At 42.3% G+C, this 129,697-nt stretch overlaps 1 protein-coding gene across 1 annotated transcript; it reads right to left on the bottom strand.

Moving 5' to 3' along the window:
• Nucleotides 1–74,931: 74,931 nt before the first annotated feature.
• On the bottom strand, nt 74,932–109,972 carry PDGFRA (platelet derived growth factor receptor alpha). The gene is made up of 23 exons (XM_032110254.1): nt 109,725–109,972; nt 102,443–102,503; nt 100,770–101,084; nt 97,770–98,033; nt 96,932–97,062; nt 95,420–95,591; nt 95,131–95,320; nt 94,511–94,626; nt 93,907–94,033; nt 92,901–93,094; nt 92,361–92,455; nt 92,118–92,250; nt 87,946–88,050; nt 87,149–87,259; nt 86,248–86,401; nt 84,972–85,138; nt 83,720–83,835; nt 83,043–83,165; nt 82,366–82,477; nt 80,469–80,568; nt 80,242–80,347; nt 79,311–79,546; nt 74,932–78,309 (listed from the first exon to the last, which is right to left on the bottom strand). The coding sequence occupies exons 2-23, from the start codon at nt 102,489–102,491 to the stop codon at nt 78,162–78,164; spliced, it is 3,264 nt and encodes a 1,087-aa protein (XP_031966145.1). The 5' UTR covers nt 102,492–102,503; nt 109,725–109,972; the 3' UTR covers nt 74,932–78,161.
• Between the last annotated feature and the right edge of the window lie 19,725 nt (nt 109,973–129,697).

Below are 129,697 nucleotides of genomic sequence, written 5' to 3'. Positions count from 1 at the left end.
TGGCTAGACAGGGGCTTGTCAGGCATTTTTCTCTGAGGTGATTAAAGCCATGTGAGGTCCAGTTGACTCCTTTGACATGTTTGCTAAATTGCACTATTTTGCATATAAATCTGGGGCTCAAATAAGAAGAAAACTAAAACAAAAGCAAAGGAGCTGCCTTGATTGTGATAATATATGTCAAAAGCGTGATGTGGAGAAGAGAGTGTTTCTCTAGCCTGTGTTCCCTGAGTAGATGAACTAAAAAGCTTGGATTTTTTATCATGACTTGTTTGTCACCTTGCCTCTCAAAGTGTCTTTCTTTAACCTATTTTAATTAAGCATTCTTTAGGGGTATCATAAATTGCTTGGCTGCTTTTTAGCTTTGCAAGGTATCTTCAAAGCTCTTTGGGTACCATTTTGTTTATAGCTTTGTGTAGTTTGAAGAAATCTGTCAGTTCCCCCTTATTCAGCTTTAAAATTTGTTACTAATTTGGGTTGTACTTTATGGGCAAGCAGCCTGTTTTGACTCCTCCTGCTAGTGCTGCTCTCACATGTCTGTTGCAGAGCCTTCAGCCTTTGTCAGAAGAGCATCATATGAGCCTCCTGCTCTCTCCTCATCCCATCGGCAGTGCCTGCTCTGCCTGTCTCCTTGTACAAAGCAAGGTGGATTTGTCACAACCCTAGCACCTTGTCTGGAACAAGGATATCAGTGTTTGGCCTTAAAAACAGCTGTTATTTATTTCAGAGAAGACAGTTCTTAGAACAGTAAACAGACTGCACATGTGACCCATTTACTATTTTTCATAGTAAGACCCAGAAGCTTGGTCTCCTTGGCTGCCTCTCCACAAATCTTGTCTCAGTTCCAGCTCAGTTTTGTTCAATTCCCAGGATGACCATGGGCAGCTGAACTAATTAGAGAGCAAGACACTTACTAGTTAGCATCTCCATCAACTCCGATCATTGGGAAAGCTAGCCTTGCACTTTGCTACAGATGGATCAAGTATCCACAGAGGTAACTTTGCCTCTCACTTCTGCCCCTGCAACCTTTTTCAGTAATCCCTATTAAAGTAAAATGCTGTAAATGCTGTTGCCCCTCTCTCTGGAGTAGGTGACCCTTACCAAGGCAGTGCTGCGGTGTCTTCGGGGGCCACACAGCAGGTATGTATGTATTTAGGCTTTCATTACTGTCTGGCTTCACAGTTCTTGGTAACCAAAAGTCTCTAAGAGATTATTTTCCTATCAGTCTTATTCCATTTTCCTACAGCTATCTTGTGCTGCCAGAGGCTTTGAGATCTTTTTATTTTTTTTCAGCTCTGTGTATTTGTGAATGCAGTATATATTATAATACCCAAGCCCACAGTGTTGGTAAACATACACAGCATTGGAAGAGTTAAGGGTTGTCAAAGATGCCTCCTCATTAAGAAGGTCATGCCCATCACATTTATCATCCAGTCCTCTCTTTTTTCACCTGTAGAAAGTTTTTCAGACTTTTTGATAAGAATTTTCAAAATGGGATGGTGCAATGAGATGGAAATTTCAGTAAGCAGCCTGTTATGTAGCATAAGTGAGCTTTTGCAGACACTTTCCTCCACAGTGAATGCTCACTGCCCAGCACCTGGAAAGGCCCACACCAAGGGATTGCACCTTGATAAATTTGCATTTTGATGACTCAGTTTGCCTGGATAATCAGAAGGAAAAAAAAACAGTTAGTGAAGCTGCTCAGCAGTAGAAATGATATTTGTCCCCGTGATACAGGTATTGTAAAGCCTGCTGATACTAATGAAATCATCTAGATGTAGAAGGTTTGTGAATTTGGATATTCTGTTAAATAGGATGATTACTCATCATTTTTTCTCCTCCTCTTCTGACTTTAAGCATATTTACTAGGGTCATATCAATTCAGTATGCTCAAATTCAGACAAATGAGTTTCAGAATATGTTTTGTGTGATCCCTTTCCTAATTTATCTCAGTTCTTTTAGGGAGTTGATATTAAAATGATGATTACTTAAGTGTGGAATTTATCTAGATGCTTCTAAACACTTCTCCCTACAAATCTGCCTGATATGCAGTATAAACAACTGCATTAGTGTAAAAAAAAAATCTAAAGACCGTATCTGGTTTTATCCTGGTGTGTTAAGTTGGTTCCCTCTTGTGTATTGTATCTGCTTCTGAATTCGAGAGCACTGCTGGTAAAGCCCATATCCCAGCTGTGGGCCCCGTGCCAGGCTCCCATTTGTGTACAGGTTCCCACACTCACCTATTAGGAGGCAACTTCCAGCATCTGTACCAAGTTGTGTTTTCAGAGCTCACCAGCTTTTTGTGCGTGCAGTGGAAAAGCCCTGATTTCACTTTTGCCTGTTAGAAGTCTTACAGACATTTATATCTGAAAGTCAGGGTCGTTAATTGACTGCCCATAGAGCCATCCCCTGCTGAAAGGCAGCTGCCTTTGAGGAGGGAGCCGTTGTCACCCGGCAGCGCACAGCACTGATTTAGGGCCAGAAAGTGCCCAACTAAAATGGAGATTATGGATTCTTTGGGGTTCAGATGGAAATTACAGAGCATCCCTTTGCCATCTGCTCCTTGTTGGAAATAATGCAAATGTAAATGTCAGCTTTGCATTCTATGAGCCTATTACCCCTCTAGGCATACAGCCTTTCTTGCTGAGGGGAGGTGCATCCACTGGGACTGGGTTTTCACAGCTGATAGCATGGTTTCTGTGTCCATCCCAAACTACTCCCGTGTCATTCAGGCCTATGTTTGTAACACTGGTTTGTGAGACACTGGCCGTGAAATAGGCTTAGGAAGTTCCTGTCCCTTCTTGCCCTATTTCTGTCCCCTTTTGAGGCACTTTAACGTGCTAGCTCTTTGTTTTGCTGTCACAGATATTTTGAGGAACCACAGAAAAGGCTACTTTTCACCCTAATCTGGTTTGTGATCTGGTTTACTGTGCAGCTTTGTGAACTGGTCTATTGCCAAACTGAGGGAGGAAAAGCAATGAGAACAAGCAGTGAGAAGGAAATTACACTGGCTTGCTGCTAAAGGCAGCATCTCACGCAAGCAAACACTTTTTTTCTACAGGAGCCAAAGTACCAAAGTAAATGCCATGATGCCTCTGTCTGAAGCCAGGTGTGAAGGTACTTACAGGTAATTTCCCCATTGTAGGTGCACACCTAAATAGCCAGGGTGGTTGAAACAATGGAAGGCATCAGTCAGCTCCTCCTAGGAGTGGTTAGTTTGGTTATCTTGGAGTTGTTTCCCTTGCCTCAGGTCAGCTGGTTGATGGTTTTGTGCCCAGTCCAGGTGGCTGCTGCCTCTATTTAACCTTATATTAAGTGTTATACAAGATGTCAGTTATAGGTACAGTCTGTGAAATGATCTCGGGTGTGTTACCAGCTCTCTCTGTACAGCCTGCATATGGCCCATTGTTAACACAGATGTCAGCCCAGGAACAGCTTGCTTACCTCAGAAAGCAGGCAGCAATTCCCTCCCAGATTTTGCTCAAGTTCCTGTGTTCGAAGTGGATCATTTGGTTTGGGGCTTTGGAGATAAAATTAGTATAGTAATTAGGATGTGGCTGTGGCAAATGTCCACTCAGTAGTCTATGACAACATGCACTGGATTTATGACAGTGACAAGAAATCAAAATAACACGGTAGGGTAGCTCCTTTCAAAGGCAAATTTAAGAGGTGCTGTTAGCTGAATCTGAGTCAGAGTCTCAACCTGGGGTTGAGTCTTGGGGCATTTTTAGCTGTAGAACTTTGATGCCATGTTAGTAATTCTCACTGCACAGCCACTATTCAGCTTATAAGCAGAAACCTGCACAAAATGTAAACAATATTTAGAAGTTTTCTTTCATCTTCTTTCACAGATGATTTCTCAGTTTCTCTAACATAATCATATGATCAAGGATATGTCATTTTGACCCTTACAAGCCTGGAAGAACATGAAAGTGTCAAGTTCCTTTTCAATCACTTCAGAAATCCTGCAAACAAACACTGGGTGTATCCAGAACTTGCAACACATCACAGCCTTTGGGTTAGTTTGGTTGATACTATCAGTCGCTGATCCAAGAGAAAACTGCAGCCTATGTTCAAACCAATAGCAGGGTCCTTGATCAGCAAATCAGCTGTCCATCTGATGCTTTTTCACTGGTCCTAAAATCATGAGCCAGACACTGTTAGGTGATAAAAAGGGGTTACCTTTATAAGGATCCTTAAGTGCACAATTCAGATGGAAAACGCTGAAGATGCACCCATAGCATAATGCATATACAATTTTTATATGTTTTAGCACATTAGCATATCTGACAAAAATCCGCAATTAGAGACTGAGTGGTGAGACAATTCTCTCCTGGTTCAACCGTCTTTGAATTCTCTCTCTTTTAGATAGGATCTAATTTTTGTTTATGAAAATGTGTCTCGGAGAGCTAGTTTCAACCTTGACTTCCCTGAGAATCTAACCTTGGACCTCCAGCTTGGAAGTGCTGGTGAGTTTGTCTTTCTGTCTAGTAGAGTAGGTAAAATGCTAGCTACGAATACTATGAGAGGCTACAGAGCTGCAAATGTATGTGTAAAGAATATAGAAAATAGATAAAAGAAAAAAGGCAAAAATCAATTTGGCATCACATTCATTTTGTATTTATGTCATATTGCTGTGTGGTCAGCTACAGTGGATAAAATGTTATTGATTGAAATCTCATTGAGTTTTGCTTCTCTTAGTTACTTAATGAAGACAGGATCTCCATTAAAATGAGCCAGCTGAGGCTAAGATTCACCTGTGTCTAAGCTAGACAACTAGTTGCTGTCTATATCTAGTACAGAAATGTGGGCACCTCTGGAGTGACAGTCACTCAACCTGTTGCAGGTAGGATGAACTGTCCTCTGGAGGCGTCTTTCTCCTCCTCAAAGGGAATGTAGACAACTGGTTTAGACAGATATCTCACTTTTAGGTGGCTGAAATTATGTGAAAGTTGCATGTCCTGTTTAGTCTCAAAGGTTAACAGGCATTTCCTTAAAATCTCTAAAAAACAATAAGGTGGACAAATACAATCAATGAGTTTTCTCTCTAAATAAATCCAAAGCAAAACTAACCAAATATTTGGACATGGAGACCCAGTTACAAGCACAGACCTGTCCAGATCTTTATCACTACCGGCTACGTTTCATATCCCTTTGCTGCTTTCAGCTGTGACTGGCACAGTCTTAAACAGGTCTGCAAGTCTCCTTGCTCAGTGGGAAAAAAAGGAACCTGCAACTGCCATATGGCACTGGGATTTTGGACTCCACTTGCACTGCCTCACTGGAGAAATTCGGTGAAGTTTCTCTGTGCCATGGTGTGTCCAGCTATAAGGTGTACTGACCTTCTGTGTGTTCTGTGGCTAGTGAGGGCAACATAGAGCGAGGTATTAGCCTTCCAGAACAGTCTGTGAGCATCTCCAGCATGTGCTACATTCATTTCCAATGTGCCTCATGGCATTTCCAGAGATACACACTCCTCTCTGAAGCTCCTCTGCTTTCTTTGCATTAAGACCAACACAGGACAAAGACTGCGGGTTGCAGATGCCCTGTCACTCCATTTCCCACTGAAACATCGCACTGTACTTCCCAAAGTATCTTGCCTGAACAGTCATCCTTCCATTGACAGTGATGCGCGTTGAAGAGAATGTCCTGATGGAGGCAGCAAGCCTAGCGACTGTATCTGTAGGTAAATTCCTCCACTGGTGCACACTGTCACACTTCATTCTCTCGGAGTGCTTGTAACCCAGTGAGACAGGGTGTAGCTGGGTGTCAGTTAGCTGCAACCTTGTCTATGACTTACTTGGCTCTGTCCCCTCCATTGTGCTAGGCAGAGCTCTGGGGGGCCACATTGTGGATCTAGGCAGGGAACTAGCTGAGCTGAAGTATTACTGTAATACAAAAAGGGAGGTAGAGAACAGGATTGATTAAATTTACACCACTGTCAATGAGGAGCACTGTGCACTGCAGCCCCAGCAGTTGTTTTCTAGTGCTGGCAAATTCTGGCCATTGCCTCTGTTTTCAGTCCCTTAAGCTAGGCTGCAGTTTCACATAGATTTAATTTCCTCCTACAGAAGATGTTTGAGATAAATTGCATCTCCTTTTTCACCGACAAACTAAAGGAGACACAGGGAATGCTCTTCTCAGTTCATCTGCACTGAATCTACTGCACAGTAGTGGAGCATCATCAAGCAGTATGCACTTTGGGGCAGGAGAAGGTGAGGGGGTGTAGATGGCTCCCCAGACAGTCAGAGATAGTAGGGGATTACCTTTCCAGCAGCCACAGCAAGGGTCTGAACTCAGGAAGCTCTGCACTATTACATTTCAAAAAGGGATTCCCTCCTGGCGCTAGCTCTTGAGTACACTCCAACTTATGCCCAAAGCTCTCTCACATGTATCAGCTCACTGGCTGGGAGCAGAGGATTAGGGCTACTTGTGTCTTGTCCACATGATCCCTTTGCAAGGGGTGCTACCAGAAAGCTGATACCCCCACTTTTTGACATAAATGTTACATCACTGGTGTCACTGCATTAAACAGCATTGGAAGAAGTATACCCGTGTTGAAAGGACCATGGGAACAAAGTATTTGTGCACAAATTACTCGTAGACCTGAGTACATTCTCAGGTATAATGTTTCTGAAAATGCTCAACTCACATGTTACATTTCCCACAAACAACTTTAATTCATATTAATTGATAGCCTTCTTGCACTATTTAATTGACTGCAGCTGGATAAAAAGGAAAATGTTTGCTAACTCCTTTTTAGACAAGTATGCAACAGTATCTCAGTTTTAACAGCAAGCATATCTTCAAAGGGCATCTTTTTGTTACGCAAATTATGGATTTCACCCAATCTATAAAAGAGCACTTTCAGCGTTCTTCTGATTCTCTTTTACTTTTATGATAATCTGAACATTTATAAGACCAGACATAGTTTAGATGCTCAAAATAGAATAGTATTTTTGGACTGTGACATCAGTTTTTATGCCATTTCACTCTATTTTGAGCTACAATTAAAAGTTCTTTTTAAAACAAACTGTATCTAATTTCTGCACTAAATCAAACCAGGCAACAAGAAATGTTTTTACTTTTAACTAGAATGTCATTAGAGTCAAGACATGCAAATACAACGTGGAATTGTAAGACATCTCAGCCAAAAAGGAAAAAAATCAACTGCAAAGTCTTTGTCTACACTAGAAGAGGGCTTTTATTTCTAAAGAAATCCTGGCAAACCCTCATGATGAATCACTGCTTGCACCAAAATAAAGTGATTTCCCACTAGAGCTTGTTGCAGTTTTCTGAACAGAAGCAGCAATACCAAAAAACAGTTTTGCCATCCCAGCAGCATTTGCAAGCATGACTGTGTTTCTGAGAGCTGTGTATTATCGACTCCTCCTTGACATCATTATTTCAGCAAAAATTTTGGACCCAGCTAATGCTGTGATTAGGAGCATAAACCAAGAGAACTAGCACAGAAGTGACATTCAGTTTTACACATGGAAATAGTATGGAGAAAATATGCAACAGGTATTTTTTCCTTATAGAGTATTAAGTTTGTAAATAGACCAATGCTCCAGCTACATGCTGGGCCTAAATCCCATTGCAGTATGCCTTTAAAGAGACATGCACTATATATGTGTATATATATATATGTATATATGTATATATATATATGCTATATATACCTTTGCCATTTCTTCAAACATGTCTTTGTTCTCTGAAAATAAAGCCCATGGCAAAATATGAAGTTTTTAAAAGCAACTTGTTTTTTGAATTTTCTTGACATAGAAATAGTGTATGACCAGTGTGTCTTGCTGCAACCAGCACTGCAGTTTTACACCCAGCTGGCACAGAAAGGTTAAACTGCATTTAACTAAAGTCCTCAAGAAATTGTGCAGATTTCTTAGCCACTGGTGGCTCAGGACAGAATTTCAGCCCCTGCAGATGTATTGTCTTCAGAATGATGCTTAGTCCTCAGTGTCCAAGAAGACTAAGTGTAAAATTCCTCTCCCAGATGGTAATAAAGAACTGGAGTACTACCTGTGACCCAGGGGAAGGCAGTAGTATCTGGAACTTTGATGTCAGTGTTGATTAAAGACTGGCTTTGAGCTAAATGAGAGGCAAATGAGTGTGCTTGGTTAGCTGTAGAAAGTGTCAAATATTCAAAGCCTAAAATTACAGTCTTAGATCTCTACTTTTAATGCTATCCATGACTCATGGGGAGACTCACAAGGTCATTCAGCTCTCTCTTGCATGGCACTGGGTCTCCACAGCTCCTGCTGCAGGAAGATGTCTTTTCTCACATCTGTCTTGGAGAGCCATGCTTCATGATGGGGCATGACCTGAGCTCAGACTTTCATGTCACTGTTGGCTAGGACCTATCAATTCCTCTTCTCCACCTACTGCCTCATGTTATTGTGATTTTTTTGTTTCCAACCTATCCTTTCTCATTCCTAGCCTCCCATCCACCTCTCCAGCCTCTTCTCCTGTCACACTGCCTCACTGACAATAATGACTTTTGAAAGCTAAAAGTGGTGAGGAGTTATTTCATCTTTTGATAATTAGAAATATGTCTGCAGGTGTTCAGGATGGGATGCTACACTGAGCTGAATGTGAGATACTCCTCCCCATCCAGGCTGTGAATATCCAAGTAGGAGAAAGTAGATCCCACTTTTTCTGATATGCCTAGGAAGTCTCTCCCAGACATACATGAATTGCCTTCTTTGTTTGACCTGTTTCCTATCTATTAAGCAGACTTACTGGGACTTCCCCCAGTTTCCTTTTGGTCTCTTTCATCTTTTCTTTTTTTTTCCTTTGGCTTCCATACTCCATTATAAATAAAAATTTCCTAATTATTTCTGATCTAACCCTTTAAGAGTTTCACATGATGATGACACAGTAAGGAAATGAAAGAAGAAGGATGTATTTGTGAATTGATCTGGTCACCCTCAGGCTTTGAAGTGGGAGAAATTTAGGTCTAGGCAATCCATTTCTGATGTAAATGTTTCAGTCATATATCTGGAGCCCCCATTAGCAAAGGGGCAATCTGTCATAGGCTCTCCCTATATGAGATGCTTTGTGCCTGTGTTCTGTGAAGAAAGAAAGAGTTGTCAACACAGGAGGTGACTATTAAATTGGGAAACTGAAAACATCACTAATAATGTTATTAACAGGAAGAGAATGACTTTTTTTTTTTTTAACCTAGAAGAGAAACAGAGAGATTTGATTTTATTGATATCTGCACGATAAAAGGAGACAAAAACCCAGCAAGAAAGTCTCCAGATAAGCATATTTCTGTGCAACATGAAATGTGTAATTCCATGGAAACAAATACAGATATAAACTAAAAATGCTTGAGGGCATCTTTAACTTATCAGCATAGGAAAAAGGGAAAGTAAATGTAAATGTGTCAGAAAATATAACCAAACTTAAGAGAGCATGCATTGTGTTTAAATCTTATGGATAATGTGCTAAAGATTAGGTTGTATACTAATAACACACATTTTGAAGTGGTAACACAAATATTGGATGAAAATAACCAAAACCAATTTAGTAACATTATATAAATTACGATCATACTAATACAGACCTGTATCTGGTACAATTTCTGCTCAGGTGTTTAGGAGGCTGTTAATTAAAAAAATATGACATTAGTCCCACTTTTTTTAATTGCAAGCAAAACCCAAGGCCGCAGTTTTGTGTGAGAAGGGTTTAACCTCTGTAAAATCCCACTGGGCACATTAGACAGACAAAGTTTACTAAAACTGATGTCAAATCATAGAACTCACTATTTTAGCAGCTGCTATCCTTGCTGATGTGCTACAGCAGCTTTTGTTTCATTGCTGCTATCATATGACAGAGTTGAGGGAGCTTCCCCGTGGGAATCCTGCTGCAACCCCAAATATTAGCATAAACAGCTGAATTTCTGCCAGGGTTGGTGACCCTGCAAAGAGCTGCTGCAAGCTCACTCGCTTGGAAAGCCGTGCTGTCCTGTACATGGCTTGCTGATCATTTGTCCTGGCCTTTGATATCCCTGGTGAAAGGTTGGAATAAAGGAAGCTAATAATTGCATCTTTTTCTCCAGATGTGATAGTGGAGCCTGTGGGCAGGCACATTGCTTGTATCTCAGTTGCTCAAATTGATTTAAATCTTACAGTGGGTTTTTAACAAGATGGGCCAGTGGCTGCTGCCAGTGATAGAGATGCATACATGGGAAGGTGGCAATACTTTTTACATGTGAACCATGTAGGGTCTTCTCTCATTTTTCTAATAACTCCTGCACCAAAAAAGGCCATGTTTTGGAAGACTTTTCATAATTGCTAGATAGAAAAACGTGAGGAGAGGCTCTTTCCAAAAGCCCTTCTTGGAGCTTCAGCTCTGGTAGATAGATGTGATGCTATTCAAGGCTGACCTCTGACCCTCTGGGTCTTGTCAGCAAGGCAGCCAGCCCCAATCCAGCATAACACAGGACCTGAGAAAAGCTTGCTTAGCTTCTGAATTCCTATATTTTCCCACCAATTAAGATGTCATACATCTGTGGCAGCTTGATTCTGCAGCATCTAATCCCTCCAGAAATTTTCCTAAAGAAACTTGAAAACTACCTTTCTCCTCCATTTGTCTGGAAAAGGCACTAAACTTCTGATTCAAACATGTCCAGCATCATAACATGCTGGGGAAGATCCTGCTGGCATTCACAGCTTTTTCAGGCACTATCTGTTGTATTTGGATTCAGATATGTTGTAATTTAACTTTCCCTCTGCATATGTTGTGTCTCTCCAGCAAACCTAGTTTTGTAGGAAAAGGTTATAATATGGTTTTGCAGAATGCTTTTTGCAGGCATCTCTAAAATATTAAGAATTTCAGTCAAAGAGAAGGGATTATCAAGGAAAAGGTGGGGGAAAAGTTAAATTGCCAAAAAGTTCAAAATGTTTCCTGCAATTACCAGCAGTTTTCAATGTACCTAAGTGTTGCAGTATGAACTATGTCTTCAAGCAGTTCTTGAACCTTCCCAATACAGATTTTCAGATATATTTGTTTATGACTGAGGCTTACTGCATAATGCAAATAATGTAGCAATACAGCAGGCGTGAAGCATGACATGAAAAATACGATTAATGTCAAGCTCACAGATCTAGTCTGTGTGATACCTCCTCAAAGCGCCTTTCGCCTCTGAGTTACACATTTGAAATCAGGAAGACATAGCCTAATTTTTATTATCTTTGGATGCTCATGAGTGTTTAATAAGAATGAAACTTCTGCATGCATTTTCTCATAGAGATCAAATCTTGTTTGAGAAACCTGATAGCTTTTCTTTGTTGGCTCTTAATTCTTTTGATAAATTAGCAACTGAAAAAAACATGGTAGGGGTAATTTAAATTAAAAACAGCAACAACATTTGATACAGTGGCTTGCAAAGTCTTGCTCTTAAAATTAATTTATAATAGCTTGGCCATAAAAATTGCTATGCAATTTGAAAAATGTGACCCTTAAGCATAACCAAACCAGACATCTATAATGTTTTCACAACCAAAACGCCTTTCGTCTTCCATGGGAAAAACTTTCCAAAACACAGTAAATCTTTGTTCATAGAACTGTGGTCCAGGCATGAGACCTCAAGTCTTCTTAGAAAATTTTTAAGGCTCTGTAACTGTTCAAGACATACAAGCACAGTATGGTTTCCTATATGATGAAATTCGGCCAGGTCAATATTGCCTGACCCCATGGGGGCTCTAGGCTTGCCAGGATTCTGTTACTTGGAGTGTCTTCACCTCTCTGACAGACACACAGCTTATTTGCATTCATTTTCCTTGCTGCTTCAAAATCCACCACATCGGATTCCTTTACTTGATCCTCTTTTAATTGAACACAATTATTTTGGCTATTATATATGGTTAGTATAAATAAATGTTTTATGCACAGGGTGCCAAGTGTTGTTCACCTCTGTTCCAGTCTGCATGATGGAAGAGGAGCCTTAATTTTCAAAGGAAGAGCCTTTGCAGCAACCCCTTTTGAAGTATGTTAAAGGTACTTTAGAAATGCAGGTATTATTAATCAATATTATGTCACTGGATTGTTGAGCATTTTCTGCATTTCCAGAGACTGTGGCAGTAAGGTTCAGATGTTCTTCCAGTAGCAAGTATACCATCAGACATATATAACTTTGTAGTTAAATACACTTTATTATGAACTTATATCAAATTAGATAAGGATTTTCAGGTGTCATTGTTTTGGACAGTGATACGTTGCAGCACAATAGTCACGACTTAAGCAAATAAAAGAGATACTCCTCCTCTTTGAAATGTTTTGAGAATTATTCACTCCTTTCTGAAATGTAAATAAGTAAGGCAAGAGGTTATATGGATTGTCAGCACTCCAGTCTGGCAGTAACAGAAGAGGGTGTAACAGGACAGACATTCCCAATACCAGGTAAAGGCAAGGTGGCTTCTAACAGCATTACAATGATTGACATTAACTGCTTCCAGTTAAAGAGGCTTCACCTAGTCAAGAAGGCTAACTGCTTTGTCTTGGGAGGTGAGAAAACAAACTGTGTTCTTAAACAAGCATCTTCTTAGAAAAAAAGAGAGGAAGGGAAGCTGTCAGGAGGACAATACTTTTGCCCTTGTATTGTAAGGCCCAGAGACCAAAAGGGTCAGCTCTTCCTGAGTCTGGGGACTGACTTTTTGACCTCCAGAAGCAGCTCAGTTTTTTAAGCTTATCCAAGAGCCCATCATTAAGATACAGGACAAGTTTGGTGGGACTGGACATGAAGCTGCATTCACCCCGTCTGCCCACCTGGAAACCTGACTGTGAGCTGACTCAGGCTGCTTAGATTAGGGATGTTGCTCGGGAATATCTCAGGGAATAGACATGTCTCAGTAAATGAGAGTTTGCTGTGACCAATGGATTTTCAAATGTGGACAGACATTTATTAGTACCCCTGTTTGAAGTTTGTTCAGCAGTGAGATCTCATGTGAATAAAAGCCAACCATGAAAAAAGTTACCAATATGCTTTATGCCTGTTTTTATGAAGTCTGAGACTTGTTCTAATCAGGATTCCACAAATGGGCAGCCTTGAGTGCTTCCTATTTTGGTTATCATTGAGGCTTGGAGGAGAGCTTTGCAGATGGTCTTTTCCATCCACATAGCATTTATCAGGAGGATCTCATTACACAGATGCCTGTGGGCTTGCCGTCTTATTGAGGGCAGTCACACACTAGCTGTGTCTGCACCCAGGGCCAGCAGGACAGAACCAAACTCAGCTACAGAGGTCATTCAGCCGTCTGTTAGACTTTCAAATAGTCTCATTTGGTCTGGTGCAGTTCTGGCTGTCCCTCTGAGGCTCAGCCATCTCTATGGCTATAGCTGGGCAGCTCATGGGCTGAACCAGCATGTATGATAGGAGCCTGGCTGAAGGAGAAGTTTGTTTTGGTGAGAAAGACAAAATCCAAAGACATTTCTTCCTACCTTGTTTTCCACAACATCTTTGGTGGTGTTAATTTGTAGGTCTTTCCATGAACACCTTCCATCATGCTCCACTGATTCTGGTTGATGGTCTTCAGCTCCATAATATGCAGCCTCTTTGATATGATGTGTGATTGAATGACTTGCAGACGGATAAGGAATGCACTGCTGCTTTGTTACAGGTGACAAACATTCCTTGACATGGCAAATTCCCTAGACAGCATAGGGACAACAACTCATCCATGGGAAATGCTCAATAATACTGTCACCAGACTTCAGCTGTGAGACCCACAAATTTACCCGCTGCTGATCAGCAATGCCTAAAGCCAGTTCTGTGCTGAACAACTTTCCATCTGGTACTTTAACTGCCACTTTCAATCCCTGAATGAGCACTTGACTGCACCGACTCTGCCTGAGCATATTTTACTGCCTGAGATACACTTAAGGATACTACCTGAGAGACACTCATCCCCCTATCCCAGCCAACACTTCAGCCATTGTGGGAGTCAACCTGTACCCCAGAATGTATCCTCACTCTAAGCTATCTTCTTGCCTCCTGTGTTTCCATGAAAATTTTCCATGTTTATGAATCCACATTTTCTCACAAGAAACTGTTTCATCAAAGCATTCCCCGTCAGCTGCAGTTTTCTTTTACTTCAAAGGCAAACACTGTGTCAAAGACCTGCATGCTGGGAAATTTCTAAGTCAGATGTCTTGTCTTGAATATTAAAAGGAGTCATTTGGGGTGGGGGGTTGTACACAACACATAATGCCCAGTGCGAAGTATTTGAGATAATCACATTAAACTAGAAAAGCATCAACAGTATGTAAGATTCAGGACTGCCTGAACTGTGACCCAGAGCTTTTTTTTTCTTATCATAAACTGTGGTGTCATCAAAGTGTTGACTGTCTAGAGCAATGTTTAAACCCATATACTCACTAAACTCCCTGCATTTGCTTCCAAATAAAAGTCTGTGTGTGTGGTGGAGGTGGTGTGTTAGCTGTTGACATGCTGGGTTGTTAGTGTGTTTATCTCTGTCTAGGAACCTGGACATGGTTCTTGTCCTGGACATGTGCTGTCTCCCATGTTATGTTGCAAATACAGGTCTGGCCCCTGGAGAGGCAAACAGAGCCATGTGCAATGTTCTACCATCTCTTGTAGGAAAATACGCCTGCTTTACATTCCTGATTTAGGAGCAGCACTCCCTAGTTTAGTGTTCCCACTCACACACTCCAAACCACGCACTGCTCATTCGCTCCCTCTTCCCCTGCCTCCTTCAGCAGGATGAAAAGGGGAATTGGAGGCACAAAAGGTAAAGATCTTGGGTTGAGATAAGAAAAATTTACTGGAAACAGCAATGAGATAAGAAAACAAAGAGTAACAGCAACAATGCTTATAAAAGCATGTACAAGAAACAAACAATTCACACATGAGTTCTCACCCCCAACAATGACTGACTGCTCCTTTCACCAGGCTACCCCATCCCCTGTCCCCAGAAAATGGGTGAGGTGGTGTAGAATAACCTCCAAATCCTACCTATGCCGCCTCCTGCCTACTGCAAAAATTAGCACTGTCCTGGCCAGGACCAGGACCAGGACAACCTGCCAAGGCAAGCAGGAAGAGAAGGTGAAAACACACCACCATCAAAAATTGTTTATGACAGTGAGGTACCCTCTCCAAATCAAGACATTTGAAATTATTCAGCTCTGTCTACTCAAAGTCACTGCTTTGCTGGTAGGCAGCTAGAGACTGTGCCAGGGGAGACAGAGCTTTGTGTCAGGTACTTTGGGAACATTACTCTTACATGGCTTATCTTCATGGAAAGTCCTGCCAAGAAAGTTATTAATAATACTCTGACAGAAGTCAAGTAGGCTTTCCTCTTCCAGAGCAAGTTTATTATACATGCTGAGATAAGGATTAGTGTCCCTCACCATCGTAGTTCACATTTTACGACTGAAAAACACCTCTGGCTTCTCCAACTAGTTGTCCAAGGCTTGCTTTAGCTTCAGGCACATTTCATGTTCACAAGAATTTTTTTCAGCTCTCACAGCAAAAGCCTTACATATTTATAAAAATGAAAGACCAGCTAGATTTTGAGATATATATATATGCGTAGGTCAGTGTACCAGCCCAGTCTAAGCTCTCAGAAATACCACTAAGCCTTTTATCTTGAAACCAGGCTTCCTCTGGTAAAGCCTTTTGGGCCAGTGTGTGTGCAAATTTTGTGCTACTTTAAATCTGATTTTATCACAGCTCCATCTGCGGACTGTCATTCCAAGCATGGATCTAGATGATGTTAAACAGCAGCTACAAAGATTAAACATTTAAAATCAGCAGGTCTGGATAACCTGCACCTGTGATTTTTAAGACGACTAACTGAGGAGAACCAAGGAGCAAAAATGGTGATTTTCAGCATACCGGAAAACTTCCAGCAGTTTCCAGAAGACTGGAAGAAAGCCAATGGCAAGTCAGTATTTTAAAAACCCATAGCAGGAAGCCTGGATATTACAAGCATATCAGAACTATTTGGAAGCAAAACAAAATGTTGAGTTGTGAGTTTAGGACTTAATTTTAAGGATAGAAAGAAAGCTGTTTCAAATCAAAATTGGTTTATGGAAAACAAACCTTGTCAAACTAAAATATCTTTTTGTGATGAGACTGACCACTGCTGAAGACAAGTTATTAAAATAAAGAGAGACGACATGGTACTACTACTTTTGCAGAAACTCTACATCATCAGAAATTTCATGTTTAGATTGAGACTGTAAAATTTAAAGAAATATTCAAATTGCTTAGCCAAAACCTGTAGAAAGGGTTCCAAAAAAACCTAAACACTTCTGACAAAACCTTCTCTCCTCTGCTATTAATTTTGAAACACAGGAAAAGGTAAGACCCATATTGCTCACCCATGCAAATGGATATTTGCATAAATGATGCAAAAACTAATGATAGCAGGATAGTGATGGCTTTGATTGCTGCTGAGCAGCTCAAGTTATGCAAATATACAGATACTGTTCCAACAAATGAATAAAGGGAAGTGGCAGGTAAGTTCACCAATAAGCCTTTCTTTGGGATGTTCTTTCTCATATATTCTCTCTTAAATAGTCAGTCCATGGCATTATGCTCCAAAATAAATACAACTTAGTCGTCTGCTGCACACCAGCACTATGCACCAGATGTTTGAAAGCTGTGAATACATTTTAAATGCCATTTTACAGTGTCTGATTATTAAACAGGATGAAAATTTTGGGCTCTATGCAGGAAGCTGCAATGACTGTCTTATCTGTGAAGGATTCATTTAATTTGTGGCAGAATGGCTGCATTTCCCCACTGCCAGAGGAAGCAGAGGAAATTAGTATGAACACACTCTCACTGAAGAGGATGGGAGAAAGCCTGTGTGTGTGCATTCATAGAGATGTCGGGTTTACATTGATTCGAACTCACCAGACCTGTAAATTGAGAAAAGTGAATGAATTCTAGTTCATCCTGTATAGACTTTCCCATGTGAAATGTGATTGGTCTTACTGCATTTGTATTTAGTTCACTGGTGGGTGTAGCAATCATCCCTCAGTCTCAGCTGAGATTTTTCACTAGCTGGTACCTTTGTTTCCTGTTGTGGATGACCCCATGAAACACAACCACAGTCAAATAGACATGAAGATCAAGTAATCACAGTCTAAAAAGGCGCTACTCCTTGTCTGAGAGTTGCCACCATGGAGGTGGGAGATACGGAGTTTATTTTACTTTTCATGGGTCTGAAAAGCCCAGGTTTAGGGTGGTTCCATCTCTAGTTCTCTAACCACTGTCTGCCACCACCTAACACCAGCCACAGGGTGCATGTCTGAGATCTACAAAGGTACTTGGGAAACTATCTCATACCAGCTTCCCATGGATATCCCTTGAGACTGGAGATGGAGACAAACCACTGTTCGATTTCCTTAAAATCATAAGAAAGTGGCCACTAAGAGAGCTATACATCCAGGATATGTGTATTAATGAGCTCTAGGAATAAAGGCACAGCTTAATTTGGAAGAGAGAGTGCTTTTTTCCGGGATCACTCAAATGAAAAAAGTGACCTATTCTAGCCAGCAGACTCCTCTGGTGGTCCCAGTAATTCTGCATTGAGGTATAACCGAGGGCAGCTCAGGATGCATCTGCACTGGTGTTTCTATTTGGATTGGGAGTATGCTTTTCAACTGTATGTCCTAGTTTAGCATGCTTTGTGAAGCACTGTTGGAAAGCACAAGCCAGGTTCTTCTGGGACTAACCTAAACCAGACACTGCAGATCAGGAGCACTGTTCCATGTGCAAAAGAGATGGTACTACTACAGCTAGTCTGAAGTAAAACCTTCAAAAACTTGTATATCACAAACATCAGGTCCTCTGTACCAGGACTGATTTGCTTTGCAGTTCACTCTTGCTGTGCTGCACGGCTGCTGTTGCAGATATACTCCCTGGCCAAACACCAGCTTAGGGTGTTCATCATGGCTGAATGTCTCTGTGTTAAACAAAATGGCATTTTCTGTCTTCCAGCTGGAACTGAAAAAGCTGCATGCCCATACTACTCTATAAAAAAAAAAAAATCTATTTGGGACTAAAACATCCTCTTCAAATAAATCTTGAAATAAAATTATGAAGATACAGAGTAGAGAGAGAGAAGACAGCAACAGAACACCACAAAGCATTTCTCAGAGAAAAGTCTTGAGCCTCAGACACTGAATGTGTTCTGCAATGGGATTGCTTATTCCTGTCCCAAACCCTCTGTGTTTCTCTCTAAAGGGAATAATTTTCTAATGTGCCTGAGGAGCTGGGTAAGCATGTGAAAGCATAACTTCCAAGTCTTTTTCATCAGAAAAATGGAGTTTTACATAGTTTGTTTTTTTTTTTTTCAAAAGTGGCTGCTTCAGAAAAATGCCAACATTTTTTGGAAGGCTGTAAATTGGATAAAACTCATGAGATTTTCATGTCTCAGAAGTTTCCAGGCTATGAACACTTTAGTGCTTAAAACTGAGGGAAATTTTAACCAAAAAACCTAGCATGATTTTCTTTTTAGCCTCTGCATAAATCTTACTGGGAACAGGATCCGTGTTAAAAGAAAACACAGAAGGTCTTCTCTAAAGTGCTACAGTTTACTACAACTGCTACAAAATAAATTTATGGATTTTTTTTTAAGAGCAAAAGAGGAATGTGTAAATATAGATCCAGGGGTGAAATATAAATGGAGGAGAACTTTTATTTCCCTTGTAAAGTAAAAAAGGAGTGATTTTTAATGTACCTAGTTTTTAAAAAATATATCTGTTGAAAAACAGAGAAAAGCTATTATGTACTTCCAATGTGATAGAGGTAACTAAAACCTAGATGCATAAATAGAAGTAAAAATATTATACTGTTTAGGAAAAACAAACTGGTGGAAACCTATGAAAATATTCACGTGACATTTACATTCAACTTCATGTTAATAGATATGCAATAAAAATTCAGATAAGAAGATGGCACTAAAAATCCAGAGCTATCATTTACTGACACTGCTGTCTACCTTTTTATCGGACGTGATTTTTTGCTTGGAATGTTCCCTTGGAAGACAGAGAAATACTTTTTGTTGTATTTTCTTTCTTTCCTGCTTGCTGCTTCCTGTCTGCATGTGATGATGAGATGTCATTTCAGCACACAGCATTGAGACATCTGACAACAGCCACTACACCAGCGCAGTCTATGCTGCTTTCACTGCCAGAACCAGGACACCTTGAAGGAAGATTAAAGCATCCAACCTGCAGTCTAACATGGAAAAATGTTAGCATAGATGCTGCAGGTGTGGGAAAGCACTGTGCTCAGTCAGGAAAGGAGTGGGTGCCTGGCTGCCAGCTGATATTGTCCATGAGGCTGTGCCAATGCCATCAGCCACAGAAGTGCTGAGGTCTCCCCAGCTGTAAAGAGGAGTGAAAAATTCAGAGTGAGTTCTGGTGCCATACATGCTGCCTCAGAGGGCTGGGATGCTCCAGTGCAGAAAGCAACATTTCTCTGTCTGTCGGACCACAGAGGTAATGACTTCCACTAGATTCCTTGGCCAGTGTCTGTGGAAGTCCGTGACAAAGTGCCAGAGTGCCCACCAGAATGGGAAGCAGGGTGGCTGCACTGAAGGTCTAGAGTGAGGGCAGTGGTCATGATCCTGCACTTGGGTGTGTGGGAGGTGGGACATAGAGTGCATAGGTGCTGTGGAAGGAGCGGGTTGTCCACAGGAACGGAGAAGTTGGGGAGGCCTGTAGAAATTCTTGCCGGCAATGTCTGACTGCCACCAGTGTTGCTGCTTGCTGTAGCCATCAGTAGTGATACCTCAGCAAAAGTAGTTGGATAGCAGGTGATGAAAGTGAGTCATGTCCATTTTGGCATTAACTTGTAGTGGAACTTCAAGAGAGTCTAAGGATGAAGTCTGTCTCCCGCTGGACACCAGGACTTGGAAAAAAGCTGAAAGGTCATTTACACCATTCTTCTGTGCTGAGACACTTTTAGCTTTCCCTAAGCAATTTACTAGTGGCGTTTGTCCAGGTGTATTTCTAGGGATCCCTTGCCTCCTTCAGCAATGTATTCTAATGCTTCATCACTGGGAACAGTTTTCCTATTGCCTAATATAAATCACTCTTGTTTCTGTTTAAGCCCTAAACTCTTGCACTGTCCACCTGGGAGGAGAGGAAGAGTTTGCTCTGTCCTCTTTCCACCTACTTCTCACATATCTGAAGACTGTTGTTACAGCTCCCTTACATCTTCGCTTATTGAGGCAACTATGACAATAGCAATGTTCTCTAAGGTTTGTAATCAGTGGACACTGAAAGGAAAATCAATCAGATTGACATCTTGAGGGAAATGAGTTATTTGGCCTACTCCTAGCAATGAGATTTCCTGGCTCACCAGAGTATTGCTCTGTGTACAGGGGACAGGGAGGAGGGAATAGCTGTGAGCTGCACAAATTGGGAGGGCAGGTGAACCCTGGTATGAACGTACCTTTACCTGTGGGGCATTGTTTTATGGCACTTCTCTATGGCAACTGAAGAGACAATTTTAAGAAGTACTTAGCTGGTAACTGTAAGAAGAAAGACAAAGCCAGCCTCAGTAAGGACTTAAAAGTGCCTCCATCATTTTTAAGTCTTTCTCTACATGCTTTTATCTGAGACTCTACGAGTGGAGCCATGAGTCCTGCATGAAGGAAAGATATGGCAATGGACTGTTTCAAAGTATCAAATTCCGCTGAATGAAGCCATCAAAGCAGACTTAGTGTCACTCAGGCCAAGCTTCTGGTGGAGTGGAGATCCCTTGCATTTCATACACCACAGCACAGGCTCTGACACAGTCACCTGATACTCTAAGAGGCAATTTTTCAATGTGAACAAGGTAAGCAGCACAAAGTAGTTATTATGTAGTTTTAGTTCACACACTTATCATTTGATGTTTAAAATAAAAGCTTAAGTGGAAGAGGGTCAGAATGCAACGAAAGCCAGAGTGACAAGTGCCATGAAGGGCTACAGTATAATTAGTGTTAGGTTGTATTTGATTTAATAGTTTTACTGTAAGATCATTGTTCAATAAAATGCTAGGACATTTTTAATGAATTAAAGCTTCAAAGTCTCACTTCAGTATTGGTTTTATTTTTTAAGTCAATAATTTATGAATAAGGTTTATTAATTTAGGATTAACATGCTGCCATGTTAGTCAATTCATTATTTCATGCAAATACCAGCAAATAGATTTAAATATGATTAATTAAATTATGTTAATACTAGCACAGATGCATACACTTCCATTAACTGGAAACAAGGTAGGATCTAGTATTTATGAAGTAGCCTCTGGATACTGGGAAATCTTTAAAGAACACAAAGACGGTAAAATTCTGGGTACTGAGTGACAACTACACAGCACACAAGTGCAGCAGATCCATTAACAAAACAACCAGCTTTTCAACTTATTGTTGGCTACAACCAGTGTGTTTCTCAACTGTAATGCAAGATAAGAAGATGACAGTTATTAATTTCAATGACTCATTAAATAATAGAGAACAAGTGCATATAGCTTTAGCTCATCTCATAACCACCGTAATCAATGTGCCCACAACTTGAAGGAACGCTCTGTTGGCATTGACTGTCAAAATAAGCTACAGCTGAGAACTGGCTAGGTTTCTGATTAAAATAATCTGTCAAACAGAAGCAAATTAACCCTGTGGTGAAACTGATGCTGTCACTTTGATGGGTAGAATTTGTTTACTATATGAAATTCTGTGGTCAGTGCTGCGATAATATTCTGCAGAGCAATGCAAGGAGAAGTGTCACAGTCTGTCATTTTTCTGATACTTTGAGGAATTGCAGGGGATGTGATTTTGTTTGCATTTGCACACATACATACACTTGCACAAATAATCCAAGAAATCCTCACTGAATATATTTCAAAATTGCTTTCTCTGGGTGCCATAACATTGTTTTCATTCATTTCATTGAAAAATACAAACATGCCATAGCACAGCAAATTCTATTTGCAAAGCTTATGGCCTGCTGAAGCAATATGTTAGTATGATTTGTCACAACAATAGCCTAATTTGCCTGTTTTAGGAAGGAAAACATAATCCTCTGGCAACATGCAAAATATTTTATTTTCCCCATGAAAATTAAAGCTGTATATTGAAGAAGAAATGTATCCCTATAACTAGCACTCTAAAAACAGCCGTGCCAGATTTTTCCTCAGTTTCCCCTTTGACAAGTTTTTCCTTAAGCTTGCTGTATCTGTAAAATTGTGGTAGTGCTACTTTCTACTGCTTTTTGCCTCATATTTGCACTGTAGCTCTGTAAGACAAGAGCTGTTTCTTTTTATGTGCAGTACTGCCAACTTAAGATGTTTTTCACGTGTCTCATGATATTTGATGCTTTCCACAGCTCTTGTCATTATGTGAGAATCTCAGCATTCATTAAAAAAGAAAAGTTCCAGTCCTAATGGCTGTAGATAAAAGCTCAGATATGGGCTGTGCATATACAGTAATCCTCAAAGAGTAGAAAAGAAGAGGATAACAAACAGGGGCCCTAGTTTTATAGCTCCTGGTAGATCAGTGCTTGCTTGTCATTTTTTAGCTGACTATTTGCAATCCCTCAGTTTTGGGGTTGCTTCCTGAGCACAAATGGCACAGAAAATGAGGCCGTTCTCACCTTCTGGGGTCGATGGATCAATTGGAGAAGCACCCGTGGTGGGGCCTCAGTCCTGCCTATGGACATGTGAGTGTACCCCTCCTTCTGGGGCTAAGGCTGCTGGAATCAGTTTGGTCCTCGTGTCTCCATAGCACTTGGGAATAGGTAATGTTTGTCCTGTGTAACCTAGCACACTGTTGGTAAAAAACATGTCACTGCTTTGCTGGCACTGGAGATTCAAAGACAGCATTGTCACAACAGCGCTTCTTTTGCTTTTCTCTTTATAGCAATTGTTTTCCTCTCAGTATGTGGATGTTTATAATTTTTTTTTTTTTTGTGGTAAGATTTGGCACCATACTCAGTGTTTGCAAGCACCTACTTCTGCTGCTGGTCCATTCCTGACAAGTAAATGGTGTTCAGCTGATAGGAGACCTGTTTGTTCAACATCTGAAGTGAGTTTTGCCAAGACTCCCTCATAATTTTGTTCTTGCAAGGGTGGCATCTCTTTTCTAACTGGCGATCTGACTTTCAGGTGGTGCCATCCCACCTGTACAAAAAATCCCACTTCTCTTTCTACGCTTAAAGTTTCAAGGGGCACTTCTCCAATATTGCTGTGTTTTGAAGAAATACACCCTGAAATGTGGTGGAAATCCAGGGGAAAAGGAAAATGAGGAGGGAAGGGAAGGGAAGGAAAGGAAATGACATGCTCTGTAACAAAGGAGAAACAAAAAAACCCATTTTGTTTTCTCCTAGGTTTATTCACAGTATAGTAGATTCCTTTACCCTGTGCCCAAAGCGTGTATGTATATGTACCATTTGGACCCTTGTTCAGCTGTAGTCAGTATTTTTCAGTATGGATTTCTCTTGTGGTGAGTTGCCTTTCCCACTAGGACTTAATGACATCGCTTTTGGTAGGAGATGTGTGTCCTTTTTCCTCTGCTACTTTGTGGAGAGATGCACTACAAATCCCAAGCAGTTGCAATACCTGTGATACCTGCATTTTTGGACTTCAGTGTAACAGTTGACTGTGGTCTGCTAAAGAGCATAACTATTTCGCTGATTTCTGCTGCGGGAAAGTAATTTGATCTTTCCCTGCAAGTTTTATGGTAGATTTGCACTGACACCACAACCTGGGAACATGCTTCTGTGACCCTAGTGCAGTACTTCCTCTCCATGCAGTACTCAACCTGACACACTGTGGAATCACATCTTTAACCTCAGTTTCCTTAAATTAAATTACACTTAATATTCTGTTTCAAAAAAGCATGAGATCCTTTGAAAAAATGCACATCTTAAATGCAAAATGCTGTTGATCTGGTTTGATTTCAAGCAGCATAAACTCCTTTTTGCCTTTCCCATATTGCCTGTTCCTTTTGCCCCAATGCAAAATTTACATTACTGTCTAAATGAATGATGGGAAAGTGTGTTGGATACAATGCACTAATAAATTAGGTCATGGTATCTGATGACTTGTCAGTCCTTTTGCAGGAGAAGCAGAAACAGTGGAAGGAGACTGCACAAGTCCTATGGTCGTGCTATTCACTAAGCAGACAGTGCACATTGCCTGTAGAACAGCAGTAACTATTATAGGTTATTGTAGGTTGAGCTGCAGGCATCAGGATGAGCTCATCTCAAGAATCTTTACATCTACAGTACAGATGTGTTCCCTGTGGCCACCAGTCCAGGAACCTCTAAGAGCTGACTGGGAAAACCAGGTATTTTTAGGAGTAATTAATCAGAAGCATTGTAGACATCTGCCTAAATATTAAAAAAATCGTGTACCCAAAGTGATTCTTTTCTTCCAACAACCAGCTCAGCCATAGGAGTTTTCATGGTAGCTGTCTACATCTGGTCACATAAAATCCCCACTGGTGGACTCATTTCTGACCTGGAAGGTACTTTAGACGCCACAGATGGCCCTTTCCATCCATATGCTCCTTCCCATCAAATTCATTATAATTAACTCATGCTTGGTATTGCTTCAGGTGGAAGGCATTATCATTTCTGTTTTGTCACTACTGTCCATATACTGGCTGGATAAATAAAAGATATTATAAAAACCAGCAGCTATTGTGCTTTGGACTGTGGCTGCTACTGAGATTTATGCTGAAGAAACTCAAGCTTATCTTTTTCATCAATATTTTGCAACCTTCGCCATGTGTGCTGTTAACTACAAGTTACCATCTTGTTTTTGCGTTGGTACATCACCTAGATCTGACTTTCCCTTGACTTACACTAGGATTGGACTGGATTCCTGAGGCTTGCTCTAAATAACATTCATAGAAGCGATCCTGGACATTTTCCAAAGTTTAATAACGGTTTGCCTAATTTTTTAAGAACTGAAATCTCTTGTGTCTTAAGAACATGGTAGCAAAACAGCAGGAGCAAGGGAGGATGATAACAGGAAATCTTCTCAAACATATTTGAGCTACCAAGTATCTATCACTTGCAGCCCCAGGGCCACTGCCATGGGATTTTAACAGGCATAGCATGCAGGCACTGCATGCATGCAGGCACTGCATGCATGCAAAGTAAATGAGGCACTTGGTCAGCCTCTGGGAATAGGCAGCAGGACTTAGAGGTAGCCATACGAACAGCATCCTCATTGCTAGTGTCTTACAGTCAAGAGCCTCCTGCTATTTGTTAGTCTAGAGACAGAATTCATCTCCCAAGTCCCACACAGATTTCCACAAGGGCAAGTTGAGTGTCAGCACAACTTCTAAAATGACCAGCAGACCCTGATACTACATCATATTGAGTTCTTCATGGTCTTGTGTCAAAACCTGTGTACATGTGGCTTGATAGAGCATTCTGAGTAAAGGGATTCTGGTTCTTCCCATGAGTTTGCAATTGCCCTTGAGAAAGTTAAGTGGAACCTGATTGACCTCTACAGTTTCCCATAACAGATATTCTTCAGTCATAAAAGCAAACTCCTCTTGGAGTTGCATTAGGACCCAAAGCCACAAACACAGCTGAGGGACAAGACTGCTCAGAGCTAGATGGACAGGAGGTTTTCACTGGGGAAGGGTGCTTCCAAGTGCAGGGGACGGATGTTCTTCTGGTGGAGCTACATGCCTAGTACAGTAGGAGCCAAAATAATCAAGGAACACTTGCAAAGAAAGCCCCCCCAGGGGCAACGCTTGCTGTGCAATCCCAAGAAAAGCATTGGGAGACACCCCTGCACTGTCTGGAAGAAGAAACTTTTCTTCTGTTGTGTGATTCCTCCATGTACGGCTCCAGGAAATGGGAACTGTGTTTGATCTTCATGAGAGGTGAAGCCACAATAAGGAAACACCATATTCCATGGTGAGCTCCTCCTGAGGCTGGGTTCAACTCTCAAGACTTGGATTACTGACAGGTGACGTGTGTGAAATGATCTAACTCAATGACTGCGCACTGTGTACTTACACTTCATGTCATTCCTGATTAAATGGCTGGGCAAGGTAAAACAAAACTTTCAGAGTAAAGAGACGGAGAAAAAAAAGTGCTGAATATTTAGGCAATCACAAGATGAAACCAATCAATCAATTAATGAATCAATGTAACGCAGTCAGGAAAATAAAGACATAATTGTGACATACATCAGTTCAGTATTTCTTGTAGCTGGGAGGTGTGCTCATGCCATTGTACAAGGGACTGTTAGAATCCCATCTGCTCTGTACAAGCTCATACTCAAATATGTGAATTCCAGGTGGAAGAAGGGCAAAAAAGGGTCATTAAAAAGAAAGGAGAAGTGGAGCACTCATTTCACAGGAACAGAAAAAAAAGAGCGTGGGTGGTTTAGACTAGAATACAGAGTTACAATCGTTCTGTATATATCTGTTGAATGGCTAATCACCAGGTAGTCATTAAAGAATTAAAAGTTATTTAAGTAAGATGACAACACTGGTACAAGGACAAATGAGAGGAAAGTGACAGTGAATAATTTGGAATGGGAATTAAAAAGCAAGGTCTCATCCTCCAATGCCCTAGAACATATTTCTGATTGGAGTAAGAAAGCCAGTTGTCTAAGGTATTTAAAATGAGCTTGTTGTGACCAAGTGACAGTAGTCAGATTCCCACTATCCTACATTTGCCTTTTACAATAATACAGGCAAAAAGGAAAGCTCAATATTTTGTTGACAAGAAGGTCTCTGTCAATGATGGAATAACGAACCCAAAAGAGAAGCCTTGCATATTTAGAGCCTCAAGACAGGGACACCCTTCTTCACCTAAACCCCAGATTCTGGAGGGTTTGTTGGCTCAAAGAAAAATTTGAAGCCAGACAGTTCTTTTCTGGCTTCTCATGGCTAGTATTTGTCATTTGAAAACTTGCAGAAACCAATCCAAAGCAATTAGTTGATGGCAGAAACACCCAGAGTACGTGATGGATTGTGCTGTGTTCAATAATCTTACTCTCTGGATGAAATCTTGGCTTCAGTGCAGTCAAGGTGAGTATCATCCTTGATTTCAAGCTTTTTTTCCAGTGTTCTGACTTTTGTGCATTCATGCTTGCTGTTAATCAACACATCTCAGAGAAAGAGGCAAAACCTGGAAGGAGAGTCAAGGTGTATTTATACTCTAAAAAATGTAAAACGTTCCAAAGCAAAAATAATGGCATTAGAATGGATCTCAAAGATTGTATTTCTAGCCTCTAAAAAAAATTCTCCATCTATCCATGACACTGTAAATGTAACTTCCCTGTGACAGACTAAAACACTCAGTGAGCAATGCTTTTTCTCATAGGTGTTTTTTTTTACTTTGTAGTTCTTCAATCTTCATTTATGCCACTTCTCCTTCAAATGTTCTGCTTGGGTTTTGTTTATTTCTTTTGCCTTCCCCTCTCCTCCATTTCTTTCATGCAGCTGGATTTAGATGCCCTGGAAAGATGAAATATAGAGAAAATCACCTAGAAATTCAGATGAGTTTGAATAGTTTAATGTCCTTTCTAGTTTTAAATTCTTTAGGGTTGAGCCTCCTTTTTAAAAGACATTTTTGATTCACTTACCTGAGATTATGCAAATCTCTCCTGAACTCAGAGCAGCAAGGGTTATTTCCCTGAATAAAATTAGCAGACACTTAATAAGACGACACATCTACATTTGTACGGCACATTTTATCTCACTGGATCGTAAAGCACTGCTGAAATTTAGTAGGATGTTGAAACTGAAAAACATTCTTGAGGCGTTAATGCTCTCATTCTAACTAATGTATCCCACTGACATTTGTGCAGTAATTCTTACTTCATACCAATGGAAATGAGAGATGAACAAATCCGTATCTCCTTCCAATCATTTACCAAAATCAATTCATCCTGGACCATTTATTACCTGATCATGAAAGCTTCATGCATGTTTTCTCCAAATGCCTTCTTCAATATATTCACAAAAACTTAGGATTAAAAAAATACCCGAAACAAGCTTTTTTCAAAGATGCATTCATTTTGCATACAACTGGCAGGACATAACTTCCCACTCTGGACTTCATTTGCAGCTCCCCTAAAGTGTGTCCTTCAAAAGTCTTTATTTCCTACTGTCTCTTAAGATTTTGAATGTGTCTGCCTAGTAGTTTTTATCTTTTCTCTTTATCTATCTCTTAACAATAGATGGGACCCTTATTATCCAACCACTTGTTTGGTGGCTATGCTTTTAGTGGTCTTTGTGTGTTTAAAATTATTAACAAGTACTACTTTTCTGCTTTTTAAGTTCAGCCTCTCTTGTAGCTCTCCGTTTATTCTCCACTTTCATGAGCACAGGGTCATCTGAAACCGTCCTCATCCTATCCTGATAGTTGATATCCCTGTGGTGTGTTTCTTCATACTTCAAAATGAGCCATAGAGAGACTTACGTCCAACACACAACACCACACCCATCCTTACACACACACCTCCTACATCTGCTAGTGTCATGTTTGATCCCATCTTGTGGGTACTTTATGTACATATGTGCATGATTATGATACAGTAAACTTCTAATATGATTAAAAAATAAAGGCAACAGAAATGTCGGAAGCTGTTGGGCACTTCCCAATGCAGATAAATTCTTCCACCAAACTGAGAAGAAAACACTGCATCCTGAATAGCTATCACCATTTCTTGGCAATATCTTGCTTTTGTTTTCTAAAACCTCACTTCAGACCAAGTGACAACACACAATTTTTTTAAGAATTTGTCTTTACTTAAGTGCAACAACATTAGTCTCTGGCCTGAAAATAAATGATGATTTTGTCATGATATCTAGAAAATTAGCCAGACTTAAAATCTGTTTTTCAGAGATTTCAAAGAAAAGGCTAAAATTTGTTGTGTCAAATATTCTAATAAAAAACCTGAAGCTGGGTTATGGATGTACCTGTCTGGTTTCACTAGCATGGTTCTCACAGCTGTCCCTGCTTTTGGCTGTATTTGTGCATTAGGCTCAAAAATGCTGGCAGACAACAAAGCCTTCTGATAAAGATGTAGGTCTTGAGCCCCAGCCAAATATCAGCAGGGGCCTTTTGATGGACTCCAGTAGGAATTGGCTCGTGCGTGAGTACCTAAAATATATTACACAGCAAACATGGAGCTTGGCTATTAGAAGCCCTGACAAAATTACCAAATCGACTTTGTTCTGTGCATCAAATAATAGTTCTGGATGTGTGGCCTTTGTTGTTAGTATGTTCACAAGAGACACCTAATTAGATTAGGAGGGCTTTGAATAAGACAGTGGTAACCAGCTGGGAAAGCCCAGTGCAGACCAGTCGGCAGTGAGGAAAGGCAATGTACCCTGCAGTTACCAAGACTACAAGGAGCTTTAGCAGCTGGAACACAAGACATGAAACTGTTTAGTGGAAAGTTTAGCACTGAGGTGGGAGTCAGTGCCTTGGGCAAAGGAGGCTGTATTCAGGCTTTTGGAGATGCTCTACTTTGGGACACTCAGTGAGGCCATCCAGTGGCACTGGGGCCACATGAGCAGGCAGTAGGCATGGAGGAGAAGAAGCCCATGCACCTGGTGCCACTGGATGGAAAATGAGAAGAAAGGAGAGCATGTCAGAAAAGTTTAAAGCACTATTCATCATAAACAGCCTTCATGTTAAGTCATGAAATTAGGCAGCAGCTCTGACATGAGAAACTAGAAATGCTGATGCCATTTATACACCATGAGAAAAATAAATACGCTGCTATTTGACTGCACTTAACACCAGCTCACACACGTCCAATTAATTAATATGGCAGCTAATTAACAGGACAGTTTTGATCTGCCATAGCAAAGCTTTGATATATAATGGCTTGCTAAGTCATTTATTTCAGTAAAAATAAAAATCAAATGCATTATATTGGCCCATTTGCAGATCTCCATATTACCCTAACGGCATCAGCGTGACCTCTGAATCTGGACAGAATTAATCTGAGGTGACAAAAGCTAAATAAAGGTTGATGCAACCAAGGAGAACAAAAATGGCTATGAAACACCACCAGATAATCTGGGTCCCTGGTAAAGTGCAGCTGGTCTCTCACAGACTGTGTTTACTGGTTTTGATTATTCCCCTCTCAGAAATCAGAGCAGGACTGAACAAATGAGCAACTAGGCCAAGGAGGCATTAGGAGCTGCTCCTCCCTTAGCAATACATCATATAACTCAGGATCTGGTATTTTGAAGGAAACACTGCTAGTGTAGCTACAACCCTTTGCTAGCCCAAGTTCCCACAACCCTGCCTGCTAGAGTGGCTAGACAGGTATGGGAAGGACTCCTGCTGATTGCACCCCCAGGACAAGTGTTTACTGCAGCTGTTAAAGCACCCATTCAGCAGTGAAGATCTGGTCCCCTGCAGACCTGGCATCTGACACCCATTGGCACCCAGAAGAGACATGTGCAGAAATGCACATTACTATGGGATCTGTGAGCCATCAGGATTTAGAGACAGTTCCAGGGCAGGCCACAAAAAAAAAAAAAAAAAAAAAAAAAAAAAAAAGTGGTTTAAAAATACCTCTGCCCTTTCAAGGGTTTCATGTTGCACCCGCCAGAAGCAGAAAACGGAAGCTCACCTTACATTTTAATCAGTCTTTCTCTCACTTAATTTTAATCTGACCCTGAGTAATACCCCCTAAGAAGATTCATTTAGAAGCAGATTACAGCATCTAATTTGCTAATGATGAGACATCATCCTCAGAATCACAATCTTCCTTTGGGACTTAGTAAATGCATCAGGAAATAAGATAAAAATGTCCTGTGCCCTCAGCATTGTCTTACAGCTGGAGTGCTTGTCCTCAATGCTTCCCAGCCCTGGGTCCAGTCCTGCCTCAGAGCTGTGCCTGGCCATACTGGACTGGACTGCAGTAAACATGCAGAAAAAGCCGGGGTAAGGGTATGTTTGGGTTGGAGACCTGCAGGGAGGAACAAGATGGTTCCTGTAGCTCGGTGCTCCAAGACCAAGGGGCTCAAATCTGCAGGCAAGTTTGGATTACATCTGGTCCTTGCAACTGGGAAATGTGTTATGAAGAGACATCCTACAGACAGATGAGAGATCTCACAGTTTACAGCCAGGGGGAAGGACAGCTGCTTTTTTATCAGGATTTGTGGTCAGGTGTATGGGCAGGATTTTCTGTGAAAAGCAAAGAAGAAACATGGGACACTCTTGGGGAGTGAAACACAGGGGAGCCTGCACCACTTGCAATGGAACAAGGAAGGGAGGGAAGGGACTCTGGACTATTTTGCTCAGAAAAGGTGCTTATATAATACAGAAGCTCTCAGAAAAAGAATAGAGTATCCTCTATATTCTCTGGTTATGAAATTGTCTGCTATTACAACCTGATTCTGCTTAAATTCTGTGGAAGACTTAAAAGTTTTTTCCATTTCTAAAGGGTAATTTTGTGTAATTAAATTAATTCTAACAGCTGAAAAAATAGAAGACATGAATGGAAAGAAATGCATTAAAGCCAAAACTGCCATAGTATCTTCAACTTATATCCCAAGCAGAAACAGAAAATCTATCAGAAAGGTCTCCAGACTAAACAAACTGAGTCAGCATCTCAGAAGTCACACTAAGAGTAGCAGGGAGCTCAGAAGTATTGCAAAAGCATTTGATCAGCAAAGAAATCTGTGCAATAAAAGGATTATTGCCAAAAGTCAAGCTGAGTCAGATTTGCAGAGGATATTAAAAGACACAGCAAAAGATTTCCCAGCTGCATGAAAGAAAGAGAAACAGGTATGGAAGAAAACTGTAATAGTAAAAATGAAGAACTAGCTTCCCAAAATTGAACACAATCTGTGCACCCATCCCACATGCAAAACCAGAAGACAGTTGAGAAGTGAGAGTGGTTTTCTCATCCAGTTTTCATGACACTCATGAATGCTGAAATGGAAAAACTCGATATCCTGGGCACACTGTAGTCCATAGCTCCTAAGGTCAGGGAGACAATTTGAGAGGGCAACATAGGCTATAACTGAGCAACAGAGGAAGAGCTGCACTTTGAACCTCCTCTCCAGGCTTTTGCTGGTCTGTCACCAGGCAGGCAGGAGCTGCTGTCAGCCCTACAGAAACGGGTTCCTTTTCTATCTCAGTTTCCCTAGCCTCTCTCTGGCTGCTTCTTCTCTGAAACACCTCTCACTCCAGCAGTGCTCCCTCCAGGATGGACTTCTAGATGTACCTGCATCATGCCTACTGCAGTATGGGGGGTAGAGGGGCAGAAGAATTTTTGCAGCCTGCTCTTCAGAGATGAGACAGACAAATTCAGCAGTCCTGCTCCTGTAAGATGCCCTTGCCAGTGGCCACCCCCAGTGGATTGTGAAGGACAGAGTTTTCTGTAGGATTACTGGGAAAATATATTTTTTTCAAGAGTGGGAGGAAAGTCCAGCTGTGAAGAGGGCAATTCTCTAGGAACTGGTATATTTTTTCTATACCATGATGACAAACCTGTCTTGTGCAACCTCTTCTGCTTGGCAAGGAAGTCAGGGTAGGATGTGGAAGGAAGAGTTGTTCAGGGTTTTCTAAGGAAGGAAGGAAAGGGGAGATCTGGATCTACATAGGGAGGACAGAGAGATGCCTCCTTGATTTGATCCTTTTGCACTGATGAAGAAGTCAAGAATCTCCTGTTGCTTCTAGTGCTGCAGTGCAGTGGATGGAGTCTCTGAGCACAGCAGGGACATCCCATTGGCATCTGCTGTGCATCTCACCCATGCTGTGCTGCTGGCCTGAGGGCGGGGGATGGTAACAACATCTCACTCTACACAGCAGCCTGCCCCATTACTGGACAGCCAACCAGAATTTGTTGATTTAAAATATGCCTATGTGCCATTTTACCCCACACAGCAATATGGCATGGTGCAGACTAGGTATTCTCTTAGGTGCAATGTTTGTTTGGAATGTGACAGAGAGAGCCCAATTACAGTCAAGAGTTGATGTCTCGCAGTCAGCAGCAAGTAACCTGCATGTGGCTCCTGGTCCGTGTTACCAGCTGTCACAGCAACTTGCAAGAGCTTACCTCCTAGAGGATGTCATGATGCTGTATGTTCATATTTGCACCTTGGACCAATGAGGCACAAGTGTTGTAATACTTTTGTAACAGAGTTTGTCATTTAAGTTCCTTCTCACACATTGCTTCCTCCTCACACTTTTGGTTCCTTTGAGGAACCAAAGTGAGACAAAGTAAATGGGAACAATCAGAGTATTCACATCAAATTGTACTACTGCTTCAGACCAACCCACTAAGGCAAACATGGCCAGTGGAGATGCTAAAAGAAGTGAGAAAAACTGATCATTGGCAGAGACAGGTTCTCCACCAGCCTCCACCAGCAACTGAGTTGATGTGAAAGAGGAAACTGGTTTTAAGATGGAACTTTGTACATTTCTGAATGCAATTTCATGACTGCAAGAAAACTAATCAAATGGGTCAGACATTTCCTTCCTGTTGTGTTTCCTGCACTGGAGTGTACACCAACACCAAATAGAACTAGTATGATCAGCTGATTGTGCCAGTACTGCCTGCTGGGGATTTGCACTTTCTTTCGATAAGCCATGATGGCCACTTATTAGCCAGGGGGTCAGTGGGTATAGTCTATTTCCTAAACTGCGCTTTAACATGTGATACAATTTGTTTTTTAACCATTTGGTTCATGTGAATAGCAGTCCTATGAAAAAAAGGAGTTGCACAAACCTCTACGGCAATTATCGCGTGGCCTGGAACTGTACTGGATGTAGATGAGAAAACATGGCTGACTGAAAATAAGTAGGACAGTTTCTAATGTGAGAGAAGGTGTGGTCCGGGGAATTTAACAGATTAGCAGGTATGGTTCAGCTGTTCATAAGTGCCATGAAAAATGTCTCACAAAATTATGGGGTTTTGCTTTAATTCTTCAGATGGAACTACAAATATTATACAGTACAATTTTGCTAAGTATCAGAGATTGTACATGTGCAATAACCCATTACTTAAACTGAAGGAGAAAGGGAAAAGGAAAATAAAAATTTATCTGTTCACTTGCAAATAAAAATGACATTTCATATACTAAACTTCAGGACTGTATTACTGCAAGAAAAAGTATCTAAATACACCACACTTATATTTCACCAAAATAATAAATGTGGCTTGATATGGTGTCTTTCATACTCAGGAAATTCCTCATGGGTTCACATGATGACACATGGATGTCTGATCAGTTGATCTGTAGCAAATTTAGCTATTACACATTCATCTTTGCTCACAGAGATATTTCAGTTTTGCAATCTAAGGAAGAAATACAAAGTTGGAGAACATATCAGATTTAGAAATCTGTCTGCTCATTTTTTACCTAAAGTCATGAACTCTCCAGTATTAGTTTTTTTACTCTCTTTTAGAGGAAGAAATTCTCATCTTTTGTCATTAATTGAGATGGACTTTGACTATCAAGAACTGAATGGAATTTACATGTAATTGGTGGCAGCTGATAGCCTTTTGCCTTAAGGGAAGGACATTCAAAAGGAAATGCTAAAGAATTTCCAGGAAAATGCAAGCACAATATTTCATACCTATATTCAAATCACTCTCTGAGTTCACACAGCAACATTTAAGGTGCAAAGAACAGTTAGTCTGCAACCCACCGGAGATACTAAAGTATCCAGTGTGCATTTCTCAAATAATCATAGGGTAACAAGAATTAGTTGTGATCACCTGACTTAGTGTCTTGTGGAACCTACCAGAGCAAAATATCAGATCTTTTCAAGTAATTTTTAGTTTGAACTAGAGAATCCCTTCCAGAAAACAGGTAGTCTTGATTAAAAATTAAACTAAAAATCTTATGCTTGGTTTCACCAATCCTCTGACAAGGTTTTCTAGTGATTAATCACTTTCACCTTTAAAAATTTTCACATTTCAGGATTTACCAAGTAGACCACCACTTTCCTTCCACTGGATTTCATTACTTATTTATCTACTAGTTTAAATGTTGAAAGCCACATTCAGCTTTTGCCAGTGCCAATTTCCCCAGTGGTCACGGATAAATTGCCAGAAGTTGCCTATAACCAGCCCTAGTTCACAGGAAAGGCCCAAAAAGGGTTTCAACAGAGCCTCTCCTACCTTGTCTTTTAGATTTAATTGATCCATAATTCACAGCAAGGAATGGAACTTTATTTGCACCACTGAGCCAGTGAGTCTCTATCTTCAAACCCCCACCCTGCTTTGGGTGAGAACTGTACATCCGCCTCTCCACACTAACCAGAGGGTGACTGGAGCAGGCTTTGCTCAGCCTCCTCCACCAAAAGGACTGTAATTTGATGCAGAGGGATGTGCAGCCTCGTGGTGAGGGTACAGCCTCTGGTGAGGAAGCTGGCTCAGGTCCTAACATCAAGGGTTCCCACAACTGCTCAGGGATGTGTGTGCCAAGCCTTGCAGCTGCAGCTATCATTTTATATATATTGTGATGCTGAGGCAAGCACTGGGAGGTGGTTTAGTTCCTAGTGATGCCATGAAGATTTTTGCCTTTTCTTTTATACCCCTGTTATACCTTTTTACAGCTTCTGTATTCCTAGTGCTTTTTGCCTACATTCTTGGACTTGTTTGTGAAGCTAAGAGACTAAACATTTTAGAAGCTTCGTAGCTAGGGATCAGTGTGCCCCAGACCCCAAGGTCCTCTCCAGAACATATTCTGTAAACCAAGATAGAACCATCCAGGGGAAGGTTCCTTGGGGAGGGGGGGCTCATTTGAGCCTCTCATTGGGGAATCATTGATAGATATGGAAATTAGTAAGACCTATAATGTTATACCCAATGTTGGGGGAACACGGAGAGGAAGAGAGACACAGAGACACAGAGATAGACTCGGCGGGGTGCATCTCGATGCATATGACCTGGACGTGTGCACCTAAGGATCCTTAAAAATAAATACCAAGGTAAAATCCCTTTTCCCCTTCTAACCGTGTATGCCTCTTGATTTTAAGACCAGGAAAAGGCATCACTAGGTCCTCTTGGCAGTAGCCCTGGAGGTCCTCAGCAATCACTAAAGTACATGGCCAAGTGAAAAATTGCTAAGGCAGGTACCAAACACTATGCAGAGTAGTTTTAAAGAACTCAGTTGCTCTTTAAGCTTCTACAGAGGAGTCTGATAAAAGCCATCGGGAAATACATCTCCAGAGCTGTCCTTTTTTAAAAGCAGGAAGCAGTGTGAACATTTCCAGGACCAATCTGTGATGTGTCTCTCTGTCTCTTGCTAATGCAGGTGGTATAAATGGCCCTGACACCTTGCAAAGCCTCCAGCCCTCTCGTGTCCCAGTGGACTAATGTCAGGGAGAAGAGACAGCCCTTCATTGCAAGGGTCTGGAGGACCACTCCAGGGCTGCCATCACAGTATGATGGGCTGTGGAAACAAGTTGGACCCTGGTTATATGTCTTGGGAAAAGCCTGGGTTTAAGTCAGTCATTACAACGCTGGGTATTGGGAAGCTTCGGTTTAGCCTCCTTTTTATTTAATACTAAATTTAATACAAGAAATGTGCTCCTAGAGCAAATGCTGTGTGTGCCTTTTGCATAGTCAACAGCATAACATTGTAAACAAAAAAATAGCCTTTTTTCATCATGTGGCCTAAAATCTTTCCCTCGTACATGCAACAAAAATTATTAGAGCAGTTTAACCAGGAACAGCAGGGGAGGGGACAGGTACCTGCAGAGACAGTGCAGGAGAGATGGAGGTGACGGGGAAGATGCAGATTTCCTCTGGCCATTAGAACATATTGCTTCCTGGGCATGAAGTTGAATCTTTTCCTGCCTCTGAGGTGTGCAGATGGCAGACAAAACCCTTCACCTTAATGTAAAAACAGAAAGAGGACTTGCTATGGACCTAAAAAGGTCCCAACCCCACTGATAAGTGTAAAGCCTGAGTCACATCATGCTTTTTTTTTGCTGTGGTTTGTCTGGATTTGTTTTTGAATGACAGTAGGAGATGGATTTTTTTCTTTCAAATACCACATTATGAAAAAAGTGAAGAAATTAGGAAATGGGAAAATTAAGAGTTCCTGTGCAGCCTTCATTTGACTGCCTTTACACACATTTATTGCTTGGTCTCTTCAACACTTTCTTTTAATCCCTTGGGGCCCATTTCATTCACTAAAGATACTGGAAAGACATATCGTGGAGGAGACAGTGGTTTACAGGCAAACAGGACAGGCTTATAGTTGAGGCACTTGAATGTTGCCCTAGAGGACTGGGACTGAGCCTACAAAGGATTTAAGACTTGTGGGTACTGAGCTTGTCTGTCATCCTTGGACCCTATGTTTGGGGCATCTTGAGGTTCACTCAGGGCCTTGCAGAACATCTGCAGGCCTCATGCTGGTGGCAGCAAGGACAACACAGGAGCATCCATCCTAGGCAGGATGTCTGGTTTTGCCAGGAGTGGGCACTTCAGGTTCCCTCTCTGCTGATTCATTGCTGCTGCTGTGAGATTGCACCCCACCATCTCCAGTTTCCCTGAGGCTCATCCTGTGTATTAAGTATGAGACACATTTTGGACCTAAGGCTAGGCTTTTAGGACTAATCATTTTAATATTGGAAACAGAGATTCCAATCAGAGGTTAAACAGAGCACTGTTCTACACTTAACATTTTCTCTGTACCATTTCAGTGTGTGTCACCACAAAGTCCTCTTGTGTGCCCAGGCTGCAGAGATGGGCAGTAAGCATTCCCACAGCAATTTATCTCCTGTCCTCCCCTTTCCCTACCCACCTTCTCTCATCTGAATCATTTATCCTGCTCTATACTCTTATATCACACTATTTTGTCTTCTCACTCCTAATTTGCTTACACTGCAAGTGTAAATGAAATTATTTGGACTTTATCATCCCCTTTTACCAGTACCCCTCTCTAGGATAAGGTGACATAACACACCTTTTGAAACCATTATTAAGTTGCAATAGCAAGTGGCATACAACTGTGAATCATTTTAATTGGACAAGCTTTCTATTAATCTATGAACCGCAGTGTATTCTGAGCAAGACCCATATGGACCCAACACAGGTGGAGCATCAAGGCATTTTGCCCACACTGCCTGTCCCCTTTCTCACTCTAAAGATTTTGACATCATATCTACCACAGTAAAGTGGGAATTGAGGTAATTTTTTCTCCAGGGAAAAGCACTGTGAAGTTGTATTCATTAGTATTCATTAATAGTTTGCCATGAGGAAATTAATAATTTCATATTCACTTCAGAGTCTGAAAGGTACACAGTAATTAAAAGGTGGAAAGTTTTGCATAAGTAGAGACCTTCCAAAAACTAAATGCAATGTGGGTTTTACAGAAAAAATGATCCAATATCCTACGGACTGTGTCAAGATGTGTACTTGCAAGCAGACATGTTGAGACTGCCTGAGGCCCCTTCTTTCAGTAATTTTCTGTTCTGTATTTGATTACACAACTGTACCATTCCTGTAATTTAGAGGTAGCATTGAATGGATTCTAAAACACTTACTTCCAAGAAAGGAACATTTAGAGAGTTTCAGGTGCCTAAATATAAGAAGAGCTGTCTAATGTCATTTTAGATGCTCCAAGAAGCCCGTCTGGCTTGCAGCTGCTGCTCCAGCAGGGCACAAATCCTGCCATAAATCCTGTGTCAAAGCTGCCAACACATTGTATGACTCCAGCAACTGCTGCCATCTCCAAAAGCATTATGTTTAGGTACCTGCATTTCCCCATTTAAATTACATTTGAACACTGAAAACAGAGAGTCATTAGATAAACTCAGATCTAACTTCAGCCAGGATTTCCTAGCCACACTGCGTGATTACTCTCATTTCTTTGTTTCAGTCCTTCCTGCTTAGTTTAGAGTTTATTGTCTCTTGAGGTGTCCAGGCAATTTTAGTGAAATGGCTGACAAATCAGATGCGGCTGCAGGAGCCCAGTCTGAGGAAATGCTTGTCTGCATTCAGAAATCAGCAGACGTGGCATCTCCACTCAGCCCACTAATCCTTGTGTAGCTGGACTGAAAGTTACAAGCATGCAAGCACTGCTTCTTCTTACCCTGTTTGCTGGTTTATGCTGGTTTGGGGGTGGGGTTTTTGCCTGAAATTCATCCCTGAAGGAGGCATGAATTGCAGTTACAGAGAAGGGAAAACGCTTCTGCAGTCTTAGGGCAGGAAGGGGAACAGGCAGAGGAAATAACAGGACTATGGTAAGGTTATACAGATACCCACAATATTATTCCCATCAGGCAGATTAAGTCTATGATGCTTTAACACAGTGCAAAGAAACATACATGGATCCTGCAAGAATATTGCAAATTCAAAAACTAATGTTGTTTGAAGATTTAAGGTCTCCTAATGAATGTCCTTAAACTTGTATGGGTTCTGCAATCTTTATTTTACCAGTATTTTCTGGTTGGAGAAATGACCTTTGGCATGCCTTCTTCAGCTTCTTTGCAGACAGAAACTAGGCTAACCAATTTTCCTGCCTAATTTCAATGGAGTTGAATACCTAGTATCACCTTTATGCATTTGACCTCCAAATCCTGTTTATACTAGAAAATGTTTAGTTTTGTTTTATAAGGCCAGTACATCTTCCTTGCTGTAGATCAGCTTATATTCCAAAAGTCCAGTCTATATTATTTTGCCAATTAAAATAAACTGTCCTAGCAAAATAACTGTTTTAATGTGGACTTATAGGTACAGTAGAGTTTTCAGCACCATTCCTAAGTTAGGATAGGACTTTTCTTTCCACATTACTGACATCAGCTTGCACGTGCAGTTTAGACCAAGCAAGGTGAACTTTGCCTAGCCCAGTAAAGTATTAATACTGTAAGTATCAACAGACATGGGGGAGAATTACATTCAGTGCTGGTAGACATCAAAACACTGGTGGGACAGGCTGAGCTATTCCGGATGCTCACCTGGAGATTTATTCAAGCTACTCTGATCATTGCTACCTTGTGAAAAACAGTTCTACTTAATGTGTCATTGCATTGATGCTCCATAGGATCAACAGAGACTGAGAGGAGAAACACACCACATGTCCAACCACTTTGCAAAATATGGGTCAAATATAACTTAGAACAAGAAAATGTTCTGACATTTCACTGATTTAAAAACGTATTCTTCAGAAATATTCATGTATGCTGTGAGTAACAAGGATGCTTTCTTCCTCCCAAGTCTGGTTGCCTTGTGCATTTACACCACAGGGTTCTCAGGCAGGGTTGATTTTTTTCCATTGTATTTTTTCTTTTTTGTGCAGAGTGACCTTTAAGTTTAACTGTTGCTGTTGCACCCCAGTGTAAAGCAAACTGCAGACAAGAATATCAGTGTAAACGTGACGGACAATCCTACCATGTAGGAACTGTGATCTCCCCTTCCCTGTCTCTAAGGCTCAATGTATACCCCAGCACACATAGGCACCAAAGCTGAAAAAAATGGTGCTCAGTTCCAGATCACTTGCATCAAAAACTTTTATTTGTGGTCACTGTAGTAATTATACACCTAACAGGGTAAGTTATAGCCTGGACAGTTATGCTGGGAATGAAAAAAGCAGCGGCCCAAAGTCACAAAATATAGTGTTCAAAGAGACAGGTGCGAAGCGTTAATTTCTTTTTATTCCTTTGCTCTGTGGTGTGTTTTCACACTGGCTGTAAAAGCTGTCTATTAAGACTATCAAGTCACATTATGGCCCTTTCCTTTGCCTGTCATTGTACTGTTGGTGCTGGAGCTCAGAAATCAGGGGAAGGACTTGGGAACTCAAACATCCTCTTTCCTACTCTGATGGCAAGAGGACAAGAGGAGAAGTATCTCTGCTCTTCTGGTTGCCTTCAAAGCACCTCCTGGGACCTCTAAGAAGCCTCATTCTGCTGCATGAAGCTTAGGTTATTCTGAGAAATGATACAAAAGATAATTTTTATGTCTGTGCATCTGATAGTGTTATTTGTATATCCCTTATCTGGCGTGTTTTCCCCAGTCGCTCTGTGTGGGTCTTTCACACAACAGAAAAGGCAGCTGAAAAGAGACTTTAAAGAAAGGAAAATATAGAGCCTCGTAACAGAGGGGTTCAAAAGGAGGTGGGAAGCTAACAAGCTTAAAATCTGTTTATTTTAATCTCCCTACTGGTTTCATGACACAGATCTTTAAATAACAGTAGACTTGAGTACATTTTTTTCCAAGATAAGAGCCCTGATCTGGTGACTCCCTGTAAAAAGGGCAGAAACCATTGCGCCAAGTTCAGGTGGAATCATCTTTCTTCTTGTGTGGTCTTGAACCTTATGTGTCCTAATCCAAATATTTAGAGTATTTCACCAGAATTTCCTTATTGCACCCATATCTCCTTTCTTCCAGGTTCTAAATTTCAAAGGTCAGTTAGGTTTCATAAGAAAAGCTTTAAACCTGTAGCCTCCAAGACATGCCCAACCACATGACAAAATACAGCCTGGTTAACAGTGAGTGACCACTCTTCTGAGAAGAGAGACAGCAAAAAAGGGACAGATGTATTTCAGGGGCCAAATCTGTCCGCATGGATCTGTTCTTTTTACTTCAGTCATACCTCACCAAAGGAGGACTTGAATTTTACTTTTTTATAACTGCTCTCGAAGCGTGTTTCTTTTATCATAATTCTGCTTTACCTACACTGTAAGCTCTTGGGAACAAGGATCCTGTTAGATCATATGCTTGTACTGCATCCAGCCGAGGGCTAGCACAGTATTGCTATGGAAAAAAATGTTGCGAATTTAGAGGAAAAGATCACTGAAACAGATATGGCAGGGGAGAAGTTCAGAAGAGCCTCTTTTTATACTAAGGACAAAGGGAAGCAAAGCTTACAGAATCTATGTTTGACCTTTATGAGTAAAAAAAAAAATCTGAGCTTGTTTGCATGAAGAATCAATGCTGATCAAGAGTAAACCGTCTGTTAGAAAGCGAGGATTTGACCTCAATCTGACATGCCATGGAGAAATTTGCAACGCTTACAGTCATTTGACTCTTACAACACACCATGCTGTGTTCACACAATCAGTGCAGATAAGAGCAGTCTCCCCCATCTTATTTCTTCCTTTTAATTCATTCTTTTCATCTTGTTTTTTGCAAACCTCTCTAGCACTCTTGCATATTCCACACTAAATGAGCTTTTCTAGCTTTAATGAAATGGGAAAGAAAGCTGCAAGAAACTGGGACTGGCCTGAAGATGCTGTTTCAATTACACTCTTTTAGTCTTTCTAGGACTGAATGGAATATTCCTATGGCAATGTACTCTTTAATCTGCATTAATTTCTTCAGTTACATGGTAACGGCTGATGCATTGTAGTAATCACTGACAAATAGACTTGGTTGGAGTAGGCAAATTGGATCTGTGGCAGAAGAAGAATAGAAATCTCAAATCCCAGGAATATTAAAGCCTAATTTCTGTCTATGCATTGACAGGATGAACCTGAGCTCAGATCAAAGGTATTTCTCTGAATAAGCCACTTTTGCAAGTGCACAGAGCTTGAGATGGAATAGAGGGAACCAGCTAAGAAAGGATTCCGGAATCAAAAATTCCAGAATACCAAAGGTATTTTAAATGAAAAACAAAACTTCTCTCCCCAACAGGTCTTATATCACCTGCCCAAGTACAGAACTGTACTTCTTGAGCTGCTGCTCTCTGAAAATCTCGTGTCCTTTCATTCTGATAGTTACCATATTAAAGAGGAGGAAAATTGAGAGCTAACTGTAATGGACTGTATGAAAATGTAAAACAAACATCTCCATTGTACTTGTCATTGAGAATGTTTCTCTTCAGTTGGCTATTGCAACTGATTTTGAAAAAGGTAATTGTATAATTGACATATTATTTTTCATACAAGTAAAGCATAAAATTTCCTTAAACCCTCAGGAATCAGGCCTCCCAGGTCCCACCAGATTAACCTACCATCATGAAGCATGCTTAAAGTAACACATTTCGGATTCTTTCTATTTGCCTTTTAGATCTGATCTTCTAGGTAAAATCTCTTCAAGTTTTACATTTTAAAAAAGCTGGAAATGTTATAGAATCTTTATTCCAAGAATCTTAAGTTTTAAGAAATGCATCAAAAATCATGAAACTTGAAATTAAAACATGAGTCTTGGCAGCAGCAGTGAGCAGTAATTCACTCTTCCAAGCACTTCCTCACCCTTTCAAATAGAAATTGCTAATCATGAGAAAAAAATTCATAAACGCACATTTGTAAAGCACAGATCAAGCCAGCAACATATAATTACATTTAAACCAAATATAACCTTAATTTCACTCATCTATTTCCAGTTCTCCTGCACTGATCTGAAAACACATGTAGAGAACCAGGCCAGCTTAGCACTACGACTCCCTCATCTTGACCAAGTCTGTGTAAGTTCAGCAGCAGATCGCTGAGATGTTTGCATGCAAAGTGATCCAAGTCTATTGACTTCCTTTTCTGTAGCTCTCTCCCATGTATTATACAAAATTCAGCAGGCAGATATTATAATGAGCACATTAGTCATGGAGCAGACACCTCCAGTTTCCTTGTAGCTTCTCAAAATCATACTGTGCTGCTGCTCTGAATGTTCTCAAGTATTTCATGGAGTCGGCATCTCAGTGTGGGTATGGAGAACCAAGACAAAAAGAACATGATCCAATACTACAGTGGATAACTTCTGTTGATCTTCAAGTGCATGGGGGTTTATTTTGACCCTTTTCCATCTGCATAAGAGGAGAAGTTACAGGAGCCCTGCAAAGGTTGAAAGTGTTGTTTACAGACAAACATCCTCTCATGGCTAGTGCAATTCAGCCTGTCTGATGGAATTCAATCTTGCATTGGAAAGTCTGGACTGTGCCAAGTAGTATTTCCTAGACTTGCTCGCAATGTGGAAATTCAGAGACTACCCACAATTTCCACCGATGGGGTTTTGTTCTGACAGAGCTTAGGAGTGGTGGTAGCTGAAACTCCAGTGCTATTGCTACTGCATGATGCCAGCACAGCATTCACTGGTGACTTCCCCACCACATGCTGTTTCAATAATTTCCTCGAGTAGCCAGGAGAACAGCATGCTGGGAGAAGGAGGGTACAACACCACAAAGTCTAGGGCTGAGCACTCTGGGAATCTGGTAATGTCTCTTCCGGCCTTTTGGCATCAGCTGCTGATCCTTCTCACTGGCATGGCAGAAAACTTCACCCCATCAGGTGCTTCTAGTACCGACCCAGGGGATATCAGTCATCAGACCTGCAGCCAGAGATTTTAGCTGTCAGAAGTGAAATATCATCCGGTGGTTGCTCCTATTTCTTGCATGATTTCAGTTGCTTTTTCCTTTATAGGCTCTTTGTAACTCTCCAGATGTTACTGGAATGCTGTTTCCCATGGTTTGGAGATGCTTTTTGTCATCTCTAGCTATGACCCATCCTGCCAAGGAGAAAAGAAGAGCAGAGTACTCCCCTCCTCTCTGCTTAAAGAAATAACCTGGGAAATGGTGCCATATGCCAGAATTGGAAGGATTTGCCTGGAGGATTCTGGGAGTGTGACTAAGCCCCTCAGGGTGTCTAGAAACACCTCCGTTTTCTTTTAAATGTTGCAAAAGCTGCTGTACTTTGAGATCTGTGCTTGGGGTGTTGGGTAGTCTGGGGTTGGGGTGGTTGCCCCTGCATCCACAGTGATGCTGTGCCTCTGCCTTGGGGGCTGTCAGGGACAGGTGGGAGAGCCAGCAGCCCTCCAGGAGGCCAGCTGACACCTGAGCAGCCACAGTATGATCTCACTTTTCTCATTAACAGGAGAATATTATGTTCTATTTAAACATTTCATTTGAAACTAATTGAATTCTTTCAACATTCTTCTATGCAAAAGGAGAGATCTTAGGAAACATTTGTATAACAACAACAAATGTCCCCTTCATGATTATTTATACAACAAAGACATTTTTCCAGTTGCTATTCTCCAGTCTAGAGTCCAATCCAAAACACCAAAACACTCCATTAAATTTTACAGGGTACGGGTAGGGAACTCTTAAGACAAGCTGAAATACTTATCTTAAGGTTAGCCACACTGATCTGAAACTTTGAGCTTGAGAAATCTGTCTGGAAATCTCTTATATTCAGGCTTTATTTTTTATCTAGAATTCTGATACTTCCTGGTCTGTTCTGAGCAAAATACCAAAAAAACCACTTCTCTTCCAAAGAAGTGTAGAAATGAGAAAATTGCAGTGTGGGGACAGTGAAAGGTGAACTTCTTCTGGGTACATTCTCATCAGAGGTACAGATTTATTCCTTCATTTAGTTTTTTGCTGTGATTTACAAATTTGCAGAAACTTGTCCTCAAGAAAACTTGTCCTCAAAAATTATCAGATCTCATGTTAAAATGATACACTGTCATCTTCTGTGTAAGCAAGTTAAACAACAACCTAAGGATGTGTGAGCTGTTTTCCAATGTGGATTTCACTGAGCTGTAATTACTCCAAAATATTTTAGATGCTGTTAAAGACTTACATATTTTCTTTTGACTTCTGCTCTATTTTGATAGCATAGATGGCAAAATGTTTTACTGTAGATAAATATAACTGTGGGCTTATGACTTTACTAATAATCATGAGTCAATAGGTCTCATGACACCTACAGTAGCTCACTAGATAAAGCAATATACCGATGCTTATCTCTGCAGAAAGATACAATAGTAGAAAAACTTAGCAATGCTGACTGTCCTTCAATTCAGCATTGCTTAAGTTCATTGCAGGTCAGTTTAAAACTAAATCCAAGTCCAGTTGCCAATATCTGAAATTTGTTCTGTGTTCTCTGCCCGAAAAAAAAAATCCTTTCTAAAATGTCCCATGCTGCTTTCTGATCAGACCAAATATTGTCTGCTACTTTAGTCCTAGAGAGAAGCAGAAAAGGAGTGCAAAAATTATGTTTTTAAAGTGTGTTCCCTTTTGATAGTCACTCCTCAGGAGCAAAGTATTAACCCTGGAAACCTGCAAAATGGTCTGCTAAAGAACTACAAATGTGCTTTGTTTTATGGATTATCGTGAAGAGAATTATATTTTAGCTCAGAGAGTTTGGAGGAAGCTGGGAGGAGGAGGTATGGGCCATTAAGTAAGTCTAAGAAGCTTATACTACCTTTCATTTATTTAGGAATTGGTGGGATTAACTTCAGGCTGATTAAAGGAAACTATACAGAAGGAGGCTACAGGGGTAGAGGAGGAGGTGCTGCAGATCCAGTCATGCTGCAGGAGAGCTGAGCAGCACATTGCTGTGGCAAAAGGCTTGTGCATTAATAATCCTGCAATATCGTGTGGAAACCTGGAGGTGGGCCTGAGGCACTTGGCACGACTTGGGCTTGGGATTTGCAGCTCAGATGCTCTTCCATGAGGCAAGGAGATACCCAGGCTCACCTAGTGCATGAGCCAGCTGTGCCCTGGGGAGCAGTAAGGGATTCCTTGGTATTCCCTAAACAGTGTGAGGGCTAGGGCCAGCAAGGCAGCCTTTGAAGGCAGCAGAAAGCTGAGGAATTGGTGGCCTGTAGATGTGGAGGAGTTACTCAAATCTCTTCTCTGTAACTGGTTCCCAAGGCTGCCATCCTCCCACAGAATAAGAATTTGCATATGGCCCATGGTTTTCCGCAATAACCATCTCTCTAGTTATTATGCAAATCATATACCCTGATGCAAAGAAAACACGACTGCTGCTGTGGAGTTACAACTCTTGTTACAACTCAGGACAAGAGCCTTCTCCACACCAGTGAAGCAACTCCATTGAAGTATGAGGGCAAGGTTTGATTGAAGTATATCATTCAGCCTGTTCAGAAGAAGCAGCTTGATATCTTTCTGATCTTCAGAGCCTGAACAGGAATAATCCCACTTCTGCTGGACCAAACTGTGAATCACCCAGGAAATTTGGCTGGAATGCCTTGCCAATCAAGCCACATAAAACTATTAAGGAGAGAAAAAAGCAAGAAACTTTGTTTCTGAGCTGACCAGAAAGAAAACCAGCCAGCTTTAAATTGAGATTTTTAATGAAATTTTACAAGTATTTCCTGGAATGTCCTTACCCTGGGCTCATTCTTGAAAACACTCTCATGTTGTTATTTAAACTGCTCTATCTCAGCACTATTCAAAATGCTCAGACTGAAGTACTGGAAGCAAAGTGACATGGTTTCCTCTTTCCAGAGCTGTAAATTTGTTTCCTTCTTAAGGAAATATAGTTGAAACATGTCAGACTTGAGAAATGTGACTGGCAGCTGAGCTGTTGCACGTTTTCTAGGAGCTCTGTTAGTGGCTGCCAAAGAGAAGTCACCTGTGAGCCAGAGAAAGTGAGCAGAGGGCAACTGTCAGCAGTTTCAGAAAGGAGATCTTTGGAAGGGCCCAAAGACAACCTTTTCTCTTGCAATTTCTTCAGGTTCTGCTTTCTACAGGCTTGCCTTTGTTAGGGCAGTTAAAGGGAGGTAAGATTGGCTTGGATGCTTTTGCTTCTGCCTAGAAATCCAGAGGCATTTTCATTTTGGATGCTGTACGTTGGTGCATTTCTGAAGAGCTTCAAAACCATCTGCTCCTGACCACCACTTTTGGATGTGGAACAGTGGGTTACTGTTGCTGACCCTGGTAAATCTTCAAGGGGAAATTCAGATCCCTTAACAAGCCAAGCATACCCAGTACAGTGTGTTCCTTTGCCTGCTCATCTTGGAAGTATTTTACCAACATCCGGCAGTTCACAGATCTGAGCAAGACCCGCTGCTACTACAGAATAAGCTCCTTGGCACAGAAACACAGTGGTTCTGGCCATGCTCGTCTGTATGTGAGCACCCATATCCATCACAGCACCGCCATTTGCTGCCCGCTCTGCAAAACGCTTTCTTCCCGAGGAAATAGAAAATCGGTGACATTTACAGGGCAGGGTGGGTTTCAGGGAGTAATCTGTTTCCCAAACACTAGATGGAGCTGGGTAATTGAGGTTCATTTCCAGCCTCCCGGCAGGCAGTGGCTTGTGGAGGAGCTGAGGGAGGCGGTGGGGTTGGCAGCCCTTCACCCTGGTACCTTCTAGAAGCTGGTTCCAGACCTCCGTAATAGGGTTTGCTTTTTTTTTATGTGCAACAATAGCCTTATAGAGCAAGGCCAGCCTCATCCTGACATTACATTAAATAGGTCAGTATTTGGATAGACAGATTTATTGTGCAGTTTGCATTTAGGCTTAACAGTTAAAATAAATAGTTCTTTTCTTCCCTTAGGAGCTGATGAGCCAGAGTCACTTCCAAATAACTGAAGACTTCTGTACTTTTTGACAAACACAGTTCTCCAATTAAGAACAGTAAATAGGATTATACAGTATGAAAAGGCTCTTTATTGCCAGAAAGTTTGTATGTGGGAAGTGGGGGTCTCTCTTTAGCATTCATTGTAATTCTTTTAAAATACTAATGATTTTGTCACATCCAGAGTTCAGGGCTTTCAAAGGGAAAAGCTGCTTAAAGACAGCCAGCCTTCTGATGGAAGAGATCTGCATCCATATGATTAATTCTGTATAATATATGCAGATTTAATATATATTTTTTAATCAAACTGTCTAAGATGCAATCTTTGCTTTAAGCCACATGAAGAAATAAGTCGTATTTATTTTTCTTTCAGGAGAGATTTTTATTATGTGAGGTTGATATATATACACATGTATATACACATATTTGCCTTTAATTCAAAGTGAAATAAATGACACAGGTCAGACAAGGCCAAATAGTTTAACACATCTGGAACTCAGTGGGACAGCTCTCTTGCCAGTTGCTTTAAATTTAATGCAAGGCCAGTGCAGAGGAGATAGAAAATAATCTGTTAGTAAGGGAAGTTTGATCCAAAACTCCATCAATAAGTACCTGGGTGATACTGTACAACATGAGGGCTTCCATCCTATATCACATGGCTGCAGATGTTCATATTATGTATACAATCATCTAATCTCTCTTGACTCTAGAACATCTGTGACATAGATTAATTATGCATTGTGTAAAGACAAAGCATGGTGATTTAATTAGTTTTCTGATTACTGATTTCCAATTCCATTGGCTCCCTCTCTTGCCCTTGTAATATGAAACAGGATTTACCAGTTTATTTTCCTTTTATTTTTTTTCCTTCCTCTACAGTCCAGCTCTCTCACCAGGGCAGTTTTCCCTGTACTTCTCTCATTTTTTTTTCACTTCCCTATGTCCCTTCCATTTCTGCTGTTTCTTTGAGATTAAGTGTCTAGAAATGTAAATATTAATCTAGGTGGAGGGAATGCCATCTGTTTCCAGTTTGGTATCCTTGGGTTTTTTGCATTCCAGATGCAGAATGATGAAATGAACTGCAATATGCAGAGAATACAGTTATGATGATATTGTAAGCCAGACAAATGATGCCCTGGACTTGCTACAGTATAATTTATACTGATGTAGATTACATTTATGTCCTTTCTATTGGTATCAGTTACATCCTTTTTTTCTCATTTTGTTTTCTTTGACACTCCTTAAAAGCTCAAGAAGTATCTGCAATTTTGTCACTTAGCCAAATTTTGCAAGGTTTCTTTTGTTCCTGAGTTCTGTTTTTCTCCAGGGACAGGTACACCTCTCAGAGCCTGTTACTAGCTGATTTTGCTGTCTCCCACACTTCTAATTTACAGGCAAATTTGAACTGCTTTCTTCTGCTTGTGATGTGCCTCAGGTCTGCTGGGCACTGAGATGGCATGGTAATTCCTATCTTTTCCTTACAGCTTGATGCTGAGCTGGCTCTTCTGCCCTCCTGCTCCCAATTTCCCCTCTCAAATTGTTTTGGGGATCATCACACTAGTCAAATGATGAGAAATAAAAAGTGAAAAATAGGGTTCAAAATTAAAAATTTAAATCACATCACTGATTAATTTTTGGTGTTTATGTACTACTCTTTGCATTCCCTGCACTTTTCCATGAACAGGGAGGGATCTGATGAAAGATGCTCAGTTCTAAGCACTTTCATATCTCACCTCATGTGTGGGAATGTGTAGATTTAGAGTACCAAAGAAAGAATTTACACGTGCTTTAAAGGAGATTGTCTTTTCATTTTTACTGTAATTCCCCAACTTGCTTACACTTGAAACATGCCCTTTTTCTCACATAAAGAGGAACCCAACCAGCCAGGGTGGGAGAGTGGAGCTCAGTGTGGAGTAAGACACACTGCAGCTGCAGTTGTTGGAAATAGTCTTTTAACGTCCTGGCTTGATGCCCCTGCTTTCTTGGTGCCCAAGGCAGTTTCACACATTTCCTAGCAATCCATCTGTGAACGACAGAAATGCAGCAACAATGCTCAATGCACAAGCATCAGCGACGGCAGAGGAAGAGCCTTTGCTCTCAATGGCTGAGCCCAGTAAAACACTGAGAAATTCATTCAGTTTGGTTGACGTGCTGCAGAGCAAAAGGATGTTCAGGAAAAAAATCTTTACAACACACTATAAAACACACATCTGTAAGTGACTGTAATTGCTAAGGTACCTCTTCCCCAACACAGAGGTATAGAATATTAAGATTGTGGTGGTGACTGTCTGCAGGAGAGGTTTTTGCTAATAGGTAACTGTTGGGATTATAAAATTACAAAATTGCATTCTGACACCATGAAAAGCCAGTGTTACTCTCTTGGAAGGTGAATTTTCAATAAAAATGTCCTCAGTGACTTTCAATTAGAGTATTTCAATTTTACCTGAAGTGTGTGTGGTAAAATATTATCACTCTCAGGAACACAGGATCTTGCTGTTTTAAATAAATAAAAAACTATAGCCTGTTTGCTTAGCATTCCATACTATATATATCCTTTTCATCTCTAATTAATTCCTTTAATGCCTTTCATTTTTGAGAAGTGTCGTCTTTAGACCTTTAGATGTTTAGTTAAGCTGGGTGATTTTCATGGAAGCAGGAGTTAGACTTACCAGTTCAGGAATGATCTGAAACTACATATGTAGGCTATCTATACATGAAGGCCAGCCTTTGCTTTTTTTCTATATAAGCTTGGCTTTTTCAAGCTCTGCCTCAAAAGGTACACCTCTCTTTTCAGTGGTATTGACTATTCATCCAGTATGTGGTGTATTCTATGGGTGCCTACTGAGGCTAAGACCCTGTGCAATAAGATCAATGCTTATGTTGAGTGTTTTTGTCATGTGCAACATGACACAACCTCTGAAATCCTTTGGTTTCTGCTCACAAAAGGAGAGCTTCGCCAGGAGGTGAATGCTGCATGAACCACCAGAGCTGTTACTGTACATCATTTTATGGTAGCTCATGCCCTATGGTGTAACCCTGCAAAGAGGTGCTTTCTGGTGTAGCTCAGAAAGGAGAGGACACACAGCTACTGGTAACCAGCTTCTCCAGCCCTCATAAGTAGGGCAAGGCCCTGGCCTCCCACCCTTTGAAGGAGCTGGCTCCCCAGGCTCTGCAAGGACCTGGTGTATTTCCTACCCAGGGACATCGGAGGGAGGTCTTTGACTGAGCAAAGGGACACCCTGCTGCAGAGATGTGAGCACCGCTGGCTTCTCTTGGATCACACTGCTGCCTACACCAGGTTAAGCAGAATGTGCTGTGGAAATAGCACGCACAGTTGGACGAAAGGCAGAGAAGCAGCCCAGCGACCCAAAAGCAGGGGTGTTTGCCATAAATCCCAAAGCTAGTTTCTGGAACTAGAAAAAAAGAAAACAAAAAAGAAAAGAGAAACCTTTTTGGCTGAAATAGATCTGCCACAATACACTTCTAGGCTGAGTGGAAGTGAACACAAAGTGCCTCCTGTACTCCAAGGGTGTACTCTCACCCTTGGTACTTTTTCAAATCTGAGCTGTTTTAACAAAGAGGTTTATCAGAAGACTGACATTGTCGGGACAAGCACTCAAAATTCGCAAATGCTTCATTTGTTTTATTTAACCCAAAAGCTGATCTGTAAAGAGCATCTTCTGACAAGCCAGAAGCTTTGTGCTGAAAGAGTGCAGCAGTTCAGCCAGTGTGGGCAAAGGCTCTTATTGCAGTGTCCAGTCTGCAAACATGACCAAGACTTCACAGCCGTAAGTGAGAGGTGGTGTTATTATTGGTGCATGGAATGCATTTTAATATTGCTTCACATCAAAGGGCCTTGATATTTGCTACTTGACCATGAAGATTCAGGAATGAGCAGAACATTCAAGATTATTAACTCCAGTGAACCCTGAAATAAGAAGATATTACCTAGTTTACAATCTGTTTCTGAGACGGTAGCATGGCTTTCCCTTATAACACTTTCCTTTTGAATTTCCTTTTCTTTTTCCTTTTTGCCCCCTCAGATTATTCTCATTTTAGTAGTATCATTGTCCCAGTAATTAACACTGTACTTGACAAAGGTATTTCCTTATCAATGTGGTATTATTGATTTTATATGTCTGCATTCATATTTTTATACTTGCCACGATAGGATGCTTTGAAGCAGAAATGATAAAGTCATTCACATTAACACCTGGACTTCCTGAAATATCTGTTTGTCTCCCAGTTCAAAACCTCTGCCTTCTGGGGAGGGGAAAAAGGGAGGAACTTTTTTTTTCTCATATGTGTTTTTAATCGACTGGAAAACCCAATGGATTTATTGTAATTACAGTGCATTTAGTTTCACAGAATTAATGCTACAAAGGATAAAGTTAATTTAAATTAGAGCTGTATGACTGGGCTTTTTATGCATTTCAGACCAGGAGTGTATGCAGGTACAGAGCCCCATCAGAATTGCTAAAACACTTTAAATTCTAAGTTAATTTGACTGACTGGACTATAATATATTGTACAGATTCTCTGAGCTGGTCTGTGTGTACCTGAGTGTGTTGCTGGCTACCTTTACCAAAAAGATTTGACAATGAAGTCAGAGAGGGATGCCAAACTAGCATCTAACACTGTCATTAACTTTAGCATTTGCTGTGATTTCTTCGTTGACAAACATGTTTGTTAGAACACATTTCAGGCAGCATCATCCTAGGAGGGAAGCAAGAACAAGGAAATTAAGACAGTTTGCTTGACATGCAAATTATCATCTCAACTCTAACCAGCTTGTGAAAAAGATACGCTTTACAAGAATGACACACACAAGAGAATACACATCAGCCTCATTTTATTTTCAGGAAACTGCTGTTCCGTTTTTTCACAGTATTTAAGGTAAACCCCCTCCTTTCCTAAGTATATTATTCTGGATTCTCTTTAAAGAGAGAAGCTTTTCGCTTGGGCTGCAAGTTTCCATCTTATTCACCTTTCTTCTCTCAGGCTGTAATTGAATCTGTAAGGCATGCTTCTTATGGTTCCGTAATCCGGTGTCATGGAAACTTTGGAGTCAGCCAAAAGAAAAGCAATTCAGAGGCTGGCAATCATTGAACAGTGCCAAGGATATTTTCTGAAAACAAAGGCTTCAAAATTTTAGACTTCCACAAAGATACAGAAACAAGTCTCTTTTGAGCCACACCCAGCACATACACAAGCTCATATACTGACATCTTTCCTTAGAGTATTGCAACGATGGAGACCTACACCAAAGCTACCAGTACTCACACCAAAGCTACCAGGTTCTCACAAACTGAATTTTTCTAATACCTAACACTTAAGCAACTTAAGAACTATTCAGGCCTAACAAGAATGGTCTGAAAAAACATTTGTTTGGGGCTAAACTCTTCATTACTAAAAAACTGAAATAAAATTAAAATTAGATTTAGAATTAAATTTAAATTAAAAACAAAAACAAACCAAAGAAGCCTAGAAGTTGAATTTTTAAGGTAAATCGATATCTTTTATGAACTAGAGCTGTAATAAAAATGCTGTACACGTGTATAAAAGCTATTGTTTCACAAAGAAAATTATTTGATTTGCATTAATGCAATAGATGGGACTACAGCAGAAGAAAGGAGTGACAAATCAATGTCTATGCTTCTGAACAAATTGAATCTTCCATAGCAGCACTTTTCGTACATACATATTAGGTATAGACACTTAAAAAAGCAAAACTGAACACAGAGAAGGAAGAATCCTGCACTTTTGCACTATAATCTTAGTATTACCTTGTTACAACTGAACTGCACAAATAAAGCAGCAAACTTGTCCCTTCAAGAGTAAGAATAAATAACACCAAATGCAAGTATGACACTATTACAAAAGAAATATATTTTGTCATGAAAAAAGGACACTGAAAGTTAGGATGTAAAAGCTAGACTGATCTACATTGAATAAAATGTCTATTAAAGGCTTTTTGTAGCTAACAAAAGGCATTCCCTGTTCTCGGTTCTGGAGACAGCTGGGCCCAGCAACACAACTCAGAAATATATTTTAATGCAGCATTTCAACTTCTGGACCTACAGCAACTTAGTAAAAAGCCTTTTGCCAATCTCACAATGAGGTAACAGGGTGTGAGGAACCCAGAATTACTCTGGAAATGGCCTTATCTTCACCTATTTCCAACACATTGGACCTCTGAAATGGCAGCATGGCCTAATAGCTGAGGAACAAAAGGGCAAAAGCAAATTTTTGTTTTTCTCACTTTGCCTTAAACAAAGATTTTGCATTTAGTAACTAGAAGGACAATGCAAAGCCATGGGACACAAATCTGAATAATTTGGTAGTGCTAATATAGTCTATTGGAAAACCTATATCTACTCATATGGTTCTGGCTTTTAAAAAGCCTCATTTTGTTTGCGAGGAAAATAAAAAGGCCAGTTATTCAAACTGATATTGCCCAGGCAGTCTCATGAAAATAGGACAGTTGAGCAAAAGCTTCCCTGATAATCAGAGCCAGCCCTTCTGAACAAGCGCAACACTCCCAGCTGAGAGTGAAGGGCACTTTGAGGATTTGGAGAGCATCCCTAGATCTAAGAGCTCACTCTTTACAACACCCAAATTGCCATCACTACCTGTGGCCACATGTTTTGGATATGATCCGTCCCTCAGTGATTTTGGTGTGTTTTAACCACATCACAGTGGAAGTGTCAGGATTTATGTGATGGTTTTGGCAGTAGATACCACTATAAAACTCCAGCTCGCATTTGGGTGCTTCCATTTACAGCATTTACTCTTCTTGGTGATGATTTGACCCCAAGTCCACTACAAGCAAGAAACACTGGCACTGATGGGGTTTTTCTCACTTGTAATTCTTTGAAAGAAATGAGGCATGATATTTGGGCTGCCCTGACATTAGCATCTGTTTTGCTTTTGGGATTTTAAACACTGAGGTGTAATTTTCACAGCCAGTATTTATGACCACACGTGATTGATACAAGTAACCGTCATCTGGTGGTGCCCACATATCAAGCACTGAAGGACCTAAATGGAATTAACTCCCTAATGCTTAATTGTGAACATAACATTTTCGCCTGCAACTTGTTTACCTGCAAATTCTGTGCAGGAGGTATATTCTAGGACTTGAAGATCTGACCTTCAGGTTTCTGGGGGGTTTGGTTTTTTTCATTCTCTCAGCTTGTATTTCTGCCTTTTTCTGTTCACGTTCAGAGTGTTTTCATAGGAGCAAAACTGACTTTTCAATCTTTGCTCAAGTTAGTAATTTCTATGCAGTGTCCCATTTATTTGAGTAAGTATTACTCACAGGTAGAAGACCTTGCTGTTCTGGACTCCTTTTCAGCAGAAGAGAAGGCACCAGACAGCAGTAATCTATCTTGCAGCACATGGCAAACACCAAATACTGTGAGGAAGTATGTGTTTACTTTGGAATATGAAAAACAACTAAATGAAATGAATAGGCATGAGGCATCTATGAGACAACAGCAGGTGAATGTTTTCTTCTCCCCTCTTTCAAAACAAAAAGATGATGTCCAGGAGAAACAAAATCATGATACCGAATGGTGTCTCAGGAAGCTGTACTTGCCTGATGCTGCGGTCGGCATGAAGGATGATCTGCTATAGCAATGGCCTATGTTTTTCCCACTGATGTTTTATTATAAGCAGTCATATCAAAGAAGAAAAATACCTGTAGCAAGATTTTTGATAAAATGAGGGTTTCTCTCTCTTACTTACACTATTAAACTTACTGTCTTTTTCTAAGAAAGACACAGTAGCATGCTTTATATTTTTTGACATGTATAAAATGTAAATATTTTAACCAAATTGACACAGCTGCATGGCAGAGATATGCTTGGTATGGTTACCTTTCTTGTCAGTGGATTCACAGCTTCTTTTTAATTTGTTTTCTGCTGTGGCACCATGCACATCCTCTCATTTCCCTGGCAAGCAAAACAGAGCCTTAGGTCTCTTAGGGATGGTCCCAGGTCCGTGGAACCGTGGCTGACTTTCTTGTCCATGTGTGCTGGCTGAAAGTTGTTCTGATAACATTGCTGTGGAGAGTTTCTGCCAGAACCATGCCACCCTATCATTGAATTTGAAAGTAATTGGATCTGCCAAGGGAAGCCTCTGCAAGATGCAAGCTAAAGCATACTTTATTCAGTATATTTTCTTTAATTACTCTGCATGGTCAAAACTGAGTTACAGATGCTGAAAAGTCTTGGTTCATTCCTTCAGTCCATCCATAAACAAAACTAAGCGTTCACCAGTGAGGATGGAATTATTCAGTGCAAATAAATTTAGTGTATGCAACAAGTTCCAGCTTAAATAAATTAATAGCTTGCAAAGTGATTGCCGGCTTTTCTTGAAGACATCCTGGCACATAAGGTTTTGCTGGGCACAGTGTCTTGGCTGGAGGGCAGCTAAGCCACAGACCCCTTCCAACACCCACCAGCTCTGCCAAACCACCAGCACCTGAACTCCTGGTGCCTGGAGTGTGATAGCTGCAAATGGCAAACTGCATTCATCAAATGAACCTTCAGCACTTGGAAGTGCAAAGCATTTGGGGGCTATAACCATGCTCCACATCCAAGGTCAAACTGAAGGGACTGTCCTCTGTACATGTCACTGTCCCAGTTTTCACCTCTGCCCGTGGAAAATGTTCACAAATTGGCTCATCATCTTCTTGATTAGCTGGTCTGCTTTGCCTGTGCATGTGTGGGGAGACAGGGAAGAAAGGGATGGCAGCCAGATCACCCAGGAGTTGAAATTACTGACAGCAAATTTGTCCCTGCCAGGCTCTGCACTTGCAGACCATAGCCATGTACTGCAGGCCACTGACCAGCCCAGCACTAATCTGTTTTGTAGGTAATTAGAAACACTCACTATCACCTTTTTGATGAAGTTCTCAGTCCTCAGTATAATACTAAAAGAAGTAGCTTTCTACTATTTTAAGAAGAAAGATTTTTCTTCAGTGAACAAGGAGTCTCTGATACATTCATATTTGCTTTTTAACTGATAACTTTTCCCAAAGGATAACTAGCTGCCTGCTTTCCTTGGACTTCATGTTGTTGGTGGCAATTCTGTATTGTATAGGATAATGTCTTCAGGATGACTGTGTTAGAGGCAGAAATGTTGCTGGAGACAATGGTGCAGAATGAATATGTTTGTATTTTTTGTATGCTTGGAGCAATGGCTGAAAAATGATGAATAACAAACCACCTACCCAAGTCAGCCTCTCTAGATGTATCCAACTAACTTTAAAAGTGCAGTGTGGAAAAAAAATTAAACACCAAACACTCTTTCCAAGTGAGTCTCTCTGATATATCTGGCTTTTTTGCATACACTAAATCATTTGGGGTTTGTTAGGCAGTATTATTTTTACTAAAATGATACTTTGCATTCCACAGCTTCCCATTTCCTGTAAAGGAAAACAGTCTTAAAATACTTGGCTAGGCCACAGGAAGACAGGAACAAGCTAATGCATAGGTTGGCTCCACCTGTATTAGCCAGAATTTAGGAAAAAAACCCAGCAAACAAATAAAAAGTTACAAAGGTGAAGTTAAAGCAGACAGCCTATCTTGAACTTTGCAACTGTATTCAATTCAAAGTATCAAGAAACACAGCACAGTACTCTGTGTAGGCTTTCGAGCTCACACCTTATTAGAGGCAGCCTTTTTTTCCTTCCACAGGCTTCCTGACTCTGAAATAACTTCTCCTGGAGAACTGGTGTCTCTCACAAGGGTTCAGGACTGAGGGAAGCTGCTATTTGCAGGTTACCAGGCAGCTGCTCCAGGGAAGCAACCTGCAGGGATATAGAACTGACCTGGTCTGGGCAGCTTTGGATAAACACCACAAGTGGCCTTCCTTCACCCCGGTTTTCACAACGAGCTGGCTTTACCTCTTCCCCTGCTGACACACATTTGTTAGCTCCTCCATGCATCACAGACTTTGTGTGGGCAGAAGCAGATAAGAAGGCAGAGAAAAACTTTCTGCCAGAGTGTGCAAGTCACAGGACGAGGGACAACATTTTTAAACTAGAAGAGGGTAAGTTTTCATTGGATATAAGGAAGAAAATTTTATGATGAGAGTGGTGAGACACTGGAGTAAATTGCCCAGAGAAATTGTGGATGCCCTATCCCTGTAAGTGTCCAAAGCCAGGCTGAATGAGGCTTTGAGCAACCTGGTCTTGTGGAAGGTGTTCCGTCCATGGCAGGGAGTTGGACTAGATGATTTAAGGTCCCTTCCAAACCAAACTATTCCATGATTCTATGTACAATGAAGGACAAAGGCCATCCTAACAATGAAACCAGTGCAGATGGCTCTCAATATTTTGGCTGTGCTTGGAGGCTCCTAATTCCCAGATGGTAAATACTCAGTGCAAAAAAGTTAACAATCCTGCGTAAAATTAAATACTGCCATTGCAATGGAATCTCTAATTCCCTGAAAAAACTATGGACAAAGCCACAACAACACATGGAGGAACAAGGCTAGTGAAGTGGCAAAGCCTTGATGCTACCTCCTCACTGGGAGCCAAACTGTGGCTGCCAACTCACTTGGCAGAATCTGTAGGATGTGCATCACGTGATGGAGGCATCTCCGGGCCTTTCCCTGCTGCGCTGGGAGCAGCGCTGTGCTCGGTGAGTCACACTTGTCACCGGCTGCTGCAGACATCCAGTTACTGCTGGCACATGAGCGGCATCTGAAAAATTTCTTCTGACTTCTGCTTGGGCTTATTAGTGTTGAATTGAAAGTCCTTCCAAGGCTGGAACTGGAGTATGTCAGACACCTCCTCCCCATCTGTGATAACTGAGATCGTCAATGCTGCGGTATACACTGGTAACCAGGACAATGGTATTTTCAATGCTAGAGCACAGGCAAGGAGAAGTCCTAGTAGACGAACTGAGAGGCTAGAAGAAAAAAATGAAAACTTGAGAACAGGCAAACCCAGAGCACAGGAGTCTGGTTTTGTCTCATGCCTTCAACTTTGCTGTGCCTTTTGCCTTCATTGATTATGGAACCAGCCTCTTGATTTTTCTGATATTTAGTTGTTATTTTCCTTGTCTGAGGCTTCTTACACATGGTTTCCAGTTCTGAATTTGTCAAGGAAAGCATCTCAGAAATATTCTTCTTTGTTGATCATTCTCTTCCAGGTTTCTTTACTCACTGCTTTTGCCCATGCCCCAGGATGACAAGAATGTGCAGTGTTTCTACTTCCCTTCTCTCAGATACTCATTTATGAGGGATCTATCTAGCTGGTAACATTTTTCTCATAACAGCAAGATAAAAATGTAGCATTATGTTTTCAGAAAGGGCTGAATGCAACAAAAAGGCTTCCACATCAATTGAATATCCAGACTAGTAGATTCTGTGAGGTCTCCAAGCCTTTTATTGTGAGAACAATTACCTCTGTAACTGCTGTGTTGGGACTGCATCTTGCATGAGGGGTGAGGAGAATGATTGGAACCCCTAGAAACACTTGAAACCCAGAAAGCAAGTAGCCCTACAACTCTGTTTAACGCAGTGTCTTCCAAAGTCAATGAGGAATATGAAAAATCAGCTGGCTTTGAATCAGGCCCCTGGTACCTTCCTGCTGGTTTGTAAGAAACAGGGAGGGCCAAGTGGTTACATGAAACGCATCATTCCCGGTGGGGATCTACACACAAGACACAGAGCTGCACACAGATATGTGTGTGTGTGTGTGAAAGTACTGTTCTGCCATGGGAAGTTAGCTTAAACTTTTGGGTTTTTTTAACAGAATTAAAACCAGAAGGTTTTTCAAATTTCAAATATTTATGCGAACAGGAGTACTGTACTATATCAATCAAACACTTGTGGACTGAAGACACATTGAAACCTATGTACCTGCTCTCTCAGAGAGCTCTGTGAGCTGCTTGAAGCTAGTTTATGTTTAAAAAAATCCCTAGCCCAAATGACAATACCAGAGCTTGTTAGTTCTCTGTTTACACTGTGTGAACTTAAGTTACCAGCACGACAGGAGAGGATGTATATTTTAGATAACACAATCTGGTTTCTATCTTTTGTATTTTTAGGTTTTAATCCTATCAGCCTCTTAGCCAAGCAACTGAGTATCAGATTTAACTATTGTTGTGTAGAGGGAAAAATCCCATCTTATCTTAAAAAAACAATAGGTTTGAGTATATATATATTTTTAAAAAGTTAAACCTAATAATTCCTCTTGGAAACTGAGTCAAATTGCTCAGACTCCTCTTTTAGTTCATGAACTTAGCAGTGATAAAACAAAAGGAAATGGATTTGCAGAATTTTTTTTCTGGTGCACGCCTTTTATGAACAGAAATAGACTCTGAGAACTGCCTTCTGCAGGCATTATTTCTGAACGATTTCCATAACATTTCAAGTAAAACATCCATTTTTCCTCTGCCTGCCTTGTAAACACCAATCTGAGAGTCAAGCCAGATACTCTGCTCTTTCCATGCAGTTGCAGAGCCCAGCCCCACACCCAGAGCTGTTCCAGGAGCTAGTGGACCTGCTGGGATTATCTGTGCTGCATGAACAGGCCACCTTCATTTCCTACTCAGTTACTACTGCGTCACCCCACTCTCCTACTCCCTGAAATAACATTTCAAGCTAATAAGTCTATTTCTTCTCTAGTGAGAAAAAACTGGGGCCTTGGAAGATTTATTAGCATCAGACAAGGTAGCTGGACAATGGTGCTGGAGTTGAGAGGGAATATTTTGCAAAGATCTGACTGCTGTCCCAGAAAAATGGACTGGTCTTCACAATGACCTTACCCAGCTGTGCTTGAGGTTCAGGAACTGGCTGTGTCCAGGTGCTTTGTCCAAACTCTCCCTCACTGTTACATCCATTTCAGTTGTGATGACCACTGCCTGCACAGGACGAGCAAGGATACCTTGGTAAAAGAAAGTTAGTGTCAAACTATATGTGTGGGTCAGGGTATCATGCAAGTTGATTTCTACTAAAGCAAGCAAAGCCAGGACATGACAGGAGCCAAAGCCCTGGTTAAAATAAAGTTTTTCCTGAGTAAGGTTTGTAGCTCAGGCCTTTAATACAAACTAAGTCAAAAAAAATATGTTTGACTCAGCACCAGGCTAGCTATTTAAAAAGCTTTGAGCAATACCTCTGATGTGAGTGACCTTGAAGAAATTTTGAATTCCTACAGCAGCTTTGCAGGGTGGTTTCCTAGGAAATTTATAGCAGTGGTAGCAAAAGCAGCAAAAGCAATTCAGATAAGCAAGTAAGTAGATACAGACCTGCACTTTTCAGAGGGAGTAAAATGTAGAGCTAGAGAAAGAAGAGAAGAAATCTGTGTAACTTAAATTATAGTACTTATTAATAGGTAAGGTATCATTAACACATTATTAATTCCTGAGGGACAATAGTGTGTAACTATTGTTATATATCATAACTATAGTGTATAACAACCATAGCAGCTTTTACTGATGGGCTTCAACTTGCCAGGAGCACAGACTAGGTAACCAGCTGCTGTGTATTCTCTCCCTCTGCAAGCACATTCTCATAGGCTTTCTCCACTTCCCCCAGTGCTACAGGCTGCTGGTCTCCCTCCTGGCCACTGCAGCCGCCCACTCTCCTCCCCAACCACACCACCCTTGCCATGACAGGGTTCTGGCTTCTCTGATCCTGCTGCTCCCCCCTCACCTCGCAGCTCTGTTAATAAAGTCCCCAATACATCACCTTGCAGCCACTTAATAACCTTTTCAAAATGGTGTCTTAAACGTACCTGTGTACAAAGAAGAGCAAAGAAATATTCGGGGTTGGTTCCACCTCCAAAGCAATTTTGGAAAAAGTATCTGCAAACACTGGCAATGTCCCCTTCATGGGTTTCTTTATGGACTCATTGCCACCAAAGTATTTCTTCCAGTTACTTCTGCATGAGCATGGCAAGTTTTGGTAATGCCTTAGAATATTTCTGAAGGTTTGCTTTGCCCCTGTCTTCATCCTCTTCCTCCTGCAGCCACCCCCAGTGCCCTGTGAGCCCCTGCACCTGTGGCCCCAGTGCCAGCAGTGCCTGATGGTGCGATAGGCAGTGCAGGAAGCCCTGAGGGAGGCTGAGTTCATACTGATTCTGGGGCTTCTGGGCATTTCAGATAACCACACCACAAGCTATAGCTGACTTTTGCTTTGATGGTAGTGGTGGTGCTCAGTGGTCCCCATTGCTTAGCTGTTTTCAGCCCTATTACTTGATTTGCAGGGAGATTTACGATCTCTGTTCTATGCAGCATGAGGAGCATGACTGATAAAAGGACAAGGTCAGGGGTCTTTTAAAGAGACAGATTATTATAGCCCTGTGACAAAAGTCTGAAGACTTTTGAAGACTAAGGTATCAGATGTCATCCTAGGAACACATTGACCTACTCATTTCAAGATATGCTGTCAAAGAAAATTAACTACCTGATGCTTTTCCTTGTCCAGAGCTGTAAATATTTCATATTCATATTTCATATTTTCCTGTGACCACATATAGTTATACCTTCTTAGCAATAATAAACAGCAATTGTTGCATCCACGGCTACAGGGTCTCAAAGCTTTATCAAATATTAATATTTTGGTTGATCTTCAAAATCCTCTAGGTACAGGTTCTGTCTGTGGCATTCTTGAGTTTAATACATCAAATGTGAGGTAAGAGGCAAAGGCACTGACTGGAAACTGGAAACACAAATATCTGGGTGCCCCATTTCCCTTTTTAAAGAGGTTTAAACACCTCTTGGTTTCTGCAGAGGTTTAGGGAGCATATCACCTCTCTCTACAACGCCTGAATGTGGCAGTGTGCCTGCCATGGGATGGTGTACGGGCCGTAGAAAGGGCCATCTTCTGGGGAGGCTCAGCTCATGCCCTGTAACAGGGGGGCAAAGGGGTTCCTCTTCAGTGTCCTTAATATTCTAATGTTGGCTTTTGTATGCACTGGGTACCATGGTCTCTCCCCTCACTGCAGCAGGGCTGGAGGGCCAGCACATCCCTGACATCATGCTCAGGGCAGTGACCAAAGCCAGCCTGGACATCTCTGAGTGCAGGTGTGCCCAAGACATGGGATGGAGAAAGTCAGGAGAAATGCCTGAGACACAGGTAGATTGAAATTCAGATACAGAGGGGGTTTAGAAAAGGAGGAAAGCAAGACAGATGAATCATCAAATAAATAGCAGCACACACAGTCTCTCTTTTCATACCCCACTTACAAAACAATGTGATTTTCTAATGAGAGATCATGGGACAGACCAGAGGAGAGCCAACAAGTGACTTACATAATAAGTTTACATTAAAAGATGAGATGCCAAAACACCCTGTAACAAGGATACTAGAGAACAGTTTTAATAACGTATTCCAAACTTCCTGAGGTTGTTTATACCTTACTTCAGACTGATTAAATACTTTTTCTTGCATGTGGACTCATGTGAAATAGCTTTCAACTACTGCTCAAAGATCTGGGTGTAAAACACAGCACATACTTTCTCAGCTAAGGACAGAAGTTTGCTTAAACACCTCAAGAAAAAAGCCAGTCACTTAATTACAAGATTCAGGGTATATTCCAAAGCATTTCCTTCTATAAATTAACATCTCAACCAGGAGATTAACTGTTATTTTTAGAGTAATTTTATGGCATATTTGTTCTTCTGCAACCTTTTCTTTCTCAGACATTAGAAGTGCTATGGGTATCAATGAAGAGCTATGAAATGTCACATGAAAATAATTAGCCTGACCAGAAAGAGGTGCAGATTCAGTTCTGCACCTGGATGTATGCTCTTGCAAACCTCCCTGACAGTGGCACAAAGTTCAAGAGTTACAACCAATAATCAGACCCAGAGTCATTACAAATTCAAACTAGTTACTAATGAATGATTTGTTTGGTGAGCCATATAAAAAAAGATGGTGTTTTCAGTACAGATCCTAGAAGACAGATGTCCACATTTTAGAAATTACTTCCAAACTGGTGCTACTTGGCACTCTCAGAAGAGAGGAAAAGGATTTGAAATAACACTCTTCATCTAAAAACGTGTTTATGTCTGAACTATATTTACCTTCTGTATATGGCCTGTGAAATTTTGAAGGAAAGAACCATTTTTACAGCTGTGTTGTTGATTGGGGCAATCTTTAGACCTCAGAAATACTTGAATGCATCTCAGCCAAACTGATAAAAGCCAAAAAAGAATGCAGCTATTCTTAGTTTTCATTCTTCTACAGTGTTGCAGCCCTTTACCCAAGCATCTCTCCACTTGTTTCCAGCTCTTCTGATTTACTGAATTTCCCCAAAGTTGCCACGTGAGGATGCTGTTACAAAGGATTTAAAATGTCCCCTGCAGACTCAGGCTTCTTGAGCACTTTTCATGGTCCTTTGCACAGCTCAGAGACTGGAGAAGTTTCCACACCCAAAGGGGAACTCCACAGAGCCTCAGGCTTGGCACATATTCAGGGTGGAGGAAAACCCAATTCTGCCCTGCTTTCCTCTGTACAGGGAGATTTGTAACTGCATCCCTTCCCCAGGAGATAGTCTTATCCTTGCAAACTGTTACACCGCACTCAAAGGCTTCAGCAGCCTCTCCCCTTGGTGTGGTCTCACTTTGCACATTACATTGAACATGAATTGCTCCAGAGGGAACATTACAGTGCAGTGATTGGGGCACCCAGGTGGGAGCTGGAGGACCATCAGCGCTAATAAATATTTAATCTTTGTATGCAAAGTGTAACAGCTTCATTGAGAGAGACTCTGCACCTGCCAGCTCTGCTCAGCCCAGAGCCTGCTCAGCGAGGGCTGCAGGAAGACGCGGCTTGAAGCAGATGGTGGAGTTGAACTTGGATCACCCAAACCATAAGCATGTGCTTTAGTCAATCTGTACATTCAGCCCAATTAGTGAATAGTGCCAGATCTGCCAAAGCCTCATTTTTCTCACGCTAAATGATTGATCAAAACAAAAGAAAACATCTCACCCAGGCTCACCAGTCAGTCTTGCTGCTGATCACGGCCCCACAGGCAGTGCCAGTGTTTCACAACAGTCGCTTTCTTCAGCTGTCAGCATGCATCCTTTAGACACCAGCAGGAAATAAAGCACAAAACTGGAGACAGGCAATTGTTTAATGATAGAAATTGGCAAAGACAGGGGTAATCCTCAAGCTACTTTTAGCTCATTTTAGGAAATAAGCAGGTATCATTTTGACAGCACACTTTTAGCAAAAAAAGGTAGAGATTTCCATGGTAAGACGTGTTCTTCTTAGAGGACCTAGCCCTCATTCTGTTGGTAAATTTTGTGTCAATCATAGTTGGGATGTGAGTTTTTGTGAAATCAGTCTAGAAAAGGACATTTTAAATTCAGCTTTCAGTGCCTTTTAATGCTGTTGTTGGATGACAGCTATGGTGTGATACACATTGAAGGAAGTGTATTAGTACCTGCCCTTGATTTCACAGCCTCTGTATAAACACCACCTTTGCCTCTGATATTGTCCTTTCCTCATTTACAGCTGCTCCTTTGCTGCAAACTTGGAACCAGGTTTAACTTTGGTTCATTTAGTCTCTAGCACATTCCCTAGCTGTGGAATTGTCTCTGCTCTTTTCCTGCCTCTTCTCATTAGCCCAAGACATCCAGCTTTTCTTCTCAATTCCCCATTTCTCATTAATTTATTTTCCAAGAAGCAAAAAGTGAAAATAATCATACATCGAAAACACCAGGAAGTACCAAATTAAAACCAGGGAGCTGATTTGGGTCCTGAGAAGACTCCAAGGTCACAGTCCTCTACTGCTCCTCATTGTGACCAACAAGCCTCCTTGACAGCTTTGACACAGAGAGAGAGAGCAGCCGTAGGAAAAAAAGGACAAACATCACCCCTCTCCAGCTGTGCCTTCACATACACAGACAAATCCTGCTAGGAAATGACAAGGAGCAGCTAAAGGAAATGGACTTCAGAGATACAAAACGCTCATCACTGCCTTGCTTGGAATGGATGAGATGAAAGAGGAAGTGTCAAATCCAAACCAGACCCTGCATGAACACCTGTGACTGTGTACACACAGCCATCTGAACCTGCAGAAGATGAAAAGCAGATGAACAACTCAGTTTGATAAGGGAATATAGTTATTTATGTTATTGTGTGCTAATGACTGCACACAGGACAGAGTATAAACCTGACTTTGTGAAAATGGAGGAGATAAATAGAAATTAATTATGGCTTTCTTACAGTTCTGCTTTGTGGGTGTGAATATCTGAGACTGAAGGCAGTGCCTAAATCTCCTATTCAATATAGTTCCTGAACGTACTTTCAGTTTTATTCAGATTGATGCTAGTTATTAAAGCTCAACAGGCAAATTCTAGAATTATTTAGCAACAGATTCTGGGATTCTCGTTTTTAAAAAGTTACTAGCAAATTGAAAAAGACAAGAGAAAGGATTTTTTTCCCTGACAAGGCATGTAACTGAGCATACAACTCTATCTAATCAGCTGAATGCTGGTGTTTTTCCCACAGAGTGAATTTCTGGAGAAGCTCTGTAATCTGTGAACTCCTGAGGACTTCGGGCAGGAAAGTGGGACTGGTGATGTGCTGTATCAGATTCCTTTGCCATGTCTTTGTGATGTATGGTGAAGTCCCAGCTACTGGAATCACAGCTTGCTCACTTTCATCTGTGCATTGCTAACTCTCATTGTTAAACAGCATCATGTGAAGCAAGCACAAACTTAAAAGTGCATCAAGTGGAACTGAAAGAAACCAGCATGTTTTGTCTTGGTTTTAAATCTTGCTTTCGAGGATCAGCTTATGACTCCTTGTTGTTTGGTACAGAAATGCTTCAGGTCTTTTCTTGAGCACCATAATCATTTTGCCTCCTAGGCATCAATCAGGGTTAATAAGGTCAGCCAGTGAGGAGCAGATTACCCACTATGTAATCAAGACAGACTTTGAGTCAAAATCTTTCTGTGCCAGTAGGAATATTTCCATACTTGTATTAGAAGATGAATGGGGGTGAAACAGCATATGAGGACTTTTTTAATAACCCTTTGATAATACTTTGGAAGCAGAGATGAAAATGTGCCTTCATTTACAAAGGATTGAAGAGTCACGAATTGAGGAACTGGAGATGATATTGGGACACTGGTGCATATTGTCCATTTATCGTTTTGATACTACTGTTTCTCTGCTTTGTCTGTCTCTTCTCCAGCTGGCAGCTCTTGCATCAATATGCATATTCTTAAAGATACAATCCCTCTGCGTTCCTGCACAGTTACTAACATGTACAGCCCTTCAAAATCTGTAGGTTTTCAACCCAAGGCCAATCTGTGATTCAAAGTATTGCAGTGAGCATGGAGCAAAGTATCTCAGTGAGCACTGAGCAAAGCATTTGTGTCCTCCAGAGCAATGTTCAGGCAAATGACTCACAGCACCTGCAGGGAGGGAAGAAGGAGTCAGACCGATCTTCCGAAGTACTGACCACTGACATATCACGGGGGTGATGTGGCCTTAAGGGAGAGGAAGGACAAGAAAGGACAATAGTGTTGTTAATTTGTGACTTCCATAATTGTATGTTTGCAGAATTAGGAGGGAGAGAAGCAGGAAAGACCGATGTTTATTAGTTGCCACTTTCTGCTTGTTGCATGCTAAGGAATATTTCTGCCAATTTCTTTGCAAAAAGAGCTCAACTTGCTGAAACCTAAGGTGGGGAGATTATACTGGGATAGGACATGGGCAAGCTCAGCCACTGCCCAGGGAGCCCCTGCTCCTCCAACTCTCCCAGGACCTTCTCATTGCCTAACATCCTTTGCTTTCATTACTCCATCCAAAACAATAATTGCATTTTCATGCAAAGTGCTCTCTGCTGAGGAACTGATGCCCTTTTGAGCAGATATATAGCTGTATATTCACATATTTAGCAGAATTTATTATACAGAATTACTGACAAGATCACATGCAAAGGCTGGTAAGGTAAAACTGCATTTCAACCAACCATTTTTGATGTCGTCATGACAATGTAATGAAGAGTTTGAAAGATGTACAATTTCTGTAATAAATGAATATTTAGTTTTGTTCTGAAATATTAGTACTTGTGTCTAGACATTGAGTACTTCCAATCACAGCAACACTAAAGCCAGAAAAATTCAGATGGTTAGCAATAATGGTATGTCCTCAAGATGTGCCTGCTGTACTAAAAAGATTTGATCTCAGCCTAGGCTGTGGGTTGTGTAAGATAGATAATAATTGATTTTATTATTTATTTTATTTACTGCTATTTTTAAAATAGTTTCTATAATTTTTAATTATTTTTTTACTATCTTCTTTTTTTCCAGATTCATTGAAAAACTAGAAACTTGCAAACATTCCCAATATTTGGAGTGCTTGCCTATTCAAAGATTGTCTATATTTACATATATATAAATATAGACAGTCCAATCCCACAACATCACATCAGGTTCAACAATATAATAATATAAAAATGATAATCTGACAGCATTTTAGCTGCTGCATGGCTACTTGGTGTAAAACTCTAGGTAAAATGAAGAATGGGTGATCTGGGGAGTTGACGGGAGGATCAGTTGTCAGCTGTTCAAATCTAGCCCAGGCCACCAACAGCAGTAGGGGTAGTAATGGAACTACCACTGCCATTACCTTCTGGCAGCTGTTTGACTGGAGTAAAATGAGACAGTGGACTACTCCCTTCATTTTAGGTTAACCATCCCTCCGTTTTCCAGACAGTGCCGAAAAAGCTCTCAGACCACTCCCTAGAAGAGAGGTGTCAATGCACAAAACTCGGCAAGGGTGTCTTGAGTGATGGTAAGCACATCCAGAAGTAAGAAACTCCAAGCCAGAATCACAACACCCTCTGAACCCTAAAAGAGCCTCTTTGAATGCAGTGGCTTCTTTTAAGATTTTGTGAAGGTCTCCTGGTGATAGCCTCAAGACTAAATCCTCAATCGTCCCTCTTGGTGATCCAGGAGTGTCATACTTTTGGACTTACTGGTCTTGACCAGAGTCTTGCTCAATGCTCCTGTGTGAATGAGAACAGAGGTGCTTTGTCCTGGAGATGGTGACAGGGTTTAATCCCTGCTAGGACTCTAGGATGTGTCATATTATGATGTTTATCCTGTCTAGTGCTTACATGGTACCATTCCCTCTCCCACCACCTACAACTGTACAGGGGTCCTTCCACCTTCCTCACCAGCAGCAGATCCAGTGGCCACCTCCTGTTATTGGAAGGTCTCTTGGAACAGAGCCACTGCTCCCCCCACACCATGAGTCAGACAGGTCTCAGCAGTAGGACCAGCAGTATGTGTGTGGCTGAGGGACCTCATCGGGAGCCTGGGGAAAGCATGATAGACAGGCTGCTGGAATCAGATATATAGTATATATATTCTTCTTTTCTGCTGACTTAGTACTCTCATGAGCTTCCTGCTCACTCCTTGGTGCAGGAGAAGAAAATAATGTGAGCGGTACTGTGACAAAACTCAGTGCTGGCACAGCAGAGCTCCCCTGGCTGAGATGGTCTCAGGATTAATATGTGGCAGGTTGGCAACATCTTTTATGAGCCCTGTCCACACAGCTGGCAAAACACAGGCAGGACTGGTGGCGTCTCTGACTGGTGTGGAGTTCTAAGGCCATGGTGGGGCTCAGAGCCCTCCTTCATGCTACTCCTGGGCCATAAAGGTGAGGTGCCCATGGGCAGGGAGGAGCGGGCAGGCGCGTGCCCACATACCAGTGCCAGTGTGTTATGCTCACACACGTGGGCCCTTTGTCAGGGACCCTCTCGGGAAAGGAGGCTCTTGCTGGCTCCCAGAGCCGACTGCCACAGGGCAGAGCAGGGGAACAAAATACATCTTTCGTGCCTGGGCATCCCTTATCCACAGCCTGAGCAGCATCCCAGCAGACACAGCTCTCATGCCCGTATCCTCTCTCCCAGCATTTATTTGGAACCTCAGGAGGGAGGAGGTAAAAGTGGATTTCAACCGGGCCCAAAAAACCCAATAGCTTGCTTTTTACTCCATAGCAAAAATGGAATTTTCAGGAGAAAAATCTGAATACCAAAATATTCAAGCCAAAAAATAAAGTTTTTAATTTTTGGCAGTTCAGGACAGGTTTGGGCTGCTCAGTTTTTGACAGTAAAGCAACATATATTCGCACCATTTTTTTCGTCTTCTTTTACAGTATGCTGACATTTTCAAATGCATTTTCTCTCGAAATGCAGTTTCTCTTGAACATTTTCAACAACACTTTTTCACGGTATTTAATTCTCAGGGTTTCTCACTGCCAGGGGAACAGCCAAGGATCCAGGGAGGAGCCGTGGAAACGCATTAGCTATGCTGGCTCTCAAGAGCAGCTTGAAGTGGCACTGGACCCCTTCGATTCTGGCCCTTGGCAGTGATTGGTGTTGTCCAAGTTTGAAGTGGGGCAGAGATGAGCAGAGCTCACAGCCCACCTCTGGGGGAAGCTGAAAAGAGTAGGCACAGGAGAAAAGAGCCAAGTCAAATGCACCTTTGATCAAATGGCGCAGTCTTAGCAAGACAGCAGAAAAAACAGACTATGTCATGCCCCAGCATTGTCTCACTACGTGTGCCAAACCTTGCAGTCAAGAGAGAGCATCTCCTGAACAGCCCACAGCTGTAAGAGAGCATGGACAGTCCCCTGTACTTGCAACCAAAGGCAGTGTCGCAAGAGTCTGTGTTGCTACATTACGTTGTAGTTGGAAATGCAATGGAGGGTCCTCTATACATTCCTGCTTTTGCATACATAAAAACCAAGGGCAAGCAGGTCTGACCCAGCCCAGGAGGGTTTGGCAGTGGCACCCCTCCCGCTCTTCACAGAGCAATCTCTCTGAGCCAACCAACAGGGAGAAACAGCTCAAAGAAGCATGAGAAGGTCTCGTGACAGAGTGAGAAAACACATTTAACTAAATGCACCTGCATTTTTTTACTGAATGAAAGTGTTATGCCATTTTTTTTCCTATAGGCACCTTTTCTCCTTCAGGCCAGTCCACCAGCTAGAGGAGGTCCCGCTTCATATGCAGAGTATCAGAGTGATGCATACACGTAACCGGCCACAGGCAGACACCAGGAACTACACTAAAAACGATTAAAATATGCTGATGAAATCCCACTTCTCAGCTCATCCAGCCCATCAGACTAGAAATTGATGGGGTTTCTGACCTCCTCTGAGCTAACAGCGTGAAAATATAAGTCTTGGTTTGGTGCATGCCCAGAGTGTTGAACTAATAACACTTGTCTCACATGTAAGCAGCTGCAAAACCTGATATTTACACAAGGATTCACAGAGATGAGAAAAGACTGCTTTTTTTTTTTTTTTTTCCTGCATGACAGGCTCTGGTTCAAATGGGAATTAATTTGGGAAAACCCTCTTCCCATACAGCATGCCAGGTTAAATGACTAGAGTAGACTCTATATTTTGGATAATTGAAGATTAGCTTTAGAACATTGATATCGCTCCCAAATCAGTACAGGAGCATTTTTAGCTACCAAAGCACCCCTCATTTTGCATGTCAAATAGATTGTGAACAAAGTAGAACTCTACCTTTAGCAGCACTCAATCAACAAGATCACAAATGCACTTGGTATAAATACAATTACACCTAAATATGCTTGCTGGTGAGAGCCGCTTTTTTGCAGAGCTGTCTCTGGGAACCCACACATGCTTGGCTTACCTTCAACAAGGTGGCTGCAATTTCAAAGCTTAGAGCTGCCTTTAAATAGGCTTTTCTAAGACTCAGGTATCAGCTGGCACAGGCTTCTGCTGGCAACACAAGGTCTGTTGTCTCAGGTACCCAGAAGTAATATGCAAAAGATGGCTTTTATGAGGCCAATTAGTAGAGCTGGAAAACACAACCCAGGTTTTAGCTACCCAAGCCTTACCTCAAGACCTGATATGAGTTTCTTCTCATTTTTTTCAGATTTATAAGGTGGTCTAATCTATAAGGTGGTGCAGCAGAGCTAATGGCAGGGTGGATACAGCAGTGTCTGATACATCAGATTGCTGCAGGGAATAGCTTGCAATTCAAGGTAATGTCAAACCTGCATGCCTTCTGGGGGTTACAGTTTGGGGGTCTTGGTACATACATTAGGCTGGTGCCAACTATTTTTTGAGTATCACAAAGGCACATGAATCTGGACCTCAGCTCTGCAGTGCTTCTAGTTCCTCATCTAGCACCAGCACAACACTAGAGCAACAAAAGAATGAATGCAGAGAAACAGACTTCATCTCAGGTGATATTAGGATATTTAAGGTCTCACTTCTTACCACACTTAAAATCATATTTTATTTTAAATCCCTTCCTCTCTCTCCATGAGAGGTAAGCTTTTTGAGGCAAAAGGCAGAGTGCCCTTCAGCACTATCAGGGATAGCGAGGCAGTTGCCAGTCTCATCCTGTAAAAAACTGTGGTTATCACAGTAGGTTCAAAGTTCTTCCAAACAAAACAGCTGGAGCTGATGGCCACTGTATGTTCTTCCTATTGCTTTAAGAGCTCCAGCTGCCCTGCCTCTGCAGTGGCAGTACGTCTGTGTTGCTGTGCAAGCAGAAACAGAGAAAGGATGAGGAAAAGAACAATTTCACATATTTTTGTCTGTTGCTTCCATCTTGTGGCCAACTCGGAAAAGAAAAATTTGGGTCTTTATTTCAATAAAGTTATTATTAACAAATGAAAGGAAACGCTGGAAATTTTAGAGGTGGTTCTAATCCTTACCTCCAGTTGTTTGGATGGGAATGAATTGGGGTTGGAAGTTAGGTTTTCCCTTGGAAAAGCATTGAACATCAATGCTGGCAGACGAGGGGGCTGGTGCCTCCTCTGCCACACACTCTGTTTTGGTGTCACACAAGCTGCTGTGCCAAGGGGTGCAGGACTGAGATGGCATCAGGAGGACAAGCCCATGAATGCTGAGCCCAACCCCTTACCTTGCTGTAGGCAGCAGTGATGGGACTCCCACAGAGTATGGATTCTGCTTCAGCTGCTGGCTTCATGAGCTAGCCCAGATCCATGAGATGACTTTCTCTCCTCATTGTTTTTGAGCTGACAAAGGCTTTTCTTTGTTTCCCTTTCACTTTTCCTGGGGACTATGCCAGCACACAGCTCCCATACCACACAACCTCTAACAATGGGGATGTTGATGGGACTCAGCAATCTTGCTGAGACATTTGCAAAGGCATCATGCCTCAGGTTTCCCGAGCCACTGGGAGCATCTCAAGGTGGCTGGGTAACTTCTTTCTGGCTGATGAACATGCTGCTTCCTTTTTGCACCACTCATAGCCATACAAAAGCTTAGCTAAAAACCTTTTTACCTGCATAACCTAAAGCCATTCCCTTCCTATCCTCCTGGCCAGAAGCCTTCCCTTCTCTGCTCCTGGCAGAGTTCTGCTCTCTTCCAGCTCCTCTTTCCTGGGCAGACTGCCTCTGCTGTGTGCCAGTGCACTCCCTCAGCACATTTCCAGCCAAATACTTGCTAGGGATAATACTACATACATATATAGTATTATTATATATGATATACAAATACAGCCTTGAGACAGGGAGCAAGACGATGTCGGATCCCCAGTCTGGTGGAGCAAGGGGACTTTTGCCCAAAATGGATCTGCTTCAGCAAGAAGGTGAGAAGCTCACTACCAATGCTCCCCAGCACGGACAGATATGCTCACAGGCACACACAGCCATACCCTGTGCTTGTGAGAATGCTCTGTACCCAGGCTCTTGCATAGAGAGAGATTTTGGTACCCCCACCCTTTATCCCACACAGCACAAATAACAAGTCCATTAGTCCTCATGTCTCACACAGCTGCTGAGCTTCCAGAAGAGCAGGTGCACAGCTGAGCAGGATGTAAGGGCATAAACACATCCAGGACTCTTTCCTGTCCCCCTGTGGTGACAGGAAGTGGTGTGTGTCCGTGCAGTGTTACAGGATAAAGAGTTCTTTCAGCAAGGAGACACAAAGGAGAGACAACCTACTCTCTTATCTAAGGCAAGGGCCCAGGATGCTGCACCCCATTTGAATGAGGAGGGGGAAATGTTAGATGGAGAGTTTATCTCTCAGCAAGTTCCCAGCAAGAACAGTGACTGCCGCAAGAACAGTGACCGCCCCAAGGACAGAAGGTTGCTAACCTACTTATCCACAGGGCATTCCCACAGCCAGCCCTGCCTAGCTCCCACTGGAAAACTAAGACAGGCTTTGGTGCAGGAAGTGCAGCTGTCAAGTTTAACTCTGACTTCAGGTTGAAATCTTGCAAATCTTCTCAAATTCACATTCACTTAAATACACTGTGTAAAATTGATTACTGTGGGAGCACAGAACCATACTAAAAATCTGGTTTGATTCACAGAGGAGGTGAGTTCAGCACAGGTTCAAAAAACCCTGTAGCCAGAGGCCTTTCCTGAGTGTGTGCAGACCAGCAGGCATCAACTCCCCCAGCACACATGGTGCCAAGGCCAAGGGTTTCATCTTGTGCAGGGAGCCCAGTGCCCACCCACCCACTCAGTGCTGAAGCACCACACCTGCTGTGTCTTGGGAGGTAATATGACTCCGCACGGATGTCACTTGCTATCCAGGTCATTTGCTGCCAGCACTTCCTCACTATACCCACTGGGAGGGCTCGGAGACATACTTGTCATTATTGCTTGATGCCTTTGCAGAGAACTCAACCAAAAACCGCTTGAGGGAAAAAATCCCTGAGTAAGACTGATTTTTTATAACCATCTTTCAATAAGTGAGTATAGACCCCTCACATATCCTTAAATTATATATCATTTATTGAAATATAGAGATCTTAATTTACAAGATTTTTTCAAAGACAAAATATCAACAGGGGCATTTTTGAAATACATTTTGTGCCTACCACCACTCAGGCCAGTTTGCCCTTCTTCAAACATTTCACAACAGCCATCATTTTGGAAACACTTCCTTTTTTATTATTCTAAAATATAACTTTTGGACATTCAAAGTGCAACAGTTAACGTGCCTGTGGAATATATCACAGTAAAAAAAAATATAAACAAAGGCAGTGATATAGCTGTCATAAATGTTTTGGCAGTATTCTAGAAGTCTATATAAAAATACTTATATACATATTGATGTATAACATCATCATATCTCACGTCCTTCATCATGTAATAGGACCATTTTGTACAAGTTGCAGACCACGCTGTAAGGAATTGGTTGGCCATTCCAAATCAAAAGCTGCATTTCATAGGATAACACTGATTGTCGTTATACAATTACTGTAGCAAAAGGTTTGGGAATATCTCTTCCAGTGGCTTCTCAAAAAGTAAGCCGTAAAAAAAAAAGTCTGTAATACTGATAATATTGTGAAACTAAACAATTCATCCTCTCACACTTCTCCCTCTATAGTAAATCCTCTGTCTTCCTCTCCTTCTCATTCCAGTTTCCAGGCCAGCTTATCTGATTCCAAGCCTGCAGTGAGTTGGGTTTGGCTAGACCCCTGCCATGGATGCAATTCATCTGCAAAATACTATGACAAGATGGAGAATTAACATTACCGTGTACCAGAAAGTGAGCCAGCTCTGGTTCACCATTTGAGTCTAGCCTGAGATGCACTGTGAGATACAGAATGAAGCTGGTGAGGGGAAGGCAAATTTGCATGAAAATGTCCTTAGATTCCAGTAACTGATATAGTAAAACATGCTGGGGCTGATTTTCAAACCCTGAAGAACACTAGGCCATGTGCAAAAATGCAGGTGAAATTGCTTGCCTAATTTGAATGTCTAGTTGTAAAGACTGTACATGCAAATTAAGGCACTTGTGCTCTCAAGTGGCCATACAGATATCTGGGATATCCATAGTTAATTTGTGTTTCCTCAATTCATAGTTCGTAACCGGAGGGAGATTTCACATTGTCTCATCTGTCCTGGCTGCATCAAGAGTCTGTTTCACAGTTGTCCCCATACAGAGCTCAGTGATGTGCTTGGCTAAAGCATGGTCCCAGGTAGACACTTGGTCTTGATCTGTCAAAAGTAGAAGTAGAGAATGCACCATCATTCACCATTCCTTCTGATTGTCAGCTTCCGTCGGGGTTGAAAATGTGGGGGCTCGCTTCAGGTCCTGTTTTCACATTTGCTGTGATCTTGTGCGCCACCTCAGCCAGGTGACAGTTTGAAACCCAGACCCAGAATTATTTGCCTGTGTGGTGTCCCACACCATAACACTGCCAATATTGCATTTGATTTTATTAGGTCCAAAACTGTCCACAATAAGTGAAGTCAAGGGGACTTGCGGAGCTTTTTGTAGGGCCATTTGAAGGTAAACTGTAGTTTAACATGGCAGCATGTTCTGTCAGTCACTGCTGGTCCATCTTTCACACTTCCTAGGAAAATACTGCAACACAGGAATGAGTTTGCACCACATTTGCATTGGTTATGTTGTAACCGAGGCTGGGCACATCCTAAGAGGTGCTCACTGCACTGAATTAAGGCAAAGTTTGAAAGTTGAGCATCAGAAAGGATGGGGCCCTTGGCAGCGATGTGGCTTTTTTCACATGTAAGTCTTCCAAAGCATCATATCTCAGTAACACATTGTACAGTGATAGCAGTAATCATAATACTTTGCTCATATAAGTGGTGTCAAAAACCAGCAATTGCAGACTGAGAACATGTTCATTTTCATGCACCTTCTTCCAAAAACCACTCCTAGAAGCATTTACCTTTTGTAGTTGCAGTCTGCAAAGACAACAGAGCTTTCTGCTCCTGTTTAAACTTGAAAACTAAGACAAGAATATTTGCTGCAGAATTATTTCTGCTTATTTGAACTCAAATTTCAGTCTCGTATAGGAGATATGTCTTTGTTTCTTGAACAGTTCAAATATCGAATCAGTTCTTCACAGCTAACCGCAGGATAAGATTTTGAGTACCCATGAAACACTAATAATGGGATATTGCTGGTGGTTTATCATAATCTTCCATTCCCCAGCATCTTGGGAATCTGTCATAATTTTTTTTTTTTAATTTAAATTTTTAGAACCTCAGTCAGAGGAAAACTAATTGCTTCTAGTATATCTGATTAGAAAAGCTCCTCAGCTCATTAGAGGAAAAAAAATCTTAAATTTTTTCTCCATTAAAGTAGTTTTAGCTAACCAGAACAATTATCATTCTGTGTAGATCAGAAAAAAAAAAGAATTGTTTCATAAAAATTTTTGGGCTGGAATTTTCTCCCCTGCACTTAAAAAGCTTTTACTGAAGGACAATGGATTTTAAAATATACATTTAGTGTTACTGAAAGCAGTAGTAGTATTATCTTGAAAACAGCTACCTTCTATAGTTAATAAAGACTTACTAGGTTCTAACACCTATTATAGACTGACTTTTAATTATCATTATTATTATCATTATTATTCCCCTTTACTTGCACTAATGGTAAAAAGTAACATGTTTTATAGTACCAGTCAGTCCCTTGTGGTTTTAGACCTTTTTGGTCCAAAAGTGGTTTTTGCATGTTCTTCAATTCACATGATAGTTCAACAGCAGCTGACATTGAGATCGAGGGAGGAAGTACACAAAATTCGTGAGTGACCTCTTCTGAAATCCATGGCATATGTTCAACGTGCACCTCAAAAGATCCTTGAGTAGACAGTTATTTACATAATTACAATGGTGAAGTATTGCTGCAGTGGAAAATTGATCCATCAAAGTCATATGAATGCCCTTGAAACACAGAACTGGTCTGTTTGTGGCCTTTTCCTTCATCCTCCTACCAGTTCGAATGGCAAACAACACTGAGATGCTACTGAAGTACTGCAAGAAGCAACACTAAAAAATCCATCTTCAACATGTCTCTTTCATTTATACTCAGGCTGATTCCTCTGCCCATTTCTGGGAGTTCCTCTCTACAAATCCACCTCCTCTTCACATCCTTGACCTTTCAATAAAGTGGTTTTCTCTGTGGAGCAGAAGTCTGTAGACAACACAGGAAGCTTCCCCTTGTGCAGAGCTGGAATGTGTCGGTGGGGTTACAGGAAGCTGTCCTCCACCAGGTCTGAGGAGTCGATCCCAATGTCATCCATCATGTCAATGTCCTCAATGGTCTCATCCTCTCTCTTGATGAAGGTAGAGCTACTGGAACCAGTTTCAATGGCACTTTCTTCAGATGTCTGTGAACTGGAAGAGACAAATACCTCAGAGATAAGGTACATGGTGACTGTGGCTGGGTAAATATTCCAGTCTCTAGCAGAACCGAACACTACCACCAGTTTCTTAGGACATGACAAATCTCGTATATCAGAGGTAGTGAATCACCTTGGATTTCAAAGGAGCAGGTTGTTCTTATGTTCCTCCAAGCACTTTCAGCCAGACTCTTGTTGGAGAAATAGTTTTATGACACTACTGTGACAATAGGTCACTTAGGTAAATCTAGGGAGGTCAGGTGAAAAGAAGATAGCAATAACAGACAGTAAGAGAACAGAGAGAGGTAATATGTCTTAATTTTGATAGTACTTTTAGGGACTTCTTTCTTCCCTCTCTTGAATAGTGCACAAAAATATACCCAAAAAAAAAAATTTCCAGGTTGCTGATTCTATATACTATGAATTAAGTGCTGAATTAAACCTGCGCCATTCACAATTAGGGTCACACAGTGTTGTGTTGTAGTGGAATTGGTCACACAAGTTGACAAGAGAGAAGTAAAGAGTTCTGGATACCCTGCTTTCATAGAAAACTATACCATAGAAGATATTATAAACAACTTCTCCAAAATTTTGAAATTTGTCTCATACAAAAAAATCAATCCTTTGAGATCTCATATGAAGCTCCAAGCTGTTGAGCTGTGGAGGTAAGATGTGCTGCAAAATGTGCCCAGAGAGCTACCAGACAACCATTGTGACTTGACCAAGCTTTTAAGGGAGTCCCAGAAACACGCAGAAGCACCCTACCAACAGTCCCCTTACCCTGGCAACCACAAAACAGGCAAAATTATTTTTTTCACATTGGAAACACTGTGGTCAGTCATGCTACCATATTTATATGCAACTCCCCCAATAAGTAGTTTCAAGAGAGCTAAGGAAACCATTTGCAGAGTATGATGCTGGAAAGTGTAAATGGACATTGCCAAACATGACCCCAAATGGTGACTATGGGCTACGGGATCTGTGAACTGCACCTACCTGTGTCTGTTTCTTTTGCCAAGCTCATCTTCAGAAACAGGGTCAATGTCAGGCAAGGGAATGATGTATCCACTGTCAGCACTCAGCCTCTGCTCATCAAATCCACTCTCCCTGTCCTTTAGCTTGTCTTCGTTCTTGTAGGTTACACCAATGTAAGCATTGTCACAATCCCCTCTCATGCGTGTGACAGCTGGGTGATCACTTTTCAGGAAGTCCAGATGAATCTTCTCATAGCTCTGAAAATAATCATTTCAACCCCCTCATTAGATGCTATTCACTAAGGCTGCCTTTCTTCAGATGGGCAGCTGTGATTCATTAGCCTAGAAAATATTCTGCCCTATGAGCCAGCAACATTGGATAGAGAAGTCCAGAATCTTTAATTGAAGGGAGAAGTGACACCTAAGTTTTAGATGATGCAGGAGCAAATGTAGCAGCACAAAGCAGACAAATAGATGTGAAAGAAGTGTAGGGAGAAGGGAATTAAGGTTGGTGGGGAAAATGAAACACTCAGTGATGGGGCAGACACAACTTGGCCAGGGCTATCAGAGGTATGAGGGGAGAACTTGCTGGCTTCAGGGTCCAAGGAAAGAGACAGGGAGATTATACACATGGGCCAAGAAGTCCCTTTTATAGAATTATTTCACTGCCTACAAAATACCATGAAAATACATAGTTCTCCAGTAGAAAAATTGAGTTGATAGGATTTAATTAGACAGGAAGAGTTCTGCTTCCCAGTTAATACCGCAGAGCTGCTTCTCTCAGTAAGCTCAAATGAAGAAACTGAACGTGCAAGGTCCCCATGCTAATCACACAATTCACATAGGTTAGAATGTGCCAGTTCAGCACTCATGGCTCTGATGGCTGGAACAATTCTTATAATTCCCTCTGAAGCAGTATACAGAAAACACAAAGAAAATTAAAAAGAGCAAACCTTTTTGTACTCTCCAGGCAATAAACTCTCCACAATTTCACTCAAATGGTAGAAAGAAGGTCTCTTCTCTGGTTCACTGTTCCAGCACTTCACCATAATCTCATACCTGCAGATAAGATGGAAACCAATTTAACCAACTAGTAGAGGAACATAACCGACCAAACAGAAACTAAAGCCAAAATTCTCTGGAGACTGGCCAGGTGTGGAAAAGCCAAATGCACACATACACTTCATTGGTAGCATGATCGGGTTTGGCCATTCGGTATCCACTCTTGATCTTATTGTAGAAAGTGGAATCGACCATCATGCCAGGATACGGTGTGCCACCTGCAGACAAAAGAGAAGCAAAATACTACTCTGTACTTGCCTATCCATGCGGAGTTCCCAAATACTGTCTTCCTGTTCATGTCATGCAGTGTTAATGCTGTAATTTAACATGACATCAGAATGATTCTTTCTTAGCCAGTGTTTCACATCAGGGCTATTGTCTTGACGACATTAAGCCCTAATGTGAAACGCTGGCTAGGAAAGATTGAAGTAGTTACTAGTCAGAAAAAAAATATTTTTACAGTGTTTATAGAATGTATTGGGGACAGAGAGTGTATGATACCTGGATGAGGTCATCAGCCTGCATTTGGCATGGCTGAGGTCACAGCTCTGCCCTGCCACTGCCTTTCTGTGAGAACTTAGCCCAGATGCTTGCTCTGTCTGGCATTATTGTCTTTGGCACCTGTAGGACAGCTGAGAGTGACATAGCCTGAGTAACACACCTCGTCCTGGCTGCAAGCCCAAAGCCTTGGTGTAAGTCCCCTTCGTACCCCACTTGTCCCAGCTGGGCAGCTGGCTTCAGACAATAGCTAACATGTCACATGCATGGGTTGTCAAAAAGTTTGGACTTGGCCCAAGCTGACACAGTTAACTAATAATTTGGGGCTGCAGCACAGAGACATCGTTGCACTCATGCTTGGTTGTTGCTGATGTGTAAAAGGGTCATTCAAGCTGAAGTCAGCATGGTAGCAAGATGTTAAAATGTTCTTAACAAACACTGCTGAGGATATGTTTTACCCTCCAAGAAAAAACAACTTTCCCAGATGGAGGAGGCATACAATATTATTACTTCAGAAACCTCAGCCCTTTCAAAAGCAGGATTTTCACCTAAAACTTGGCTTCAGAACCTTCTTTAAAGGTAGGGCAGCAAACTACACATCCTGAGCTATCTAACAGCACTCCCATGCCTCCAAGGGGTGTTGGGGAATGGATATTTACAGGATCCTATAATGCCCAGATATTACAGTAATCAATACCATAAATAGTGGTGCAACTGTTGTTTTCTGAGAAGCAGTTATGTGACAACTTATTCTAGAAAATAACATTAGGCTTGGGCTTGCCGTGGGGTAGCAGTAGATCCCATACAGGCATGACTAATTCTGCTGGCAGTAAATCTGGGCAGTGCATGCTCACTGAAGCAGGCCATCCAACCATCCAGGAGGCTAATTAATGAGGCTGATGAGAGAGCCAGGCTGTTCCCAGCTGGGAGCTGTACATTGTCTGTAACTGCTATATATTGTCATAACCACTTTATGCTGCCATAAACCAACTGTGTGAACAGTGTTGACCTGCAAATGAGAAATCAGTGTCCCAGAAGACTGACATTAATTTTCATTCTGTAATGGGACTGAGACAGTCTCTTTTGAAACGGGTATGAAGAGACTGTTTCAAACCAGCTGCTGAGCTGGGCTGCAGCCCCAGGCACCCCATTGCAAGGGAGAAACATGTTCCTTCTCATATTAGACAGAAAATCAATCCTGTTGTGGCACACCAATACTTTTCCACAAAAGATTTTCACACAGTTTTTTTAGTTTTATAGAAAAAAAGTATATTTCAAAAACAAAACCCCCAAACATTCGAACAAAAAATCCTCACCAAAACTAAAGAGAACTTTGGGAGAGTATGGACATTTCACTTCACACGCAACACTGGAATCTGAAGCCCCATATAGAAGAACAACTAAGAGTGGGTTTCACACATATATATTTATGTGTAGAATTTGAAATACTTCATGTAGAACAGTTTGAATTGAAAAAACTTAATCACTATACATAGGAAAATATTCACGGTACATACCAAGAGAAAATATTTCCCACAGCAGAATGCCGTAAGACCAGACATCACTTAATGTTGTGTACAGGTTGTCAAAAATACTTTCAGGTGCCATCCATTTTACTGGGAGGAAAGTCTGTAACGAAAAGAAAGAAAGCCCAAACACACAGATTAGTCATTAAAGAAATGCCTACCATTGCAATTGTTGTTTGATAGCCAGGACTAACCTCTCCCTATAAGAAAAGTTATATTAACCTTGCTAGTCTTTATTTTTAATTCAATTTAATACAGAGGTACCAGGATGCTACTCGTTGCGCCTCACAAAAACTAGTTAAACCATAACTGTATTCATTTTGTTACTAGCAAATGACCAGTCTGATTGAAGGTATGATGCAAAATCTGGCACTGCTGAACTAGGTCTGATATGTCATTGTTTGACAGTTCCTGAATAATTTATCCAGTCACAAAACTTGCCGGTTAAAAATGTACGACTGCGAAGTACTAAATGTGTACTTTTTGGCTTTAAAACAGAGTCAGAAAAGTTACAGGAATTAATGAACTGAAGATAAATTGTTCTGAGGAGCATTCATCCCAACGGTCAATTACTGTAACCAACACTGAATGGCAAGAGCATGAAATAGCATTTAACACCAGCAGTTTTCAGTTCAGTTAAAGCAGAGCTCTGGAGATTAAGTACATACGCTGCCCTTGGAGACATAGTTGGAATCATGCATGATGTCTCTAGCCAGCCCAAAGTCACAGATCTTCACAATTTTTCCTTGAGCCAGGAGGACATTACGAGCGGCCAAGTCACGGTGCACACACTGTATGGAGAAAAATGAAGTTGTTCAAGGACATGCTTATTCCATGAGAGCCATTGCCCTTACAAAAGGGTTGACTTTCTAGGTACAGTCCTAACAAGAACTTCTACTGAACAAGCACCTGCTAACAGGGGCAGGAAGGCACCAGTCCTCAGGACCAGCAAAGTCTCACATGGATGCATTGTAGGGGGGACGCAAAAGTGAGGTCACCCTTTCCCATTGTACCCATCATGTACTAATGATATGCCTATGCTTCTGACCATGCTGGTCTGTGACTGTATGGACCCTTCACCCAGACTCTGCTCTGGTCCTCCAACATCTCTGACACCCTGACTCCAGCAGTGCCACTGGATGCAGCAGGAGAAGAGGCCAGACTGCTGCTTTGATTTTTTTCCCACCATGGTGATCTCTATCTCCAGGTAAGTGAAAAAGCTGTCTATATCTCCAAAAAGAATACTATATTGTGTCATATGCTCAAAATCTAATTTAAAACCCATAGCTGCAGAAGAAAATTTTACACCTTTTTCCATTTTACCTGCTTTTTTAAATTTACTTACATTTTTAGAAGCCAAGAATTCCATTCCCCGTGCAACCTGGTAGGTGAAGCTCAGCAAATCCAGTAGGCTGAGGCCCTCTGAACTGTCATCTGAAAGAAGGTTTTTGACTTCTGATTCTATTGAAAAAAGAAGAAAAATATGGTTTTGCTGTGGGGTGTGAAAGTAGCATTCATCTTTCCCTACCTATCATGATTCTGAGATGATGATTTAGAGTACCATGACCAAAATAGTCTTTTCGTAGTAACTATTACCACTTTTAATGTCTGCATCAGTCACTGACACATACTGCATTCTTAAAAACAACCAGGGTTAAATAAAGGTTTTGGGTTTTCTCCTGTCTGTAATTTTTTCCCCTGGGAACGATAGGAAAAAGTAAAGTTAAAAAAGTTTCCTGGAATGTCACACAGGTTGTTTATTCAGTGTGTGGTACAAAAATATTTATTCAGAGGTGATGCCTTCATTAGGATTTTGTGCATGCATGTACATTTTTATCTGTTTATTTTTGCTGAATGTTGTTGTTTCCTAGGAATTATTCACTGGGACTAATCCAACACCAGCAAAAAGGGTCAGGAATTCTATGGCAACAGTTCTTATTTCTTTCATGAAAAATGTCAGAAAAAAACAGTCAAAAATTCAGTGATTCATTTTCCCCGACTGTCCTAGAGCACAACATAAGTGTGTCTGCCATGTAAATCTGGGACTGGATATGGTTCCGTTTCTGGGGCCTGGAGGCAGAAGTGACAGTGTCTGTTTTTAAACAAAAGCATATTTGCTTTCTGAGAACAGGGACAGGGAATAGATGCATTCATTAGCTTCATTACATAATCCAGGAAAGTATTTGGGAGTGTTCTGGGTTTGGTAAGTTTTAGTTAATGTGAAATGTAAGTGGAAACAGAACAATATAAACTACTATTATTATTGGTCATTGCTATTGCTCAAAATCCTTCAAACTACAAGACTGATAAAATCACTGCCTCCAAAGAGTGCCTACAGCCCCATTGCAGAGCACAACCACCCAGCGCTTCAGCACAGAAACAAATACGCAACTGGATCCCTTCTGCTCCAGCAACATGCACTCCTACCCCCAGAGCATAATGGAAGAGCACAACCACAAGCTTTTAGCTTACAGCTTATGCTCTTGCTGAACAGAGCTAAGCAGTTTGTGTGCATTTAGAGGACAAAAATAAGATATGTGTTTACACTAGAGTAATTTGTATTAATGATATATGCAGAAGGGACAGTCCTACATTACCTGTCATGGATTTCTTTTTATACGAAGCAGGCCGATCATACACAGATCTCTGAATATCAGAGTATTTAGAGCCCTCCTTCCTCTCCAGCATTGGCACATACTGAGTGGTATCAGCTTGTTTCATGTCCATGTATTCTCCAGTGTTTTCAAACGATAATATCACGTAACTGAAATTGGAAAAAAAAGTACAAGTGTATTCAGCTAGTGACTTCCCTGTCACAGCATGCATGTATCTAACAGTTCGCTTAAGGTGTACCACTGTACTGATGTGAAATCCAACATCTGGCTTCTTGTTAGGGAATACATATATATACATATATATCGTTACCACATATCATATATATAACATAACCATCACTTATTAATACATGTTACTGTGTATCCTGTAGTCAAACACAAGCACTTCAAATGTAGGCTTTTGCCAACAGTCAGGTATGTAACCATGCCTTATGTCCCAAAATCCCACTGAACTCAAGTATCACTACCTAGGGCTTTTAGCTCAAAGTATTCCAAATGATAGATGTAATTTATTCACCCAGACAGTTTGCATCAAATCCAGTCCTGCTGAACAAACCCATGCCCAGATGAATAGTCCTGGCTTTACTCAGCTACCAAGTCAGTTATCTACTTGTCTGAGTGGTTTTTTGAATGAATCTCTGTTTACCTTTTAAATCCTGGCTAGTTTTATGGCATTGCTTTATTGCTGAATGTATGATGACAAAATTCCTCAACCATTGTCTGGAAAAAGCTATGGGATGAACATTAACCATTAGGAAACTGTCGAGAGTGGCTATTGGTAGATAAAGGAGAGGACCTGAGCTTGGAGAACAAGCTCTGCCAGATTGTCTGAATGGAAGGAGTTTTAGACAGTGGAAATTCCCCAAGCATGGAAACAAGCAGACAGGTAGATGCCCTTTACTTTTAAAAGTTTGGTGTGTAGAGCCAAAAGGATATTTAAAAAAAAAAAAAAAGAAACACTGGGCTGTGATTTATTAACAAAAATCTTCTTTGGGATGTCAGGGTGTCTATGGAGAAACCGCAGGGGTCCTTAGACTGCAGGCATCTCTACATGCAGGTAACACAAATCCAGGACAGGAAGACTGAACAAGAACTATTAAAACCTTCCCAGACCTATGAAACCTGACAAATAAAAGTCTAACGAGAAAAATTAGGGAGGGCTTTAAACCAATGAATGAGAGTAATGGAATAAGGGTTAATAGTGACTTAAGTCCTTAAGTTGCATATCAGGTATTTCTTTTTTCCTTTTTTTCCCGACCTTCTTGTGCTTTCATCAGCAGGGTTCATCCCAAAGATATCCAAATCTTTTTTTGGCTTTTCTGGGTGTCGGTTCAGGAAGTTGTCCCTGTTCTTATGCAAGTAGTTCACCAGATCACCATAAAAACAGTATTCAGTAATGATGTAAATAGGACCTGTTAAAATAAAGCAAAATTATGCATTATGAGGGGGGTCTTTGAAAAACAGAAACAAACACAAAAAGACTCCAAAAGTAGTAGAAAATGGAGTTGTGAGTTAATGCATTTCTATCTATTAAGTTATGACTGCAATTATTACCAAATATCAGGCAGGTTTCTGAAACCTATATTTGTTTATATTTGTTGGTAAATCCTTTACTTGAAACCTGTGTTTATGCCTGGAAATAGAACACAAACTTTTCTAAACAATGTCAGAACAATAATATAAGAGCAAACATTTACTTGAAAGCCTTCAGGTACACAATATAGTAAAAAAAGTGCTCCAAATTAAATTTGTACAATTTTATAAGATCTGGCAATTAGAATATGTAGCCAATGTTATACAAACAGAGGAGCAGTTGGTTAGATAATCTCCTGCCTGGGTTCTGCCCCGTTGGAGCTCTCCTCCCAATCTCCTGCCCTACCTTTGTTGTGTCTATGATTACATGGTGCAAAAGAAAAGGTCCTTAGTAAACTAACAGGCAAGACTAAATAAAATGTTTAAAATGCATCAATAAGCATTTGTTCGCTGTGGGAAAGAAAGCTGGGAAAGTACTAGAAGTTATACCTAGGCATTTAACAGTCTACAGAGCTACAAATACATGAAGATTACATAAAAAGCCAAAAATCTTTAGGCATCGATGTGCTTGTTAAGTACTGAATGATGACCCCACAGCAAACCTTTATTTTGTCAACCAAACCCACCTGATTTTGTACAAGCTCCAAGCAGATTTACAATATTCAGGTGGGGGCCAAGATGTGTCATTATCTTCAGTTCAGACATGAGTGCCTGTTTTTCACTGGATCTAGCTGTAGCTGTAGAAAAAACACAGTAGCCACTCAGTGGGAGCAATCACCTTTTTCATATTAACAAACAATTTCTCCTTGCTTGCCTCATTGAAGCATTGCTGCCATGGTTTCTTGAAGAAGACCATATCCTTTACTTGATAAGTGTCTTTCTTGGGACTTGGAGAGGAGTCACGAATGATTAATAAGGGACTCACTTGATGTGGCTCAGTAGCTGACCCAGTCTGTTTGTTCCTCTCCAGGGGTGTAGTGTGGCACAGAAGCACTCTACAAGCTGCTCATTCAACACAAGCAAGCGCCCCATGGCTCCTACAGAATCACTGCATCAGATTCTCAGTTCTCATAAACTAGGAAATCTTCAGTGAACTTAAGATTCTTACACAAGACCTGCCTATTTCCCTTTGTTGTGTAGCTCTCATCTGTTCACAGACATTCATGGTTACTTTAGCTTTCTCAGTATTTGTTGAGTTATTGTGGCTGCTCAGCTAAACCTGAACTTTGGATGTTTTCAAAAGCCATGTACCTTCATGCTTGAAATGCCATAAAACAATCTAACATATAATTTTAAAATCCAGTCATCCCACCATTCATTTTCAACTTTAGATATGAAGAATTAATTTATAACAAGCAATGTTTGAATAACCCTGTGGGAACCTGCCCTACCTAGCTTGGGAAATGGAACCATGATGACTTACGTTTCAGCATTTTCACAGCTACTTTCATCACTGGCTGAGAGCGACTCAGTCCATATGCAGTCCCTTCAACTACTTTTCCAAATGCACCCGAACCAAGGATCCGACCTGAACACAAAGGAGAGCATTATTTATTTCAGAAAGTAACAGCAATTCAGCTCCTTTCTTGTCTCCATTCCTCTGCAAGTTGATTCTTGTGTGGAAAGGGCACATTCCCTTAGCCAGACCACTGGTATTATTTCTATTCCTGTTGTTTCTAAGCAGAAAAAGCAGATATGAAATACTGTCATTAAGTACAATTCTTAAAAAGATGCAAGCAAACATCAAGAGCACACCTGCACCTGGAAGCTCAGCTCATTGAAATTCATTTCTTCCTGTACCCTGCCATCTTCACTTTATCCTCTCTAATCATGGCTTGTCCTAGGCTCAAGCTGACCTCTTTGCCTCAGTCATCACCTGATTAAAATATAGGTGTGTACCAGACTTACAAATCTGAATTGGGTCCCTCAGCTGTAGTTTTGTTCTATTATGTAATGCTGGATACATCCAGCAGTAAAATGGACTAAAGCACATCGACAGCACGTTCAGAAATAGACAGGCAGGACCACTGCAGATCTGCAATAAGCTGAAATGCATGTTGACCATGTATGAAGGGAGACTTCTCTGAAGTTTAATGTACAAGTGTGTTTCATCTGCTGGAATAAATTGTATTGCAAATTTCCAAGTGCTGCAATGAAACACCTAATGTTTATAGATCCTTTACTCTTCCCACAAATCACTTTAGACAAAAATTTTGGATTAATATATCCTGTCTTCTAATATGGATACAGTCTCCAGAAGAATTGTGTACAGATTGAGCAATATTTTAGAGAAAAATGAACTGTACAAACATACTCCAAAATACTGTATTTCATAGCTTCTGCATTGAAAACCAAGTTCATCAAGGCAACACTTAGTGAATGAACCTGCATGAGGTCCAGATGCCAGAATATAATCATATGCCTGACAAGCTGTCACTTTGATTTTGTGTTACTTTTTGACTTTGAGCACAGAAAGAATTAGTAGTGACTTTTACTATGGAGATAAAGCATTTTGTCTTTGACATTCGTTTGCAGTTTGAACTTGTCACCTTTTACACTTCTGAAGGTGTTATCTGGCATGCAATGCCATATGTTTCTGTTATCCTCTAGTTACTACCCCCACTTTTATTGTACACATGCTTTTGAAAGAAAATTTCCAGCCTAACAATATCTACATCATTAACAAGCACAAGAAATGGTTAGAGAATGCTTAGCTGAGTTAACACTGACAAACCTCTCCAAAATTATGACAGCATAGTTTGTCGTGCCCACAGAAACTACGTGATTTCTTTTCAAGATTCCCATGCTCCAAAGGTTGTCCTTTCCAATCAGAATGTGAGAAAGCTTCACACTAAATTTCAGACTAATTCAAACAACACGAGTCTGAAATTTGGCCCCTGAAACTTTTCAGACTAAAGGCCTGGGAGCCATATGGCAGGATGCAGCCCTTCAGAATGTGATGGCATTTGCTGATGCTCCTTGATCTTCTTGTCTTCACAAGCCAATTCCTCCCCAAAACCATATTGTCAGCTGAGCATGAGGCACACATCTCCCTCTCCATCACCTCTGCTGGGCTGGGGTGCATGTGGAGACAGTGAGAGCACTTCCGGAGTGGCAGGGAGCCATCACTGCTATTTCCCCTTTTCAACCCTCTCTGCAGATGTAGCCCAAGCCCCATTTCTTTTACATTTGAAATTTGGAGCCAGGTGGGAGCTAACTGTTCAAGAACTGGAAGCATCTGTAATGCCATCGTATTCTTGATGAGTGCTTCATTGAAGCTCAAAATTATAGTGGGAGTTTACTTTTCAGTATAAAGGCACTGCTATGACCTGCTTGCTGAAGGAGCAATGCTGCTTCACCACCATAGGGGGACTGTGCAGACACAGCAGCAGCTCAACACCCCTCAAACTAATGGAGGAACAGCAGCTGATTCAGCCTCTGTACCCATCCACAGAGCTTATCTGCTGTGCCTGCCAGAGAGGTGCTGCTTCTCTGCTCAGAGAACAGAAATACAAAGGTGAAGTCTGTGAATTTGTTCCAGATGCAACCATCTCAGCTGGGTGCTTCTTTTGCTAAAATTGACCTGGGATAATCAACCCACCCCAAATGAAGCAATAAGTCTCTTGGTCTATATTAAAAGCCAAACAAGCGTCAAACTTTATAATCTACCCAGTCTAGACTCATGAAATTAGGTACCACATCTCTGAGTGCTGTGTGACTTGAATCTTAACTTGCCTTTTTCAAATGGGCATGGTTCTGATTCTGTGTCAGACCAGCATTTCATTTTGTTGAGGTCACCAGGACAAATGAGTGGCTTGCTGGGAAGTGATGAGAGCAATTCTGCTGTCTCTGTACAGCCACCCTAGTATCCTGAGCAGCAGCACTCAGACCCCATTCCTCAAAAGGTGCTGCTCTCAGCTCTGTCAGCTAGACAAGGAGGTCCAAGTCCTGCTGGAACCTCACTGATTCTCAGCAGAGCCAGGAGAAGGCAGTGGTGTTCAAACAGCTCACGGCATTACTGCACTGTTCCTTCTGGTACACATCTCCTGGACTTGCACCAGTTCATGGGCCCTTTAAACAGCAGTATCAGCATGGCAGATACTGTGGATCAGTGAGTGCAAAGGGAAATTTGCAGTGTAACCCAAATTTATCAATTGAGGCTCCATCCAGCCAATGTTCAGAGTTGGCATTTAACACAGCACTGCACTCCAGGAACTACTGGCTAGAAAAAACAAATAAATGCCAGCTGGCTTACACAGCTAGGATGGGAAACACTCATCTGGCTGAGCCAAAATGGGTTTGTAACCTGCTTCAGAGCCTTCCTGAACTAAAGGTGTAATTGCTTTGCTGTCATCTCCCACTTAGATAAGAGAAAATCCACACAAACCAGAATTGTCAGCCCTGGAAACAAAAGAGGGTCCCCCCTCACCAGCAAGAATTTAATATGACAGAAGTGCCAGCGGGTAAGTATGTCAAGAAAAGCACTTGTGCAATCCAGATTGCCAAAAGGATATGGAGCATTGGGTTTTAAAGTTACTGACTATTCTGAATACACTTGTAAACAAGAAAGCATTAAAGCAGGCTGGTGCTCATGAGTCAGAGGGAGACAAAGTCACAGAGGTGGTCTTTAACAACTCAGATCTGACAAATCCTATTTAGGCATATAATTAAAGTCTGGGTTGTAATAACATAATTCCATAAAACATCCACCCTCCTCTAGTCTTCAATTAGCAACATGAATTTAATTAAAGGATATTGTTCCTGAACCAGAAATTTTTGTCTTGCTTCTTTCAAGAATTAACTCTTTCTCTCTGATGGTGAAGAACTACACCAGGGGAGTATGTTGAAATATATCAAACAAAAGACATTTCTTCTTCTTCTCCTCTGTTTTGTGATACAATTTGGTGCACAGATATCTCCAAGAGAGGCAAGCCTTGTATGTTTAAAGCACTATTTGGATAGAACATTAAAATTTTCTATAGTCATTACTCTTTCAATTGATATAAAAGCGAGATTGGGCCAGCCTTGAGGAAGTAATTACGACTGAATTCTGTATGAATTCCAATGAGGAACAGCAAAGCAAGAAAGCAGAAGGGGAAGGAAGAAGGACAGTAGCCACAAAAATATGCAGTTACTCAGCACTGATATGTGCGTGGCATGGATTAATAATTGAAAAAATATTTTTAATAAAACTACATAACTAGTTGCAGATTTTCTTGGCCTCTGCATGTAAGTATATAAATATCTTGCGATAAAATATACTGACATCCTTCTTGTGGATGCCTTAGCAGGAGTGTTGAAAAGGGCATTTAACACTGAGACAGTCCCCTAAGTCACATAGGGGTGGACACTGCACACAGGGCATGTGGAGGAGAACTAGAATGGAGGCACAGGAGACACTAACACAAAGACCTCAGGGCTGATGCCACTGTAGAAGAAGAAGATCAGAGAGGAGAACTGAGGAGAACAGACAGACACAGAGAGACTGTGGACTTTGTGGCCATAACTTCCATTGCAAATCCTGCAGAGACCTCAGAATGGTCATTAAATTTCTCCCCAAAGAAGGGTGAGGTTATTCCCTCACAGAAAACTTACCAAGCACTAACCCATCTCGAGGAAACTCCCATCTGGAGTCATAAGGCAGTTGCATTGGGTCCACATAAATATACTCGTGGCCATCAGGGCTGATAGACTCAATGACTCTCCATCTAATCTCATATCTCGGCTTCTGCAGAGCACATTGAATGCAAAACCAAGCATTAGTCCTGTACCCAACTTTAGAGCAGATCAAAACCCAGCAGGACTCAGCACCCAAACTGAAATACTTTTCTACATTACCTGTTTCCATATGATGACCAGGACAATCAGTGAAATTATCACGATCACTAACAGCACTAAGACAGCAGCAGCCACCGTTAGCTCTGATCTCAAGGCTGTGGAGTAAGAAGATAGACCATATTTTCCTCCTGAACCACAAGGAACATCACACACATAAGACTCTCCTATCACTGCAGTTGCCATGTCCTGCAGAAGTGGCAGGAGCAGTTCCTGAGGCTGGTGACTGTAAAGTCTTTCCAAGGCCAGAGCTGCTCTGCCATCTTGTTTCAAAACCAAATGCAGATAGTCTAGAAGAATGTCCCATAGCCAGTGCTAATAAAATGGCGAAATGAATTATGGAGCCACATAGTAAGCAAAAAGCAGATGCACCATAAAGACCTGTAAAATGCCTTACCCTCAGAAGTTCCAGGGTGGGAAAAAAATCCAATTTAATTCACTATCTACAACAATTCACATTTTTAGCCATTAGGAAAACTGGGGTGGGTTAGAGGAGGGTCAGACTGGCTGCTGAAATTGCATAGAAGGACAAAGCAAACTCACTGGGAGCCACAAGCTTCAGTTCTCGAGTAACAGCACCAAGGTCATTCCTTGCCACACATCGCACCGCCAGGGTTTCCTCTACCTTCTGGAAGGTCACCTGGCTTTCCACCATATTTTTCTCATCCAGGTGGGCTTCCATGTGAATATCAGAGATATTGTTAGTCAAAAGAGTCCATGAGGTGTCATTGCTGCACCTGCAGAGAAGAATAATGGGGGAAATAGGCATTTGGTTTAAGTATGGGTAAATAAGAGTGAACAGAACAAAAATTACCTTTCCCTGCAAATTTCTTCTGACAACAATACATTTAAGGGCCAGAAGGGTCTTTAGATTGCCTCTGTGAAAAACCTGCACCTTTCTTCCCTCAAAATAATTTGCATACTGATCCTCCTTACTGTTGATTAGAGGGCCCAACAATGCAGCCCAGCAGGTCTGGTAGAGATAGACCTTGGTGTCACTGTGTATCCAGTGGAGTTATGGCACTGGATGGATCTCTATTTCTCACAGAATCCTTAGCACTGGACAAGGCTTCTGGGGGCAGGGCTAGGAGGACAACCGTCCCACCAGGCAGTAAGTAGTTTCAGCACAGTAAGAGGAGAACCCAGCCTCCTAGCCTTCTTCCATGCATCATCTACCCCTCCCTGTTGGATAATATCCTAAGGAAAAAAGCAGCTTTCCAGTACACACAGAAAGAGCCAGTATAGAACTAGCAAAAATGGGAGCAATTACACCACATGTCTAAAATACTTAGAAGGTGAAAATTATAATTAGGGGGGAATAATTACAAGTGAAAATATAGAAACACACAGGAGTGGTAATGAGGCAGACTGAACTATTTGGGAAATTAAAAATATTCCCTGAATGGAGGGACAGCTACTTCTCAAAATCCTTACTCAAACCAGGACTGTGAAATCCACAGAGTTGGCTTATTGAACAGAAAGCTAATTATGTTAAGCTAATTGAGGATACAAGTCATTTTTCAGATAAGAAACCACCCATTCCTCTTACTTTTTAATGTCCTTGCAAACCAGCCATTCCACATCGGGAAGTGGGGTCCCCTCTGCCAAGCATCTCACTGTCTGCCCACCTGCAGAGCCATGGTGATCATCCACAAGGGCTGAGATCAGAGCTGGAACTGGGAAAGAGTCAGAAGTTTGTTAAACTATTTGTCAGTGCCTACAAAAAAAACAACTTCAAATTTCAAAGCAGGACAGGTGTTGTTTGGCCAACATCTTAGCGAGAGCTACAGGCACAGACTCATCCAGGAGGTGCTTGTCTCCTGTAGGACAGAGTGGATTCTAGGCCAGAGCAATGAGAAGGAAGTGCTGCAGTTGTGCCACGTCTCCATGTCATGCTAAATTAGCTATCATTCTGCTGTCAGCTGGAATAACTTAGCTGGGAGGATAAAGTTTCTTTTTGGCTCAAGGCCAGTGCAGAAGTGAAAGCCAGGATCAGGGTAGAAAAGCTCCAGAGACTAACACACACGCACTCCTCCACTCACCCTGGTTCATGCCTTTTGTATATCCATACTCCAGGCAATCCAGTGTGTAAGTGGATCAAGTCTTTGCTGTGTGGCATGACTTCTGGAGGGCAAGGCTTTGGGGTTCCTTACCTTGTATTAGCAATGAGAAGGTGTATCTTTTAATCTCATCTTCATTTTCAGCAACCAAAGTGTAGTATCCACTGTCTTCCTCCTTGGCCCGTATCAATTTTAAAATACTCTGAAACCTGCAGAAATGCAAGGTGTTGTTTGTATTTTTAATACAGGCATAAAAAATCTATTTTGGTGCAACACATAATCTGGGTATGTTGCTATTACAACATAGTGACATTTAGCATTTTTAGCACGCCTTTAACTAAAGTCATTACTCAAGTGGTAAATAACTATCAACATATAACTGAGAAAGAAGCGGCCTTAGTTACTTTCTGCAAGGACCTGACAAAGCCCTGATTTTACTGGAAATAGCTGCAAATTTATTGGTGTGGAGACATGTTGAAGGGAGAGAAGAGGTTTAGTGCTCAGGAACCTTGAAGAGGTTGATGTTATGGAGGGAGTAAGAAGAAGTAAATTAGACATCGCCTTTTAGAATAGAAAACAAATAAACTATTTTTAAATGCTGCTGAGGAAGGAGCAACAAACCGAGGTGTAAAGAGTGAGCAGGAGCAGTGCCCAGGTTTCTTGGGGAGGAACTCGAGTCAGCATGGCAAAGTAAGGGTCAGAAGGTTTTTTACCTTGTTTCCTGGACTCTGTTGGAGCTAGTAACAATCTCTGTAAGATTTTCAATCAGAGTCACATTATCCTTCAACCAGTACATTTTTGGTGCTGGGTAAGCCTGCACATCAACAACAAAGTTTTTGACTTCATGAAGGTTGACAGCTTCTAGAGGGCTAAACTGAGGCTCCAGGTGAACAAAGCCTTTGTCTGTAAATGAAAAAGCCTTGGGTAAACAACACTATGCAACATTTTTCAAGAATGGTGTTTTCCAATGTGTTAATAATTTACACTGAAATCAGACTATACCATGAACTGTAATGACTACTTTCTTATTTTCCTTAACCTCCTTGGTTGCATGCCGAGCAGTACATTCATAATCTCCTGTGTCTTTCACTGATGCCTCAGGAATGGTCAAGGTGTAAACCAGCTTCTGCGATGGGACTTTGATATCATCAAGTTTTATCAGACCTTTTTCTTTCTGTAGTTTGGAGAAGGAAAAAAAAACCTTGCTTAAGTAACTGAACTGAAAGCACATCATTGAGGATCTTTGATACCCCTGAAATGAGAACAACCATCTAAATCCTGTGTTGCAGAAGACTTGTTTACTGAGTTAAGGATGCCTTTTTCAGCCACAACAGAAGAGCTGTGCCTATAAATAGACCCTTTTGGGGGCGGGCACAGAAGGTTGAGGAGGTTGAGAGCTGATATTTTGTTCACACGAAGCAAATACCTTTGAAAAATTGGGTAAGCAACTTGAAAGAGTGATTCACTGTTTATGCACTACCTTTTCCTCGGATGTGAAAGACGCTTGACTCCCCTTTGTTCAGTGCCCATGAAGTAAGATTAATTTTTATCCCCTTCACCAGACAAAAAGTAACCAGTTACTAGATGCTACGTTCTGCATCCTCTCAAAACAAGAATAATTTATTGACAAGGAGAAAACTCCTGAGAGTAAAGGGATGGTAAGAATGACGGACCATGTTATCATGAGAGGCTAGTACAAAAATGTACTGGGGCTAGTTTTGAAAGGTGGTATATAGCAGAGACTAGACTGATGTGTAAGATGGAAAACAAAACAAAACTTGCTTAAATAATTTTTCCTCTTGGGCTCGTAACTTACCTCAATAAAAGGTGGGATTTGGAGTAACAGCTAGGTACACTTCAATTATACCATTCCTTCAACCAGACTTTTTACATGGGATACTCTGAAATTGCCTGGAACTGGCCCTAGCCAAGTTGCACTGAATAAAAGTTTTCACTGCAAAAGGATGTTAAACCAGTTTGAAAGATTTCAGGGTTCTACAAAAGTTTTAAGATTTTCTTACTAGATGTTTCTCATTAGTAATTACAGTGACTGTAAGACTCATTTCAGTTTACACCTGCATAATGAAGAACACTTAAGATTATAGACTTGATTCTTCATTGTCCTTTATTATCCTCAAGAACCAGGATTTAAGAGAGCCATTTTAGAGCTTCAGACCTTCAGTAGCAAGCAGAGCTCTACTCAGATGTCCAACACACCTAGATCTTTCTATTTTCACAACATTTCTCTTTTTTGCAGCAGCACAAGACCTGAGGGACAGCATTCCTTCCTCAGCCATACCTCAACTTCTTGTCGGGTTTTGCTTAGTTACTAAAAGCAAATTTACCTTTTGGGACTGACTTTCTTTTACAGTAACCTAAAATTAAAAGAACTTACTTGGTTTTGTCTCCTCAGCTGTCCTCATTCAGATAAGAGAGAATATTTTACAACCCCACTTGCTTGCCTAATAAGTAAGTACAAACATTGAGGAAAAAGAAATAAAGAGAGATATTTACCACTTTCCCAGGATAATTCCACTGTAAATTAACCACCTCATTGTCAAAGACCACACAAGTTACTACGATGGTCTCGCCTGTTTTGTAGACAGTTTTAAGAGCTTCAATTTCAACAGGCAGCTGTGAAGTAGCTAAGGGAAGAGAGAGATCTCATTTAGTTTTTAAAAGACTGCAATTTTCACATGGTGCTGTTTCAGAGGATATCCATTTCACTTCCTCTACTGAGGAATCACCTTGAAAATTCAGTGAAAGTACTGCTGATCTATACTAATATAAACAATTTGTATTTAAAGCATGAACTGTACAGGCATTGAGTTCAATCCCACAAAGAAATTATCCACAAATAAAATTTCAATTAGAAGTTCCTATCTCAAATCCCCCTGTAAAAAGGCATTGGGTATAAAAGCAATTTCCCCTTTTGCTAATCAGTGACCTTGAGAGTCTTTGAGAATTCCTTGATGGCCAGGAAAAATGTTTTCAAAATAATTAAATCATTATGTTTTTCAGGCTACCCAAAGGTCTACAGTTCAAAGCCACTGGGAAACACCAGCCTTTAAAGTTGTGTTTCAGCAAATAGGATGAAAATACATGGACTACAAAACATTTTTCTTGCAATGATTTTGGAGAAAAGATTAAGTTAGGGACATGTTATTCTCATGAAAATTTTAAGTAAACATGCAACTAAGTAACTGGCAGTACCTGCCAGAGGAGCAAGGAGTTCATCATTAGAGAAATATCTGATATAACCCTGTGATGCTGGTCCTAATATGGCTCTTACAGTGTGGAGAAAGAACACAATCAGTTTTTTCTTTTTTAAAAAATGAACAGAAATAAATACCTCTTATAATATAGATGAGGAACTCATCAGACTTGAACTCCACACCTTTAACCATTGTTTTGCATGTGTATGAGCCCGCAGGAAAATTCCCTATGAAGCCTTGTTTGGTGTCATATAAAGCAGGCACAGACTTGTCTAAACTGTTAACTAAAGTCACTTGAGCATCTGGGTCACTTGTCCGACAAGGGATAACTGTGGGATCACCTTCTTCTACTAAGATGAACTGGTCTTCTGGTATAGAAGGAACAAAAGGCATGTCTGGATCTGTAAAAAACAAGAGGTAATATTACACTGTCTTGTTTGTAGCAAGTCCACGTACAAGGATTGGATATCAATGACCACCTATAAGTCATAACTGAAACTTGCATAGTTCATTCTCCCAGTTTTTCAGATATTGAAGGCAAGGTTTTCTAATTTCATGTGGTATCTCATTTTAACTATTTCATGTGACATGTAATGAGACATTTCTCCTAAGCAGAAAACAGGAAAGGTCTTGGGTTCCTTTATGACAACTCAGGATGCAGAATGAAAAGGACAGAAGATCCTCTGCCCAATATGTTAAGTGTTATTAATCACAAGTCACATCATTTTAAGTTAGATTGTTTCCCATTTCTTATTAGTAGCTGTCTCCTAACCAATATATAAGCAGGGGTAAAAATAAAAATAAAATAAAAAATCCAAACACTTTCCAAGTAAAAAAAAAAAGTAGAAGTCAGTTTCATATTGTTTATGTTGAACACCACTAAAGCCACATTTCATCAAAAATAGTTCAAGGTACTTATCTTCATGTATTTCTAACATGTCCAACATTACAGTTATGAGACATATTTAATTATGGTCACAGCATGTGGTTTTCAAAATATAGTATTCAACTAGGAAAAAAAGCAAACAAGGACCTGGTAGTTTTATTTCTTTCAAAGTCAACAAAATACATGCCAACTTTCCTACCCAGCCAATCCAAAGTCTGAGTTTAAAACATAATTGCATAACATTATGCACAAAAAGCATAGCTCTCAAATCATCTCCATTTGGCCAATCAGAATAAACAAATAATCCCTGCTAGCCTGAAGCTTCTGTGCAAAGCTTTATAATAAAATTTAATAAATAGCAATCCAAATCCCTCCAACAATAGACTTTCTGCTGCACTGGCAGGCTCTTTGTAGCAATATTCCAAACACAGCACTCCATCCCAAAAACTCTGCCAACTCCATGTATTCATTTTCCCACTGTAATTTAAAACAGAAACAGGATTCACCTAGTTTGGTTTTCTATGTGCTGTTAGTGAAAATAGGATATTGTGTGAAGTCTCAACGTAATCCTCCCTGGCTAAAGTGGGTTGCTGCCACCCATTGCCCTCCTAATTCATTGCAGGAAAAATAATTGTAAAGACAAAGTTTATAGTGGAAACAGAGACATTCTCTATAATTTGGAGAAAAGGATATGTTTCTACGTTTATGACATCTTGATGGTTAGCAAGTGGAAAAAATTACAGGGTGTCTCTGCCCTGCAAATCGGGTAGGCTGACGTCTAGAGGCTTTCGAAAACCAAACCAAAAAGTCCTCTTGAAGAAATCTTCCATCTCTTTCCTTTATGTTCCTTCACTGTGTGAGTTACAAGACTGCTTTACATAAACAACATTTTCGGGTTATTTGGTTAGAGCTGCTTGGATATTGAGATATATGTGCCAAGGCTGGCAGCCCCTGCTGAAACATCTTGCTTCAAGAATGAGCACAAACACTTTACATTTGTTGTGGCAAACGGAGGGAAAGTCTTGGAAGAATCACTGTCCTTGAATCACACACTGTCAACAGCAAAAACTTAATGCCACTGCAAAATACCCTTTAAAACAAGTCCTGTTATTGCTTCCTGGCTTTTTGCCCTTCCAGAATCTTCCTTGCCGTTTGCAGACATCCTCTCCTTCAGAACATACTGCAGTTTTGCAGGATGATTTGCAATCTCTTCTTCTCTCCTTTGTTTCGTGTTCAAAATATTTACTGCAAATCCAGTGGCCTGATCTCTTCTGGCCCTGCAGTTGTGACCCTCACCCCCTGAAGCCCAGCCAATGCCGAGGAAGCATCCAGACAGAGCTTTACAAAAGCAGTCAGTCGTGGCTCAGCCTTTGGTGCCTATCTCAGCTATGACAATAAAGATTTTCGTCCCATGGAGATCGTGGAAAGCCTTTAAGCAGATTTCCAGTCAGAACAAGGAAGTGGGAGAACAAAGCTGGAAATAGGCACTTCCAAAAAGAAGGGATGCCATTTCTTCTGAGTCCAACAGTTTTCCACCACTAAAGAGAAATGCAACACAGGGCTTGGGAAGGCTGTGTTTGCCTTGAAAATTACAGGGCACTGCATAGTAACACCATGTGTTTAATCTTGCATCAGATTGGCCAGCAAGAACACTTCTTTCGCCTCCTTCTGACAGCCACCCCCAGGACATCTCCGTTGCTTTACTCTTCCCAGACCCTGTGTACACATGAGTTTTTTCCAGTTCTCAGTTCAAGCATAATGCAGGTTAAGAACAAGATATGGCCTTCCTCATCTGGCAGAAGCTTTAGTATCATACATGGCACTGGTTTGGTCAGTACACATCCCAAGATATCTGCCCAAGTTGCCCCTGAAAAGACTAGCATTTCTGTTAATCCCCACCTGGGAGCCAGGTGAACCTTAAGGCTGGACATGCTCCCACAGATGAGCTGACCTGGCCACCAAGGTCTACTCTCCAGGCCCTGATGGTCAGAAGGCCTCAGCTCTAAAGTAGTGAGTTCATCATTCTTCTTAAGAAATAAAATTCTTATCAAAAAGCGAAAACCAATAGAAAGAAAGAACATATCCACAGATTCAGAGGGGCTGGTCTTGATTTACACACTAGGAAATGGCCCTGGGGTTATTTCTCTCCCTCTAACAGTAAGTTGTCACCAGCAACACACCTCTTCTCAACATCCATGGTTCAACTCTCCCACCCAAACCTCCAGGTACAGCTGTGGCATCCCCCACTTACCAGGCACATAGATGTAGATGTCCTTCCCTTCCACTTCCCCATCCTCCACTTGTGTGTGGTTATAATAGCAAACATACAAGCCTGTATGAGCCGCCGATGCATTTCCTACTTCCAGCACTGTCACGAAGAGGCCACTGTTGTTTTCTTCGTGTCTAATATCTATCCTGTGGTTTCCCTCGGTCACTGGGTACTGCCAGCTCACTTCACTGTCTCCAGAGCATTTGAGTGTGAAATTGGAATGCAGCTGTACCACCATTTCATTCCTATTGGGAACAATAGTTGGCAGAGGAAGCTGGCAAAATGTTATGAATGGTCCTGCAAAAAGACACAAATAAATAGCATGTGAATACACAAAACAGCCTCAGCATGGGGATGTGAAAGGAAGCAAATAGGATCCAGAGGAGCTTTTTTTTCTGACTATTTCAGACCAGGAAATTTGCCCTTGTTAAAAGCCAGAGCTTTGCCCAAGGGATAGCAAATGGTTTTCCTTTGAAATGTTAAGTGTTTGCTTGCTGACTTCTGTTTGTCAAATCAAGAGGTGAAAGACAGACAGAAGTGAAGTTAGAGATAGCTCCCAATTGACACCACAGCTGTCCAGCCCCAAAGGTGTACACAGCTCTACTGCAGACCAGTGAATTCCACACCCTGGCTGCTCAGTCGAAGGTATGTCACACCTCCTTGCAACCATGGTTAGGAAACCAGAAGTCCTGTCAGCCTTCAAGCAAGCTCACAGCTGAAATTTGGAAACCACTTCCCAAGACTAACACTTGCATTTTACATCTGACTTCAATTTCTGCAAAGGGCCAGAGCAGGAGCTTCTACATCAGGTCTACCTCTAGCCAAAATGTACAGAAGGCTTGTAGCCAAATAAAACTGCAATTCACTGAACTAGATGTTGTAGATGGCACTGGTTTTCAGACACAATCTCCAATTACAGGCTCAGGATTGCAAGTCTAGGTAATTTGCAGGTGGGTTGGTGCAGGTCCAACTCTCAAAAAGAAAATTAGAGGATCCAAACCCTACAAAATGAGGAACTCACCAAGGAAATATGTTTGTGGTTTCAGTCCCCCGAATGACCTGTACAATAAACAAACACTTAGGCCCATGGCGTGAAATTGGCCCTCTCTGCAATAAACTGCCACCAGGAATCCGGACTGTCTTTGAAACCATTTTCCACTCCTGCCCAGAGTTACCTCTTTCTACAGGCCCTTTCTATATTTGGCACCCTGTGGCAAAGCCTGCCCTGCCCTCCCATCACCATTTGTTTGGCAGGTGTTGGGAGGCTGGGCCAGCAGCCCCGGCGAGTGCAGTGCGGTGCTGTGGCATGGGAGGATGTGGGGAGCCCACACAGGCAGCCTCTCCTGCACCACTGCTGAAGAATCCCCAGTGGGGCAGGTGTGGGACAGCCGAAGGTGGGCAGGCTCACTTTCCCTGCACAGTCAGACAAGTCAGGTGGGAGGTTATATCAGCACAGGAGCGCCAAAGTGGCCGATATGGGCCAGCAAAAGTACTGCCTTCTCAGTAGGTCTCGTCATAGCCTACCAGAGGGAAAAGCAGAAAAAACAGGTTTGTAGCCGGCTGGCAACCATGTGGCATTTGTTATTGTGGGCAGAATGAATGCAAATTTATGAAGAATTAGGGGTGGAGAGGATTAGAGGACTGAGGAACATTACCTGTGAGAAAACATCCCAGGATCAGGAACGTCCATGGGGAAGTACCCATAGCTACCAACAACTGAAACAGAAAGAAGAAGGCAAGAGAGAGAGAGTCAATGGACTGACAACTGTATAAGAGTTAGGAGGACTCTTCTTCTGCAGTGCCCAAGGGCAGCTTCCCATCACTCCACATGGTGCCACAAAGAGGAATGGCCCAGGCACCCCAACTCACAGCACAGCCCAGTGAGACTCATGTCACCTCCTCCCACGAGCTGCGTGTGGCCACAGACAGATGACAGGCAGACGAGACACCATAACCCCTTCCCTCTACTGGCAGTGTAAGGAACCAAGTCCAGATTTGTCCCTTTCAAACAGCCTGCAAGCAGCTCTGCTCCCCACTGTAGCCTCTGGGACTGAGCCCACAGAAATGCCCCTGCACAGAGGCAGCACCCTCACAAGCATTGATGAAGATGTAACATCTTCATGCAGTAAGTTCTGACCTTTCAGCTGCAAGCAGCTTTTATGGGAGAAAAAGCACATTTTAAAGCTACTCTAATTACAAATAGTACAACCCAGAGTGATCTTTTTGTTTTGCCATTGTACATATGTGTATATATAGCTTACAGAATACAATGTAATACAATAGTGCTTATTGCTTATTTAGCAAGAATTCCCTTGATTGAGAGACATGCTATTTAAAACATATGCTGAAATTTTCTAATGAAATAAATCCATGACAGACTGTAGGCCAGCACTGCCATTCACAGAGCATCTCTTTTCCCAACAGTGCAGAGAGTCATAGATCCCATGCAATTTTTTCAGCTTTCAAACATATAATCCTAAAGCATCTGTCTTATAGAGGCAACAATAGCAATCAGCATCTATGTAATTTTTGTGCCATGTAATGACATTTCTACATAAAACCCTCAAGCAGCGTGCTAGGTAATTTCTAAAGGAGAAGATCCTACAATCCCTGCTCCCACTGAAACCAACAGATGTTTTGCTGGTGACTTCTAATAGCAACTGGATTTGGCCCAAATCCAATATATATTTAAAAAACACTGCACAGAAGAGCCCCTAATTTGAAACACTGACCAAGGAGTGAAATAAAGGACAATGAGCCAAGACAGGGACTACTTTTCAAAGGTTCTGGAGAGTTTCTATTCATCCTCTGGTATTCAGTTCCTGATGCTGAGATAGGAAAGCACATAGGTGCGTCTAGTTGTTACAACTGTGGCAGTGCCATATGGGAGCAAAATGCTTACAACATGCCAAGGAGTGTTTCTGATCTAGTCCTGCTTTCCTCCTGCAATGGGTGGAGCAGACAGCACTGCTTTGCAAAGCAAAAGAATTTGAAACTCAAATTAAACATAAATGTCTCAGAAGCAGGATTAGAAGACTACCTGCCTCAAAAACATGTACAAACACCTTCAGAAATTCAGCCAACAATGTTCCAGCAGAGACAAGGCATTTTGCCTAATTCTTCAATTAGCAGTAATTGCCATATGTTTATGTATCTGTCTCTCTTTGATAATTCCCTCGGTTTCGGCCTCCTTACTCATTTTTATCACATTTATATCTTGCATTTTTTTCTAATAAAGTAACCCTCTGTAACTCTTTAAAGACTTACCATGGTCTGCTTTATTGATTTGACTCCTAATCTCCCAAGATCCACAAGACTATGTTACCCCACTTCTGCCAAGCTCCCTCCCTTTTCTCACTGAAAAGGCAAATCTCTCCCCCTTTTGTGTTGTTTTGCCAGACTATTCAGTGCAAGTGATGCAGCACAGGAGAAGAAAAAACAAAGCTAGCTCGTGTCTTGCACACCAGAAGCTCTGCTGAAGTGGACTTGCAGAGCTGTGTGTGTGAGGACTGAAGCCCAGTGATGTAAATACAGGTGATGGCATTTCCAAAGCGCTACTTTGAACTTGCTGTCTTGGTTGGGCTGACACTGAAATCAATGAGTGTCTCAATGTAGCATTGCAGTTTAAAAACTCAAGGTCTTAACTAAATTTGCTTTCTCCATCTGGCTCTTCTTTCACAACCCAGAGCTTTGATCTTTCCTCAATGACCCGTTAATCTCATCAAGACCCGGAGCAACACTTCTTCACTGTGAAAGACAGAATAATATACTAAGGTTTCACCATCATCTGTATTCAAAACCTATTTGAACTGAATTTAGTTACATCATGGATCTGACTTAAGAATGCTAGTGCCATCACCAGTGTACCCTCACACATCCATGCTAGACTCAAGGTTTACCACAGGCACAATTTCACATTTATGGGCAGGAGAGAGTTTGCTCATTCCCACAACACCAAGCAGCTACACCTATCCTGGTTTTTCTTTATTTACAGTCACATACACCTTTGTATGCACTTATTTAGCTCTTTTACCCTCCTTCGGTTCTCAGAATCAAATCAAAGGTTCTCTTTGTCCCCAACTGTCCAAATCTCAGCCCTGGATAAACACATAAGATTCAGTTCCTAACACTAGTCTATCAATCCATAACTTGGTGTAGCCTTGCTGAAGCCAGTAGGTTTATGCAAGCTGAAACTCAGTATTAACAGGACACATACAATGTGAGTGTGAGCCAACCTTAATTCCTTGCATACTTAGGACATTGCTAGCTGAAATAGAAACATGGGTGTGTATAGTAAAAGCTAGGTGATGCCCTGAGGGGTTTGCGAAACTCCTTGCAGGGCTTTGCCCCGGGTTGAACAGTCATTGAATTTACACAGATTTTGAAAGCTTGTGACTGAAATCCTGATATCTCTCTTGTGTGCCTTAGTGATTAAAAAAAAAAAAAAAAAAAATCAGAAAACTAACTCTGAAGAACTGTTATCAGTCAGGCGTCAATTTTCCAAACACTAACTGGTAAGCACTGGCTTCCTATAAAGGAAGGTTTCATTGACTGCAGTGCAGAAGACGAGGTAAAATCAGCGTTCAGAAACTCAGTGGAAATTTATGTTTGGAAAATTATGATATTCCTAGGTGAGTGCTCTACACGACCTGAAGAGAAAGAGCGGAGGGGGACCAAAAAGAGCCAAGGGTATATATTATTTTCATACTGCTATGAATCAACCGAAGACCTCTCTCAAGACAGAAAACCAGCCCATGTACCGGAGCACCGGAGGCTACTGGGCTGATTTCCTGCCAGCTATGTAGCCACTGCAGTTCACCCTCGTGGCCACACGATGGCAATGTTGATCCACATTAACGAGCCACATGCCTTGTCCGGCAAAAGGCAACGCTCGTCTCCAGCGTAGCAGTCTAAACTGGGTCTCCTGGATCAACTTAAAATTCAAAATTCCTACATTATTAATCTCATGTGATTAAAAAAAAAAAAAAAAAAAGAAAGAAAAAAAACCCACAAAACCAAACAACACACCAACCCTGGTCCCATTTTCTCTGTATTTGCATAAGTGATAGGACAGTATTTGGATTGTAAATCTTGGCACATAATGATATGATTATCCTTGTTATGAGAGGGCTGGGTAATTTCAGTCGTGATTTTGTCAGAGTGGCAGTCTGTCCTTCTGGGAAAGCTGATCTTTTCTAGGAAGAGCTACGGCCAGCCCAAGAAAAGACATTTCTTTCTTGTGGTATATGTCACCAGCTGAATGTGAATGTTCAGACAGGACCTCCTGAAACATTTCTTGGTTCTCAGTTCCCGAACTGCAAACTCAGCTCTCCACAAGAGCAGCGCTGCCCTGCAGCACTAACATGTGGGTCTGATGGGTTTTGCTGGGGAAAGGCTCAACGGTTTTCAATGAAAAAAGACTGGCATAAATATTCTCCAAAAATGAAGCTTGTTTCACATCCCTTTACAAATATTTGAATCCAGCATAGCCTGTACATAGAAAAACCGTGCATCAAGAAAAGCCCAAGGAATAACCATGCATCGAGGATAGGCCAGTGCTGGGCTCCTGGTGAGTACTTTGGGCTCTGCAGGACACATAGCGATGGCTGCCTCCTGATGAGCCTTCTGCTCAGACCCAATTCTTCAGCCTAACCCTCCAGGGCAGAGTTCCTCAGTCTAGGATCTAAAGGTGGTGGGGGAATTGCAAAGCCTAAATTTTCCCGCTTGATCAAAGGAGGGTTTTCCAGACTGTCCTAGAAAACAGGAAAAGCAAACAAACAAACAAACAAAACCCCTGGCACTTCCAAGTAATACATCTTCCTTCAGTTCTCAGAATCAAATCAAAGAACACCTCAGATCCCAACTCAACCACTAAGAAGCATTGTAAGGAAAAAAATATCCATCTCTGTTGACCACAAGAACTAGGAAGCCTAGCTATTGCAAACTTTTCCCTTGGGTGCCCATGCAAAGCTTTATAGGCTTGAAAGTGGTGAGTCAAGCAGGAGAGCAAGGCAAGAGGGAGAGAAAGGATCGCTTGCTTTCTTGCTTGTTTTTTTTTTAATTATCATCAACTTTTGTCACCACCAGGAAAATTCACCTCTCAGAAGTCATTCCTTTGTCTTTAAGTGTTTAAAAGAAGAAAGGGAAACATCTTCTATTAAAAATTTTAGAGTTCACGTGCAAAAGTAGGTTCCATTGTAGTCCTGATGAAATAAGGAGGCAAGCAAGGCAAGGATCATATAAAGTTATACATTTCAGCCTCATTTTTAGACCAGCTAGTATAGCTGCAAATAATCTGCGAGGTCTGGGCTATGCAAGGCTTTCTCTCTATATATACTTTACTTCAATTCCAGCCCAATGCTGTAGTACAGAAGAGAGGTATTTTATTAAAATATTTATTGCTTCCTGCTTTCTTGAAACCTAATACCTATGTATTACCCTCAGAGCCACATGAAGATTTCCCGTACATAACAAACTATTAACAGCAAAGATGGCCGCAGTGTCCGATGGCAGCTGGACTGGCACACCTCCTTGCCCCTCAGTGCCTGGAGAGGAGTACCAGAACAAGGGATCTCATTTAAAAGCAGCAGGAGAGTGCCTGCAGGCTGGGAGGGCTGTTTTGCTTGTGGGCTCCTAAATCCCAGTGTTTTGTGAGGTCTCCTTTTTCTTCAAACTTTTTTCCCCAAGCTTTGAGGCTGGCTAAACCACTGTTTAGCTGAGGGTCCGTTCTAAAATGCTCATTGTTAACTAGAAGCTAAACCCGAAGTCCCTTGCTGGGAGATCTTTCCCTAGCGTTTCTACACGCAGAGTTAAAAGTCAGATCTCCACAGTTCAGATTTTGACGAGATGATGACAGGAATCTTTGATGCCTGTCTCCTTGCTTTGATCCTGTCTCTTGTCCCATCAAAGGACACAGAGCTTAGTCAGCCGAGCTGGGACTCCAGCTGGTCTCTGCATCGGCCCTGGGAGATGTCGAGAGCATAACAAGCCACCCTGCCTCCCCTGGTGCGTCCCGTCGGGGAGACAGCGGCGACCTGCAGCCAGTCGGGACTCGGGTGTGGATGATGGTGGGAAGTTCCGTTCACACTCTCCAGCCCCTATCAGGCTGCAGGCGCTTGACAGACCCTGCCGGCCCGTGGGGAGCCCGGGCGGCAGCCCCCGGGGAGCGGGACAGCGACGCTGCCGCGGCTCCCCCTCGGTCCGCCCACCCTCGGCGCAGCCCGACGGCTGTGGCCGCTGCAGATCAAAGGCTGCTCGGGACACCGAGCAAACCTGGCAGGTCCCAGCCACCTCGCTGTTTGTCTGGGAAACAGTAGGAAAGCCTTTGCCAAACTGGAGAGACTTCTTTTTTTTTCCTAATGAGGGGTAGCCGGGAAAAAGAAAAAACGGGTTAGGGGAGACGGAGAGGAGCAAACCGCAGAGGTATTTCCCTACGGAGCTGGTGCTACGACCCGACGCTTCTTCTCCAGCCCTCTCCGTCAGGCGAAGCACGAAGCCCCAGGGCACGGGGTCTGAAGAGGGGGGGAGTCCCGGCGGGGGACAGAGGTTGCGCCCCGCCTGGAGCTGTGGGACCAAGAGGGAGCGATGTGCCCGCAGTCCCGGGAACGGGTTCGTAGGTCCACGTAAGGGCCGAGGCGATGCGCTGCCCGCTCCGGGAGTGCAGACTCGGGCCCCGAAGGAGCGCTAGGGAGCTCGAACATTGGCAAGAGACGCGCCAAAAATGCCGTCGAAGGGCTCTGGAAACATGCCCCCGGCACTGGTGGGGGCCAGGGCATCGCTCCCGCCTCTGGTCCGCAGCTGCCTCCCCGACGGGGTGCGGACGAGCCCCGGGGACTGGCGGCTGTGCCCTGGGAGTGCTGCTGCCTTGCTAGATCTGTCGCTGCTGGCTCCAGAAAAAGCTGTCCAAGTCCTGTTCTCTGGAACGGTTCCTGAACTATGGGGATCCGCGTCCAAAAATGTTGAGCAATGCCGCGGACAGCCAAAAAGCCGTTTCCTACTTGCTCCTAGGACTTTTCCAAGGGACTCCAGCCTGGCAGAGGCTGGCAAGTTTGCAACTCCGCGCTTGACAAAATCCAAAAGGTGGCCGCGAAGACTTTGCCCTTCCCAGGGTAGGAGGCAGTGGGGTCCAGCAGTCCGGCAGGGCATACGGCAGGGCTGGCGTTCCCGTTGCGAGAGGGGCTGCAGGCTGGAAAGGCTCCAGGTACCAGCCCTTCCTAAATTCAGCATCTTCCCTTTCACCGAGACACGCAAAAAAAAAAAAAAAAAAAAAAAAGACGGGGCGCGCAAGGACGGAGATCAGGTCGCCTTTCGGGGGCTGTGTGCGCGTGCCTTCGCTCGGGATCTCGGGACATTTTAGGCTACCGGGTCAGGGGGAGCGAGGTGAGAAAGGGGATCTAAAGAAGGGAAGGTGATGAAAAACAAAGGGTGGGGGAAGGGACGGGAAAGCAGCGGGGTGAAGGAAGTGAGGGATGCGAGAAGAGGGGGAGCCGCTTACTTGGTCGGTGCGCGTCCCCGCTTTCCCCAATGGGGCGGGCACCGCCGCTGCCCGCGGAGCCCCGGCGGGTCGCTCCCGCCCCCGCGGCAGGAATGCGGCGCGGTGGCCCCCGCCGTCCCAATGTGTTTGTCATTAGCGCTGCCCGCGCTGCTCGCCGCCGCACCCCGACGGCCGGAGCAGCGCAGCGCCGCACCCCCACTCCCCTCCGCGGGATCGCCAGCGCCCGCCGCCTGCGCCTCGCGGGAAGAAGCCCTCCGCTCGGCTCAGAGCATCGGGGAAAAAAAGAAAAAATGAAAAAGAAGAAAAGAAAAAGAAAAAGAAAAAAAACAGAAGAAAACCCCCAACAAATAAATAAAGAAAAACTAATAAAATAAACGAGGAAAAAAACGCGGGAGAAAAGGCGTAAAAAAGAAAAGGTGGGGAAAATGCCCCGCACCTCTTACCTTCTCCTTTAAAATCCGCAGCCCCAATCCTGCAGATTGTAAAACATCCAAAATATGTCCACGTCTTTTGTGACTTTCCCTGCTCAGCCGCGCTCTTTCCCTCCCGCTCGCCCTCCCTCCCGATCCGACTGTAATGGTCTCACAAACCGCGTCCCGTAATTGATTCAATGTTATAGACCATCCTTCCAAAACTAATCATTTGCTTTAAGTAAATAGCTGTCAGGAAATGAAGCCCCCCTCAGGCCCCTTCAGAATAAGAGTGTGTTGGCTCTCCCGGCGCCCCCAGCCCCGCGGCCGGAGGCGGGCGCGCCGGCGGGAGGCTCTTACGCAGGCAGGGGGGCAGTCTCTGCCTCCAGATTTCAGCAGCCTTGCAGGGGAGGGGGAGGTTGGCCATATGGCAGGGGCGAGGGGGAGGAAAGGGGGAAGCGGGGAGTTTTGCACTGCAGGGGGAGAAAATTTAAAAAAAAAAAAAAAAAAAAAAGACCCAAAAAACTTTCATGAAAACTCAGAGTGCTCCCAATTTCATGAATGAGCCTTCCCTCCTCAGACCCTCCAGGACGGTGGGTCGGGCGCCGGGTTCGATGTCCACGGTCACAGTGTGAGCGTATGGATGGGGAGTTTGATTTGGAAACGAATTCGCGGCTTCCTCGTGTCCTTTGTACACCGCTGAGCTCGGGTTTGGGCTAGAAAGCTGGATGGACGGCCGTGAGCCAGCCAGGACCAGGAGGCACAGAGAGAGAGAGGGAGAGACGAATCACTAACATTTATGAATGAAAGACACAACGAAAGGTAACCTTCGCCAGGAGTCAGCCCCCCCAAAGCCCGCAGCTCCGACGGGACCGAGAACGCTCTTCTCTTCTTCTCTGCCTTCGCTTTGCCCAGCGCAAACAGACCCCAGTAATAACCAAACCAGGGACACGGCAAGGGCCGGAGGTGCCGGCGGAGGCGCGGGCAGCGCACGTCCGAGCACGTCCTGTTTGAACACGCTCCAGACGGAGCTTTGATCCCCGCCGGGGAGCCAGCACTGGGTATCTCTGCTTTGTTGGCCGTCGCTATCACCAGCGATAAGCGGTGGCCGAGGGAGCTGCCGGGGAGCTGCCCTTGCCGCCCTTTTGCTGCAGGCTTCGTGCGGAGCGAGGCGAGCGGAGCCGGCGGGGCGCGGCGATGCGGCGGCCGCGGGAGAGGGGGCAGTGCAGCCCCAGGAACGGAGCGGAGCGGAGCGGGCCCCTGCCCGCCGCCTGCCTTCTGGGGAGGGCACCGGCCCCACAGCCGCGTCCCGGGGCTTCTCCCGTTTCCTTCCCACTCCGGCACCACCACCACCCGCACCTCTTTCTCCCATTTAGTATTAAACAAAAGTTTGTTCTCGGAGTCAAAAGTCAGGACCCAGTGGCTTTTCTCTTTCCTAAGGGAGGGAGAGTTAAGCCTCTGAAACGAAGATGCCCCGAAGAGAATAGAGGCAGAAACAAGAACCAACTCCCATGGATGCGCGCTCAGGTGAGGGACCCCTGGCTGGGCTCGCAGGGTTCCCGGCGGCGCTCCTGGCCCTTTGCACGCCCTCCACTAGTGCATCCTCGGTTTGGGTGAGTGCACAACCCCGCTATTGCTTCCACATGTTCCTCCAGGAAATCATCGGAGTCAGATCTATGAGCAGCCCCTGGTCGGAATGCTAACAGGATACCGTAATGCTTGTGAATAAACAACAGGCTCCCAGTGAGTCAAAAAAGCAGAGAAAAAAAAAGAAGAACAAACAAACCAACCAAACAAACAACACACGCGAAAAAAACCCCACACCGTACCCTGGAACTCTCCATCTGAGAGGGCGAGCGCACCCAGCAGCCTGAACCCCTTCATTTGTGGAGGGAAATGCTCTATCATGACTTGGATCAGAATTGCGGGTTCTAGCAAATTTAAGCCCCGAGAAGATGAGCGTCAACTGCCTATGCGCCGGGGCGACCCTGAAGGGCTCGGGCCACGATGTACCGGTGTGAGCGTATCTGGTTTAAGGTGCGGCGTGATTCCTGGCCAACCACCATCAGGATGGGATGTAATGCGAGAGTCAGTCTTGCGAAAAGAAAGGAGCAAAAGGAAAGGGGAGGAGGCGCCTTCTGGTTGCAATTACCTGCTTCATTTGAATAATGCCTTTGTCATGATCATTATCTAGAGGTCGTTAACGGTTTCCACGTAGGATCTCACAAGACCCAGCGAAAAATAAAAATTGCAAACTGGGGGACTGGGAAGGCTGCCTGCTAGGCCGGTCTGGCGCTTCGGGCGGGGGCCCGACGGCTCTGTGGAGATAGGGACGGAGGTGTCTTGCAGCCCAGAGACCCCTCTGGGGAACGGTGATACTGTTCCCGACGTGGCGTCCCCTTCCCCACACTAAGGGCCGGGCCACGCCGTCCGCACGCCCGCCGCCCGAGGAGCTCCGAGCCGACAGGAGCCGGGTTCTGCCCGCTCTCGTCGTCGGGCCGATCCCCCTCCGCAGTGCCGGCGGTGCCTATGGATTGGTCCCGCGCAGAGGAGGTGGTAGTTAAAATAAACCCTCCGGGACGGCTGCTGAGCTCTGCCTCCCGCCCCCTGTGGTGCAGGGGGGTCCCGTCCAGGGAGGCGAGGGGGATGTGGGGTTAGCGAGAGGACAGGCTGGGGGCGGGGGGATTTTTTACCTCTCCTCTTCCCTGTCCTCCCGCCTTCCCCTCCCCGAAGGGCTGGAGCATAAAGCATCCCGTTAGAGTGTGTTTATGTGGTAACAGATGGAAGCTGCACGTCTCAAACAAAGTGCGGCGCCCGGGCTAGAGCCGCTCTCGCCTGTTTATGCTCTCAGCCTGCCCCCCGGGATGGGCGGGGGTGTGTGTCCCCCTCCCCGGGCCCACGGCGCCGTCAGAGTCCGGGCAGCGGGCGCGCCGACGGCTCGGGTTATTGCGGGGCGGCTCTTTCCACTCTCAGACGCTTCCAGGGGGACTGGGAGCCTTCGAGGCCCCTTTCCCCCCTCTTCTGCTCAGCATCCCCCTCCCTGGGGAAATCACAATTTGTTTCAAGTAATAAATCCTTTCCTGCGGCTCTCTCCCAAGGGTGAGCCGGGGAGCGGTTAACTGGATAAGCCTATTGAACCACCTTGTGCGGCCACCGGCGGGACTGGGCAGGCGAGAGGGGGTACTCCGGCCCGGGCTCCGCGGGAACCCCCGCTGAGGGCCCGCAGCCTTTTGACTGGATGGGAAGGCATGTCTGGGTTGAATTATCGTTACCCACGTTCAGCGACGCACGGAGCAGTCAGTAGTCACCCTTTTTTCCTTTTAGAGCAGGAATCCTGCGTGAAGAGCAGCTACAGCCTGGAGCAGATACCCCTCAAACCCCTGAGAGAGGGAGAAAGCAGAGCGGCCTCACATCTGTCTTCACATCTATCGCGTAGGGAGGAGAACGCAGCGGTGAGGGCTGCCTCACCTAGGAAGGGGAGCTAAGCAGAGGATCGCCAAGGGCCCGAGCACCTCCGGGAAATGTGTTCTGCCAGCGGGAAGGTCTTCTGTACATTTACAGTTCTACCAGATTTTTAGATTTTTATTTCTTTCCGTCTTTCCACAAGTACAGATACCCTTATTTTGTTTGTTTAACAGAATTTGGCTCTGAATAGCAGGGATCCCGTGTCACCGGGAGGACAGGCAGCCAGACAAAAGAAATTAACTTTGCCCAGCCTGCCCTCCCTAGCCTTTATTTTTATTCGTCTCATGGTTGGTTGAGGTAGTTCCCCGTACCCGTCGTTTTCCTTCCCCATCTCCGTCGTTTTCCCACCAAGGCCGCTGCTGCCACGATGTCGAGCTGTTTTGCTTTCATTGTTGCGTTTGGCTCTTGACATTAAAAGATGCCGAAACAGCCGTGGAAGCCTTTTTCTTTGAAAAACAGACTTTGTTTTTCCTTTTGCTCCCGCCCTTTTGTGACTGCAACAAAATAAGCAGCCCGCTCTGGTCCAGCAGCAGGCTGAACCCAGTTGAGGGGCGAGGCGAAGCAAGGGGAAAAGGGGCTGTTACCCGCTCGGCCCTTCGGCGCCGCCTGGCTCCGCGCTCCGCTCCGGCCCCCAGCCCCGGGCGGGGAGCCCCGGCCCCGCCGCCGCACCGACGGGCGGGGAGGCAGCGCCGCAGGCGTGCGGGCACCTCCGGGGTGCCTTCACCGCCGGCCGAGGGCGCCCGGGCAATGCCAGCGCCGCCCGCGACACTAGAGGGCACCGGAGCCCGCGGGAGCAGCCGGCCGAGCCCGGCAGGGGCACCGCGCCCCGCCAGCCGCCGCCGCCTCTGGGCTTCAGTAGCGATCGACCGGCTCTGGAGAACATGGCGAGGAGGGGCCGTCCTCCCCCTCCCGGGAATCTAATGGCTCCAGCCCTGTAGGTCCAGCCCCGCAGGTCCAGCCCGGGCCGGGCTCAGCAGCTCGGGGGATGCGGCACGTTGCAAGTAAAGCAGCGAGATAAATTCCTCCCGTGCCACAAATGAAAAGTTTTCCCTCTGAAATCAAAGGATCCTCTGCTGATTCAGCCCAGGTTTGACTTCGGTTCATAATTCCCGAGACCATTATCTCTGCCTTTTTTCTTTCGAGCTGCTACAATTAATGGATTACAGCAGGACAAAACCACAGCCAGACCAAGCTGCTTTCGTTCTGCAGCTATTTACTATTAGTACCAGCTTTGCACCCCTCGGGCTACTGTGCTAGGGAACCCAGCCCTGAGTTCTGCACGGGGGAGCTGGATGCTGTGGAGGCCACCCTGGATGTCGTGGTCATGGTCACCCCTGACACGGCGGGCATGGGCCAACATCTGCATCAGTGTCAGTCCCCGCATATGCCTGGGCTGATCACGTCCACCATACATTCCTACCATGGGCACAGGAGAGCCAAGATAGGCTGAGCATCGTAAAGTGTCAGACTCAGGAGAGAAACAACATGTTTGTTTACTGAGTACCCTGAATTACCCGTGCTCCAGGCAAGGGATGTCATTTTTCTGCTTCATCCCACATCTTTTCTTCTGATGCTTAGTGATTAGCATACACCTTTGGGTGTGATTTGTTGTGGAAATACTGGAGCTACAGCCAAGGTTTATGAATTGTAATTAAGTTTCTAAAAGGATCTCTCTCCTCACCGGATCTTTAGTGCTCCAAAATACCCCCACAAACAAAATGCTGTCCCTCTGTTTCTGTGGCATGGAATGTTTCTGAACATGGATCTTCCCCATCCTAAGGATTAAGAAGATGGAAAGCCATTAATGCTTCCTAAGAGCTTGCAGAACTGGGTTTTGTGTGGAGCCACCATTAGGAGTTTCAAGAATCAGCATCTATGTTGTCATAGTCAGCAAAAAGCTCCAGACCTGGAAATAAATGTAGCCATTCCTCTTAGTCATTGAATTTGTTGACTCATTTTACTCATATTTACCAAGATTATGCTGGAGGTTTGTCAGCAGGAGCCATGAATCACACAGTCATTCTTCTTGCAGCACTATGTGTCTCCTGTACTCAAGGTTCTGTGGCCCTGATCAGTGATGGAAGAAATCAAGCAGATGCCAATCACACCTCGAGCCATTCCAAGGAGTGGCCAAAGCCCACATGCTCGTTTTTCTTTCTTTAGTTCAGAGACAGGAGAGAGTGAAACACTGAAATGTCAGGGGAAACTGTTCCTCCCTTTGTTACTTCTCCAAAAGACTACTTGGCCTTTTTCACTGAGATCACCTTGTTTAACCTGTACCTCATCTAATTCTGCAGAGAGACTTTCTGCCTCAGTTACATGATCATTTGCCTGTCTGCTGTTGACAGTCCTTTAGAGAACTCAGTTATACTCACTCGTCTTGAACAAGGTGAATGTGGAGGGAGAAATGAGAGAGTGAGATGAGAAGAAAATGCAGGTAAAGGTTCCTGTAGCCATGCATGTGAAGCTACAGTTCAGGCTTAGACAGGAAAGCTCTGGTGTAGCTCAAGAGCAAGGATACAGCAGCATGTAGTTAGATTATGATCCTTAGACTGCTGTCTTTTTTTGTCAGATATTTTGCTTTTTAATCTAAATTATCTTTTGAGAAAGAGTCTAATGTGGAAACTGGGCCAGATTCTGCTTTGTGTAAACCTGGTGTAACTCTAACTTCAAGGGAAATATTCCAGATTGAATCTGGGATAATTAAGATTAAAAATTGGCTCTGGACATCTTTTCTTTGGCAATAAAGTTAGAGAAGTTCTGCAAGGAAAAATAATTAAAACCAGGGCTTTATTTCAGTGCTCTTTTAAATAACATGTGCTATAGGCGCTTTGAAGGCATTTGTTCTCTATGACAGCAGTATTTTAAAACTTTCACTAAGTTCCACTAACCAAGTTAACCCTTAACAACCATCTGTGCTTAAACCACTATGTACAGAAACTTCTAATTTTGCAGGACATTGTCCAAACAAAAAACAAATTCCATTAAAATGGTACGATTGCTGCCATGGCAGTAGCAAGCTTCTGCTTACTGGTGAAGTTATGAATTTCACTGCTCTAGCCACAACACAAGCATTGAAATCATTCTGAACTTATACCTTAATCAACATGGGGTTTTTCATGGTGCAAACCTTGTTATCTGACCGCAAAACTCAACACACTGAGAAGGAGCAATTGTCAAAAGGCAGCTCCTTAGTATCCCTGGAAAGCACACTCTGAAAGGAGTTCCTAGAGGAACTCTGAAGTACTATAAATTACTGCGCAATTTTCTATAAGAAAACAAGATGTCATTTAACAGTTTCTGTGTCCAATATCATTGTATTTGTTACGCCCATGCCCATCATAGAAAATATATCACCGTAGTTTGATTGCAATTGGTGAGAAGATGTTGGCCAATTTTTGCCAGGTCTGGCTTTCAGCCCCAATGAAATCACAAGGACATTTGTCATTGTCTTGAGTGGCTCAGCTTTTCATCATGGATTAATCAGGTCTCTCTTTAGGGTGTATAGGAAAAGAAGGTGTGAAGGGGAAAGTAATTTATCTTTGATTCCTTGTGGTGTATGAAGAATACATATTTGGAAAATGTATTTTGCTCTTTTTAAGTGGGGTTGGCATGTAGGAGGAGTCCAATCTGTATTGTTATTTCAGAAGTACATAAATATCAAGCCTTGTCGGCCTTCTTTTTTTGGTAGAGGATTCCTTGCTGAATCAATGAACAAAGACAGCATGGTGAAGTTGACTCTTTCACAGACTAATCTTTTAATCTCTTTGTTGAGCAGGTTTGCAGAATTTGGAAGCAACAAGACACACATCACACCCCAACCTTCTGTTGAAATGAGCTTATCCACCATCCTTTCTCTATCCTACATGAGTGCCTTGGAAGGTTGCAGGAAGCAAACATGGGAGGAGAACCCAGATTGCAGCTCTGAAAGAACCTGTACTGCAAGTCAGGAAGATGGAGCCCATTCTGATTTTACACATTTGAGATTTCTTTCAGAGAAAGGGAATTGTAGGGTAATCCCTCACCTTCCTGGCCCCTATTCCCATCCATGTTCTGCTTCCTTTGTCCCTTGTTAACAGGGTAAGTGCTGAAGGAATAGCAATAAGGATACAAAAAATGCCCAATTCAGAAACAGTTCTCTTTGTTTATCAGTCATGGACACCGCAAAGAAGGAATAGGTACAGATCACTTCATCTCTGTTTTTTATTTCATAGTCAAAGGAAATACAAGCATGCTCTCCTTATTGTCAAGGGAGCACAGAATTTCCTTTCCCTCTCTTTGCAAAGAGAAAACACTTGTAAGGCCAACATAAATCCAAATAAATTCTTGCAATTCCTATCCATCATATCCATCACCAAACTTATATCCTTAGTTATTTTTCTCCCAATGTATTATATACTACTGTAGGAAAAAGGTGTTATTAAAATCCGTGCGTCTATGAAACTTTGTTGGGAATTTCTTGCTAAGCAAGCTGCAAGCAGAGTCTCTGGTAGTCTGAATGAATCTATGAAGCCTGCTCCGATTATCCTTTTCCAAAACATTGTAGGATTTAGTCAACTTGACAAGATGAAGGGTTTGAGGAAACGCTTTAGTTCAGAAACATTAGCAGCTGTACAGCTGGGGGCTGATAAAAACAGTGCTCAGAAGTATAACTGTAGCCCCTGCCGTTAACAGGGATGTTGGAGGCACGCAGCTCTCTTTAGGGGAGGTTAAAATACACAGGTAGTTAGACAGTTTGAGTGGACAGAAGCCATTGTAAATATCTGAGGAGTCTAGTGCTTTTTTTTGTGGGAGACAAATGGTCCCCCAGCTCACTTAGCACCTGCCAGTGTCTCTCTGCTGCCCTTTGCCCTGTGAGGCTGCTTGTTCTGACAGCTTCTGAAGCTCTCCTGGCTTCAAATTCCTTCTCTGTATGTTGGCCTTTTCCATTGCTGCTTATCCTAATATTGACTTAGGAAAGGAGGAGAGTTAAAAATAGCTGTCTCCCCTACTATCTACAGACCTTCTGCCTAGCCTTGCTTTAGGCCTGTGAATCACAAACATTGGTTTAAACCATCATTAGCATCTGAATGAAGATAAAGGGACAAGAGGAGCTAGGGTAGGCAGTCACCTTGTGTAAGTATCACTCCTCAGTTATTTTGAAGAGCAGGAGAGGACCAGGATCAGAGTGGAGGATGTTTGCATCCCATTTCAGCAGTGAGGATTATTTGGAATTAAGGATGTAACAAACCATCTTTCAAAAAACCATGTTGGATCCCTCAAAGCACCCACTGGAGCCTGAGTAAAGCCTGTTGTCACTCTTGGGTAGCTTTGTTTCCTCCCTTCTCTCTGCCATCATTGTTTCTAAGCTGCTCCGCCTGCTCAAACCCAGGAGAAGCAAGGGTGAAGCCCCAGGTCACAGGGGTATGCAGTGTGAAGGGGGACGTGTGTGACGGGGAGGAGGCGTTCATGCTGCAGTGGGTGGCACAGTTTTATGAAGGTCAGTAAACCTCGGCTCCATCAGACCACCAGAGAGAGTGGGTTTCCCAGCTGGAATCACTCAAACTTGTGGCCCTGCACTGAAAAACACCCTCGCTCCAGTCTCCAGGAATGCATCTCTGCCATGGTTAGTAAAAGTGTCCCAGAATATCTCAGCGTCACAGTGTTACACAAGAAGAGAGCCAGACTCTGAGAAAGACACATTCAAACTGGGATTGAAACCAACTGCTGGCTTCCCACCCAGAAGCAAAAATAAAATGAGCATAGTCTGTAAGCAGAGGCATCATGGGCTCCTTCCACCCAGCTCCATGGCTTCGCCAGCTCTGCAACTCCTGCAGCATCTCCAGAAACCACAACAGAAAGCAGACACCACAAAAGTCAAACCCAAAGTAGTCTGTCATGAGATGTCCTTCAGGGAGAAAAGTTTTCAGATCTCTACAGAGATTAAGAAGTGCCAGGAGTGGTGGTTTTTAACCTGTTCGGGTAAAAAAATAACCCTTTCATTATGAGAGCCGGTAATGAATCCAAAACATTGCAGCATTGTGGCTTTGGTAAGGAGTCAGTGCTGAGAAATATGATGTCATCCTGATGTCAGCTGGAATGTGTCACATCAATATGGCAATGTAATGACTAATTCCTGTGGACTTGTGTCCCTACCATTTCCTGGGGAGGACCAAGGATCAGTCCCACCACATCTGGGCATATAGATGTGGCCAGAGGGACAGAAGAGTAACACACTGGAGGATAGGTTCTCTGCTGGAAAAGACCTGGATGCAGTCCATGGTCTCCTGAGGTCAGGGATTATGCTAAGACCTGGAATCAAAACAGGACCACAGTGCAAGAAATGCCACATGCAGAGGGTACAGGCAGAGTACTTCCTAGTCTTTAACAAGGTGGTGACAGGTCTCCTGGCATACTGAAAAGCATTGGTGCCAGTCCTCAAATCCTTCATTTGGATGGGGAGAGTTTTTACTGATGATTAGATGATTAGGTCCACATTAGGGGCACGAGTTTGTCTGGGGCAGGGAAAACCCAGGGTAGACAGAAGAGCTAAGCCTGTGGAGAAAGCATAGGCAGAGGCCTGTGTCCTCATGCTGGCATTTATATTATTTGTGCACTTAGATTTCACTAAAGCAGGTACAAAGCTACGGAGGTGAAAGTTCAGACCACTGTTGCTGACCACCTAGTATTTCTGTTCATATTACCTTGGAAAACTTCGGGCCCGTGTGTACCAACACAAGAAATACCCTTTGGAGTTATGGTCCAGAAGACTGGGTTCAACCAAGTGAATGAAATGGATCAGCTCATGTTTAGTGCTAGTTATACAGGGAGAAAGACCAGTCACTTCACAATGATTACAGTAACTTCACTGATGTAAATGAGGGATAATGTTGAAATCCACAAAGTTACAGTGAGTGAAGAGTGGGACCAAGACGATGGGTCTTTCTTCTTTGGACTCATAATGGTCACCCATGATGTTTTTCACTTTTGGGAAACTGAAATGGTAAATCAGAAAATCTGTAAGGACAACATTATACATAACAAGCTCTACCTACAGGGGTCTGTTAGATGTCTCTCAGAAAAATCAGCATACTGAATGTGGGGTTCTAAGAAAAGGTTTTAGTGTTTTTGTTAGGAATATCACCAAAAGGACTTTGTTTTGGAAACAATAAAAACCAGAGCCAACTTTCCACTTCCAGCATCTCCCATTCAGAAGGAATGTGCAGAAGACCTTGATATGATATGAATTAAAAGGATTCTGCCTTTGCCAGCCCTAAATTCCAGGAAGTGAGACATAGCATCCTCATCTGCTCTTGCAGGCAACATTTGTTTTTACTCTAGCCTAAATACCAGACTGTTTCCTAAATCTCAAGAAGCTGACCGTTCACTTAGATTCCTCAGCCTCTCACAGCAGAGGAGCAGGCTCTACACAGGCATTTCAAGTGCTCTTGCATGCCATCCAAAATTGACTCCTGCCCCTGGAGATTTAGAGGCGCCTCTGAAAGAAACACAACGGGATTCCAATGTGTGCGGAGCTGGTGGGACAGAACTGCCCCAAGGCCCCTTGGTGGCAGTGCACAGAGTGATGGGACCAGGAGATCCTTTCCTATCTGAAGCCAGACTAACACAACAGCTCATGACCCTGCAGGGGAGTAGATTTCATAAAGTAGGTTCAGAGCTTTGTGAAACCCTTCCATAGCCCTGTAAGGGCTGCTTTCAGATTTTGCTTCTTTCTTTCCTCTTTACAGTGCCTTTCACTATTCTATTTTCTGTTCACAGACAGCAGGCATCCTAGTTGCTTTGCATGCATACTGCCAAAAATATGCAGAAATGCTCTCTCTCTGGATTCTGAGCTGGCAGATATTACCAAGCCAGTCCTTCACTCCCTGCAGATCAGCTGGGCTGATGCTCTCTGAGTTTGAAGTGCATCGTGCTAGCAACATCCGACACTCTTCAAAGAGGTTGTGCACTGCATCTGGTGGAGTCACTGGATTTGCTGCTATCATGTAGAGGAAGGATGCCGACGAAGAGGCTTCTGCAGCCACCAGACAGCTATTAAAATTTAGAGGTCCTGATCCTGAGGGCAATAGGGTCAATAAAAGTCTTACATTTGTTGGGATGCCCATGCCTGCTTTAGACTGGTGAACCACCACCCTTCTGCTTCCCCCTCCTCTCATCAAGTGGTGCCCTCTCTGGTGTAAGGTAATTTTTAAAAAAAACATGAAAAATGCGCTGTAGCATACTAAATATTTTACTAAATACTTTCTGAAGTTGCTGAGGGATTTAAGTAGTGAGCAACATTACTCAGAGGTAGTATAGTAGCTTTTCATCTTGAAATACAATTAATTAAACAGAATATTTTGGCAAGCATTGCTCTTTCCCAAACATTAAAAAAATATTCTTGTAATAACTACATAAGAATTAATCAGGGACTCCATAAGCATTTGGTCAAAACCCATACCTCTGAATACCATATATAAAAAGACTTTCTGCTTGGCCATACTACCTGAAGCCTGAGTTAAGATCAGGGTTTCTAAAACTCACTATAAGGTTAAAAAACTTCCACAAGCTATACCAATATGTACATCTCCTCATGTCAGGGGTTCTTTTTCAGTATCACTATGAAAGAAACTCAGAGCATTGAATGTAGCTCGTCAGGACAGGATAGATATCCTGTCATCAAGTAGGATATCTTCCATCCCAAATCCCTCTGCAGCAAACAGTGCAAAATTGCTGCTCCCAATGGGCTTCTGGCAGCTGTTAACATAAATTAAAAACCTACAATAAGCCAAAACAGATCACTGCTTTTTTGCTGGAAATTTTTAACAGACCCTTGTGGAAGTTTTTTTTCTTTTTCTCTAAGAAATCTCTCCCTTTTAGACAAAATTAAGATGATCCAAATTGTAGCCTAGAAGAAAAAAACTGTTTAAAACACTACCAGGTTCCCATCTTCCACATTTCTTTGAGTTTTATTTTTCCTTTCTTTTTTTCTCAAAGTGTATAGAAAAAAAATAAAAAGAGAGAGAGAGAGAAGAATGGGAAACATCCCTGTGGCATGGTGACTCTCCCCAGCTTGAGAGCTGACACTGAGCATTGGGGTTATCTCAACTCCATATTCCAGCTGAGCTTGTTTACTCCTTTGTGCAGTGATGAAGATGTGCTGGCTCACTTTCAAGCTATTGCAACAGTCACATCCTGAGACTCTTCCTCCATCTGTCTGTCTTCAGACTGTAGCACATTCTCATTTATTGGACCAGGGACAGAGAAAAACTGGGTCAAGAGAAAGACAGGTCGGTGCTTGCTCCTTTGTGGCAAAACCAGCACCAAGGCTTTAAGCTGTGCCTGTGGCACAGGCAGAGCAGATGCTTTCTGCAGTTCTGGACAGAGTCAGCAGATAGATACCTGAGAGGGAAGGAGACTGATGGATTTGGTCAACCTGGGGATGCAAGACTTCTCTAAACAGTTTTGAGAACAGAGAGTGGTGAAAAACAGGAACAGGATCAAAGAAATGTACACAGTTCCTTTCCAGCCTCTTCTGCCTCCAGTATCATCTGGTTGATGTGGCTTGCTATGGCTTGAATAGGCAGGGTGATTGCAATCCTAAATGTTCCTACAGTATGTGAAAAGACAGGAAATTTTGAAAAAATAAACAGTTTTTTGAAAATATTGATAAGTGTTTGGTATGCTGTCTCAGGAAAATGAGATATGCAGCACTTTCAGTAATGCAGATAATATACATACAAGAAAAAGTTAGGAGAATATGACTGCATATAACAATTAGGCTATTTTTTACTTTATTTGACAACTGTTTTGAAGAGAAAATAGCATTTTAGAAAGATTTTTCATTTCCTATACTCATATTAAAAGGATTTTGAGGTGCAAAGGTCACCCATTTTTCTAAAGGGTGTGGTGACATAGATCAAAAAGTTATATCACAGCATTAAATTTGCTTCATTACAAACTTTGATCACTATCGGGTTGTTATGATTCTTATTGGAGAAAACCTTTGAAAAAATCAAGTCGCACTAGCACAGTTTTGAAATGCTATCTCAAGCATTTCTTTTGAAATTCCTTTGAAATATTCTTGTCACATTATTTGTTCTTACAAGTTTGTTTTCCTGATCTTTGAGTTTTATATTTTCACAAGGAACCTTTTATTTAAAAAAATTTTGACTAGCTCCCTCATAAGAGAAAAAGATACACAAAGTTTGCTGAGTATATTGTATGTTACTTGCCTTTTTTGATATTTACCTTATATGCAGACATGGGCATAATTTCGAGGTGTAGCATTACCTTACATTTTGATTTCAAGAATGCTGTTTTATTTATAAGACCTGACAGATTCCCATAAACCAGCGAAGTTGTGCAATTCTTCTCCCGTGTTTTCATCTCTTAGCACAGATCAGTAATTTTCAGAAAATAAGGATATCGCACCACTTCTGGAACAATGTAGATAATTTCATAAGTTGTCTCCTCCAGAGAAAGATTACAAAAATCTATTATTTGATATTCTGACTCATACAGAAACTGCCAAAACCAGCTTCATTACTGTCTAGAGTAAAGAACTGAAAAAATAAAAGGAAATCAGAATATGAAAAATCCAGGATTTATGGGCAAGACTGTAAGAACAGCTGTACTGAGCAAGACCAGAGGCCCATGGTCAACAGCGAGTAACACAGAAATAGAAGCAAATGCAGAAGGAGACATTTAATATTTTATGTTTAATAATTCCCAATGTCCAGTAATTTTTCCAGTTGCACTTTTTACCCCAGGAGATTCTTATTCCCTGCACATCCAACATCAAGGAGCTCCTTGGAAAGAAGTGTCATTAGAGTCTCAGGAGAGATGAGTACTACACAACAATACAGAAATTGGCAGGGTTGGAAAGACTCAAAGTCAAAATGTGAAACTAGATTTTTGAGATGCTAATAAAGAAAACATAAATTACAGCTGGCAAATATTAGGGAGAAAATTAATAGGAAGGGTCATATAAACTTCATAAAGAGAAGCACAAAAACATTTAAAACAACCAGTAAGGTGTTCTTTACCTGCATTGGAAGAGCTTAAGGAAAGAACGTGGAGTTTGCTGGGTCACTAAGGATAAAAGGCAAAACTTTAAAAAGACACGCTTGCTAAGAAGCTAGGTGATTCCCTTTCATTTATGCTTATCATCAGAAATACGGAAAGGTGTCTGCACTGAAGTTGGTCGCTTCCTTTAAGAACCATTAGGCCATCTTGTAGACGAAAAAGTCAGAAACAGAATTTACAGTCCAGTAAATCTCCAGTTCCAGATGTTGTATATATGTAAAGGCTGGGATGAAGCTCAAGGCTGGATTTGCTGAGCAGCCAGTAACAGCATACAGTGTCCATGGTGGCTCTTCCAGGAGACCAAAGGACTGCAAAGGCCACAACTGCTCTCCAAGAGCCTTTCTAGAGCAGTACAGCAAGGAAGAGTCTGCCAATATAGTCTGTTGTCATCAAGCTGGGAAGCATCACTGGTAGGCAAAAGGACCAGGACAGTGGGCACAAAAGAAGTTGAGGACAGAAGCAAGAGAAGTGAGACAAATTCTGGCATGAGAAAGTGCAAGGTCATCTACCAATGGTATATGAACAGTTTTTGCTGTGGATATTAGAAAGACTTGTAGACTGGCGGGATAATTTTTATCTCCTACACACATAATGGTCGAAATAAAATAATTTTTTTTTAAAAAAAGCAATCAGGTAACAGGATATATCAAGATAGAAAGTAACATCAGAGAGATGGAAGAACAAATGCCATTCTATGAGGCACTGGGTTTACCTTGTTCAGCTGTATTCAAGAACACCCATCAAAAGGAAATCCTAGGTACAGGAGAAGAGCTACACAGAAAGTGGGAGGACACCCAGAGAGCTTGGCTACCTCAGTCTGTCAAACTGAAAACTGAAGAAGTACAAATGTCTTGAAAATGTATCAACAGAGTAAATACCACAAGAGAGAAAACTCATTTAAAAAAAAAAAGAATAAATGTGCTAAAAGATATTGGTAAATAAAACATCAATAATGAAGTAAATATTGATGATGCATATGTTTAGGATGATAAATAAAATGCTTCCATTCTGTCCCCTAAAATGGTGGGCTGGTCACCAGGAGTACTGCAGCAGTCTGAGAGGTGGAAGGTCTCTCATGTCCCTAGTCTCAGAGGACCAGACTCTATCTTCCTGAAGAGCATTTGTTTTGCCAGAAGGAAGGGACAGCAAAGGTAAGTGGCCTTCAAAACTGTTGTATCCCATTCTCAACTTGGGGAACCAAGCTGTGAAGCAATGGCTCCTCTTATGGGGAGGAGGCATCTCCCTCACCAATAACCTCTGCTGTTTATACACCAATTCACCTCTTGCTGATGGCTGCAGTAAATACAGTCTGATTTTGTGGAGCTTTAAGATACATGGAAGAGGCTCATGCTAAGAGTTAGTGCTGAATTACAACACTCCACAAACCACTGCAGCGCAGAGAGGTATATATCTCTTTATTATGATTTTTAAAGGTCCTAAATAAAAGGAAACCATTAATTGCACTGATAGTTCATTAATTGGCTCTTTAGAAGTTCTGTATTTGCTCAAGATTTCCTGGATTACTGGTCAGGTCATCAGAAAGATTATACCTTTCTGAAGCTTGCAGTAATTAGCTGCTAACTAGGGTTACTCCTCAGTATTGAGTTAAAATGCTGGGACAGGAGGCAAGGAAAAGACCAGGAATGGAACCAAAGCTGCAGCCTGCTAACTTCACTGGTACATGGCACTCTCCTCTGAGAGCAGCTCAGCACATTGTTAGTGCATCAGCTTGTGAAGGCTCCTTCTCAGCACACAGCCCTTCAGAAGCTGACTGGAGGCGACGGCATTTCACTAAATACCTTGGCCATGCGCTGAACCGTCTTGTTAGACCACCATGAGTAAAGGAACACTATTAAATCAGGCATAGCTGGAAGTCATGTTAGAAGAGTGGTCTGGACCTCTTGTTATTTATATCTGTAAAACAATTAGCCCTTGCACTCTTCTTTCAACACTTTATTCTATCTTCTTTTTGAAACGATAAAGGGAATGAAGTTTGTGGGTATTTCTCTAGGTAACTCTGAACACAGTTGCCATCAGTGTGGTCTCAGGGATTTCCCTCTCCTTTTCAGCACTCACATCTAAGTTTCTTCAAATAATTGTATATATGGGCTGGTGCTGTGCCAGCCTCTTCTCATTTGCATACACTTGTTGCCTCTTTGTTGCTGACAGACACAAAATGAAGATTTTCCCCAAGGTGGGGAGAAATATTTCATTCTGTTTGCTCAGGCTCACATGGCAGATGCCACCCTTGCTTTGTGAGTTTCCTTGTCATTTCTCTATCTCCCCTTCTTCTTTTCTGCTCCCAGAAAATAAAATATTTTGTCTTGAAATAAACTTTCTGCATTCCACTTGCTATTTTTGTGAATGGTGTAAGGCAAATGCCTGCTTTCCATTACTCTAGCAATCAGCCAAATTTTTTTTCTCAAAGCTTTGGGAACACTTACCTGAACAGGGATGCTGGTACACCTCTGTGGGTGTGATTCACCCTTCACCTCTGGGAACATCACCTGCAACTCAGGGAACACAGATCTCTAATTTGAAGCTGAAGGACAATACTTCTGTTTCTATGCTCACAGCTCATTGAGTTTTAGAAATAATTTGTGTCAACTGCATCCTAAGTCTGTGCCACACCTCTATTAACATACCTGCAAATCTATTAGAAAAATACACTGTTTGACTGCATTGAATGAAAATGCTGCATGCTTCCTGCAAAAAGTGACAAATTCCACCATTAATCAGTGAAAAAGGAGGTCTCTGTATCAGCACACATGGAGGCAGAAGGGGATTAGAGTCCTTTCAATAATTAAAAAAGTATAATTTGAGGCTTCACTCAAAGCCTGAATCACAACCCATTAAACCTGCTGGAGTAAGTCCAGAGGCTGCAGTAGGCTTTGGATCAGTTCCAGACTCCAAAAAATAAGTAGGTGAAATTTAATATCCTGAGATATACGTGATTCCACATTAGACGACCTTATAATTTCATTTTGGTCTTCAATTCCATGCATCTTGTCAAGTCTGAGGCCTTTCTAACCTCTCAAAAACAGCTGTAGCATGAATGGTCTGAAGAAAACACAAAGTAGATGTCTACACTACACAGCAGGACATTCTACAGAGACCCCAGAGCCACTGCTGGCTGCACATTGTCCCCTCAGCTGCATGGCACCATGCCCAGGCTAATAAGACCTGCTGGGCAACATAGTTTGTTAACATCATAGCAGCTTGGCTTTTGGAGCTTCCTCTGCTCCTCACACCCATCCCCACATGGAAACTCCACCACTCTACCCACTCAACTGCTCATAGGATTGCTCCCTGATATGCTTCTCCTAAAATGGCTCAGGTTAGCCAGAATCACCTCGTTAAGCCAATTAAGTTAACCTGGTCCATCTCTATTGTCTATAAAAGAAAGGAATGGCTTTATCACAGGTGCTCCATGAGCAGATGCAAGTGGTGTGGAGCGCCTGGGAGCGTAAGGATAATCAGCTGTGTCAGAACATCGGTCACCCAGCTGCCACCAAGGAGTTTACCCCAGAAATGTTGCCTTGGTCTGTCATCTAAAAGTGTCTGTGTCTTTTTCTCTCTTAAAAACAGTACACCAAGTCCTAAACATCTTATCCCAGGCAATGCTTGCAGCCTTTTACACTGGTATAACTGTTTTGCTCTTGAGCAAAGCTGTAGCTCATCTTGCAATTAGGAATTTGGGATTCAGCTTCATATTGATAAAAAGGCACCAAGTGCAAGTATAGCAATTACAAATAAAACTGGAAAAAATCCTTTACTGACTTCTTTTGTCACATTTCAGTTGTTACAGGACAGAAAGCAAGTGTAAAAGGAGAATGGTATTGCTCCATCTGCTATGGGTTTCTAAGCAGAAAAAATTCTCTGCCGTCTTAAATACACAAACACCAATATGGTAGGATAGTATTTTCCCCAACTTTGGTTTTGTCAAGTCTTATTCCCTCTTTACACTGTTGATTATGTTTCTATGGGAGAAGAAGGTCTATGATTGCAGGTTTCTCACCAGTGTTGCACTTTCTAAATACTAAAAAGGCTGCAGTGGCAATTTTGCTGAAAGGAAATACAGTAAGCAACATTTTCCCACCATGCTTTAAAGTTGCTTTTGAAGTGGAGTGAATCAGCACTGTTTTTCAAATTCCAGGAAGAGGCTATAACTCTTATGAACTTTAGAGGAATGGAAATAACAGTTGGTCATTTTAATGCAAAAAGTAATATTACTCTAATGTATCATTTGAATCTGCCACACAGCTCATTATAACTATTTTTAAAGTCAAACTGTAAGGGAGTTAACCTCATAAATATGAAAATGGTCTAAGTCCTCTGGAAATGACAATACTTTCTTGATAGGCCAGATTTTGCACCACCGAAATGAAGAAAGATTTTTGCTTTCTTGGGAAAAGATGAGAAACATTTATGTTGTCCAAGTTAAGCCCACTGTTTTAAGTGACAGCAAATCCAACTGAAAACATTGAGTGCTGCATTACAGGCATTTTCTCTCATCAGTCAAAATATTTTCCTGAGCCGTTTAACAAAATGTTCATCAGCTCAGCATAAAGAAATCCCACTCTTGCCTACATGGCCCAAATCAGGAGGAATCCCATTGAACTAACACCATTGCTGCATCCCTGATATATGAAAGGAGAATCAGGTAAGAGAATAAAGCAGGTGTATGTTACCTGCCATTTTATATGAACTACTCCAGGAAAAAACCTGAGAGACTTCTCAAACTAAGCACTTGTTAAAATTATTATTCAGCTGTATTATGGGGAGTCAAAAAAGAAATCTTTATACATATGTGTTTGCATTTTAAAATATAGATTATTTTCCATTAAAAAGGTTTCATTCTTTCTTGCACATTACAAGAAAGTTTCTTTCAACAGGCCAGATCCAATTACTGGTGTACAGCATGAGTTTCCCAAATTCGTGGTACTGCAGAAGTGCTTCATGAATTAGCAGTGTTTAGGAAAAGGAAGCAAAGCATACCAAGAAATCCGCTCTGTGTGGGCAATATACAAGCAGCGTAAATCTGGGGCCAAATACAGAAACTTATAAAGATGACCTGAAACTGAGGTCAACATCAAAATGAAGAAGCAACGTCATCAATAAAAGTGTATGTAATATTGTATCCTGTATGTATCCTCTCCATCTGTAACTAATCTATATCATGTGCAGAGGTGCTTCTAACTAAAACTTCACAGAAGTTAATGTATTAGATAAATCTGGTACTACCCTCTCTTTTTTTTCTTATAAAGTTGTCAAAATAGCGCAGTAGATACCAATCAGGCCTCGTAGGCTTTTGACCAATCTTTGCCTCTTTGCCAAGACTGCATGAGCAGCGTTCCCTCAATAGCTCTTGACTTTATGATGGTGAGAGCAGAAAATCCCAGTCCCTATTGTTTCCTGACGTACTTGCCATACAGCAACCAAGTGTGAGCTGCTCTGATGAGTTCACTCTGAAG

This window comes from Corvus moneduloides, chromosome 5 (genome assembly GCF_009650955.1).
Source record: "Corvus moneduloides isolate bCorMon1 chromosome 5, bCorMon1.pri, whole genome shotgun sequence".
Classification (NCBI taxonomy): domain Eukaryota; kingdom Metazoa; phylum Chordata; class Aves; order Passeriformes; family Corvidae; genus Corvus; species Corvus moneduloides.
Note: the sequence above shows the minus strand (reverse complement) of the source record. Positions and strands in the feature narration are given on the sequence as shown.

Coding starts and splice junctions, on each gene's coding strand:
- PDGFRA (XM_032110254.1), bottom strand. CDS start 102,491: ATGGGTACTTCCCCATGGACGTTCCTGATCCTGGGATGTTTTCTCACA. Junction 97,063..97,769: donor CCTCATCTATATTATAAGAG/GTATTTATTTCT, acceptor CTCTTCCCTTAG/CTACTTCACAGCTGCCTGTT. Junction 94,034..94,510: donor CTTCTCATTGCTAATACAAG/GTAAGGAACCCC, acceptor ACTCTTTCCCAG/TTCCAGCTCTGATCTCAGCC.